The sequence below is a fragment of the Lampris incognitus genome, chromosome 1 (assembly GCF_029633865.1).
Source record: "Lampris incognitus isolate fLamInc1 chromosome 1, fLamInc1.hap2, whole genome shotgun sequence".
NCBI classification, from domain to species: domain Eukaryota; kingdom Metazoa; phylum Chordata; class Actinopteri; order Lampriformes; family Lampridae; genus Lampris; species Lampris incognitus.
Genome location: NC_079211.1, coordinates 129,231,400 through 129,375,578, shown reverse-complemented (window position 1 = coordinate 129,375,578; position 144,179 = coordinate 129,231,400). Strand labels below are relative to the sequence as shown.

At 42.7% G+C, this 144,179-nt stretch overlaps 3 protein-coding genes across 4 annotated transcripts; 2 read left to right on the top strand and 1 right to left on the bottom strand.

Moving 5' to 3' along the window:
• The first annotated feature begins 26,873 nt into the window (after positions 1-26,873).
• Positions 26,874-65,595, top strand: ppp3cca (protein phosphatase 3, catalytic subunit, gamma isozyme, a). 2 transcript variants are annotated; one of them, XM_056274294.1, is made up of 14 exons: positions 26,874-27,145; positions 27,469-27,540; positions 35,503-35,700; positions 42,545-42,669; positions 48,307-48,418; positions 52,664-52,809; positions 53,312-53,451; positions 54,049-54,126; positions 54,230-54,324; positions 54,440-54,565; positions 57,107-57,184; positions 57,767-57,851; positions 59,351-59,448; positions 63,958-65,595. In XM_056274294.1, exons 2-14 carry the CDS (start codon positions 27,480-27,482, stop codon positions 64,116-64,118), a joined length of 1,503 nt encoding a protein of 500 aa, XP_056130269.1. In that variant the 5' UTR covers positions 26,874-27,145; positions 27,469-27,479; the 3' UTR covers positions 64,119-65,595. The 2 variants fall into 2 exon arrangements, with proteins under 2 accessions (XP_056130269.1, XP_056130276.1); XM_056274301.1 differs by having other exon boundaries at positions 26,874-27,540; positions 57,779-57,851.
• A 1,204-nt stretch (positions 65,596-66,799) lies between these two features.
• LOC130120195 (zinc metalloproteinase-disintegrin-like berythractivase) lies at positions 66,800-99,287 on the bottom strand. The gene is made up of 22 exons (XM_056288828.1): positions 99,209-99,287; positions 97,446-97,534; positions 97,274-97,350; positions 89,730-89,808; positions 89,395-89,471; positions 87,102-87,285; positions 86,801-86,863; positions 85,097-85,168; positions 84,285-84,454; positions 83,882-83,963; positions 74,632-74,765; positions 73,895-74,072; positions 72,117-72,206; positions 71,155-71,350; positions 70,140-70,245; positions 69,625-69,781; positions 69,402-69,482; positions 69,051-69,144; positions 68,808-68,916; positions 68,598-68,691; positions 68,399-68,494; positions 66,800-67,524 (listed from the first exon to the last, which is right to left on the bottom strand). Exons 1-22 carry the CDS (start codon positions 99,264-99,266, stop codon positions 67,492-67,494), a joined length of 2,319 nt encoding a protein of 772 aa, XP_056144803.1. The 5' UTR covers positions 99,267-99,287; the 3' UTR covers positions 66,800-67,491.
• An 18,368-nt stretch (positions 99,288-117,655) lies between these two features.
• Positions 117,656-118,663, top strand: tcima (transcriptional and immune response regulator a). Its single transcript, XM_056290443.1, has one exon. It carries the CDS (start codon positions 117,767-117,769, stop codon positions 118,067-118,069), a length of 303 nt encoding a protein of 100 aa, XP_056146418.1. The 5' UTR covers positions 117,656-117,766; the 3' UTR covers positions 118,070-118,663.
• Positions 118,664-144,179: the final 25,516 nt, after the last annotated feature.

Below are 144,179 nucleotides of genomic sequence, written 5' to 3'. Positions count from 1 at the left end.
GGTACAGCCACATCTCCCAGTAGATGCTTTATTAGGGCGTGAGTGTGTGTCAGACAGGAAACAGGATTGGTTGTCTGTTCATCAGGAGAGACTCCGACAGGCACATGAGAGAGCCAGAGAGTACTCAGAGCAGAAGGCAGCTGAGAGGATCTCACTGCAAAATGAGAAGGTGTATTGTCCTCCTGTGGACATTGGTCAGTTGGTTTTCCTACGTCACAGACCCCCAGGTAGACATAAGATTCAGGACACATGGACCTCAACAGTCTACAAGGTAGTTGACATCCAGGGTACCACACACACTGTTGAACCTTTTGAGGGAGGTCCCATTAAAAGAGTTTATAGGTCAGAGTTGCGACCTTGTGCGAAACCAGTTCCCAAACCAAGAACTAGAACTAGGTTACAGACCACTACACAGCCTGTAGCTGAGGATGAGCCTGAGTCACCTGAGGCTGATTTTGTTATTGTTGAGGAAGTCATCCCTCGCCGGCTTGTGCAAGTACCTAACCTGCCTCTTGCAGCAGAAAGTGTTAGTTTACCTGTGACAGCACCCACAGATGAGAGTGACGGTGAAGGACCTGAGGAAGGTTATTCAGATATGAGAAATTGTGGCACAGAAACAGAATGTGTTAATGATGTGCATCCAAACGTTAGCGACAGTGACTTGCCCATTATTGAAAACAGGGACAGGCCCGCACTAACAGAGGATGCTGGTGGAGCAGGACGTAGAACCTATGCACCTAAACCTGCCATTAGGAAAAGCAAGCGGGAAATGGCTGGATCTCATTCAAACCCATTTCATCTGCCAAAGTCAGCCTGTAATGCGGTCTCTGTCAGCACAGACATGGTCTCTAAGGTTTTGACAAGCCTGGGTGCTGCTCTCTTTGAAAAGGCCTTGCAGGGAGTATTTGAGTCAGTTCATGTTTCGTAGTCACCGAGGACGTTGACTATATTTGCAGGGGAGTATGTAGCCGGGTGGTAAATCTGTTAAATATGTTAAATGATTTTCCACTTAAATTTAGTATAGTTTAACTGTTAATATATGTAATTGTTACACTGTCAAGCCATGTAAAATGTCATTTGATGTATTTAAATTGTGAGGCAGATTGTGAGTGTATTTTTATAGTTTTGGTTGTCATTGCATGTTTTGACCAGTAAGTGGCAGTGGCGGACTTTTATTGTAACTCCGTGCAAGTTATCCAAGTGCATCTTGGGTATTCTTTCTTTTTTTTCTTGTGTGGAGCGCCTGAAGATTGCGGTGTGACAGTGCTCTGACTCCGTAGTAAGTAAGGGTAAATATCTTGTGAAATATACCTGTAACATTATTCCAAACAATATTGTATGTCGGTAATTTGACAAGATGGTTTGATTTAGACGCTACTGGAGTTGATGTTCGGTGATTTTGGGCGCGAGCCGTCGACCGCTGTTCGCCATTGCAGGCATGACAAGGTAATGTTGGCGTGAATAAAGCCACACCATGCCATTGTATTTGGGATGTAAAGGTTTTATATGCATTTTAATTCTGTTTAAAGGTAACTGACAGAGTGAGAAGTTGCGCGATCTTCAGGAAGTTCCACATGTCTTTGTTAAACCCTGTTTAACGTATTTTGCAGCGTATTTTGTATTTATTATTTCCCTTTTTAAAATCTTTTCTGTTAAACTTGCCACATCTGTGAACATTTATGAGCTGTTTGCTCGAAAGACACAGGAATGTATGCACTCAGTAAAACGATCTGCATTCGAAGGTTCAAACAATAAAATTAAAGCTACAAGAACCGCGGAAGTAATTGTGTCCTGTGTGGTATCTAATTCCACGGGCTACACATGTGTAGCGCGTGTCCTAATCAGGTTTATGTGCATGGCGTTCCTGCTCCAAGGCCGTCCTAATTAGGCCGGCGTACAATGTTCCTACTCTCAGGCCCAGCTCCTCTTGACCGGTAATTGTTGAACGATGCTAGCAGCTTAGCAGCTAACGTACGCGATGGCAGTGTATAGCACAGATACAGGACTGCAGTCCGACGAAACGGCGGAAACCTTCGACAATTATGAAGAAAGGCTTATGCAGTTCTTGTCTGCCAACAACATTGAGCAAGATAGGAGAAGAGCCGTATTTTTGTCCGTGGTTGGACCGAAAAACTTTGCCTTGCTAGAGGACTTGATATCACCGAAAAAGTTCAGTGACGTTGCTTTTGCAACCTTGCTACAGACGTTGCGGGATTTTTACACGCCAAAAGAAGAACGTAATGGCGGAAAGGTTTGCCTTTAGACGCCGTCGACAACAGTCTGGAGAGACTTTTGCTGATTACATTGCTAGCTTGAAAGGATTCGCTTCTACATGGAATTTTGGCGCCAGCCTCGGGGAGCAGCTCCGAGATCAGTTCGTGTGTGGGACATCTAACAAAGAGCTGCGTCGAAAGGTTACTGAATGCCGCCATTGGCGAGGGATTAACATGGCAAAATATGGTGGAATTAACGAACAATTTCGAATGCACGAATTCTGGATTAGAAAGCATGCAGAAGGGACAGTCATCTGTGCATATGCGAGCGGATCATGTCGGAGTGCGGAGACACCGAGAGCCCAGGACTGCACGGAACCAGAGAGAGGTCAGCGACAGCCACCAGGACTGCTACAGGTGCCTCGGGAAAGGACACGGCCCGGGGAGCTGCCGCTTCAAAGACTTCCAGTATCGCGGATGTGGAAAGAACGGACATCTGGAGCGAGCCTGTCGGAACAAGCGCACCGACGCCGGTAGGGACCAAGGGATGCGGTCTGCTGGACATTCGTCTGCCAGCCCGCCTCGGACCAAAGGCGGCCCGGAGGTGAACTTTGTGGACCAGGCAGATGCAACTCGCGAACCAGATTCAGGCACTGATTCTGAACAGCGAACTGATATGAGGCTGTATTCAGTAAAGACTGAGGGTGAGTATGTGAAGGTGATGGTAAAATGCAATGGTGTTAGGATGTACATGGAGGTAGATACCGGGGCAGCAATGTCAGTTACCTCAGAGAGCCTGTACAAATCGAAACTGAAGGGGTCGAAATTGCATTCATGTGACGTTACATTGAGAACATACACAGACCAACCATTAGCTTTGTTGAGTAACATCCTAGTGAATGTACAATGTGGGAAACAGCATTTACAGCTGCCCTATTTTCCAGCGCACTATGGATGAAGTATTACAAGGGCTTGATGGCGTGGTATGCTACTTAGATGATATTTTGATAACAGGAACAGATACCACTGCATATCTGTGCAATCTTAAACAAGTGTTACAGAGACTGGAGAACATGGGTTTAGGCTTAACAAAGAGAAATGCGCCTTCTTTCAGAACAGTATGGCCTACCTCGGGCATGTAATTGATGCCAAGGGTGTGCGCCCAATTAAAGAGAAAACTGAGGTTATTGACAAAGCTCCTGTGCCGAAAAATGTGACAGAATTGAGGTCGTACTTAGCCATGCTCAATTACTATGGTAAATTTATACCAAACCTGTCTAGCGAGATTAAGCCTATGACTGAGCTGCTACATAAAGATAAAGAGTGGGATTGGACAAGAAAATGTCAAGAGGCGTTTGAGCGTACTAAAGCAGAGCTTGTAGCTGCGCCAGTGCTTACACATTATGATCCTAAACTGCCTGTAATTTTGGCATGTGATGCTTCACCTTACGGCATAGGTGCCGTGATTTCACATCAGTTTCCAAACAACAGTGAGAAACCTATAGCTTACGTGTCTAGGACACTCACTAAAACAGAAATCAACTATTCTCAGATAGAGAAAGAAGCACTTAGTATCATCTTTGGGGTGACCAAGTTTAATGACTATCTAGGGATGAAAGTTTACTCTGCTTACAGACCACAAACCACTCCTAAATATACTAGGGCCCAAGACTGGAGTGCCTACATTGGCAGCAGCTTGGCTGCAGAGGTGGTCGTTAATTTTTAGCAGCATACCAGTATGACATACGTTACAAGCCATCCTTACAACATGCAAATGCGGATGCATTATCACGTTTACCACTACAGACTCAAGAGCCAGACTCGGATTATAGTTCTGTGTTTAGGGTCTCATTCTTGGATAAAGTGCAAGTGTCCTCACAAGAGATTGCAAAACAGACAAAGACTGATGCAGTACTACAGAGAGTGAAGCACTTCACATTGAATGGTTGGCCAAAGCATTTTAATGAAGGTGAGTTAAGGCCATACTTCATAAGAAACACTGAACTGACTGTTGAATCTGACTGTGTGATGTGGGGTTTCCGGGTAATCATGCCAGAGGTGTTAAAACCACAGATTTTACGTCAGTTGCATGAAAATCACCAGGGAATGGTAAAGATGAAGGCATTAGCCCGTAGTCACTTTTAGTGGCCAAACCTTGATTCTGACATAGAGTCACTGGTAAACAGTTGCCAGACATGCCAGTTAAACAGACACCAACCTGCCACACCTCCTGTTCACAATTGGAGCTGACCTAACCATCCTTGGCAGAGGATACACATAGATTATGGTTAGAAGGGAAAGTTCAACTTCCTAGTGGTCACTGATTGCTATTCACGTTGGCCAGAAATAGCTTTGATGAGTAGCACTACATCTGAAATGACCATAAACGTTTTGAGAGGATACTTTGCCACTTGGGGTCTTCCAGATGAACTTGTGTCTGATAATGGACCACAATTTGTATCTGCTAAGTTTGAAACATTCCTGAAAAACAATGGGGTTAAACACATTAAGAGTTCTCCTTACCACCCAGCTTCTAATGGGGCTGCAGAGCGTTTGGTGCAGAACCTGAAAACAGCTCTTGAAAAGGGGAAGAGTAGCAATATGACATTGCAGCACTGCATAGACAATGTCCTATTTTGTTATAGGAGTACACCACAGTCTACTACAGGGAAAACACCTGCAGAATTGTTTCTCAGACGTCAATTCTCTCACCAAACCTAATTTTGCAGAGTCCATGCAACAGAGACAGGACAGTCAACAGTCCAAGCAAGCAGATAAATTGGCACAAGTTAGACACTTCCTACCAAAACAGAAGGTGTTGGTTAAAAAACCACAGGGGAGGGGAAGGTGTTAAATGGGTGCATGGGTGCATTGTAAAGGCACTTGATCCTGTCACATATCTTGTGAAAGTGTATGGAAAGGCGTAGAAGAAACATGCCAATCAAATGATCAATACTGAGATTGAGAACTGTAATGTGTCAGATGAATCTGATGATGATCTGAGGGTTGTTCCAAATGTAGCACATGCATGTGTAGCAATGCCTGTAAACATTCCAGAATCCACTGAGAGGGTTTTGTAGCAAGGATCCAGTGGTACTGCTCCCTCCTCAGTTGCAGAGGGTGACCAGAGGCCACAGCGGAATGTGAAGCTGCCCGATAGATTAAATCTGTGAGAACCCAGTTGTTGTTATAACAATGTAATGTTGAAAAGATGTAAAAAAATAAAATAAAAAAATAAACGTTGTTGTACTGTAAATGTACTGGGTTCAGATTTCAGGGGAGGAGTGTAGTGTATGGAGATGCACACAAAAGCAAATGTTTTTATTTGTAGTAATATGTATTTTATGTTTGACCTCTGACCCTCAATGTCTATTGGTTGTGTGTGTTGTATAAATGTATGCACGCCACTCTGGTGCGCGCCCCTTGGAAGAAGACAGAGCAAGAGGGTCACTCATGTGTTTTCATGCCTGCTTAACACAGTCGTTTTGTAATGTTACTACAGTCTAGCAAATAAAAGAGGAAGACCAAGATACACCTTGATCGTTGTATAATTCAATTATCCTGTAGATACACGACACAGGTGAAACCAAACTTTACAGCATTATACTGGGCCATGAAAACCAGGAAGGAGGGACAGTCCTCCTTTATCCTTTTTGTCCACAGTGCAGCAGCATATTTTAACTGGTGTTTAATGACAGACTAGCAATTGCTACATCATTAGTGCACAAACATCAGTTTAAAAAATGTAAATCAGCCTTGAAACTATATGCAGACTAAAGAAAACTATTTGGTACACATATAGTTATCATACAGACATGAAAAACTAGTGTAAATTCATGGTTTGCATTCTCAGGACAGAAATTAGTGTTTTCAGACAGCGCAGAGGACAGCAGTACAGTAAGGTAGACAAGCGAGAGCCATGTAGATTACCTTGCAGGTGAATTAGGACTGAGGGGTGAATTGCAAGTACAACACATGTTGGACCAGGGTTCACTACTTGAATAATAGCACCTGTGCAATGGTTTGAAATCTAAACACTTCAATATCCGTTCATGTATCATTCATCATTTAATACATCAAAAATCTCTGAATTATTGGATAATACGTGGACAAAAACATTTCTTTGAAGATGTGTACTTTATGTACATATTAATTTCTGTCACGGACAAGCCCCAGGGCTTTTGATACAAAGAGGATACATAAAAATATTATGGTCTCATTCTAGATTATAATTTGTGTAGTGTTTGTAGTCAACCACTGGGTGGCACCAACACATCACACACACACTACTGGTGGACGCTGACGGGGAGGGACTTCCTCTTGGTTTAAAACAGCTGACAATTGTTATTCTTCTCTCTTGGACAAAACAGAGCTACACAGAGGATAGGGCAAGTCACGTTGCAGTCTAGCCTCTTCGGTTATGTATATTGATTTACCCTATACTGATTAACTCTAGACACTTGAATCGTATTAACCCAATCTTACCCCATCTACCTTGCATGGTTCATATCAAACCATGCAAGTGAGATGGGAGAAGAGTATATCTGCACCCTTACCATTGACCAATGTGGTCTGACAAAGTGGAATACTATCACCTGTTCTATTCAATGTGTATATGGGTGATCTTTCCAAAAAGTGAAAAGAGTGTAAGACTGGCTGTATGGTGGGGAATAGTCTTATTAACCATCTGATGTACGCTGATGACTTAGTCATACTGTCCCCTTATAGTGCTGGCTTACAGCAACTGCTCAGAGTCTGCTCAAGTTATGGTGTGCAGCATGACATTAAATTTAACTCTTTAAAGAGTGTTGTCATGATTGCTAAAACCAAGGAGGAGCAGAAGCAAAATTTTCCCTCATTCTTCTTGGCAGACCAAGCACTAAATGTGGTGACTGTGAATGTTCTCATTCATCCAGGTCATGGTTATCCAAAGGAGTTGAATCAAGTGCAACTGGACTGGTATATATCCGTGAAGATGTTTCGCCTCTCATCCAAGAGGCTTCCTCAGTTCGTGCCTTTCTGACTAGACCAAGCTAGTCTGACTGGCTGGTGATGAGACTCAGTATTTATCCTCTATGAGTCGTTGTCAGAGCTATTGACGTGCGTGGCTCTTTCTGATCAGATATTTACCAACGCCCGTCGCTAACAGAGCCATAGAAAATGTGGTGAACAAAATGAGATATGTGGATCACATCATCAGGAATGATTTATGTGACGACAATGATGTGCAGCGCCAGTGTTGCAAACTGTATGGACAAGCTGGCACGCAAATTTCATATGATGATGTTAAAACTGCTCTTTTTAGGGCCTACTGTACTCCACTCTATACAGCCCACTTGTGGTGCAATTATAGCAAAGCAAAAATGAAAAAGCTGCAGGTAGCATATAATGATGCATTTAGCATCTTGCTCAAGCTTCCAAGATGGACAAGTGCAAGTCATGTGTTTGTGACTAGTAATGTCCCCACTTTTCATGCTGTGTTGAGGAATTTTATGTACAAATTTATGTGTCGATTAATTGATTCCAAAAATGTAATTATAATGCTCTTAACTGAGCCCACATATTGTGTTCTATGTGTACGCCAGTTGGTGGCACCAATGTTATGAATGCACTGTTGCGTGTAATGTCAGAAGAGAAGAGAAGAGAACAAGAAACGCTTGGTCATTACTGTGTTCAGTGCTTTACTTACTTACATATACTTACTTACTTATACATACACTGCTTACACAACACACATCCAAACATGACAACTTGGCGACGAGTTCTGTACCCACTCTACTGAAGATGGCTGCTGTTACACCTTTTTCTACATATTCTGTCCTCGGCACATGAGTTCTGTGCAGTGCCTAGACAGATAGCTAACACGAACGAGGGACAAAGCTTTCCACTGGAGTAGTTTAATCACTCGTTGCAATTTTGTAAAACTGAAACACACAAAGCACAATGTGAACACATTAAAATAAGAATATTAAACAATTGTGACCTCAATTAACATGTTTCTTTTACAGGTACCCTCACCAGGATCAACATTCACAAAGGGAAGTACAATCCAAATTTCAACATAACAAACTTTTCCTATGTAACAATAAACTATAGCTCTATTAATAGAGAACTTCCTTCCAGTTTCAAATAATGTTGGGTAAGTATATGGTAGGTAAACTACAGAGCACACTAAACAGAACAATTAATGTGATGCACAGCTATCAGCAAGTAACGTCAGGCTACCATGCACGAGGCTAGGCTAACGGTATATAGCTAACACACACACACACACACACACACACACACACACACACACACACACACACACACACACACACACAACAACCGACGTAAAGTTAAACACTCATAGAAAACCATGACTTAACTTTTCCCATAACACACATTCATTTCTAACTTAAACACGACATAACACCATACTTACTGATAGATCTACTCTACGGGACACAAAAAACAACTGTAGAGCACATCCATTAACGTTAGTTTTCTGTTTTCAGGCGAACTCATACTGAAAGGAAATGTCGTTATGACAACATGGGCTGGCACCGCATCACTTCCTTGCAGGAGCAATAACCCTTCCGCCAGTAGGTGGCACTATAGTTTCAAAATACTAATAACAGAAATGACAGGAGTCAGCACACTACCCCTTTTTCGCCGTGCCCTGGCGAGCCTCCGCTGCCATTCAACACGTGGTTGAAAATGTTCCGCAACTATAAGTGGTTGCAACAAACACAGACGACTGGTCGGATACTCGGAAACGAGCATTACTTCTATACTGCCTGGGGACTGAGGGCCAGCGACTCCTCTATACACTGCCGGACCAAGGTTGGACCATGGAAGGTGCTGTAAAAACTTTAGAAGCACATTTTACTCCACGTCGGAACATAGTGGCTGAGCGTCATGCCTTCAGAAAGCGCGCTCAAGCTCCCAGTGAATCTGTGCTACAGTACGTTGCACTTAGCATCTACGTGTGAGTTCGTAAACTCGGATGAAATGTTACGAGATCAGTTGGTGGAAAAAGTTTTAAACCATGATCGCGTACGAGACTCATAGCTCTCAAATTTGCAGAATTCCAATGCGTGAGATTTGTTGACTGACGGATGGACGGGCGGACAGACAGGGCGGTCAAAAACGAAGAATACATTTATTTATTTATTTGAAGGAAGGGAAAAAAACGGAGACTGCAATTATTATTATGTATTTATTTATTTTTATTTTTTATTAACATATACTACACAAATATTTAGACAATAAGAACAGACCGTACATTCAGAGAAAGCTGCATCATAGACAGAGCACGCACACAGTACAACCACAACGCGCAGTACCAGCATATGACCGCAAGGTGTCCGTGCTGCACAACATACTCTAGCGAACACGGGGGCAGCCTGGGACGGGACGCGAACCCAGTTCTCCCGCACCGCGGGCGACAACGTTAACCAGTCGACTAAAGAATCCGACCCGTTAGCCAAGGGCTAACGTGTCTACTTATTCGTGTACGTTACACTACCCCCCCCCCCTCCTTCGGGAATCGCGTCCCCGCGCTTCAGCATATCAGATCCCTCACGTCTCAGGGCACACGCGCTTCCGATTGAAGTAATACTTGGGTTAGTATTTGTAGTATTGGTAGAGGATCAATGACCACACCGGGTTATAGAACTCAGGTTTAATCGTGGCTCAGTAGGGAGACGTAATAACGATACATGGTAGTGGCGTAACCATAATAACAGTCCGGGTTGTACATAACACCTAGTGTCGTTCCAGTGGATATACATAACATTATATCACTACATCCCCCTGTTTAGCTGGAATATCCTGCTGGCTTCAAACAATGTAAATAAAACATCCTTGACGGAACTGCATGCAATAACATACATTCGAATAACACTTATCAGAATTGTGCAGAACGTAACGTCTGATCAATCAGTGTAAACATCACTATGTAGCAGTCAACTAGTGCATTTAACAACACTTCTCAATTTTTCCAGTATCAAAATACTCAAGAACATTCGGTTATATAAACCAACATATCACACAATTCCAATGTGGTACAATCGTTGATCAACATTGTACAGTCATTACAGAGGTTGCCTTCTTTTTTTTATTTTTTTTTATACAACACAACTCAGAATTGTCCATTTCACAAAACAATAAACATATTCAGAGTCCTCCTTTTGTGTGTGTGATTGTCTCTACTCATAGTCTTTGTAGTGAACTGGTTTGGAAACAGCTCTTCCATATCTTGTGCGTACTGTCTTTTGTGTTTCACAGGTTTGGCTGGAAGAAGTTCCAGCTGCATGAGTGTCCTGTTGAGGTTCTGTGAAGCGGGTTCTTGCGCTCCTCAGTGCATGGGGGTGGTGAATTTCCCGCAGGTGGCTCCTGCCATGTCTGAGTTTGCTCCCATTTGATGTTTGCACAATGTAGCTCCTTGGCTCATTGCACTTTTGTACGACGGTGGCTGGATACCAAGTCCCTTTTTCCTTGTTTAGGACAGATACGTACTGTCCGGGACTGTTCCTTCATGTCTGCTGTTCTCTGCTCCAGGTGGAGTCGGTTTTCCTCCTTGCCTGGGGCGCCTCGACTCGGCAGCAGGGTGGTGACTGACCTTCCGAAGATCAGTTCTGCTGGTGATGGTAGTTTACTGTCGATGGGTGTTGCTCTGACCTGTAGTAAGGCCACATGTATGTTACCTCCTTGTCTTGTGGTTTTCTTCACAATGGATTTGATGTGTCGCACATGCCTCTCAATGAATCCATTGGTTTTTGGATAGTGGGGTGAGCTTGTCACGTGCCTGATTCCCCAGTCAGCCGTGAATTTCTGGAACGCGTGCCCTGTGTACTGGGGTCCATTATCTGTAAGTATCTCGTCAGGCCTTCCAAAAAGAGACATGTACATTTCCATTTTTTGTGCAACTGCCCGGCTGGACACAGGCATGGGCATTTCATCCACTAGAGGGAACTTAGAATATCTGTCCACAATCAGTAAATACTGATGTCCATCGATCTCAAATAGATCAGAAGCTAGGGATTGCCATGGTTTTGACGGTGTGTTATGTGGGTTGAGAGATTGCTTTGGATTTGCATCCTGATCCACGCATACGCTACATGACCTGCAGACTCTTTCAATGTCATCGTTCATTCTGATCCAGGAGACACTTTCTCTCGCCAGTCGCCGTGTCTTTTCGATGCCCTGGTGTCCTACATGCAGCAGTTCGAGTATAGAATCAGTCATGGAGTCTGGGATGAGCACCTGTCTGCCTTTGAATATGACTCCTGCTTCAACTGCAAGCTCATCTCTGAATGACCAGTACTCACGTAGTTGTCTTGGTAGATCTTTGATGTTGTCTGGCCATCCCTGGTAGATCAGCTCTTTCAGTGCATTGAGTCTGGGGTCGTTGGTGGTTTCCGTGCGGAGTGCGTCCTGTTGCTCAGGAGAGAAGTTTATCATTGCAACAGTGAGCATCTCTGGATCCTCGACTTCTGCCTCTATTCCGTCAATGTGCCCGTCCAGCTCGATGTTGCTGTTGTTCTCAGGGTTGGGTAGTCGGCTGAGAGTGTCTGCCAGGACCATCAAAACTTACAGCGATGAACCAACAACACTAGCCAAGCAAATATACTTACCTGGAGACAAAAGACAGAACATCCCACACAAAACGGAACGCAGAACAGATGGATCAAGAATCTGTCGGACAAGGTACTTTCACAATCAGAGAAGGAGGTCTTAGCCAAAGGACTGAACTTCGCCCTGACACCCAAACAACTACCTATAGTTGACCTCATCACATCCACAGAATCAGCCATAAGGAAAAACAAGCTAACGGAAACCGAGGCGGAACAGCTTAGGTTAAAGGTATCAGCAGCTCTGTCCAATGCGAAACTCCCTCCTTCCAACCTAACCATGGAGGAAAGGAAAGCTGTGACAGCCCTGAGCAAGGACGAAAACATCACTATCTTTCCAGCAGATAAGGGGAGATGCACGGTTATCCTCAACACAACAGACTACCACGCCAAGATCACGTCATTACTCAGCGACACCGACACCTATGAACCTCTGAGACGCAATCCTACTAGTAGTTACAAGAGGAGAATAATAGAGTACCTACAGAAACTACAGAAAGGAGGAACCATCGATCGGATACAATACCACCGTCTCTACCCACAAGATAACATTCCATGCATATACGACTCCCTAAGATCCATAAAGATGGAACCCCCCTCAGGCCCATCGTCAGCAGCATAAACTCTGTCACGTACAACATTGCCAAACATATAGCCAACATCTTGACCCCTTTAGTGGGCGAAACACCTCACCATATCCAAAACTCCATTGACTTCATGGACAAGGTCCAAGGCGTAAAACTGGAACCGGATGAAACCATGGTATCCTACGACGTGACCTCGTTATTCACCTGCATCCCAACCATGGAGGCTTTGGAAACTGTGAGGCAACGTTTGCTACGGGACAACACTCTCCACAATAGGACCAACCTTAGCCCAGACCAGATTTGCCAACTACTGGACCTTTGCCTGAACACTACATATTTCCAATTCAGGGGCCAGTTTTACAGACGGAAACATGGCTGTGCAATGGGCTCACCAGTATCGCCCATTGTGGCCAACTTATATGTGGAAGAGGTAGACCACAGGGCCCTGAACTCCTTCAGAGGAACACCTCCAAGCCACTGGTTCAGATATGTGGACGACACATGGGTGAAAATCCAAACACAACAGGTGCAAGCATTTACCAAACACATCAACTCAGTGGACAAGAACATTAAGTTCACAAGGGAAGACGTAAAGAACAACAGTTTGCCCCTCTTTGACTGTGACGTCCACATTGGGGAAGATAGGAGCCTCCATATTGGGGTTTACAGGAAACCTACACACACAGACCAATATCTACTTTTCAACTCACACCACCCGCTGGAAAACAAACTGAGCGTCATCAGAACTTTGTCACACAGAGCTGACAATGTGCCCAGCAGCACTCAGGCCCAACAAGAAGAACACAAACACCTGAGGGGAGCTTTAAAAACCTGCGGCTACCCCAGTTGGACCTTTTTGAAAACTGCAACACGTTCCAAAAAGACCAACCAGGTGAGCGATGAGGAGAAAAGGAACAGAAGGAATAGCACAGTCATTCCGTTCTGGGGTCTCCGAGAAACTCAGGAGAATGTTCAACAAACACTGCATCCCGGTATACTTCAAACCCAGCAACACACTCCGACAAAGACTGGTTCATCCCAAAGACCGTGTACCACACACCCGGAAAAGCAATCTGGTGTATGCTGTACAATGCAATGAGGATTGCACTGACCTATACATAGGAGAAACCAAACAACCACTACACAAACGGATGGCCCAACACAGAAGGCCAAACTCCTCGGGACAAGACTCAGCAGTCTATCTACACCTAAAGGAGAAGACACACTCCTTCGAGGAGATAGATGGTTTGAAAGAGGGGTGAGGGAAGCCATCTATGTGAAACTGGAAAAACCATCCTTCAACAGAGGAAGAGGTCTGCGACACCACCTATCTCCCACTTAAAGTGCCGTCCTTTCATCTCTACCCAAGAGACTCAAGAAGCCTAGCCTCCAAGAACAACAGTCGGTCACTAATGGCTCCAACGACTCTCATGACCACTGAATAATGAAGTCGAAACTAACACCCCCAACGACCGTCGCTGCTAAACAAATGCAAATTAATAGCTCCGATGGCGACGGGCGCGGCTGGACATTGGAGCACAGGAGAGCCACGCATATCAATAGCTCAGATAAAGACAGTACACAAAAGAGCCACTCATATCTATGGTTCTGTTAGCGACGGGCGTTGGTAAACATCGGATCACAAAGAGCCACGCATATCAATAGCTCTGACAACGACTCATAGAGGATAAATGCTGAGTCTCATCACCAGCCAGTCAGACTAGCTTGGTCTAGTCAGAAAGGCACGAACCGAGGAAGCCTCTTGGATGAGAGGCGAAATGTCTTCACGGATATATACCAAGTCCAGTTGCACTTGATTCAACTCCTTTGGATACAGGACCATCTGGTTTCCTGGTCGATACGTGACCTCGTAGTTGTATCCTTGTGTTTTTATCAGCATTCGCTGAAGCCGTGGCGGGGCGGCATGCAGTGGCTTTGTGCATACGGTAACGAGGGGTTTGTGGTCTGTAACTACAATGAATGACTTCCCATACAGGTAGGTATGGTATCGCTGCATTCCATACTATGGCCAGCATTTCTCGCTCTATGTTGCTGTACCTGGATTGGCAATCGTCCAGCGTCTTTGAGCCAAAAGCTATGGGTCTGTTGTTCTACATGAATGCCACGCCCAGTCCTTTCTGTGATGCATCGACCTCAAGTGTCAGAGGTGTGCTTGGATCATAGTACTTCAGGCAGTCATGTTCGGTGATAACTGATTTCAGGTCCTCAAAGCTCTTTTGGTGGTCAGTGTCCCATGTCCAAGGCACGTCACTTTTCAGCAGCGCCCTCAGTGTGTGTGCCTTGTCTGCGAACTTTGGGATGTAGGGCGACAGGTAGGTCAGCATCCCCAAGAATCTGCTCAGTTCATCTTTGTTCTGGGGTGTTGGCATTTTCTGGATGTCCCTGATTTTGGCTGGGTCAGGTTTGATACCTTTGTCAGTGGACAAGTTGCCAAAGAATGAGATGCTTGTCTGTTTGATTGTGCACTTGTCACTGTTGAACACAATACCTGTCTTGGCTGCTCTCTCCATCAGGTTGATCAGGTTCCTGTCATGCTCCGCTTCGCTCGCTCCGTAGACTGCGATATCATCGGCTATGCTGACGACACCGTCGAGCCCCTCCAGGATTTGGTCCATCTTTGCCTGGAAGAGATCTTGAGAGACACTCAGACCAAATGGCAAACGTTTCCAGCAGTATCTACCAAATGGAGTTCGGAATGCGGTTAGCAGTTGTGACTCTTCCTCTAGGTGCATTGACCAATATCCAGCTTTTGCGTCAAGTTTGCTGAATATTTTTGCATTTGCAAACTTCGGGTTCAGTTCCTCCACAGTAGGAATCTTGTGTGGGCATCTCCTAAGGATGGCATTAAGCTTTTGGGGGTCTACACATATACGGAGGGAACCGTCTTTCTTTGTGCTGTATGCCAGACTCGAGCACCAGTCTGTGTGCTGTTCTACTTTTCTTAACACATCTTGTTCGACTAGGTTATTCAGTTCATCTTTCAGTTTGTCTTTGATGTGAATGCTGCACTCACATGGTGGGTCTATGAATGGTTCAGCATCTTTTTTCAGGAAGAGCTTGGCCTTTCCAGTGAAGTTGCCAATTTTGTCAAACTGGTCTGGGTATGCTCTCTTTCAGTATGCACTGTTAGATATGGTCATTTTGGGTTTTGTCTGTCTTGTGTTGACTTTTTCCTGGTTTGCATTTCCTTTCTCGGTCACTATATTGACCGTCACTAGGTTTAACAGTTCACATGTTGGCAGCCCAACTATGGCTGGCCCTGGTACGTCTACAACGTAGAACTTTGCATTGATCCATTTGGATTCTTTGTACTGGCATGGAATGTCAATGGTGCCTAGGCAGGGGATGGCATGACCACTGTATGCAGATAGCCTCCTGTTGTTTTTTTTCAGTCATTTCTGGGTGCATGCATTTTCACCGTACATCTGCTTGAAGGTACGTAATGGGAGTGTGTTGCCTGACGTACCTGTGACTATCTTCAGACGTAGTGTGTGTCCACGACCAGGTAGGTCAGGTGGTGTCACCTTCAGGACTGTGTATGCCTCCTCTCTGGCCGGCTTACTGTCTATGCTATGCATTCACTTTTCACTGATAGTTATGGAGTGGAACTGTTTCTGGTAGTTACTTTCGTTCTCACTGTCCGTTTCACCGCTACTCTCTACAGCATGTATGCGAGTCCTGCTCTGTTGCTTTTTGTCTTCATAGGGTTTGTGCTTGTGCTGTTTGTCTTGTGGTGTGTGGGACTTACTTCCCCTGCTCCTGCTCTAGTGTGTGTGTGTGTACATACACACAGAGTGTTGTGATGCGTCTAGTGCAGCAGTGTGTAGTTGGAGGGAAGGTGCACGTGTTCTTCCAACCCGCTTGTGTCCTTCCTGCCCTTAGCTTGCTGCCGCTGGCTAGCCTTTGTGGCGAATAGGGAAGCATCCTAGCGTGTAACCCTTCCCTTGCCAGTACATAGCCTCTCCTTCACCAAGACTCCTGCCAGGCCTCCCCGTGGCCACACATGGTAACTGGGGTCTTGTGGCCCCAGGCTAACTTGGCAGGGATCTCGGAGCAGCAGTGAGCCCCAGAGATATGGTGTGCAGGCCCACCCTGGTGGACACGCCCTGGCACCTATCAACCACTGCCCCGCTGCCTTGTGGGTGAGTCTGGAAGTCATAAGGCTAAGGGAGCTTACCCCAACAGAAAAGCAAGCTGTGGCGGCACGCTTCGAGGCGGTTTCCGAAAAACTGGATTTCCGGCAGCCCCCTGCAGTTGTGTGGAGGTGCCGGTCGTCTAGGGATCCCCCTTGCCATCGGAACCATCTCCTCTACAATCAAGCCATGTGGCGTTGGGAGAAGCGCACCCCCATGCCACTTTAAAAACCATCTCTGCGCAGGTATCTTCTGCTGTCTGAGTCCTCAAAGGACCCACAAATAGAAGAAGATGGTCATCATCGGGCACGATGGACAACTAGCAAGCAAGCAAGCTCCTGCTCTGGCTGGAGTATTCCTGGCGCTCTCGTTTGGCCTTCCTGCAGCACCGCTCCCAGTGACCTTTTGCACCACACCTACTGCATTCATCATCATATGCACACATTGACGTGGTTTTTGGCTTCTCCCACAGTTACGATATATGCGGTCCCTGTCCACAGTGTGGATTCTCTCATTGTGTGACAGGCTAAGTTTGCCTAACTGTTCATTGCCTGCTGTCAGGGCTTCATATTTTCGTCCCTCGGCCAGAACCTCTGCTAAGGAATATCCTTTTGGTTTGCCGTATAGATCATTCCTCAGAGCATCATGGGGAGTGCTAGCAATAATAAGCTCAAGCAGACGCTCGTTAAGCTCTTCGTCTGAAAACTGACATTTCTGTGGTAGTGTTCTGACTCTGGTCACAAAATCATCAATGTTCTCATCTGGTTTCTGTCTGTGTTGCATCAGTTGCAGTCTATGGATTCTGAAATTTATGTTCAACTTTAGCTGTTTTTCAAAGAAGTCCCATAGTTTGGTGGGCTTTTTCTTTTCATCATCGGTGAGACCACTGGCGTTCAGTCTTTTTAATGTTTCATCTGCGATTCCACGACATATTTTCCTAGCTTGTTTAGCTGCGCCATTTATTTCTTCATCTTCCAAATATAGTCATTTTTTGTTTATACAGTGAAATTGCCTCACCCAGGTCCGGGTCTGACCAATTCATCGTCGGTAGATGCGATACCATAACGTCTCCTGTTGCTAGCTAGCTAGTTAGCTTTACGGCTAGCTCAGCTCCGGCGCACTCTTGCTTGAATGATGACAGAAATTATCCACGGTCACTTTTATCAGTCTATCTTCATTCTTCATAGAGAGTACTTTACTTAATGAAATGTTTTTGCATCATGCAAAATAAATGCATTTTTGCAAAAATGCACTCATGATCCTAATTTTTTGGAGGTGGTGGGTATTGTTCCAGAGAGGACCAGAAAAATAGCAGAAAATTAAAATAATTATAATAATTATGCAAAATATGCATTTTCTACAAAATGGCTAAAAACCACTTTTCTCGGCATTTCAGATGATTCTGAGCATTTTGGGGGGAGGGAGTTGGAGTGGGGGGGGGGTTAGGGGCAGGGGGAAGGCGGTTAGCTGGCAGGATGAAGAGGAGGGAGATTTAGACGGGTGGATAACCAAACCGCTACATTGTAGCGGGGTTTTTCTATATAGGTGAAAAAATCAGAGATGCTCAGAATCATCCGAAATGCCGAGAAAAGTGATTTTTAGCCATTTTTAGAAAAATGCATATTTTGCATATTTATGCATAATTATGCATAATTTTAATTTTCTGGGATTTTTCCCTTACTCTCTGAGACAATACCTACCCCCTCCAAAAAGAATTAGGATCATAAGTGCTTTCTTTAGTTTTCGGTCCCGCTGTCTACACTAACTAACACACACACAACACTAACACCACACACACACATTCCGAAAATATATGAGTAGATACACACACACATATATATATATCAACACAGATAGGGGGAAAAAGTTTTAATGCATAGCAGATTGCATTAAAGCAGATTGCATTAACTGCCAAACATTAACCCCCCCCCCCCCCGTATCTGTGTCGATATTCCGCTCCTCATTATAACACTATTGACGGTTTCGGAAAAAACGGTATATATATTTACAGATGGAGGAAAAAACTTTTAATACATAGCAGTACAAGCTCGTCATCAGCTGCTAATATGATATATATATATATATATATATATATATACACACTCACTGGCCACTTTATTAGGTACACCTTGCTAGTACCGGGTTGGACCCCCTTTTGCCTTCAGAACTGCCTTAATCCTTCGTGGCATAGATTCAACAAGGTACTGGAAACATTCCTCAGAGAGTTTGGTCCATATTGACATGATAGCATCACGCAGTTGCTGCAGATTTGTCGGCTGCACATCCATGTTGCGAATCTCCCGGTCCACCACATCCCAAAGGTGCTCTATTGGATTGAGATCTGGTGACTGTGGAGGCCATTTGAGTACAGTGAACTCATTGTCATGTTCAAGAAACCAGTCTGAGATGATTTGAGCTTTATGACATGGCGCGTTATCCTGCTGGAAGTAGCCATCAGAAGATGGGAACACTGTGGTCATAAAGGGATGGACATGGTCAGGAACAATACTCAGGTAGGCTGTGGCGTTGACACGATGCTCAATTGGTACTAAGGGGCCCAAAGTGTGCCAAGAAAATATCCCCCACACAATTACACCACCACCACCAGCCTGAACCGTTGATACAAGGCAGGATGGATCCATGCTTTCATGTTGTTGACGCCAAATTCTGACCCTACCATCCGAATGTCGCAGCTGTGGAGTTAGAAAACAACGAGACAGGAGACGTGAGAGTAGACGTAGTCGAGGTAGTTTACTAGCTCCAACTTTGCATGTCATACGTTCGACAACGACGCTGAACTGTGTACCGGAAGCGGAAGTGCGTTATCTGACCCCTCGCCTCTTCCCTTAAAGGTACACTGTCCTCTTAGGTGAATGTCTCTAGTTATATAGATGTGGGTCACCACACAGGCCCCCCCAGAATTCACCTACACAAGACAATGCAAAACAGCAAAAGCGCAAGTCATGAACATAAAAATAGACTCTACAACAGAAGAGTCAATGACATAGTGCAAAGTCACGGGGAAAACAAGTGACGAGTCGGGGGGCGGACCCTGCGGCCATAACGGCTGCTCTTCACAGGAGGGGAAACAGATGGGGCCGAAACCCGGGCCATAGGCGGGGCCGAAGCAGGAACAGAGGCAGGTGCCGGGGCCGACTTAGGAGGGCGTCCCCGCCGCGGGGGTAGGGCCAATTGCATTGGCTCCCCAATGTCCAAGTGAGCGGGCTTGAGATGGTCTATAGCGACCCGCTCCGGCCTGCCCCCCATGTCCACCACAAAGTTCTTATCCCCCGCCTCCAGGACGCGGAAGGGCCCGTCGTATGGGGGCTGCAGCGGGGACCGATGGCTGTCGTGCCTAATGAAGACGTACCTCGCCGATGGCAGATCCTTGGGGACGTAGGACCGGGGGAGGCAGTGTTGAGACATCGGAACGGGAGCGAAGGCACCAGCAGCGCTCCGGGACGCACTGAGGTGAGAGGCGGCCGACCAGGGAGCCGTAGCATCCAGAAGAAACTCCCCCGGAACTCGCAGGGGCTGGCCATACACCAGCTCAGCGGAGGAGGTCTGGAGGTCTTCCTTTGGGGCCGAATGCAGGCCGAGCATGACCCACAGGAGCCGGTCCATCCAGTCGCAGCCAGTGAGGCTTGCCCGCAGAGCGGCTTTCATGTCCCGATGGAACCGCTCACAAAGTCCGTTGCTCTGCGGGTTGTACGCCGTAGTGCGGTGGAGCTTCACCCCCAGGTGCTCAGCGACCGCCGTCCAGAGCTCCGAGGTAAACTGGGAGCCCCGGTCGCTCGTGATGTCACCCGGCGTGCCGAAACGGGCCACCCAGCAGCCGATGAACGCCCGTGCTACCTCTGCTGCCGTCGTGGAGGACAAGGGAATAGCCTCTGGCCACCTGGTGGCCCTGTCCACAATAGTGAGGAGGAACGTATAACCACGGGAGGGGGGGCAGGGGACCCACCAGGTCAACATTGACGTGGTCAAACCGCCTCTCTGGAACCACAAACGGCGCCAAAGGGGCCTTGGTATGGCGGTGCACCTTGGCGCGTTGGCACGCCACACACGAGCCGGCCCAGGCTCTAACATCCTTACGGAGCCCAGGCCAAACAAACTTGACGCTCACCAGCTTGGTCGAGGCCTTCACTCCCGGGTGGGAAAGGCCGTGGACGGTGTCGAAAACTCGGCGCCGCCAGGAAGTAGGCACCAGGGGGCGCGGTTGACCGGTGGAGATGTCACAGAGGAGGGTGGTGTTGGCTGCGTCGAACGTCACGTCCTCCAGCCGTAGCGCCGTAGGGGTCGACCGGTAGTCTTGAACGGTCGCGTCCTTGGCTTGGTCCGCTGCCATAGCGGCGTAGTCGAGTCCCAAGTGAACGGCGTTAACAACCGCCCGTGAAAGGCAGTCGGCGACAAAGTTATCCTTGCCCGACACGTGTTGTATGTCCGTGGTGAACTCGGAAACCGCCGCGAGATGGCGCTGCTGACGCCCAGACCATGGTTCTGAGGTTTTGGCCATACAGAACGTCAGCGGTTTGTGGTCCACGAAAGCGGTGAACTGTCGGCCCTCCAATAGGAACCTAAAGTGTCTGGTTGCGAGGAAGAGACCCAGTAGTTCCCTATCAAAGGTGCTGTATTTGCGCTCGCTCTCACGGAGTTGTTTACTGAAGAACGCCAACGGCTGCAAGCCCCCCCCCCCACCCACTGCTCACACACGGCCCCCACGGCGTAGTCGGAGACATCCGTTGTAAGGGCTATGGGGGCGGCAGGCGACGGGTGAGCTAGCAGCGCAGCGTTGGCCAGCGCGATCTTGGCGGCCACAAAAGCCTCGTCCATCCCCGAAAACCAGTCCAGCTCGTCCTTAGACTTCTTGCCCCGCAGGGCCTCATACAGGGGACACATGATGTGGGCGGCACGGGACAGGAAACGGTTATAAAAGTTCACCATGCCCAGGAATTCCTGCAGCGACTGTACAGTGCGGGGGCGGGGGAACATGGTGACAGCCTCAACCCTGGCAGGGAGGGGAACGGCCCCCTGTGGAGTGATGTGGTGCCCGAGGAAGGTGATGGACGACTCCCCGAACTGACACTTAGCTGGGTTGATGATGAGGCCGTGTTCGCTGAGCCTGTCAAACAGCTGTCTGAGGTGCGTCATGTGGTCCTCCGCCGACGCGCTGGCCACGAGGATGTCGTCTAAGTACACAAACAAAAATGGCATGTCGCGGAGCACAGAATCCATAAGGCGCTGAAACGTCTGCGCTGCCCCTTTAAGGCCGAAAGGCATACGTAAAAACTCAAAGAGCCCAAAGGGTGTGATGACAGCCGTTTTTGGGACATCCAGTGGGTGGACCGGCACTTGGTGATACCCCCGCACTAAGTCGATTTTGGAATAGATGGCAGCGCCCGCCAGGTGGGTAGAGAAATCTTGTATGTGTGGTATGGGGTACCGGTCGGGGGTCGTGGCATTGTTTAGGCGACGGTAGTCCCCGCACGGGCGCCAACCCCCGTTGGCCTTAGTAACCATGTGAAGAGGGGAAGCCCACGGGCTGTCAGAACGGCGGACAATGCCGAGGCGCTCCATAGTCGAAAACTCCTCCCTGGCTATTGCGAGCTTGGTCGAGTCGAGGCGTCGGGCCCGGGCGTAAACTGGGGGGCCCACTGTGGTGATATGATGTTCCACGCCGTGCTTGGCCACCGCCGAGGAGAAGGTGGGTGTGGTGAGCTCGGGGAAATTTGCGAGCAGGCGTTGGTATGGATCCCCGGTGGAGAGTGTGTTAGCGAGGCACAGCGCTCCAGCCCCCCCAAGCGTGCAGGGGTATGACGTAAAAGAGACGGCATCAATCACGCGACAGTTTTTAACATCCACCAGCAGGTTGAAAGCACAGAGGAAATCCGCACCTAGGAGCGGGGTGGATACAGCAGCCATCACAAAGTCCCAGCCGAAACGTCGGCCGCCAAAACACACGTCCACATGTCTGATACCGTACGTCCGAATGGACGTGCCGTTGGCGGCGTCCATCTGGGGGCCGTGACTGTCGGTCATCGTGTCCACAGCTTGTGCTGGTAGTATGCTGCGTTGAGCGCCAGAGTCAACCAGCAGCCGCCGGCCCGACAAGGAGTCTCTGATGAACAACAGCTTGCAGTCACGGCCGGCGCCCATAGCCGTTAACAAGCGCCGGCCTTGGCGTTTCCCTGAACCCTGTAACTGCAGGGTTTGCGACACCGTTTTGCTTTTGCCCCAAACCTGGCATGGTAATAACAGAGCCCGTCGTCAGGTTGGCGGCGGGCTGTCACCGCAGCCGCGGTGTCCATATAGTCGTACACAGGTGGTGGTGGGGCGGTCTGGTGGGGTAGCAGGGCATGCACAAACTGTTGCCGGTTGGCCAGGAAAACCCTGTCTGCTTCAGCAGCCAGAGAACGGTAGTCCTTGGAGGCGGCGAGAGGAGAACTGGCCAGTGCTGTGCGTACAGGTGCGGGGAGCTGCCTCAGAAAAATGTGTGTGAAAAGAAAGGCCGAATCAGCCGATCCCAGCACAGACAGCATTTTTTCCATTAACTCAGACGGTTTGCCGTCGCTGAGGCCATTCGGGGACAGTAAACGGTCTGCCTTCTCCAGCTCCGACAGTTCAAATAGTTTCAGGAGGAATGTCTTTATAGCATCGTACTTGCCAGCAGCTGGCGGAGCTTCCAACAGTGTCATTGCTCGCGCCGTTGTCGATGCGTCTAACGCCGCCACTACGTGGAAGTACTGCGTTGCATCCTGCGTTATCCCTCTCAGCTGGAACTGGGCTTCCACATGTTGAAACCACGGCCGTGGATTATGCTGCCAAAAGTCGGGTAGCTTCACAGTAGCGGTGTAAATGCTAGCGTTAGCAATAGCCATGTTGTTAGCACCGGCGTCGTCGTTGTCAGACATACTCGTATTAGTAGTTCGATCACGTCGGGGTCACCAATGTGGAGTTAGAAAACAACGAGACAGGAGACGTGAGAGTAGACGTAGTCGAGGTAGTTTACTAGCTCCAACTTTGCATGTCATACGTTCGACAACGACACTGAACTGTGTACCGGAAGCGGAAGTGCATTATCTGACCCCTCACCTCTTCCCTTAAAGGTACACTGTCCTCTTAGGTGAATGTCTCTAGTTATATAGATGTGGGTCACCACACAGCAGAAATCGAGACTCATCAGACCAGGCAACGTTTTTCCAATCTTCTATTGTCCAATTTTGGTGAGCCTGTGCGAATTGTAGCCTCAGTTTCCTGTTCTTAGCTGACAGGAGTGGCACCCGATGTGGTCTTCTGCTGCTGTAGCCCATCTGCCTCAAGGTTCGACGTGTTGTGCGTTCAGAGATGCTCTTCTGCATACCTCGGTTGTAATGAGTGGTTATTTGAGTTACTGTTGCCTTTCTATCAGCTCGAACCAGTCTGGCCATTCTCCTCTGACCTCTGGCATCAACAAGGCATTTTCGCCCACAGAACTGCCGCTCACTGGATATTTTCTCTTTTTCGGACCATTCTCTGTAAACCCTAGAGATGGTTGTGCGTGAAAATCCCAGTAGATCAGCAGTTTCTGAAATACTCAGACCAGCCCGTCTGGCACCAACAACCATGCCACGTTCAAAGTCACTTAAATCACCTTTCTTCCCCATTCTGATGCTCGGTTTGAACTGCAGCAGATCGTCTTGACCATGTCTACATGGCTAAATGCATTGAGTTGCTGCCATGTGATTGGCTGATTAGAAATTTGCGTTACCGAGCAGTTGGACAGGTGTGCCTAATAAAGTGGCCGGTGAGTGTGTGTATATATATATATATATATATATATATATATATATATATATATATATATATATATATATATATATGTATAGTATATTCATTACTTTTTAAATTAAATTGGCAGACGTAACTTCCCATTCGGAGTTTATTGCAAACGGAGTTCCTTAAAACATTGCACAATATATTTTTTTTCAAAAAGCTTTTATTTACAACAAACAGGTATACAATTGTCATACATTTTGAGTCCTCTCAGAGTTCAAATAAAATGTATTTTCTTTAAAGTAGCAAAAGTTTTATAGCTTTTTTTTCACATTTTCAGTTAAGGTGCCATGCTGCTGGAGTTCAACAACAAATCGATGAAAGCAGGGTTTGGAGTCAGACCATTTAGATTTGTGGATCTGGAATGTATCAAGAATAATGAAAGCTGAATTATAGGTCATATTTGTCAGGGCTACCAGGTGGAGGACCCAAAAGCAGAACAAGAGGCAGAATGGGGGGGGAAAGCCAAAGAGGCACGTTTATTGTCTGCCGGGCTAGGCAGGGACGAGGCTCTCGGACAGGCGGTGGGCTTGGTAGGGTCGTGGTTCTCGTGCATGCAGTGGTCTTGGCAGGGTCGTGGTACTCGTACGTGCGTGGTCCAGGCAATGGCAGGGAGGCCGAAAGGTTTGTAGTGGTACAACGATCTGGTATCGTCTGGAGAGCAGAGCGGCTTCTTATCCTTGGAGATGCAGGTCAGGTGTGAGCTCTGGAGAGCTCCAGGTGAGGTCGATAAACCAGATGAGCTAGGTAAGGCAGTGGGAGCGGCCTGACGAGGGCGGGGCTGACGAGGCAGGGACGTGACAAAGCTGTCCAGCCCACCCGCCTGCCGCCCAATGGGATATAGGCTTCAGCATCCCCGCGACCCTGAGAGCAGGATAAGCGGTTTGGATAATGGATGGATGGATGGATCAAATACATTAATCTGTACATTTGTACCAAATTTTCCATTTATAAAGTCTTGCATATCAATCCAAAATACATTTGAATGGGCACAGTGAAAAAACAAAAAACAAATGAAATATAGTTTCTCTATCTGAATTACAAAAAACACAAGTATATTCCATATTTAGCTTAAATCTTTCCAAGACATCATTAGCAGGGTAAATTCGATGTAATATCTTGAAGGATACTTCTTTCACTTTGTTATCAATACAATATTTGTTTAGAATACGACAAGCTTTTTTTCCACTGTAAATCCCTCGTGATAGAAGACCAAAAGAATCTTGCAGCAGGAGGTGTAACACAGTCCAAAGCGTTCTGGTGTGTCTGTTACTTCATGTTTTATTGCGAATATCAATATCTCCAATGAAGATTTGCCTAAAGCTAATAATGTTCATTTCTGTAACAATATAACTCTTTAAAAGCTGAAGAGAACCCATTGGAATCGCATAAAAAATAAAATAATAGCATATTATTTGGGTGTGATTGGTATCTTACATTTTTGAAGAAATTCTGAATATGACAGTAACTCACCATTTCTATTTATCAATTGACCAACTAGTAAAATTCCATTGACATACCATGAGCGGTAAAACAGGGATTTATTTTTATATAAAATATCCTTATTATTCCAGATAAAGTATCTATGAGAACTAAAGTTGTGTTTATATACCAATACCCATTATTGAAAAAACGAAATTGAAATTGAATTCGTGGTTGATGAGAGATATTTCCATACTTGGTAGGTTTCTGTTATCTAAAACAGAAGGAATCTCTAGATCAGTATATTTATCACTGTCGCTCAGTGTCACAACAAATGTTACTAAGGAATTTGATAAGAGGCTATATAACTTCATTTCGAGTAAAAAAAAACATTGTCTTAAAAAAGACGTTTTCAGAGGTAGTAAAGAATAAGGTGGTCTTAAAGTCTTGGATTATGATTTATTGAATAATACTTTTAAGATTAAGTGGTTTATAGAATTTTTAAAGAATCCCAACAGTATCTGGTATGCCTTTCCTGCATCCCCCGAATTCGCTACAATATTTATTTAATTCTACTGGTTGCATTTTTTTGTTAAAACGTACTTTTTTTCTGTTGACAAATTCCCAATTAAAAAATTAGCGAACTTCCATAGACAAGCTCATTTAACGTTGCGCAATATGTCAGCAGCACTAAAACGACTTGGGATTTTGAATGCACCCTGACCACTGCCATGGACCACTGCAACCGTTTGCATTTCCACTTAGTTACGTCTCATAGATTCATCACGTTGTATGGAATCCCGCCTCTGCAGTCCCTATCGAAATATAGTTTAATAACGTGAGGGGCGTGCCGTGAAGACGCTTGATTTGTCTGAACCGCAAAACGGGGTGTCGACATTTGTGCAACGGGTTTTGGCAGCAGTGCTCAACAATAAGATGTTGAATGAAGCCCTATCCCTTACCACGTGTTACGTTTCCATAGTTACGTCACACCTGCGCCACCATGTTGTAGGAAATCCCGCCTCTGCATTGTGTCAGATTAGAGTTTAATCCGACGGAAAACGGTGCTGACGCGGTCCGCACCTCGGAACACTGTTTCACTATCACTGCAAACCAAGTGAAAACGCCGCTTTAGTTCTGATCAAATCATTCAGATGCAAACGAGCAGACAGAGGATGAAACGCCTGTATTCGCTGGTTCGCTGCCTGACTGCCAACGTCAACATGCTAGGCGTGTTTATAGTCGGCTAACTCTCTCAAAAGAACGAGAAATCGGATTAGCTGCTAAACTTCACGTCCTACCAGCAACTCCCAGTTTCTTTGATGCACCTGGCGACTGCTGTACAGTAAACTGCTGATTGTTTTAATTTCATTTTCCCGTGGATACTAAAATTCCTGTTTGTACCGTTTAGCTTGTCGTTTGTGATCGTTAATGTCAATATTGTCGCAGACGAGTTTGCTATTCTACTAACGCTAAACGACAGTAGAGTCCTCGTCCAGCAGCTAACGCTGTTGTCTCCGTGTGATTGAAGAAAGTGTCTGATTTAAACGCAGATAAAAACGCCAAGAGGGTGAAGTAGTCGGCCAGATTGCTGTGCTAGCTTGTCCCCAGGCTAGCTAGCAATCCAGCTGTATAACATTTGCACCCTGAATTTTTTTTCCAGACGAAACAAATATGTCTGGAAAAGATAAAGATAAACAAGAAAAACAGTCCACTACGGAGCGGCTCATAAAAGGTGAGTGTTTTCAATCAATCGATCGATCAATCAATAAAGTCAGTCAGTCGCTCAGTCGAACTATTTATCCAGCACAGATTGTACATTGAAATGTAATGCAATGCCATTCAAATGCAGTTAAGAACGATGACCAACACACAGGCGACAACCACCCCGTGTTTTCAGTTCTCAGCTGTTTAATTTACCATTTGACCGAAAAACAAGTGGCGTTTGAGATATGCACCTGGCTCATGGCATTTTCCTTAATTGTCAGAACTGTGGGGAAAAATATTTTGTTCATTAGTGTTATATAGTTTTGTTGTCTTTTTATGGAAATGAGGCCTAATTTGAGTGTTTTGTCTTCAGTTTGGTCGTACTAATATTACATGTTGGTATAATCTGTCCATCTGCTGAAATATATCAAAGGAAAGCCTTTGGGACTTGTAATCACTCACTCTTGTTAGGAGATGCTGAGGTGTCTGAGATCAAAGGGAAATCTCAAGAGGCACTGCCATGGCTGTCCAAGGTAGCGCTCCATCAAGGCATTGTCTTCCCTAATGTCTGCTAACTCAATGAAATACAATAGAACTTGTCCTCATATCAGAAACCAAGACAATGATAAGGTTATATATTTGTGCCCTTTCCAAGGCCCTGTATGCAAGTTATTTGGTTTATTACTGCTTTAACAACTGGAAAAGGTGTGTCTGCAACATCTTTGCAATGTTGTACAGACCATGATAAGCCTGGAGTTGTTTGATTAGGCTGAGATGATCAAAGAGGGTTGAATCAGTTCATCTGGATACTTTATTTTATCCAGATGAACTGATTCAAACTTATTTTATTTTCTTACCTGGATTATTGAGCATACATAAAGATATTAGGCTGAGATGGTTGATCCTTGAACACAGTGTTGTTGTGGCTCACTTGTCAGACAGGCATCATTAGCTATGTCTGTCCAGGACAGACCAGTCCAGCCAAACTGAGTCTGGGCAATTCCCTAGGGAGACCCCCCTCTGTCTAGAAGGGCAATGCTGTGTAGAGAATATCTTGGCAGGGGCCTGGAATGCTGAAGTGTGAGCTAGTAGGGACTAGGGGGTGGGTGAGTTAATTGCGGAAAGAATCTCCCCAATGATGTGCCCAACATGGCCAAGGCACATGATGCAGAGAGAGAGAGAGAGAGAGAGAGAGAGAGAGAGAGAGAGAGAGAGAGAGAGAGAGAGACTGGAATGAGAGATACAGCCAAGGAGTTGTGGTAGGGGTCTTAACATAAATGTTGGCTATAAGAGGGCTTAAGTGAAACCAGCTACTTGTATGTAAGATTCACATAAGATTCATCTTCTTATGTAAGGGAACAGTTTAGGTTATTCAATGCTTACTATGATGTGATGATCTGGTGGCTCAGTCACCTCACTCATTTGATCTTAAGTTCTCTCCCTTGAAAGTAGATTTTGTCTAGGTGTGCTAACCTGCACATATAGAAATCCAAAGCTTGCATCCTATTTCTCTGTTTCAGCAAATAAAATGAATAAAACGCAGTGGAGAATACTCACTGCTGCCACAAATGATTGACCCACAGGGAGGACCAATGAGCTCAAGGCCTAGCTATTTAGCTTGAGAGTGTAATAAGCTGCATTCAGGGATAATTAGGGCAATCTGAAATGGACTTCATGATTCATCCCTTGTCAGTCCAGTCCATTCATCTGCGTCTAGGCACATCTTTGTGATTCAATTCTCCCTATTGTGTCAAATTTGATACAATAGAAATAGATTCTGGACACTCTCTTATCATTGTCCAAAACATTATCACCAATAGGCAGATGGAAGATGGTGCTGCCTTTGTTTCTGCAGGTTCTTTGTTTTTCTGCCAGACAGTGAGGGTGTTGGCGTAGAACAGCATCGGCCCATGTCTGTCATTAAGTCAAGCTCATCAAACATTAAACCGAATGCTAATTAGGTCAGTCTCAAATAAATACCCAGTAGCAGGGTGGAGGCTGATATTTTCAACAACACATTTCTCTCTGTTGGCTTATTCACTGTTGTTTAGAAAGTCTTTATGTCTGCTTAATAATCCAGGTAAAGAAATCACAGAAAGATGAATCAATAAACGTTGTGTCCAGATGAACTGATTCACCTTTCTGTGTCGTTTAGAAAGATATCTGTCTCACCTCATCTCATCTGGAGCAAGGCAAACACTGTTGTTTTCTGTCACTGTATGGTGCCGGCTGTTTTTATTGATTGAAGCTATAAGCAACTGGCAGGAAACATTTTATATATCTGTTTGAACAGACTAATGGCACCATTGATCATGCTGGCATTTTGCCGCGAATCACTGGGGCTTTTGTATTCAGCTTTCTTACCTCCGGGAAGGCCAGTGAGCAGAGTTGTTCAGCTGTTAGGCTTTGAGGTCAGCTAGTCCTCAAAGCTAGAAATTACCATCAGCCATAGACTGAATTCTTCTGGCGAGTTTGCCTGTTCTACCTGACACTTTGGCAAGTAACCAAATTAGCTGATTTTTGTTTCAAAACGCACTGCGTCAGGTCAATCAGTGCATGTGGCTGTTCAATTTTGAAACTTTTCACCACTCACTAGTACTGTTTGATGAAAAGCTTCATAACTTAACATCATTGTTCCAAGGAACCTCCTCTTTCTGTGTCATCTGTGTCGGTGGAGCCTGTTATGTTCACACTGGAACCTGTCCTCAGTGTGACTAGGCTTTTAAACAAACAGCCTCTGAATCTGGAAGCCCCAGCTAATAGAGGCTTTACCTAATCTGTTCTTAAGGCTCGTACCTAAGCTTACAGTTTGCTTCGTAGCTGTGCCTCAGAGGCCTAGGCGCACTTATTGTTTATTTATACCCCACCAGTCAAAGCATGATGGCTTGTCCAGATCATAGAGTGACCAAGTTGGAACTATCCTCCAGTAGCCCCTCAGAGGGCCTGGCACCCTGTGGCCTGCTGCACGTTGGACACCTCATTATTCTGAGATTCCATTTACACCTGGCATTAAGCTGTGTCATAAATGATCAGACTGTATTTGAATTGAGCCAAAATTCTTAAATCAATGCATCAATTTCTTTTACAGTCAAGCCACTTCTTGAGGTGGTCAGAGATGTAAATGGCAATATGAGAATGAAGAATCAGTTAAGTCTGGTGCATCTCCAGTCCACATACAGCAACTATGAAAATGGAGAGAAAATGCAAAGATCAACTCCTGATGTGCGTGCAAAGGAAAGAACCAGTATACCGCTTATAGTAACATATCCTAGTTGCATCAATGTACTTAAAATATGTCAACAATCTGTTGCCAGGTTACTTATGCTGAGAAATCAGCAAGATAAGTTGTTCAATGACAGTTTAAAGGACAATATTACAAAAGGGAGTGATGCACACAGCATTCTACATTTTTGTGAGGAAAGGGCTAATGCATATTGCATATAATGGATACACCGCGTTTTTGTCCCCGGACATACTTCATTTTGCCAAAGTATTAACTTAAAAAGTTGTTGGGAGCATTCGAGAAGGATAGTGCCCTATGCATACTCTAAAACTTCCCAGTTTTATTGAGTTGGTTGGTAGTGGATCTCTGTATAGCACTTTTCATCTCATCCCACAGATTTTCAGTTGAGATCTGTTGACTGGACAGGTCAGTGCATTAAGCTTAGGCCCAGTTCATAGTCAAGTTCATGGAGTCATTCCTGTTCAGTCTTAACACTTTGGTATGGGGCATCTCCCCTACCCAAAAAGTCTATTCACAGATGGATATACTGCTGTTATGTTGCATGGATATGTGGTGTTGGCCATATCCTAGTCCTCCCATTAGCATGAAACGGTAGGAATTAAGAGTCATCAAAAGCAATCAGTGTTTTTTCTCAATCCATCAGTAGTAGTCTTTTTTTCCTCTTCCTTACCCTGTTGCAACTAGGGTTGGGCATCAAGAACCGGTTCCAAAATTCCGATTCCAAAGGAATCGTTAAGAAAGTCAAATTTCGATTCTGCCTATCGATTCCTAAATAAATTTCACTCATGCTAAAGTTAGTTTCAGTTTCCGTGGTGGTGGCAGGCAGCTTCCGTAGTTTCCGCCTCCGCAAGTTAAATGTGCGCCATCATGGACCAGAGCAAGCGGCGGTCAAAAGTGTGGCTTCATTTTGCCTTGAAAAATTAAGGGTTGGCACAGTGCAACGCCTGTGGCAAAATTATTTTGTGCAAGGGAGGATTCAAAACAAATATAGCCAAACACCTTCACCAACACGGTGTACAAATTAACCAGTGTACCGTGTTTGACACATTGCGCCGGTCTCCATCTCCAGCTTCAGCGTCCTCTTCAGCCAACTCTGAACAAACAGCAAGCAGCACCTTGTTGCAATTGGGTAGGTGAAAATTAATAACGTTTGTCTTATTTGCAACAGCGAGACAGCAAACAACTTACACATGAGCGAATTGCAATAAACTGTATGCAAATACTGAAATGTGTTTTTTTTCTGTGCTGAACGCTCGTGTATACAGCCTGAGAAGGCAGATATGCTCATTTTTCTAAACAAGATCTGTTTATAATTTAAGGAGTTTAATACCTGGTAGTCTGGACCAGGGTGTGACTGTGTCTTTTTTTCTTCATCTTCATGTATGAAGACAGTTGTTGTAAACATGAATGATCCATTCTTAAAACAGAATAGCTTGTATAACGTTTTTTTTAAAATAAAATTGTCTTATGTGAAAGAAGCACATGACCTGTTTTGGCCCCGCCTCTCAAAGAACCGGAATCAAGAATCATTAAGAACTGGAATCGAAAAGCAGAATCAGAATCGTTAAAACCCAAACGATGCCCATCCCTAGTTGCAACCACTGTATATTTTTTACTAAAAAGAAGTGGAACTCTGTAAGGTTGTAGTTTGCCACGTGCCATTTGTGTCATGGTGCTAGTGAAGTTCTACATAATTTCATGTCTTTTGGCTCCACAATTCTTGGGCCATGAGTTGCCCTGTAGACAGGCTGTTGCTCTGTTTATTTCTTGCATGAAAAATGTGTTGCAGTGTTGCATTTCTTGCCACACTTAAAACCATGCTCCTGGAACCTACTGTCGAACCTTGTACAAATGCACTCAAGTATTTTTTCTTACCCATTCTCCCTCACACACAATCCATGTCTTAGTTGTCTCAAGCTTTAAATGTGCCTCTTTAATGCCATTTCCCCCCTCAATTTACACTGAATAACAATCAACTAGGAATCATAGCTTTCACCTGGACTTACTTAATCACTCTGTTGCAAGGAAAAAGCTGGCCTTCCTAAGTTTTTGTACACTTGGTCTATTTTATGTTATTACATAACTGTGGAACAGTAACGCCACACACTCACCACTTGAAAAAAAATCATTGTAAACTAATCTCATTATAGCTAAATTCAAAGTTTCTTTATTAGCATGAAATATGACATTTTATGACAGCCAGATTATTACTTTATGACACTGCACACAACAGGACACCCTACGAACAGTGTTGATTTTCATATAATATGATGTGTCTGGGTGGTGCAGTGGTTAGCACTGTCACCTCACAGCAAGAAGGTCTTGGGTTCGAGCCCCAGGGTAGTCCAACCTTGGGGGTCGTCCCGGTTGTCCTGTGTGGAGTTTGCATGTTCTCCCCATGTCTGCGTGGGTTTCCTCCAGGTGCTCAGTTTTCCTCCCACAGTCCAAAGACATGTAGGTCAGGTGAATCAGCCATACTAAATTGTCCCTAGGCCCCGTGATGGCCTGGCGGTCTGTCCAGGGTGTCTCCCCGCCTGCTGCCCAATGACTGCAGGGATAAGCTCCAGCATCCCCGCGACCCTGAGAGCAGGGTACGCGGTTTGGATAAAGGATGGATGGATGGATGGTCTATTTTAACTTAACGTTAATACTAGTTGTAATTGCAGCCCAAGTAAACTACCATCAGTCATGGGCTGATACCATTGCATTATTGCCCTCTCAAAAAAAGATGATGGGCATAACATTTCCTATTGATTATGGTAAAGGACATTACAACAAAGCTGTGGACATACGATTGAGTCATTTTTAGACTCTGATAAAGACATAAGAAAATGTCCCTTTAAATGTTTCCTAAAGCCCATACTGTCCATTGATTACAAAGCTGAGTAAGGAATGCATTAGGCTGCCGCTGCACTCAGACATCACATCGATGATTAGCAAACACACCCACAATAAAGCTCATTAACACTTTTCATGTTGCACTTTGATTTGGCCTGTGTGGGTATAATAGCTTGCTTAAGGTGCCTTTCTCTTGTTCAGTCTTACTAGCACTTCTCATGAGACAAGTGGTGCTGAGCCCGCTCATAGAGAAAGCCTTTTATCTGGCATTTTAGGACACAGGGTACCCCAGATTGCACCATGAAATGATTTAAAGGCAACAGGAATCCCAGAGAAACCTTTTGACTTGCTCTACAATCTGTGAGAAGTATTTTCTGCAGGTTTTAGATTTGTATGCCATCAAAAACGCAAAAATAAGCCAATTTTTGTCTGTATTGGGACTCAACATGCCTTATAAAATCCCATAAAGGAACTTGTCTGACTATTTTTGCAACAACCAGGAATAGTGCATTAATCTATCCCACTTCATGCATTTTATTTGACTGCTATTTTAAGGCCATGATTAGGCTGACTAGCTGTAAACCCTTTTATTTGATTTGCTATGGAAGTGAAAAGGCTTTGATCAGATTCAGCAGTTGTTTTGAACAAGTGAACCTTGGTCACCAGATATCTACCATTGGAGTTTTGTGAATTTATAAAGCTTATCTAAAGCAGGCTATTCTTCCTTTCTAATAAGTTATGCTGCCTTGCTAAGTAGCACATCAGACAATTGCAAAGATTATGGGTGCCTTTTCACTTAATTCTATAGTTCTCGAACCCCTTTGACTGGCTAAATCTCTATGAACTAGATGGCATGTATTAGCAAATATTTTCCTTGTAATTACATCCTTGTGAATTTCTAATGGCACAAACTTTCTGTAATAAATGGAGGATATGATTTGTATTGCAGCTGTGGTTATTTTGAGTCACACTTTAAACCAAAGCCCAGATACTGGGATTGTCCTAGCCCTCTGCTCTGACATAATGGACTCAGTTCAGGCGTTGATAACTTTTACACATTTATTTCATTCTCTTGCTTGACTGCCTCTTGATTCCTCATAGCTTTCTTGGTAGCAACCTTTTGTGCTGTCTTTGAAATAAAAGAAAAAATTGTGTGTCGGAGATCACTGGGATAAAGGACTTCAAGTGGGTTGAGCAGACTCTTGTTTGACCTTTATTGTATTGCATGTTGGTGTTTACGCTCCTGTGACCATAACTTCAATGTAGGTAAACCAGATGCCACCCCTCCAGATAGCAACCTCTGGGCGTTTTTTGTTTCTTTTAAAGATCCCCCCCCCCCCCGCATTTTTGCCTTTATTGGATTGAGGATGGTGTGGTGGCAGACAGGAAACAAGGAGAGAGAGATGGGTATGACATGCAACAAGGATCATCTGTTACTTCATGCATCTGTTACTTCCTGCTAGTATTTGCTTCTCTTTTCATATAGATTGCTTCTTTTAAACTGGAAACTAAGATGTAAAATGTTTTCAGCAATGCACTTGAGAGGTTTGCATGCTTTTAAATGGCTGCCAATCCTGACATCATGATTTCCCTCCCGTGAAGACAGCCGTGTTAGATCTTCATGTCACCTAACTTTGTGCAGCATATCACGTCCACTCCACTTTTTTATTTTACCTCACATGTTAGCACTCTTCTGGAATTATAAACTTAATTGTTTTTATCTGTCATTCCACAGGTGCACTGTATCCTCTGAGGTGCAGATAAACAAAGCTTTATACCAGTTTACATACTAGTTAGACCCACCCTGTCTGGAGAGGAAATTCTAATGGAAAATTAGTTGAAATTCAAGAATCATAATTGGCCCTAATTGAGTTATTATAATGGCTGTTGTTGACTCTCCCTTTCCAGCCGTGCCATACCCGCCTCAGCAGAAGCTGACGTTGAAGGAGCTGTTTGAAAATGGCAAGCCCAACGCTGAACTTCTCAGAAACCATCTTGTCAAAGAAGGTCGGGTGGAGGAGGACGCAGCCCTTAAGATCATCAATGACGGGGCCAATATCCTCCGCCAAGAGAAATGCATGCTGGAGGTGGAGGCCCCCATAACAGGTAGGCTGGCAGACACCGGGTAAAATTCCAGAAGGTAACCTGTATTAGTGTTTACTACCTAGATCTGAAAAGTCTGGGGAAGTAAAGGAAAATATATTTCAGAATTTTCAGGTCTTATGGCACACTCACACCAGGGGCACATGAGCAGCAGAGGTCGCCCTGGTCGCTGGCTGCTTGTTGCCTGGCACTCATCGGCAGGTGGGCAGGTAATTCAAGCAATGCCACAGACAACATGTTTGGTTCTGCCTTATCAAGAGCATAAACCTAGCCCAATCGGCTATGAAGTTTGCAAGAGATGTGTTCAGTCAGCCCCATTGTGAACTGTGATAAGAATGATCAAATAAAAATTTTTCCATGTTGCTCCTGTGTATTTAATCTGTAATTCAAAACAACACTCATTTTAATAGATACAGTTTTGCTTATGACTATTATGTTTATATCAACAGAATCACAATAATTACTGTTGTCCACAAACAGTTTGACCACATTCTTTGTCCTCAGTTATTTTTGACACTTTTTTCCAAGAATCTTCTTTTCTTTTCTTTTTGCTTACACCTCTGTAATTAAATAAGGATGGGTCATATAGCTCCGAGGTTCCAAAGACAACAATAATGATTTAAAAAAAATAAATCCATGATCAGTATCAAGAGAAACGGCAGGAGGAAACTCAAATCTCAATCTATAATTAGTTCCTGCTTCAGCAGTGAAGCTGTTGATTTGCATAAAGTTAAGTCTAACTCCACATTATTTCACTGCTGGCCACTTCTGCTGCTCATTGCGTTCCCAGTGTGAATGTGCCATTAGGAAGCAGAATGCTTTGGTGAAGAAGACATGGTTGTAGCCCTCTGACAGCAGGCATCCAGCCTACTGAAGCACCCACTGAGTTACCTTACATTTCCTCATCTTTGTGGATTAGGGACAGGTTAAAAGCAGCAATTCTGCTTTTGAGGATTAATAGGAGATGACAGAAAAGTCCAAAGGTCAAACTGTCTGTCTGTGTGACTCGGTGGCCTTTTCTTCAATTGGTCATCCTATAATCTTCTGTGATGGGCTAATTCTACTCACTTCTTGTTTTATATTTGAGGGTGTAGGCTCCACCCCTCCACAGGGGTCCGTCTTGTTTCTTAATTTTTCACAGTTCGCTCATTAAAATTGATTTGGTCATCAAGATAATGTTGGAGGAGGAAAACTGGAGTTGGGTTATCTGCTGATACTGACACTGTTGTCAGTACTCTGTAATTTGCAAAAAAGCACCATATTGTGAAAAAAAACCCCACCTTAATGAAGATTTTATTTGTGGAGTCATTTTGTCAAACAAAATATATACGTCAGCTAATAGAATTTATCATTTGTACTGGATAATGGGACCAATCAATATAAAATCCAGGGAGTGAACTGTTACTACAGACAATTATGCACTGGAGGCTTTGTTAAGTATCTGGCTAGTTTACTTAACAAGAATGTGCACACTTTGGAATACAAAGCCAGTTAGGCAGCAAAAGTGTGTACTTTTGCTTGTACTAACTGGCTGAACTGCATATTTGCCGCAAGTATACACAGTTTTTGATTTGCTAGGGTGGCGCGGGGAGTTGGGATTTCTGCATCCATGACTCTGGATATTTATCTTCATCCCTGGTGGAGACAGAAGTTGTCTCCCTCATTGTGATTTTTGCTTGGAGTAAATGGACTGGACCCATAAACAGTGTATACACATTTCAATAGCCTACAGCACAGACAGCAATAAAAGCAACAATGGATTTTCATTGTCAGTGTTTGCACAGTTTCCAACACTGTGACAGTGGCGGTCTGATGACAATAGTGATGACGCTGGGCTGCATGATGTGTTTTCCATTAGCCTTGGTCCCTGCATGGCTTTTAAGAATTTCACCAAGTATCCACAGACAATATGTCAAATGTGACATATGCAGCAAAGGTAACGTCGTATTTACTAGGTCCTGGCCCTTCTCTCGCTCTCTCTCTCTCTCTCTCTCTCTCTCTCTCTCTCTCTCTCTCTCTCTCTCTCTCTCTCTCTCACACACACATACACTTGCTCTCTCTCTTTCACACGCACACGTTGGTTCGCACATTGACACACACTTCAGATATTTGCTTACAAAAAAGTAACATTTAATGGTATAATTCCTAGAGCAGTGAATGTCGAGTATAGTTTTTCCCAAGCCATAGGCTTTTTTCCCCCTCATCTACATTTTTCACATCTGAAACTAAAGTTTTTCACTCTGAAGTTGTCATTATAGCTGAAAAGGCATTTATTAGCTAACTTGCCACAGGAGCTGTTAGCTGATTGTTATTCGTCTAATAAGTTATTGCTAGATATCTGAGTCAAACATAGTACACAGCTAATTACCACTGAGTTAGCTCCTTTTGAATAGGCTATATTTCGGGCTTTGGCTCTATTTAGTATTCTTGCTGTTGGTTACTTGTTTACTACATGTTGAAACTATGCCATGCAGTATACTTGCCATGTCATGTCATGCCATGCCATGCATTCATGCAATGTCTGTGATTTGAACAGTAAACAAGTGAACGACTACATCGATTTTTATCACAAATAAAGAATGGGAAAGACATCAATGGAGAGAGACTCAGTGATACAATGCAAATTCTTTAAATCGCTATGTGACATATGAGAATTTTTTGTAAATTGAGAAGTTAATTGGGAAACTTGCCAAGTTGTCTTTAACATTTTTTAAGCTTATTATCTTAAGGAACACTATCAGTAGTAGTCTCTGCCTCTTTCCCATGGTTTCTTGTAGACACAGTGAACAGCATACTGTTTACTGCATCTAGTGACCTTTTGCATGCAGTGTCAAAAAGTTGGTTATGCGCCAACTAAGCCATGTGTTAGTAAATAAAAACACTTGACTAAAATTCCAGGGGCCTGAATTGGGTTATGCTTTCTCTGATGTCAGCCTTACCTCAGTTAATGATAACCAGATAAAGCCATTTACGTGACTTTTTTTCTAAAGTTGGGGTAATACCTTCATCAGTTAATAATTGGATTATTAGTCTGCATCTAATCACACTGATTCCTAGAAGTTTCATTACATTAGAAGAAGCACAGTGTGTTTCAAAAACACTGCCAAACCATTATAGTTAAAGCTGCAATACTGAAGACTTGCATGCAAACCACTCTCCTTTTATATACTTTCTTATGCTGATGTTTTTGAGACATTGGCTAACATGAATAATCATGACCCAATCATGACTGCTTTTGTAGTTGTTAATATTAGTAATAATAATAATGACGGTATGTATATATATATACTTAATTGTCCTACAAGAGGATATTTGTTGATGATAATGATGTATTGTAAAGCCCCTATATGGTAGGCAGCAGAAAGCACTGTGGACAAGTGGAACACTTCCATCCATCCATTATCCAAGCCACTTATCCTGAGTAGGTTCGCGGGATACTGGAGCCTATTCCAGTAGTCATTGGGCGGCAGGTGGGGAGACACCCTGGACAGGCCACCAGTCCATCACAGGGCTGACACATTCACACCTAGGGACAGTTTTAGTATATATTATGAAGGGGAACACTTAATATTGTCAAATCGAGTCAAGATATTAGGGTGTGGAAAAGTATAGTGTTGAAATAGAAAATGTGCAAAGATTTTCCACAGGGACTCAGCAAACAGGTCTCTTAGCCAAGCCAGTGTGCTTATGCTACCTTAGATGCAAAGCAGCCTCCTTTTTAAAAAGGTCATTTTATTTCCATGACTAATGAAGTTTGATTTGATGAAGTAGCTTTACTACACTGCAGTTATTGCATACAGAACGAAGATGTAAATCTCTCACGCATCTACTCTCACTCAGAGATCTAGGCATGGACCAGGACCTAGTCATAGAGAGTAAACACAGCATGGGCCTGGAAATTATTCCATGGCAATACTGTTTGCATCTGTTGACAGCTAGCATATACCCACTTTTCCAGGTTCCCAGTGGTGGCACATACAAGGGCCTCCCAGGCTGTCAAGGTCCTCTCAATGCTCTTGAATGATATGCACTCCCACTTAGTTGATCTGTGCTTAGCAGAGACACACTCTTCACAACCATCAGATCAAATAATGCATCTTGGAAATTACAATCTTTTATTTTCTCACAACTCATTCCTGGTGACGGTAGTCACATTTTCTAAGGTCTCCTGGATTTGAATTTTATTTGAAATGTTCTCCTCGGTCCAACTGTAAAATGTATGTAGTCTCAAAAATAAAATGACAAGGCATGGAAATTAAAAACAGTTGTCTCTCAGTAAAAGCAATAACAAAATAATCTTTGTCTTGAAAGCAGAGTTGATGCAAATAAAAAAAGAAAAAAATTCTGCTAATATACCAATCTATGAAAACACCGGCCCTCCTTTTTTAAGAAAGGTGAGCACATTTTTTCAACAGTATTACCTGCAAATTCTGCAGCATTTATTTGTTATACTGTTCCTATACAATTTGAAGGCATAAAGGAAGAGGATAAATATGTTTTCTAATTAGTAAATATTGAGGTTTAGACGACCTAAACATTTTCATGTTTCACATTGCTTTCTTGGAAAGGAGGAGAAATAAACTTGCAGTGTGGCTCTAAGAAAAATTAATAATTGGGTGTCCGGGTGGCGTGGTGGCATGGTGATGCAGTGGTTAGCGTGGTCGCCTCACAATGAGAAGGTCCTGGGTTCGAGCCCTGGGGTAGTCCAGCCTTGGGGGTCGTCCCAGGTCGTCCTCTGTGGAGTTTGCATATTCTCCCCGTGTCTGCGTGGGTTTCCTCCCGGTGCGCCAGTTTCTCCCATAGTACACATGTAGGTCAGATGAATCGGCCATACTAAATTGTCCCTAGGGGTGTGTGTATGTTTGGGGGGGGTGGACCCTGTGATGGTCTGGCGGCCTGTCCAGGGTGTTTCCCCGCCTGCTGCCCAATGACTGCTGGGATAGGCTCCAGCATCCCCGCGACCCTGAGAGCAGGATAAGCGATTTGGATAATGGATGGTTGGATGGAGCACATTTTTTCAACAGTATTACCTGCAAATTCTGTGGCATTTATTTGTTATACTGTTCGTATACAATCTGAAGGCATAAAGAAAGACGATAAATATGTTTGTTAATAAGTAAATATTAAGAGGTTTAGATGACGTAAACATTTTCATTTTTCACATTTCTCAGAAAGGAGGAGAAATAAGTTTGCAGTGTGGCTCTAAGAAAAATAAATAACGGGGCGTCTGGGTGGCGTGGCAGTCTGTGCCATTGCCTACTAACAAAGGGGTGCTGGTTCGAATCCCTGTGTTACCTCCGGCTTGGTCGGACGTCCCTACAGACACAATTGGTCGTGTGTGCGGGTGGGAAGTTGGATGTGGGTATGTGTGCTGGTCGCTGCACTAGCGCCTCCTCTGGTCGCTCAGGGACCTGTTCGGGGGGAGGGGGAACTGGGAGGAATTGCGTGATCCTCCTATGTGCTACGTCCCTCTGGCGAAACTCCTCACTGTCAGGTGAAAAGAAGCGGCTGGCGACGCCACATGTATCGGAGGAGGCATGTGGTATTCTGCAGCCCTCCCTGGATCAACAGAAGGGGTGGGGCAGCGACGGACGGCTCGGTAGAGAGGGTTAATTGGCTGGATACAATTAGGGAGCAAAAGGGGGGGGGTGGAGTCCAATAAAAATAAATAAATAAATAACGGCCGCTCTGGTGGCCGAGCAGAATAAACCGCCGTTCTTGCAATCCGCTCGTCATATTGCTGGGAGGTTTGTATCCCAGACTCGCCTTAACCGGTCACGGCCAAAGCGTCCACGGGGTAAGGCATTCATTAGACCACCCTTACCTGAGGGATAGTGGGTGTAGATCGGTGTAGTGTTCGGGGACTCGTCGTTCTCCAGCGACCCCTCTGGCCCACCCGGGCGCCTGCAGCCAAGCGACTGAAAGCATTCTCCCTACGCCTCCTTCGTGGCTTGAAGGTGATGCAATCCATGCGAGGCTTCAGTGTGTAAAATAGCGAGAGCAGCCGATACGAGTTGGAAGGAAGCTGGTGTTACGCCTATCTCCTTCCTGTGGAAATGTGAGCCAGGGGAGTTATTCGACAAGCGTTCCGGCCATATGCCATTGGGTTAATCGGGTGGGATAAGGGGAAAAACTAGAAATAAATTTCTTAGGATCACTGTGACAGACTACGGAGTTCTTTGGCTGTAACTTAAAATCGTTTTGGAAAGGCAATAGTCAATGCAAATCTTCTTTAATAAGGCACATTATAGCATGTCTGGAGTTTGTGAAAACGCAGACTTGAGACAAAAAGGCAAAATTTGGTCTTATGAATGCTTCAGCTGTAGGGGAAGATTTGTAGGAAACTCCCAGTGCAGCCAGGGTGTGTTTAAAAGATGCTCAGCATGCAAAGTCAGTTAATTTGAGAGTGCTTGTTAGCATTTTGGCAGACTAAAATTCAAAGAAAACTATCAAGGAAACTAATGCAGAAATTCTGCTTTCTTATGTGAAGTAATATTTCGTTATGGCTGCGTTTGACAAAGTCAGGTCAGTTTTATTTGTATAGCCCAATATCACAAATGAAAAATTTGCCTCAGGGGGCTTTACAGCAACACAACATGCTGTCCTTAGACCCTTGCATCAGATGAGGAACAAATCCCTAAAAAAACCTTCTAACAGGGAGAAAATTAGGAAAACCTCAGGGAGAGCAACAGAGGGATCTCTCGCCCAAGACGGACAATGTGCAATGACAAAGAAATGTTTGATCACCTGATCGTACTGATTTTAAGATAGCCTTTCAACGTGTAAGTATACAATATAAGTGTGGTATTTTGGTGTCACATTAACCAAATTATTTGTCCTTCCACAGTATGCGGTGATGTCCATGGGCAGTTCTTTGACCTTATGAAGCTGTTTGAAGTGGGAGGATCACCCAGTAACACACGATATCTTTTCCTTGGGGACTACGTCGATCGAGGATACTTCAGTATTGAGGTGAGAAGGAGCATTTCCCCCAGTCAGGGTTGAACCTGTGTTTTAACATTTCACCAACAGATGCACATAGCCTGTCTAAGTGCTTGTGGTAGAAAGTTGACTGGCTTGTGATCCTACCAGCGTGTGTTCATCCTTGTTAATGTTGTGAGATAATCATTTCTCTTCTAATTTTATAGTCTGTTGACAGTAAAAGAAAAAGTGGCTAAATATGGTAGTTGAGATGCATAACATCTTGACACAACTTGCTTACAAAAACACAAACTAGTCGCCTAGACTGGTTCATAAATTGTCCAAAAATGGTCTGTTTAGATGGGAATCTGTGAGCTTGAGGCAAGTGGTCCCCTCTGGAGTTATTTCCTCCCACTCAGCTCTGCTTGTACCCATATATTGAAGCTTTTCTTGTTTCTTGGAGATGGTGACATAGATGTTTGTGAAATGATATGAAGTTCATAAGGGGTCATAAGGCATTATTTTTCTTAACATGTGTTTATCTGATCCTGCATATCTATAGGCCTACCCCTAAGACACACCAGCATTCTTTTGCTATCATGCCACCTAATTTGGATCAGCACCATACTAAACCTGCTTTTATATCACATGGTTAGGCCATAATGTTAGCCACCATCTTAATATGTGGTCACTCTGATGCTCCACTGCAGTGTCCCTGGGCATTTCATGTGAAATTAGGCCAATTGCTTTCCACTCTTATTAAAATGATTGACTAACTTGGGATTGAACTAGTATGTATCTCATACTGATTCTTTCTCATGAAAATGCTTTTTATACAAAAGAATGAATGCTTAAAACCGTTTTGAGTGGTCATGCAATTTATTCCTAAACACTTTTGCAAACAGGTTTTTATAATGTTTTCCCCCTGCTGGATGCTTTTTTTTTTTAATCAGATCTAAAATACTTTACATGCCCAGCTAACCCGACACTTGCTCCAAAAGCATGATGACTAGCAAAAACAGTCAACAACATTGATTTTCGGTGAGACCTGGTGACAAGGCCTTGTCATAACATATCTGCTACGAGCTTATTAGGCTATTGGGCACAACAAAATTTGATGTCTGCAGCACAGCTCGACTCACTGCTAGCGAGCTGGCAGTGAGCAGCTGGCTTCCAGAATGACTGATGGTACTCATAACACTTTTGGTATGTGTGGTAAGAGAAAGAAAAAAAAAAGGCTATCAACCCATAATATCTGTTGCCAGTTTAACATGGTAGTGTTGTTGTTATAGCTGTAAAGTCTAATACCAGAACAAAGTCTAACATATTCAATGGCTTCTCCTGTGTCCATCTGTAAACACTGACCCTTTATGGGATGGTCTGAAGCACAGTTTATAGTAGATGTTCACGTTGCATAGTTAAGTAGATCTTTACCTTTGTCAAAAAACTGAAGGCTTTCTTTCTCTAAGAATGATCCAATATCCAACTACGCACAGCTCAGGACCTGGACGGCCATATTTCAAGGGGTATTAAAAGATGCTCTGGAGGCAGATGTTGGCCTAGCTCATCATTACACCCTTTATATCCATACATTGTTGGTGTTTTTGCTTTTTTGTGTCTCATTGTCACAGAAGAATGAGGGAACATATGCTTAGGCATATATTAATTCTCTTAATTCTTAATTTTACTCTTAATTCATTGTGACTTCTACAACAAACCGAAGATGTAGGTCTAGACCTATTTGAACATCAGCGCAGTGCTTTCTGATAGATTTCTGATTGAGAGCCAAGGAAATACACAATAGATAAAGTTGGGTATTGTTTGAGTTTTGTTTATAAAATAAATATTGTCCTCTTTTTAAAGGGATAGTTTGAATTCATGGACATTTGGTGGAATGAGTTAATCACTAGTAGTGTTATCGACAGAGGTGGCAAAAGTACACACATTCTTTACTTAAGTAGAATTACAGGTACTTGTGTGAAATGGATTCTGGTAAAAGTAGAAGTACTGACTTAATTTCTTTACTCAAGTTGAAAGTAAAAAGTACAGGCTCTGAAATGTACTCAAAGTATAAAAGTAAAAAGTACAGGCTCAGCCATTTCACCATGCCACCATTATTTTTAGTCAAAGTTACATTATCACTGTGTTTTAATTTACTTGAAGGCACAGATTAATTTGAAAAGTCTAGCCCGAATATAGTCCTTGGTGAAAAGATCGTTTTATGAACCCAAACTTCCATGACTTCCATCAAGGCACCGTGAATATTAGCCAGAGAAGTAGATCATTTTATGATGGGTCTATCCCCTGAAAATATGAATAAAAAAACAAAACAAACATGCTACAACACGGGTATAGTCCTTTTTCCCCCAAATCGTTCAGCTTTACTATTCTCTTAACCATTCCAACTTCAAATAAAATTACATCCGTCTGGTATCGCGAGACTATCTGAGATCATCTCCACTAAGCATTTAGAGACTGACTTATGAGTCTACAGGGTTATAATGTTAATAATCGATAATTCCCCCCGAATGCATTAAAACTAAAGTAACGAGCCTTTTTTGAAAATGTAAGGAGTAGAAAGTACAGAAATTTGTGTTAAAATGTAGGGAGTAAAAGTAAAAAGTTGTCAGAAAAATAAATATTCAAGTAAAGTACAGATAGCTGAAAAATCTACCTGAGTACAGTAACAAAGTATTTGTACTTCATTACTTCCCACCTCAGGTTATGGATGTATGGCAGGAAGTCTCAGGAGTGAACTAAAACATTTTCTAAACTATTTTAATGCTCAGTACAATTCACTTGCTTTACAAGCATGACAAAAATTCCTTCCAGAATTCGATAAGCAACATTGATACTCTCCCCTTTACGGAATACCTGGTTTTTGGAAATTTAAAACCAGTTCCATATTCTTGATGCCCAGTAAAAGCAATATAGTTGTATGATGTTGTCACTGTGATGGGGCAGATATATTCAACAAGGCAATACATGACATTATATCAATCAGTCTGTGGTTCTCGGTGTCTTTTGATGGGCTCTGTGTATGTCGAGGTGGGTGAAATGTCACAGATGGAAAAAGGGGAGTGAAAGAGAATAGGTGATTGTGGACTAAAAGAGGCTGGATGCCTTAGTTATTCTGGTTGTTTTCTTTTTTTGCGTGTACATGTTCAGTCCTCTTGCTAAAAGGATAAGCAACCTCTATGCATAACAAATGCTTATTGTTTATTTGATGTTGTTTTGTTTATGTTAGATGATTGTTCTTACATAGTCATGATAGTCTTACATAGTCATCCATCCATACAACATTTTGATATGATCTATTGCTGGTGCCAGCCCTTTTGCTCATTCAAAGGAAAAATCAGAGTTCTTTGGTATAATCTGAAGCCATAGGAACTAGGGCTGTCAATTAATATTCCAAATTTGTATATTTAACCGAATTGTGAACCCCCCCCCCCCAAAAAAAACAGACATTCGAGTGTGAAAATGAATATTCGTTTGTGGGAGAAAAAAAAAGCAGCACTACCACGGCTGTCTGCCTCACGAATTCTCGTGAGACGGCTTGGAAGAGTGAGTAATTGGCCAAGTGCAATTGGGGAGAAAAATGGGGAAAACTCTAAACAATAAAATAAAAAGCCCTGTTCGGAAATACTTCAGATTTTGGTCAGAAAATGGAAAAATTGTGGAACCTTGAGATAAAGTCGTATGTAAGTTACAGTTAGCTTACCATTCCACCACTAGTAACCTTAATGCACATCTTGAAAATATGCATCCAAATAAGCATGGCCTGATGTCCAGAACTCCACCCAAACAGCCACGTGTCTACACACATTTTACACTGCCCGCAACAAGCTTGCTATCTGCGGCACGACAAGAGGCTTGCATGAAGAAACTTGCTTCATTCAAATGCAAGGAAGTGAGGCTGATCAGTATAGTTGATGGGCTGGACTTTAGAGAGTTCTGTCTATGAAATTGTTTATTTAAACCAGTATGGATATTACCTAATCTGTATAAAAATTAGGCTATCGACTAACACATCAATTACAAATCATTCATCTCGCTCTGAGAGACAGTGCGTTCTCATTTCTCACTCTAGCACAAACCACGGCGCAGAGAGCAAGGTCTATGGTCTTTAAATGAAGTTTTACGGTATAGGACCTTATTTTATTTGTTTTTGTTTATTTTGTAATGTGTAGGTATGTAGCGCTTTTAAAGGACATGTTTACATTGGAATAAATATGCCTATACAAGTAGTTATGTCTCTCGTTGTATTGGTTTGCCCTCTTACACGCAAAAATATATTCGAATGGGTTTGAACCTATGTGGTTTTTAGAAGGAATAATCGAACATAATTTTTGGCCAATGTTGTCAGCCCTAATAGAAACCTCCATGTTTCATTTTAAGGCCACAGAGCTCGTTGGAACAACACAAAAGAAGGATATAGGAAAATGGATCTCAGTGTGGTTACCTTGGTAACATAAAGACTGGCTTTAGCCTCTAAAAGTAGCGCATTACCTTTGCAGGCCAGCAGTTTGCTGGGGTCTATGTTAAGTACATGTGAGCAATCCATTTCATTCTCCAGGTACTCCTCTCGTCTACTTATCCATCTCCCTGATCCAGGAGAGTGCTCCTGTTGACTAACCTTCTGTACCCTATCTTGCCCATACATACTCCAGCTATATGTTTCATTTTTCTTTTTTTTTTGTTATGTTGTGTCTGTGTGCACGTATTTGGATCAAGGTGAAGTGAGTCCACTCTCATGACTTGCACACACGGCTCTGTACCATTCTCCATTGTCTACTCCCTCTGCCCCAGGCACTAACTAGGCAGAAGCCCTGCTGAAAGAGGAGAGCACACTCTTCGTTGAAACCCATGTCAGTCCCCATGCATTTGAATTCATGTCCCCGAAGCCATGTCCCCTTCACCGCCTCTACATATAAGATATCCAGCCCTGCCATCGGCTTCTCCTCACATGTACCTTCATTTCTCACAGCTCTCATCATCCATTCTAAGTGTGGAGAGGAGATGAGCCCAGGCAGACCTGGCTCTCCTTTCTATCAGTCTGGTACACCTGCCATCTTCCGTTACCTTGACATCCTGTTCTTGGGACTTAATGGCAGGCCACAGTGCATATTAATGTTAAAGAGTGGGCTTGGAGTTACAAGTGGTGGCTAATGAGCAGAGCCTTGTCTGAGCCTCAAGAGGAGGAAATCTCATTTGGATTGTAAATGCTGGCCCACTTTTCATTGTCACACATTAAATAAGGCCCCAGATTTCATTTACTTTGTGCTTCAAAGCATTTCAGGGATTGAATTAGTTTTTAATTAAATCTAGTGTTTATTGTATTTATTTATTTTGTTCTTAATTAAGGACTCAAACATGGCCAGGGGAAGCCTGCTGTTGAATGGTGAGGTAGTTTCAACGTGTGCTTTCTAGTTTTTTTTGTATTGAGGTTTTGTGAAAGGAGAGCAAAATGCCTGCTTTGTAGTTTATGTAGCTGCCAACCTGTTGAAGTTCATATCACCATGTTTCTCAAAATACAGAAGTAGCATGATGTAGTGTAACATTCAAGCAGTACCAAGAAAAAGGTTATTTGCCAACTACCCTTGACTTTTCGAGGCGGTCACCACACATCACTGACTCTCCCTTCTCTTCTGTTCTTCCCTCTCTCTGTGTCCCTCTTCATCCTCCCAGTGTGTACTCTACCTCTGGTCGCTCAAGATCAACCACCCCACCACCCTTTTTCTCCTGCGAGGGAACCACGAGTGCCGACACCTCACAGAGTACTTCACCTTCAAACAAGAATGTAAGTGCAGTGTGCTGGGCCATCGATGGCAGCTTTAACCCGCTCCTTCACTCTCTCCAACCATTTCAGAGACACCTTGCTCTGTTCTGTGTCACATGGGATATAGCCTGTTTGGAAAATGACTTGTTGGTAGAATTGTAGTTGTGGCCAATTTGATAGGTAATCTACCACCCCTTTGAATTCCTATTCTGTCCTACAGAACGGGACTCAGAGTAAAAGCAGCTAGAGTATTGGAGGATTTACCAGACACTAGTCTGTGGAGGGAAAAAAAATCATTTTTGTGCCCTGTATATACCCCAGCTATTGATTTATTTGAGTCTGTGGTTGTTTAACGACCAAGACGGTCATTATGACCGTTTTGGGTTTTCAAAGTTTAATAACTTTGGGGAAAAAAAAAAAAAGATACAGACCTGCCACTCCCTGAATGCTCGTAAAATTGCATATATTTGCATTAAAATGAGTTTTAAAAAAAAGTTAATATAAGATCTACCTAAAATGACCATGACCGATCAAAATGACCGCACGTAATTTGCGCGTGATCGTACGCGTCATGTCACTATTTACGATGTGTGTTGGTCACATCATTTCCTTCACAAAGTTCATTGCTCTGTCCTAGAAAAAAACTAGCGTTCTCCAGTGCAGAGTAATAGTCTAAACTTGATTTTTGATTATTGCCAACATGTCTGGTTAGAGATGCCGTTTCAGACACACCATGACTACCACCGATGTGTTGCAGTATTTACAGGCGTTGGACAGCGGCCATTTTAAATTGTTTGAAAAATAGTATTAAAGTTGTTAAAATGTTAATTTTGGTGTGAGTTGTTTCTTAACAGACCTACTAACATATGCAATGCATTAATATCTCAATTGGGTATTTATCTTAACAGAATATAGAGTTTAAAAGCCACATTCTAGTAGTTTTTAAGTTCCGGTCGTTGTTTGGGACTGTTTCAATATTTATTTTCAGTTCTTTTTTGCTTTTCACGTTTTATAGACCTTGTTAACGTTTGTTAGATTAGCAGTATGTGTTTTCCGTTTTGTTTTTCAGGTAATATTTTCACTTTTTCAATTTTGCTATTCAAGTTCGACCATGTCTCTCTGAAGTTTAAATTGTTTAAAATAGTATTATAGTTGTTAAAATGTTAATTTTAGTGTCAGTCATTTCCTAACAGACATACTAACATTTGCAGTGCATGAATATCTCAATTGGGAATTTATCTTGACAGAATATAGAGTTTAAAAACTGGCTGTCAATTTGACCGCCCATGGTCATTTTAGGTAGGAGCGAAATCCCAGTCATTCTAGTGTTAATCCATGTTAAATTCAAGCTTTCAAAAGGCTTGTGTTTTCTATATCTGGACTCTGAGAGAACATTTAACAGAAATTTAGCTGATTTTCATCCTTATTTCCATGTACCAGTTGCCGCAATGGCGGCTCCATAACATGCACAATACTCCCCATTGTTGTCTGTATCACCATAGCACGCTATAGGAAGCTGCATTACTTCTGCCATCCATTGACGTCAGTGGATGGTGGAAGAACCACAAACCTGATTGGCTATGATGTTCGTCTTCTAATCTACGGTATTGAGAAATTCTGCCACAGTGGTACATATAGGCAATGTAGAACAGCTCTCTTGGCAGGAGAACATCAATTTCTCTGTCAAAATTGCACCAAGGCAGTTATAGTGTTAAAAGCCTAGTTAGACCATCAAGACTTAATTGGCTAAAAAGCCCATGTGTGAACATGCTATGCTCACTCACACACATGGTATGTTAAACATCTAACATATGCACAGCTAGAAATATTGTTGCTGGAAATGCTATGGTATAGCAGCTGAAAAGACATGACATTTTTGGAGACAAAGCATGTTGTCCATGTGATGTTTGCAATTTTTGGAAGGAGTGGGGATTCCTTGCAGTAAACAGAATACTCCTAATGGAGTTGGTTATAGCCTGCATCTAGAACACCTCATTAAGAAGCTATCTTGATGATCAGGGGAGACAGTCATAATGATGATTTTTGGCATTTTACCAGCATTGGAGACAGGAAAAGACATGAGGCCATTTCTTTTCTATGAAGCAGACAGTGAACTGTGTTGGCATGGAGAGTAGCAGCCAGGCATACTGGTGATGTTTTTCAGTTACACACATTGATTGAATTGAATCACTGACACTTCAGAGGTGTGTATGTATGTGTCTCTCCCTGTGTGTATGTGTGTGTGTGAAATGTCTGTCAGGTGTGGAGGCATTGGTATGCAAACTCAGAGAAACAAGGCTACATTGGCAGAAAGCAGAGATGGCCTTGCCAGTTGCAGCTGGATTTCACTCGTTAAATGAAACCCCTTCCATTGATTTGGATAGAAGTTCTGTGGGGGTTGGTGGAGGGGGAAGATTACGTAAATGTGTACATCCAAGTAACTTAATGAAAGTGCTCATCAGCATGTTTAAATAAATTAGGCAGACAAAGGGTTTCCATTAGGGGAAGTTAGCAGACTGCCTTTCCCGGGGTGTTTCATGGTAGCTCTATATTGTGCACCTTTTGTTGGGCAACATTATAGTAATATTTTCATGGTTTCCCGATTCTTGGCAGGATTTGTATATTGTCTGTTTTCCATTAGGTCTGGACCAATTGGTTGTCCAGATGCCCAGTACAAACCAATTTCCAATCTATAATGCAAAACCTGTGAACAAGAAATATTTTTTGCCTTTGTCCTTTTGTAGCGCTGTGTTCAATACGTTGAAATGAAGGATACTGATTACAAGCTGAAATACTATTTGCTGCAAACTAATTGGGAGAGTTTTAATTTGCTCTTCCCTTTAGAAGGTGGGGATTATTTTTGACCTTCTTCAAAAATCTGTGATTTTGTCTATCACACATGGCATGTTCCTTCTTAATTCATGTCAAAATAGCTAAAGTTTAATGTAATCCAACAATTATGATCACAAATTAACTTTTATAATCGTGGGGAAACCTAGTCCAGGATGTGGACTTCAACCCCACTTCTCATGCTACAAACATACTTTAGCAGTGATGCAGCATAGTGTAACGTGCATGGATAAGTAGACACGTTGGCTGCTGGCTGGAGGGTCTGACCCTTTAGTCGAGCGGTTAGCGATGTCTCCTGCGGTGCGGGCGATACAGGTTCGCTTCCCGGCCGCGGCAGTTCCTGTGGTTGTGTTGTCCCCCGAATTCGCTACATTGGTGTCAGAAGTGGGATGGAGCGACCGTAAGGCCATCGGAAGCGTATGCACCCTGAGGCGTGAAGGAGCTGATATGCTTAAGCGCGGGGACGCACTTCCCGAAGGAGGGGGGTAGTGTAACGTGCATGGATAAGTAGACACGTTGGCCGCTGGCTGGAGGGTCTGACCCTTTAGTCGAGGGGTTAGCGATGTCTCCTGCGGTGTGGGCGATACGGGTTTGCTTCCCGGCCGCGGCAGTTCCTGTGGTTGCGTTGTCCCCCGAATTCGCTACAATATTAAGCTAAGTTAGCAGACAAGGTGACAGACACAACTGGATCTGTACAGGGTACATTAGTACTAATGTACTTACTGTACATTAGTGCAGCTACTGTACATTAGTAGCGGATTTTGAATAGGAAATAAAGTCGTAGCTGCAAATCAGTGTTTGGTTATTATTGTGACCAGTGTTACTGGTCTGAAACAAATTGGGACTATTATTGGCCTTCATCTGTGCTAGAGTTGTTTTATTTAATCTGGTTTTTATTACCCACACACCGTAAAGTTTCCCAGCTTAATGGAACCATTGGCTGTTCTCTGCCGACTCTCCTGAGTTGACCTCCTGCCTGAAACTGACTTGCAGTGTTGTGCAGGTGACACTGCACTTCATGGCAATGGTATCACAAGCCATGCTCCCAGCAAAGGCGCTTTGCTAACCTTTTACAACATGGTCTCTAGTAAACAGTTGTTTATGAGATCGATGAGTGTAGATAATGTTGGATTTTTTTTTCAGTTGTAACTGTTTCTTATGTATCTGTGCAACAGACTTAGTCTCAACAAATTGTATTTAAGAGGAACATGATGGTGATTTACTTTGATGGGCACTCTCACTCATTTTTTTGCAGTTTGTTTGTGTGATCCAGGCCTATTTCCAAATTAACCTACCAGTTTATTTTTACATATGTCTCATTTAAATGATGCCGAAGTTAATAGTCTATAAAAGAGCTCATTTGCCAGCAGCTGAGGAACAGTTTTTCTTGTTTACCCCTGTGTGTTTTGATTGCAGGTAAAATTAAATACTCTGAACGGGTGTATGATGCCTGCATGGAGGCCTTTGACTGTCTGCCTCTTGCTGCTCTCCTCAACCAACAGTTCCTGTGTGTGCATGGCGGACTCTCTCCAGAAATCAATTGCCTAGATGACATTAGAAAAGTAAGTAACTGGCCACTGGCAGTCATGGGCAGGATAGAACATCCAACCCTTATAAAACTGAAACACTTTATCTGATGATATTTCACTGCTCCATTGATGTACAGTGTTGCAAGTGAAATCACATTTCAATGCTAGTAATGAGGACCCTAGTAATCATGTTTTTGAAAATGATAATTTCGATATTAATTAGTAACTTATTGGTGATAAAGGATTTATGCCTTAAAGGACTGAAATTTATTCTTATGACAGGGTCAGCATCTTTCATTATGAAAAGTAGATTTTTTTTTTTACATTTGATCTTTTTACTGTTAAAGTTAAATCGAGTTAAACTGAGTGATATTGTATCAAGTTGGAATAGGTATTGCAGAACATTATGAATGCTAATTCTATCATACTAATGCTCTAATATATGATATTATGACATGACAACAAAAAACATTCACTCTGCCTGTCTAAATTGTGTGCGTGTGCATGTGTGTGTGCGTATGTGTGTGCTCAACAGTTAGACAGGTTCAAAGAGCCTCCAGCATTTGGGCCCATGTGCGACCTGATCTGGGCTGACCCTGGCGAAGACTACGGTAGTGAAAGCACGTCTGAACATTTCAACCACAACTCCGTCAGAGGTTGCTCTTACTTTTTCAGGTACTGGAATTGATTGCTGCTGTTATTAGTTATTAAGTATCAAAAAAGCATCCTCTGATGGCTCTGAAGGAGGTGAATTTTCTTCATAGACCCACCCCAGCATAAGACTAAAATCCAATGATGTGCTAATTGTAGGAAACCATTCATTTCATTCTAGTGTTGATCTAATTAAATGCAGATGGCCCACTAATTTCCTGAGTGTGCTCTCCAGGGAGGTGGGGTGAGGTTAGAACAGAAGGCAGTATAAAAAAACACAACAAAAACGTCTTTACCTCTCCTCTGGCTGTAGTCACCAGCCTGCAGAGCTGCCAGCAAAGCCTATAACCAACAGAGTCTTGGAAAACACAGCATCATTAAAGCTTGAGCTCAAGAGGCGAGAGGGAAAGTCACATTGATTTGAAAATATATTCCCAGAAGTGAACAACATCCAAGGCATTGTTGCTTGTGATAGCATGCTGTTTCTCAGTTAGTTCTAGTGATATGTCACACTACTTACTGCCATCCTGTAACATGATAATCTTTGTCCTCCACTTTTTCCTCTCTCCCTTTCTTTATTATTCTCTCTCTGTCTCCTACTTTTTACCTTTTTATATACAGTTACTCTGCAGTGTGCGACTTTCTGGTAAATAATAACTTGTTGTCTGTAATAAGAGCCCATGAAGCACAAGATGCAGGGTAAGCTTGGCTATTTGACACCTTTACACTTTCTTATATGTATTAATTTTGCACGAGTTTATTTTGGGCACAGTAAATGTGTATTTTCCTTGTTTTCAAACAGGTATCGGATGTACAGAAAAAGCCAGACCACAGGCTTTCCTTCATTAATCACAATCTTTTCAGCTCCAAATTACTTAGATGTCTACAACAACAAAGGTTTGTTTGACTTTTTTGTTTGTGCCAGAGTTGTATTTCATTTGTCAAATATCAGACCGCAGTCCTGAATCCTTTTAACTAATTGCATTTGTTTTCCATTGTCTGCTAACGCTAGCTGCTGTGTTAAAATACGAGAATAATGTGATGAACATCCGGCAGTTCAACTGCTCCCCTCACCCATATTGGCTGCCCAACTTTATGGATGTTTTCACGTGGTCATTGCCCTTTGTTGGAGAAAAAGGTGGGTGGCTGTATTGTGCATTCTAGTTTGGCCTGCCATTCAGTTTTGTGACTTTAGACAAAAAACTCAAAACATGCCTTCTAATGGAGTCCCCAAGAGGTCATTGAGTTTCAGGAGTATCACAGAATTTTGAAAGATATTTTTCAAATGAGGAAAGACAGAGTAAAACTCCTTTCCCTGCCTTTTAGTCACTATTAGGTTGTGTAATACATTATTAGAGAATTTTATTAATTAGACAGTATACTATAATTAGCTATACATATATCCATCCATCCATCCATTATCTGAACCGCTTATCCTGCTCCCAGGGCCACGGGGATGCTAGAGCCTATTTCAGCATTCACTGGGCGGCAGGCAGGGAGACAGGCCGCCAGGCCACCACAGGACAATCAGATATATATAATATAAAATATTATTTGTATATATATATATTATATAAAATCCAGTGAGTCAAGTAAATTCTTTATGAGACAGTACAAGCCTGTTTCATGCCATAAGCAATCATCAGCTGTCAATAAGGCTACACGGGAAAGAACATACTATTTACTGCCTCGTCATGCACATCACGTGCACAACGTCCAGTGGGGATGGGAGAGGTGCGACATTCAAAAAACACGTGATCGCTAACGGTCCAATGGGGGGGGTTGGTATTTGTCTATTGGCATGACTTATTTATATTTCAGATTCAGACAACTTTATTTATTTTAATTAATTTTAATTATTTAACTTTAATTACAAAATAGATGCATATATCTATGTCTGCAACTGCTGGCCAATTCATTCCTGTTATTCAATGTGGACATTTCTGGTTTGCAAATGATAAAATATTTTTCAGTTAGACATAGATTGCACATTTTATTACTGGTTGAATATGCTTTGTTTCTTGAGAGGATTTTCCAGGTAGTTGAATAATTAATACTTCTGTCTGCAAATGACCAAATATAACGGCTTAAAGATGTTACATTCCGTAAACAGTTGTTTCTAAAGCTACACATGTGCATTAAACCTCTTTTTGAATGTTCCCTCTGTTAGATCGATGTATGTCTCTATTTTGCTGTTGTCATTTCTCGTCACCGTAGCTTGGTAGATAACTCCTTTTGTCTGGCATTTTCTTTCGAGGGTGCATGAGTTCTTCACAAGGCAGTTGCAGTTGGGAGAGTCTGATTGTGATGAAGGTGTCATTGATTTGTTCATGATTCTTGTGTTGTGGGACGATATTATTTGTTGAATGTTAGGCATGCAGCTGTAACTAATTTTGATGGTGTTCCTATTGAATATCTTCCTCAGTTGATGATCTGGCGTAAAGCACTTATCTAAGATAAGTTAAAAAAATGGCTTACCGATATTTGTGGTGACGATATCACTGTGGGGTGGGTTGTACCAGGTGATGTTTTGTTTTCTGCTACGTTTGTTGATTTGCTGGCAGTCAGTATTTGATGGTGGGTTGTACTTGAGCTTAAAATTGTAGCCGCTCTTTTGTAATGCATACCAGCCCCCCCACCCCAATTGGACCGATGGCGATCACGTGTTTTTTAATTTTTGAATGTCACACCTCTCCTTCCCCATTGGACGTTCTGCACATGATGTGCATGACGAGGCAGTAAATGGTATGTCTTTCCTGTGTAGCTTTATTGACAGCTGATGATTGCTTATGGCATGAAACAGGCTTGTACTGTCTCATAAAGAATTTACGTGACTCACTGGATTATTTTGCTTCTTATTTATTGACCACTTTCCCTACCGTTGAGTGTTTCTTTTAACGATGTTATTTAAATCTAGCTACACATATATTTAAATCTATCTACACATCTATGTAGATTATAATAAGAGGTAAAATATAAAGAGAGAAAAGTAGAGGGCCAAGAACTGAGCCTTGGGGTACACCATATTTAACGTCAGAGCATTTTGATGTAATATTACTATAGCAGGGTGGCGCAGTGGTTAGCGCAGTGGTTAGCGCGGTCACCTCACAGCAAGAAGGTCCAGGGTTTAAGCCCTGGGGTAGTCCAACCTTGGGGTTTGTCCTCTGTGTGGAGTTTGCATGTTCTCCCTGTGTGTTTCCTCTGGGTGCTCCGGTTTCCTCCCACAGTCCAAAGACATGTAGATCAGGTGAATCGACCATACTAAATTGTCCCTAGGGGGGTGTGTGTGTGTGTGTGTGTGTGCGTGCGTGCGTGCGTGCGTGCCCTGTAATGGTCTGGCAGCCTGTCCAGGGTGTCTCTCCACCTGCTGCCCAGTGACTGCTGGGATGGGCTCCAGCATCCCCACAACCCTGAATAAGGATAAGCAGTTTGGAGAATGAATGAATGAATATACTGTAATTATATTACATGATCACCTGTTGGCCACCAGTAGTTCATACATTAAATTTGTGTCTTTATTTTCTCAAACAAAATCCAGTTTCAAAAATGTCAGTTTTAGATCATGCCAAATGCACTATCATAAAAAAGGTGCTTGTACTTTAGGGTATTTTTTCCCTGAAGACTGTTTTAACGAAGAGCTTAACGCCAGGCTGTTTTAAAGTGGCCTCTTTCTCCACAGTGACAGAGATGCTGGTGAACGTGTTGAACATTTGCTCAGATGATGAGCTCATGTCAGAGGTAGACGACCTTGGCGAAGGTGAGGATGAAAACAATAGCACAACTGGAGGAATCTTGCATTCCAAAATTCCTCCCTCAGTATGAAGCAAATACTAGCAAATCTGCTCGGAGTTTAATCCAAAACTTTGGGTCAATCACTCTTTAGTCATTCAGTCTAAATTACGGAATCTTTTGTAGTAATACGGATTTCCACTGCCAGTGTTACAATAGTGTTAAAATAGACACACACAAGTCAGGAAGATGCATGAAAGGTGGATGCTTTATTTATTTAATTTTTTTTTCATGAAAACTGATCAAAAGAAAGGGTTTTATCATAGCCCCACATCTGTCACATATACCTGAAGTTCCTTAAGGAGATTTCAGAGTTCCATGGATGCCAGACACTTTGATCCAAAACATACCATTGAACTCCCCATGCTGACTTGTCCTCACATACCCCTGTTTGTCCCTACTCCTTCATTAGAAAGTGTGCACTTTTTGCACAGTGTCTGAAATATTTAAAGTAAATGCAATGAACATAAAAAAGGTGTATAGAAATCCTAAATATTAACTAAACTAATGACATACTTCGTTTGAACCTGACTTTGTGAACTGTTTCCAGGTGGCACCACAGCAATGCGCAAGGAGGTTATCAGGAACAAGATTCGTGCCGTGGGAAAGATGGCCCGAGTCTTCTCAGTCCTCAGGTCTGAATCGCCTGCCCTAAAAACCCTTTTCTTTGTTTTTTTCCACAACTTTGACAGGACAGCAGTTTGACCTAGGAAGGACTCATTACGTGTATATATTAATGACCATAAGTCTAGGTATAAGGGGGGGAAAAATAATGGAAAACCGAATAGAATTTCAGGGTAGGACAGAGACAGGAAGTTGAAAGAGTCGGTTGAGTGCAAAATGAAGTTGTTTTAAAGCAATGCTGCCCTGCTGAGATTAATAAACTGGCACTACTTGAGTCATCATGCCCTTGGACTATTTAGATGTTAAACATTATTCTGGGTTAACATTGCTGCCTCTTGCCTGTCAGACTGTGACAAGTGGGCAGTATGTATAGCAGCCAGTCTATCAGGCTGGCTCATATTGGCACAGTTCATTTTAGCATAAAATTAAGGACAAAAAAACGTTTTTATGAAAATGTTCCTTAATCTAATAGAAAATTAGTAAACACTCCCCAAATATCCCCAGCTATGGGTTAAATAGTGCCACTGCCTAGTGGATACCTCGGGAGGGGAATAGGCTACGGGTGTAAACCCCTACAAAAAATCAACGTCTACATTGTTGTTGTTTTTTGTTTTTCTTGCCCTTTTGTGTCTGTTTAAGTGGGAGAGTACTGCTGGCGTCATGTGTGGCTGCAGCTTTTCCCTCATAGCCTCCCTTCCCATCCACCCCTGTATGTCTGTGTTGTTTATCTGTTGTCTTGTTTCACCCCGTTTATTGTAAAGCGACTTTGAGTGTTAGAAAAGCGCTATATAAGTTTGATTTATTATTATTATTATTGTTATTATTATTAATTATTGGCAAAGTGTGATTAAATGAAGAAGATTTAGCTAATTCTATATGCACAACTTTTTTCTTACCAACTGAGCCACACCATCTTGCATAATAATAACCACCTTATCAAGGTATTCTAGGGTTGAGAGTGTGTATTCTTTTTATTTGAGACCATTTTCCACGTTTTGCTTTGAAGAGTGGCAAAAAAGGCAAGATGGAGCAAGAAAGATGACACACCATAGTTGCTATACTTGATATAAAACCCAATAAGGCCTGAGCCAATATAGTAGGCAGTTGAGAAACCATTAATTCCCAGGTATAGATTTTGAGTTCAGGTCTATCTTTGGGTCATTAAGTGGACACCTTCCTTCATGAATGATGCATTAAGATTTTTGTCAGCACACTGTCATCTCAGCACTTGTTACATCGAAAATATTTCCTTCAGATGCTAAAATTGACACGACGTCATCACTGACCTACATACAAAATAGGGACACATGCTAGCATTCTAGTTGGTGGCGTTTAGATGACATGCTTATCCAGCAGATACTTGGGTTAAATGTATCTTGGGGATGGATATTGTGAACTTTTGGTTGAGGGACAGTCTCAGTAATCACTCGGCAACACAGCTCCTTTCCTGCTAAATGAAAGGGCTTATTTTTTTAATTTGTGGTTGTGTTTTTGTGCAATTGTGCTCCAGGGAGGAGAGCGAGAGTGTGCTAACACTAAAAGGATTGACCCCCACTGGGACCTTACCTGTGGGAGTGTTGTCAGGGGGAAAGCAGACCTTGCAGAGTGGTACGTGTCCATCTTCCCTTTCTTCCTTTGCCTTGATTCGCCCTTGCTTTTAATCTGACTGACCACTATAAAACCAGTGTTTGGGTGACGGGTGACCCCCCCCCAGGAGTCAGACCCTCACCCCTCCCTCTCAGACAAGTGTTTTCCCCCTACCACTCAATAAATGCTGTAAACCACAGCATTTTTTTGTTAACCAATTTAAATCATGTTCATTTTTTATATATGCACTAAATGCTGTTTCAGATGCCTCCCCACTCCCTGCATCTGGGAAGAAAGATGCCAGACTTCACTCATAACATGGCAAACACAAACATATTCTTCCTTTTGTTAGCTGCACTGCCTACACACTGTAGGCTACACACTGGGCCACCGTAGTTAGCACTGTTGCTTAACAGCAATAAGGAGCTGGGTTTGAACCCCAGGCTGTCCCAGGTCCTTTCTGTGTGGAGTTTGCATGTTCTGCCCATGTCTGCATGGATTTCCTCTAGGTGATCCGGTTTCCTCCCACTATCAAAAAGACATGCATGTTAGGGTTAATACTCCTGTCTGTGCCCCTGACCAAGGCAATGAAAAGAAGAACTGCAGTTGGTCCTCGGGTGCTGCACGGCGGCTGACGACTGCTCCTAGCTACAGTGTGTGTTGGAATGGCTTAAATGCAGAGGGTGAATTTCCCCACAGGGATTAATAAAGTACATCTTATCTTATAATCAAGGATACATGGCTCAAAAGGTATTACACGTGTTCAGAGTAGCCGTTAAGTGGAAGAAATATAATCCTTAGCCCCACTTTCCATTTTGCAAAGGTCAACACATGTTGAAGATATGAAAACTGCTGGACCCTCTGAAGCCAATGAATGCTCTCTGATGACAATGGCAGAATAATAGAGGCTGTGGTGCCAAGAGGTGAGGTAGTTAATAGATCCTCGGCCTTTCGTACCAAACATATTTCTGCTGTCCTGAGACTGAACTTCACCAGCATCCTCTTCTCTGACTTCCCACTTTAAATCACAGAAAGTTGAATAATTTCATCAGGACGTTATGTCCAGATGAACTGATTCAATTTTCTGTCCGTGATTTCTTACCTGGATTATTGAGCGTGCATAAAGATATCCCCACTTTAGAGCGTCTGTAGCTTAAAAATCAGACTGCATGTTAGGTGGAAAAAACAATCTTAAATTTATTTGAACTACGTTAATGCAAAGTTTTAACATGTTATCATCTTGGCTCCTCATTAATTTGTTTGTAAGCACTGACAAAATATAGAAAAAAACTTTTCATTCTTATCTGTTCAAATTTTAATCCAATTTCTTTTATGACTGTGCCAGTATTGTACAGTAGTTTCAATGACACTCTGTTGCCAAACCATTAGGCATCTTTATGTCTTATCGCCATAGTTAACCTACATAACAAAATGTTTGAACTAAAACACTTCACAAATTCAAAGCGTTAGATATTTTTTTGTGGATTTTGGGAATACCAAGCTTCCCTATACTGAGTAAATATCTGGCAGTCTGTTTGAAGGGAACTAGATCAATGGTGGCATGCCCACAGCACTAAACTTTGGCTAGACTTTGGATTGAGCTTTCTTCTCTGCATGCAGCGAGCCTTTGGGCTGAAGTATGGGCGGGCTGGTCAGGAGGCCAGCCTGTCACCCAGAAGTCTCAGATGTAAATGTCATAGCCCAACCCAGCCAGTCAGAGGACCTGTCAGCATGCTGGGAGCCAGACCCCACCACACAGGGGGTGTAGAAAAGCTGCAGAGTTGTCGGAGGAGAAACTACACGAATTGGCCTTTTAAGCGATTCCGTTGTGCGTCTCTGCTCCCCTGGCCCCAGCTTTCAGAGGAGCAGGGTTGAAAGAAGGGAGTCCAAAAACAAAACAAAGATCATGTATTTTTATCAATCCATTTCTGCTGTGTACTCTGTCTGCAGCAGCACCAGCAGTAGCCACACTGTACCACCATCATCAGTTTGGAGATACCGTTCATTGATTTTGGCTCTGGCCCCTTCTGTTTGTCATGCTCAGCAAGAATAACAATCGTTTGAATTCATGAACTCAAAGATTGATTTAGAGCTAGTTTTCTATCTATCTATCTATCTATCTATCTATCTATCTATCTATCTATCTATCCATCCATCCATCCATCCATCCATCCATCCATCCATCCATCCATCCATCCATCCATCCATCCATCCATCCATCCATCCATCCATCCATCCATCCATCCATCCATCCATCCATCCATCCATCCATCCATCCATCCATCCATCCATCCATCCATCCATCCATCCAAACTGTTACTTTTAATGAAGCACCGCATAATGCAGTGGTGCAAAAAGGAATGGGGTTGGTGGTACAATCCCGGGTCTCATTCATGCACAACAGAAAGCATCGTTTATGAGGGACGAGATTTAATGACCTTCCCGTTTCAAAGTACTCAGTCATTAATTTAAGGCAAGACATTCATATATATGTAAAATACTGTACTCTATATATGTCCAACCTATCAGAATTTGTATTGTAATTGGAACAAGTGTTATATGAAGAGCTATTTGTGTGTGTGTGTGTGCGTGCGTGTGTGTGCGCGCGCGAGAGAGAGAGAGAGAGAGAGAGAGTGAGAAGATGACTGCAACCATACATTCATATGTGACTGTATAGTATGAGTTCTTTGTGGCATCTTTTCTGGGCATTGTACAGCACCTCTCCCAGTCTTAGCCCATGGGCTGAGCTAAATCCCCCCTCAGCCCTCCACACCTAAGCCCTTGTGGCCCTTTAACATAGACACCATCTTATAACTCTGAAAGGTTTTTTCTTTTTTCTTTACTCTTCCCATTTACCTGCCCACTCACTTTCCTCTCTCACCCTCCCTTTCAATGATGTTCTCCCAAATGCTGTTGAGTTTTACACTGTGCCAGGAGCCTCTGCCTATTTTCTCTCCTGTATTTATCCTGTTAATCATACCAAGGCTATGATTTGATATTGCTGTTTTTTTTTTTTTTTTGCTGTTTCTGGCTGATTTTGATGATGACTCTTTTTTCCCCCCTTCCTCCTCTCACAACGTACATTAACATAGCAACCATTGAGGCAACTGAGGCAAAAGGTATGCATGGCTGTCAGCCCATATGTTTGATTTGTGTGTGTTGTTCCCCCTTTTTAAGAAATGACCCCTAATTCATCTCTTTCCTGTATCATCATTTGACTTTTTTATTTCACAGATTAATGTATGTTACTGAATCAATGGCTGCTCTTGCATTATCAGTGCCTGTTGGATTAAATTTCTTCTAATGATAGCTACAGTAATGAAAATCAAAATTTCATATACAGTATGTTTCAAAGTGGAGTTTTCACTCAGGAAAAAAAGTAGATAAAAGTGAATTAGATAAGCACTAAAATGGCTGACATGAATTAAAAACGAGTTTACAGAAGAGTAAACCAGATAAACAATAACCACAGTTAATAAAGAAGATCAACTGGGGATAGACTAAAAATGTGTACATAGCATATTAGCCCTATTATGACCCATGATAGTCCTGATGTGGTCTTTTCTATAGCAGGCTTGGGGCCCAGATAGTCCATTGCTGACAAGCAGCTATAGCCCTTGGTCACATGTACAAGAGGTTAATGGCCAAGTGTGGCTCTCTACCCAGCGAAAAGCCTGCTAAGACCTAGCTCAGATAAGGCCAGGGACCTCCCTCTCAGGGGTATTTTCAGACTAATCTTGTTACACCATTTTGCTGTTGCTTCTCTGTCTGCTCTGCCTTGTTGATATGTAACTCTTGGCACTTTGTCAGTTTCTGTTTGCACACAAGGCCTTTACCTGTAGAATTGTTTGTTTTTTCCAAGTGCAGAAATTGCGAAGGCATGTTTCCCAGTGACACTGATGCATAGACCCATCAGCACTTTGTTGTAAAGCAACACAGTAATAGAATCTCACAAAGAGTAAAAAAAACAACAACAACAGTGGCATATCCAGGCATGATGAATAGGAAGGTTATTTCAAGGGAGTGAAAATTTTTCACTGTCAGTTATCTGGTCGTGCAAGAGTGTCCTTGAGCCATTTTCCTTGTTTACAAACAAGGAAGCCATAAATCCACTTTTTTTTTCTGATTCAAATTTTTTTTTATCACTTCAATTAATTAATGCACATTATCTTTTTGAAACCAGTCACTGACAACTCTGTTTCTTATTTGCACATTTTTTCTTTGGGGGTTTCCTTGGCTGTTGGGACCTTACCGTAAGTCTAATTAAATGTGAGGTGTTTTACTGTAGTTTGTCCCACTGATGTTCAGACACTAGGAGTCATCTGTTACTTATGCATGTGATGTACCCACTGGTTGTCTGTACTGTGCCAGGCCAATGCTGTTTTTTGTGTTTACCATCTGACTTGTTTTCGTAATGAGGACCCTGAATTCCACAAGGAATCCAGTTTAATATAAACTGATCACAGCAAAATCCTATGAAAGTGTAGAGTTATCTCTAATTTTTCACTTTTCGTCCTTCTTTCCCTCCAGCCATTCAAGGCTTTTCTCCCACGAGGAAGATCCGTAACTTTGAGGAGGCACGTGGCCTGGACAGGATAAATGAGAGGATGCCCCCACGCAAAGATGGCCAGCAGCCAGATGGCACTACGGTTAATGCCAACTCCCCTAACAAGAACGGCACAGATGGATAGGTACAAAGACGCACAGTTCCCACCTTCCATCTCAGCCGAGCCCAAATCCCAAACTACTACAGTCTCAATCAGTTTCTCTCTTGCTCTCGCTCTCTTTCTGTTGCTCTTTTTCTCTCCCATTCAAACTGCCCGTCCATCTCCTGCTCACTCGCCCACAGTTGGACAGGAGTAGGAACTAAGCAGGAATTGAGGAGGTGGCAGTGCTGGGGGAACACTCAGCTGCTGAAAAAATACAAATGTGTAATTTGGGGAAAAATTTGAATCTTATTTATTTATTGAATGAATCATATTAGAGTATAAGTGCTGTGTAATAGCTTTAATTCGCTGAATGACTACATTTTGCAACTGTTTCTTGTTTTACTGTTCACTGAAGGTATAATGAATAGATAAATGTCAGAGTTGTTAAAAAAAATGACAATTACTGAGATGAAATAAGGATTGTATATATTTGAGTTGACCCAGACAGATAGAGGACCCTTTATTGTCTAAATGATCTAGTCAGTGTAAATTTGACTCAAAGTTTGTGTATTGTAGCTTTAAAACCCATTTGGATTTTTGCAGGCAGGCTTCTTGCCATATATATATATATATATATATATATATATATATATATATATTGTGTGTGTGTGTGTGTCAAGTGAAAGATACTTGATTATGTAATTATGTATTGAAAGAAGGAAACTGTAAGGGAAGTAGATTCGATCAGAAAATTGTCACAAAATGATTGTTTTATACCTCCAGGGGACGTACCACAGAGAGGTATTGTTGTAGTTTTATTTATAAGCTGTAAAAAAAGACTGATGAACCCTAAAATGACTAAATGGTCAATGCAGCAGCTTTTGCTAAGTGTTCTGTTCCAATATTTTGCCATCGCGGTCACTTATATGGTAACGTCAGTTTTTTCCTTTGTGAACTGCTATGAATTCTTCTGAGTGAAACCATTTTAAGGGTTGCTGATATTGCTGGCACTCACATGCTGTTGTTACTAAGTGTTCACTTGACAGCAGCTCAGAAGGCTCTCACTGCTCAACCAAAAAGGGATAATGTTCATGCGCTGTCTTATTCCACCACTGCAACCCGGCCCACCAAGGATGCTAGATCCCCCTCCTCAGTTGTTCTTTTTTATTTTATCAGACATTGAAGTTAAGGCAACCATTCATGGGTCGAGTACTGCATATGGAGATTATGGAGGAAAAAAAAACTTGCACCGAAACTGACCACCAAGGACTATTTAACTCTCACGATGCCCACTTGGACATTAGAGGATATTGTTACCTTTTTGAGGAAGTAAAACTATTGGCAGCATGGTACTCCCAACTGACTGATGTTTTATGTTTGTTTAGGAAATTCCAGTGGATTTAACAGCATAATTGAATTTAGTATTATTTGATGTCATCAAACACTTAAGGAAAAAAGGTGTGTGCATTAGTCTTGATGCATGCTCAACAATCCAGGTAAGAAAATCGAAGAAGGTTGAGTCAGTTCATCTGGATACGATGTTTATTGACAGATATGTTTCATCACTCAACTAAATGACATCTAAGATGTCACTTAGTTGAGTGATGAAACATATCTGTCAATAAACATTGTATCCAAATGAACTGATTCAACCTTCTTTGATGTGTGCATTAGTGTCTCCGTTGCTGACTGTGTATGCCGCTGCTTCTCCACGCTGGTAACTTACTGTAAGTGCGTAGAATAATGGACAAGTTTGAAGAACCAAAAAGTGGGTAACTGAGAAACAGAGGAGAGTGAGAGAGTCACTTCCTACTGGGATTTTTGAATGTTTTGAAAATGTTTCACAGCCGCTGCCGTCGCCACCTCCTCGCCAGCAGCTGTCTGTCAAAACCCCAACAGTACTGTAATCATCTCAGCCACGGCTGACTCACATTGAAGCAGGTGGTGATACCGAGGCTTGGGGAACGTTAACACCTCGCAGTCGCCACCCTGAGATTTGCCGCTGCTTCATTATCCTGATTAGTATTCTGCTGTGTTCTGCACAACTTCTTTCCATGTCCCCGTCTCTTCACACCCACGCCCAAACCCTTTAAAGAGCTGATTCCCCCCCCCCCCCCCCACATACGACAAAACTCAAAGTGGTGCTCTGACACGTCTGACTCTAATTCTGTTGTCTCATGACATTTAAAAAAAGCTTTAAGATTTGCTATGTTCTTGTGAATTTACCCCCTTTTTATAAAAAAAGAAAAAGAAAAGGCATTTGGGATTGTGTGCTGTGCCACCACCTCGGCCGCACATGTCATATGTGTCGGATGGTAGTTGAATTAAAAGTGTCCCATTCAAGTGTATGGAGAGACGTCAGTAAAATTTACACTGTTAATATCCATGTCCTTACTCTGTAACTGTTTCCGAAATGCAGTCGTTCACATTATGTCAGGCAGACTTCTGGGAAATGCTTATAAAGGTTTTTGGGGTTTACATTAAATTGAAAAGTAAGATTAAGGCTCTGATGGCCAACACACAGTATACTGACCTCTTGTCAGGTAGGCTCTCTACATATCCTCCAGAAAGTAAGAATATAGTTTGAAGAATAATTCGCTAGCCGTAAAAAAGAGAGGAGAAGAAATCTTTTCATTAAGTACCGTACTTGTCATGCGAGGCCATGAAATCTTTATGTACGTAGATGTATCACTTGAAAAATAAAATTCAAATACGGTCAGACCTGTTACTGGTTCTCTCTTGTCATGTGCTTGCCAACTCAAATGTTTTTTTACATGTTTTAATGAAACCCATATATTTTTTTTTGCAGTAAATTGCTTAACATGTATGCTGCTTTTTGTTTATAGTCACACATTGACACCTATACAATCATGTAGTTGGCATTGAAATGTTTTGCTAGATTATTGGGTGTGTGTGTGTGGGGGGGCTGCCTTGCCCAAAGGCACCTAAATGCAAACGGAGGGAGAGTTTTTACTATTTTTGTATTTAGACATGTTGGACAGCGTCCGATGTCACAGAAATGAGTCAAACTATCAAGACCATCACAACAGATTATTCCAAGCTACATATGTATGGACTCCCTTCTTTCGAACCTGCTTTGTTTTATTATGAACACTATAAATAAATCTCAAACACTATATTTATAAGCAGTATTCTGTAACAAAGCATTGACAGATAAACAGATAAAGTGTGCAAAATGACATGGCTCATATTTCGGGGGGTGGGGGTGGTGCATTTTTGCAGCTTATCTCCTAACCTTACAGGTTGGGTTTGTGTGCAATTTGGAGAAAAAGATATGTCCACATGATTCAAAGTCTGTAGGAAGGATGTTGATAACACCGCTCTCTGCCCTGCATTGCCAGCAGACCTGCACTGGGAATGCAGCATAATAGTTGGGTGGCACTGCAACCAAAGATCAGACCTTTGGAGGAGGAACTGGTCTCAAAGCCTGGGGAGAGAAGAATGGATGAGTTAATTGAGTAATGATAACCATATCCATCGTTCCCAAGGTGCCTGTCTGTGTAATAGAGCCAGAACGTCAGAGATTGCCCTGTGACTTGGAGGTCAAATCTTAGAAACCCACAACAGCCAGTTAGTGTTCAGTAAAGTTGAAGTGTTCCTGAGGTACTCGGTAAATACTGGGCCTGGAAATCGGCAAGTAACCCCCGATTCAATGTTACAATGATATTTTAGTTACAATTTGATACATAGTACAATTTTTTAATTATCAAAATATTATAGATGCTATAATTCGATATTACAATCTTTTTAAGGCTCCATTAACTCTCACATACTGTGTAAAATGTGAAAACTGCAGTCATCTGAGAAAATGTATGACAAAATGCATTTTTGCTACAAAAGCTTAAAACATGACTACACTTGCCTTGTTAAACATTCAGACATTCAGAGATATAGAAATCATTAAATCAGACCTCTTCTCAGCACCTGTTCGTACTTCATCAGTGCGGTTCAGGGGAAACACTGCAATGTTAAAAGTGTCATGGCTTTGTGTCGCAATATGCTCTGAATAATTTTTTCCCAATGTCTGGCGAACACCAGTGTTATGATATAGCTATCCATCCATCCATCCATCCATCAATTATCTGAACTGCTTATCCTGCTCTCAGGGTCACGGGGATGCTGGAGCCTATTCCAGCAGTCATTGGGCAGCAGGCAGGGAGACACCCCGGACAGGCCGCCAGGCCATCACAGGGCCCACACACACATTCATACCTAGGGACAATTTAGTGTGGCCGATTCACCTGCCCTACATCTGTATATAATGTGGATACCCATCTAAATCCCCCTAAAAATCCCATTACCTGTCGTGCAGCTACGTAGTTCTGGGCAGGGGGTTTTGGTTTGTTCCCTGCTGGAGGCGGTGGAGGTGGAGCTCCTTTGGGTCTTACAATTTTGGTCTGTAAATGTAAGAGATTTGTCAGCACATAAACACATCAGATTGGCACTCAGGGAGCAGTCATTTTATATATATACCTGTCCTGACATATTCCAGCACTTTACCTGTGGAATCGCAGTGCTTTGACTGGGAACTGGTCTTTGGTTGTGGTTGAAGGTAGGGTTGTCCATTGCATGGTGCTTCTTCTGGGTGACCACACTGTTAAATGTGAGAGAACTGTTAAAAGTGCTAATCTATAAACTTGATAAAAGATGAATGTTTGCAGCCAATAATTCCTCTGTGACATTACATGGGCTGACATTTGTTTGACTTACGTTGTCGGTAAGGTGGGACCTTGGCGTCTCTTCCAGAGGAACCCTACAGCTCCAGCGATAGCACCCAGAATCAACAGCGAAATGACCACCGCTATGGCCGTCACCCCCTCTGCAGAGAGCCAACAACACGAGATCGTGTCAAGTGCAAACAAAATTGAAGTATAAAGTTTGTGAGAATGAAGTACATGGTGTTGAAATGGCACTTAATATTTGCTGTTGAAAACCTCTAGGTTGTGATCTTACCTGTCGAAAGGCCACTGGCGCTTCCGTCCTTTGTATCACAGTTCGGAGGCAACCACCCAGGTTCACATTGACACAGGCTTTTGTGATTACACACCTGAGGAACACAAAAGTTGATTTTTGTTCTGAGCTTTCTATATGTGAAATACCTCAGACGGGCTTTTCAGGCAGGTTGTGTTAAGGTGTTTGAACTTTGCACATATCGGTGTGCACCATCAAGCTGTTAGATGTTAATGTCTCTGCAGCAGTGTCGCTAAGACAAAATGTCTGACCAACTATTACACTTGTTGGTTAAACTTAGTGTGATTGTTATCTGGTTTGTTGCAGGGTTGGACAGTGTAGGTCTGTTCTTACAGCATAGCCTGGACATTTTGCCGAACAGTTAACAGCTCTATAGGCCATCTGGAGATCCACACATTCATTTTGGCTGCACACCTTAAAGAAAAAAGAAAAAAAAGACAGACATTTACGTTGACTGCCCTCCCTAGCTGACACTTATCAAACATGCCTCGTGACTACCAGGACAAATAACAGTAAAGACATCCTCATTCTATAAGGAGCATAGAGGTCTTTTCACCTTTCCTTCTCCACATTTCGTCCCAGTGTCCACCTGGCCGTTGTCGCTTTTGTAGTCTTTGAAGAAAGCAGCCTTGCAGTTGCTGAACGTGACCATGATGCCATAGTTTGGGTTTGCATTACCGTTGCTGCAGAAGAGCTTCCCACACATTACATCTCTTAAAGGGGGAGAAAAGGTCTGTCAGGTCTGTATGCATATAATTAAAATTAATTGTATGCACAGTTATTACATACTGTGTTGTTTGACCAATAGTTAACGAAGTCTGTTGAACATCAAAAAGAAAAACTTGAGACCACAAATCTCCCAAAAAATTGTTTCATAGCATTTTGTGGTAGAACTATTCACTTTTAAACTTCAACACTGCATATCAGGTTGGAGAAAACCTATCGTGGATATTCTGGATTTATTTCATATGTTGATTCTGTGATTTGTAAAATGAAAAATCCAATAAATATAAGTAAAAAAAAAAAAGTGGAGCCTGACAAAATATCCCTCTATGATGGGAGGAGACTCACTGTGGCTGACAGGGGATGAACTGGTTGTTTGGGGGCCGTTTGCAGAAGGCGTAATAGACACCTCTTCTGTTGTTGTTGTAGCAGGATTTACTGGCCTCTACAGCAGCTGGAGAAAGGGATGCATTACATGTTAATGCAAGTTTTATCCATTTAACATCTCTTACATAGAAATTCTCCCTGTACCACTGTGCATATTACTGTATAGTAGCTAAGTCTGAATTGGGCTCAAAAAGCTAATGAAGGATCTTAAAAGCTGAAATCTAGGATTTTTCTCCATTAATGAATACTCATATTTTACGCAATACTAATTGGCATTTTTACCGTGGTTGGAGACACTCTTCATATACCGCTGTTGAAACTTTTGACCAGTTAGTGTAAGAACTACAAACATGTTCCTTCTCAACCAGAAAAAAAAAGAATTGAAATGTGATGAGAATATGGCAATACATCTGTTAGACAGCTAATCTACCAATTCTATAATCAATATTATGGTAGAACAGTGTTCACATATAGTTTTGTGTAATTTGTAATGCATTTGATTGTCTGTGTTAGCTGTGGTCCCAGGATCCAATTTTACAAGGGTGGGAGCTGTTTACTGCTGAGTTGATGGCACACCAACCACAATGCCTGCTACACCTTGTTTGTAGTTCTCGCTGCCAGAGGGAGGGACAGAGAAAAACCACAGATTTCAGCTTTAACTTGCCTATTTATGACTAAGCCCTGATCTAAAGGTATTAACTTTTAGGAGGACCGTGCATGTTTAGACAGTTGGATGTCTCTTCTTGTGAATTTTCTGCCCTGTTTTAATCAAGCACTACTTTTGCCACTTTAACAAGAACAATTAATGAATTAAGCATTCAACTTACAGCTTTTTGTTAATGGGATTATTGTTGCCATCACTTGCAGCTAATGAAACTTTCCCTCCCCCACAAACAACCACTGAACGCAGTCCTGGAGGACATTTTATGGAGGTACAAGGCAAAGTGACGAGTCTCCTGGCCTCTAAGATACCTACTTGGCCCATACATCTTCACACACTGGTCTGCCCTCTTTGGACATTGTCCATTGTAGCAGTAGCCTTGTCCTCCATCACAGGGAAAGCCGTTCACAGTGAAGACGTCCTCGGGACAGGTGGAGCTTTCCCCATCGCAGTACTCTGCAAGGTCGCAGTCGTCATTCTTTCTACGGCACTCTCTGGACCGAGGTAGGATCTGTGGAAAGTTGGAGTCACATTAACACCATTGAGGCTATATTGTGTCTTAAATAGTTAACATTAAAAATGCAGACTCACTTTTATACTTCAATTTACTCACATGCAGTGACCCCCTATGGCATTGTCTAGATGAAAGGTACAAAAATACTATGTTGTCTTGCGAAAGACCCACAGTATCATTTGGCACAAAATGACCACTTTAAATACTTAAAATGGACATTTTGGAGATATGCCTATGCATGCTAAAAACATGTAAAATGCTCATATTTTGGTGCTAATCAAATTTAAAGAGGCAACGGATAAGACTTAAGGGGCAATAGCTCAATTGAGGCATAGGGAGAGGTATTTCATTCAAATGATTTCTGCCTAAGGTGAAGGTACAAATTCCATTTACACTGTTTTGCACTTCTCCAACTCCATTTCAGTCATATGTTTAAATCTGACACTTCAGAGACAGACTACAAAGTTAACCTTTCTGATAGAGATCATGATTATGCATCATGTATTCAAAAGTGTTCAAGATCTGCAACCATTTTAGATGGGGTACTACATTTTTGGCCTTGGGCTCAGAAATCAAGGGCCATCTTAACAGGTTAAAAAGGGATTTATGGGCTTTTGGGTTGATGAGAAACAGCAAAATAAAATATTCTCTGAGTGGTTGTTATCCACCATAGGCCCACCAGAGGGCCGTAGCATTGAAAATTAAGAGTAAAAAATAAAACTAATGCAAAAGGTTGAAAGAAGGGTGTAATCTTTTGACACACCTTGCAGTCCCCGCAGCACTCTCCTGCAGCACACTGCGAGCCCTCGGTGAGTGTGCAGGTGGTGGCGTTGCAGCACGGGTTTATACATTCCTAGATGAATCGTACAATTATTATCAAGTTGTTTTATTGTAATGGTCACAGTATACGGCTTCTATGGCATTTTTAACCTTTTCTATGACAATCTCATCCCCTTTGTGTGTTGTCGCTCAGATTAAACCATAACAATATTAATATACTGCAGTGACATTGGTTTTTATGGGAATGCCAGTATAAAGTCTGTGCTAGTTGATTTAAAAGAGCATGCTAGGGATGCTAGGTCTGCACAGTTCATTAAAAAAACAAAAAACAAACTGCTGATTAGCTCTATTTCAAAATGACAGAAGCTTTTTATATAGCTTCAAAACTGTAAATGCCAAACAGACTTTCTACTAAGCAGTGTATTTTACATTTACAGTTCCATCTACTCATTAGGCAGACACTTTTAACCAAAGCGTTTAACAAGACACTCAGCAATTGGCAGACAAATTAGTGTTACCAACTGGCATAGACCTCTACATAGTAATCATATCATAGTAGTACCATATGAAGTAGCAGCAGTACAATTGCCACATAGTAATCATATCAAAGTAATACTATATGAAGTAGTGGTCATGCATTTACCACAGAGTAAGCATATCAAAGTAATACTATATGAAGTAGCAGCAGTAAATTTGCCACATAGTAATCATATCAAAGTAGTACTATAAGAAGTAGCAGCAGTAAATTTGCCACATAGTAATCATATCAAAGTAGTACTATAAGAAGTAGCAGCAGTAAATTTGCCACATAGTAATCTTATCAAAGTAGTACTATAAGAAGTAGTGGTTGTGTATTTGCCACATAGTAATCACCACTGCAAAGTGTATGTCAAGTTGAATGCATACGAGTACATTTTGATGATATATACAGAGCAATATGATACAAATCAGGTTACATATCATTACTCAAATTGCACAAATCACACAAGTTGAACACACAAGTTGCACACAAGTTGAACACAGGAATAGGCATGGCTCCTTTGATTTATCCAACAAACATGTCTGAACACATCACCACCATAGCACTGTTCTTTCACTGGCATGCATGGATGAATAGGAATTACACAATTATGTATTTTTCATACGCTGTGATGACCTGGAATGTAAACAGTCTGCAGTGCTTGAGAGCCACTAGATTTTATGACTCCATGTAAAGTCCATAAAATGTAAACTAGTTTTGCTCAAGTGTGGGTAGAAGATGATTACTGATGATTGCAAAAACATTAGTCAAATGGCATTCCATAACCTTGAATATTACCTGGCTGTGTCAGGACAAGAACAATAGGCAAGACCAGGTGGAGGCTAATGTTCAGTCTTATTCTCTCAAAAGTACTCAACTGAAGGCAGATGTTTCCAACTTCACCCCACACACAATTTAATGTTAAAGGTAACGCACCATGAAAAACCAACCCTTTAATGTAAAAGGAAAACATCTTGAATTTACTGCTATAGTTCTGATAATTGGACCACAAGTCAAACCTAATACGGCCTAAATGCGGTAAATTTGTTGTGACCTACTGAGTCTATTTTCATCTATTAAAAGGGAGATTTTCATACATTAACAGGTACGTGCATAACCAGGGGTAGTGTTCTGCTTGTTGCCCCTTATTTTGACCTTGCTGTGGTTTCTTAGTGAGTGTGCAGTTGAAAAGCATTTGAAAGTCAGTTACATTTGTAGAGTGAATGATTGTTCAATTTTACCTCTACGGTGCCACAGTCACACTCCTCTCCCGTCTCTAAAAACCCATTTCCACAGACAGGGGGAGACACCAGCTCTTTGTTGTCCGGCTTATTCAGCAGACACTGGGGGTTTCGAGACAACAGGAAACTGTCGTAGTAGTTTGTGCTGCAGCTACTGAAAGACCGAGGAATGTCCCAGCTGAGGAAAACATCACCATTTCCTTATTACTTTCAAGGGCACGATCTTTGAACATGCAAGCTTCAACTCAACAGACACCGGATAGCTGGACTGAGCAATGACAAAATCAAACATCATGATACTGTTGACTGATTACCTTGATATCAATAATGTGACAATATTTTGGGGGATAACTATCAGTGCTTTCATGTTTATACTAAAGCAAAGTGAGAAATTATCATTAGTAATGTGGATATGATGATCAAACAGGTAGAGACACTCATTGTTCATTTCACTCAGCTAAAACAGTTGAAAAGGTTCAGAAAATTGAACCACATTACTGTAATGGAGTCTTTACGACCAGGGAAAGACAACATTTAAGTTACATCACCATACTACCATAGCCAAAATTCCAGACCAGATCTTGTCTCAAGTCATGATGTTGATATTATGTTAATATACTGCCCTGCTCTACTGGGTAGCTACCATGTCTTTTAAAACACAGCAACACATCATAAGCATGAGCTACTTCTAAAAACAAACCTTGTGACGGACCTGTTTTATGTTTATTTGTTCTTACCTTAGGGCTGCTGCCATAATGCAGCTTTTCGCAGAACAAACACATTTGCTTGAGTCATCGTGGTGCATGCCCAGGTTGTGGCCCATCTCATGGGCCATTGTGGCACCCACTGCAATAGACCTTGAGTTGTGATCCTGTAGAGTAACCAACCAGCATCAGTTCATGTGCATTATCTCTTTAGAGTATTTATCATTTACAAGTGATTATATTCCAGTGTACCACAAGGTTATCTTAACAGAACATGCTTTACAAAAAGGGTCCCCTGCTTCAATTTTCATTTCTGATTATATACCAATTAAAATTTATTAAAGAGGCAGTAAGCAATTTTTTCTACTTTTTTTGAGCTGACAAAATGTTGGCGTGGGCTTAGGATGGTAGAACTGATTGCCCTGGATATAAATTCAACAAAAAAGAGATGCATCGGGTGTCTGGGTAGCGTAGTGGTTTATTCCATTGCCTACCACCACGGGGATCGCCAGTTCGAAATCCCTGTGTTACTTTCGGCTTGTTCAGGCGTCCCTACAGACACAATTGGCTGTGTCTGCAGGTGGGAAGCCGGACGTGGGTATGTGTCCTGGTCGTTGCACTAGCGCCTCCTCTGGTTTGAGATTTGTGCAGTGTCTTATAACTTTATAGTATAGTAATAATACTAATAGTAATACAAATAATAATAATAATGATGATGATGATAACAACAATACCATAGCATTAAATTAGCATGAGGTGTACGTTCTATTATAATTACCTATCGTTTTACTTGGACAATTAGTGTTTTGTATTAGATTCCAGTTGTTTAGTAGATCTGATCCATGGGATGTTGTGTGTTTGTTCATGTTGTCATTTCATGCATAACACTAACTGTAAACAATACACACCCCTTCTGTCCTGTAATAAAATGTATAATAGATGGAAGTCTGTGGAAAACACAAATAAATACTCAGCAATATGTAAAAGCTGTGAGTGAAAGCAACGAGGAAAGCCTACTATAGACGTTTATGAACTACTGAATATAGTAGTGAGTTCATAAACAGTTCATGCATGTAGCCTGTAGTAGTCTGACATTAAAATGAGGAGAACAGCCTGTAGACTGTGGTACATCACACTGTGACATGAATAAAAAGTTGCCCACCCCAAATCTCTTGATTGCCGCCCCAATTAAAGCAGTCTGAAACCGGGCCTGTTTCGGGGTAGTTATTGTTTTTACTTATGCAATAGAAAAGGGTGCGGTCTAGAGAGATATCATCAACTCTTGTGGCACAGATATGTAGATGTATACTGTGATGCAATTAGTTTTTATTTTTTCCGCAACTAAGAAAAGGGATACCTCCCCCTCAAAATGTTTTCAAGTTCAAAATTAGAATACTTTTGGTCAACTTTTTTTTTCAAAAGTGTTTTTATTGGAGATGTGTGTGTCGGCCCTGTGATGGCCTGGCGGCCTGTCCAGGGTGTCTCCCCGCCTGCCGCCCAATGACTGCTGGAATAGGCTCCAGCATCCCCACGACCCTGAGAGCAGGATAAACGGTTCAGATCATGGATGGATGGAAGGTACAAATACAGTATCCAATTGTAATAAATAAGAGGAAACTCACATGGAGTGAGCTCTGGAGTACGGAATCAAACAGGCTGAGTTTCATCATCAAAGCCACATATGATGTCCTGCCCTCTCCCACAAATCTAAATCTCTGGTTTGGAGAGAATCCATCTTGCTCCCTGTGTACAGCCCCAGCAACCCTCAAGCACATCTTGGTTGGCTGCAAGACCAGCCTTACCCAAGGCAGACACACCTGAAGACCCAATCAGGTGCTCAGGTGCTTGGCAGCGGAACTCGAGCGCAAGAGGGTTTCCATCAATGCCCAACCCTTCAACAACCAGAAAGGGCCCCGGCGTTTTCCAGCTTTTGTTCGGGAAGGGGATAAACTGAAGGCCAACCCTTCACTTCCCAATTTAGGCTCACAGAACTCAGCCAGGGATTGGGAAATGCGAGTGGACTTAGGCCAGAAGCTTCCCGACAGAGATCGCAACAACCACCTTGCGACCAGGCACGGCGTTATGGGTGGGCCTGACGGTCCTAGGCCCGCCCACTTTTCACCAGGCCCACCCTACAATTTTCCTACCCCAAAAAAAAAAATTTTTTTTACAAATTTTCATTAAGTCATAAATGATTCGAAATCAGCCAATAATCGCATGATTTTGTGCTAAAAATAGTTTTTATAAACATAATTTTATATGTTGATGTTCATGCGTAAGCAAGTTCATGAGACACATGATGTGATGTTCGACGCCGGCGGGATAGGCTAGGCTAGGCTAGGCTAGGCTAGTTCCAGCTGCCATACCATGAAATGCCTTTGCAATGCAGCCGACTTTGTTGCTAGATGGTCTGAGGCTGAGCCATGTAAAAAAGAAAGGCCGATGTTCATTACTACAGGACGCCTAATCTGTGACGACAATAAATTGTTTAATGCATCTTCTCTGTGTGCCTTTATGAAATCGAAAAAACCCGATGTTAATGAAATCATCTAGCATAGCCCATTGTCTTGTGATCATAGAGATGTGTAGACTGCGATTGATAGTGATTGATAATGAACTCTAGTATGATGTCTTTACATGACAGATAACGTTATGAGCGAGTTCTGAATACTGGCTCGCTGCTCTGCTCGCGTTACTCAGGCGTCCCAATTCAATTCATTTAAACCTCCTTCCCAAAGGGGACTTTGCATGCCCTACGCAACGCTATAATACCAAACTGCACCACTCTAGGTAGCGCGTAGGGTGGGTATCGGGACAGGGCCTTTGATTGGGCTGTGGTTGCTTGGTCACAGACCTGTTGCGCCCTCTATTGGTCGGGCAGTGATAGAATTATAGTTCAAAATGGTCACTCACTGGCTTTCATTGTTGGCAAGTGATGGTACCGCTGCTGTTCAAGCAATATATATTTTGCACTGAGTAATTTTTAACATTTTGGCTCATTTTGTCAATGTTGCATGAATTATGAGGTTGTTTTTTTTTGTGATTACATTTGTTATTCTATCTAGCTCGATTTTGGTCTCAAAATGCACCAAATTGATGCATTTAAATTGACAATATTGAAAAAATTTCTGCCGGGGGAGCATGCCCCCGGACCCCCCTAGGGAATTCCAGGCCCATCCATAATGGGCCTGGCCCATCCAAAACGGAAATTCTGGAGCCGTGCCTGCTTGGAACCAGACCTCGTCCTCTGGTCCAATTCTTGCCAGCTCGCTTACATCATTGAGCTGACAGTCCCCTGGGAGGATGCAGTTGATGAAACGTACGAGCGTAAGAAGCTGCGGTACGCCACCTAGCAGCCAAAGCAGAGGACAGAGGCTGGAAGGTGAAGGTGCTCCCTGTGGAGGTGGGTTGTAGAGGCTTTGTTGCCAGCTCCACAGCAAAACTCCTGAGGGAACTAGGAGTCAGGGGGCAGGCCCACAGGAGAGTGATCAAAGAGCTAGCCAACACTGCTGAGAGGACTAGCCTCTGGATCAAAAGGAGAGACGCCGTCTGGGCTGCCAGGGTGAACAGCTAACCACAGGTCACACACCCAGGACCGATCAACCTGTGGTGGGCCTGCCTCAGCGGAGGGTATCTTGTGATAAAAGGCCGAAACACCCAGTGATGCTGAGGTACACAACTGATGATGTGTCCTGGTGGTGGCAATGTCGCCTTGGCAGGCATCTCCAGTTTAATTCCCACCGAAACTGTTGCAGTGCAAACACTAGGGATTTTAACAACCAGTCCTTTTTTTTTAAATCTTCCACATTTTATATTTTTAGAAGAAATGCAAAACAAACAGAACAGACAAAACAACAGATGACCCCCCCCCCCCACCATGCCTTAGGAGTATCGGAAAATAAAATGACAATACCATATGTCAATCTCATCTCTTCATAATAGGTTCACGGGTTTACATTGATTAAGTCGCATAGGCAAGAGCATTAAAAAATGTACATTTGTAAAATACATGTAAAAAGTAAGCAAGCCAGCCAAAGCTGCAAGGGTATAGATGAATACTGACAAATTCAGCATAGTTTTGATAGAATTAGGACAGATCTCTCATCACCATCTGATCTCTACTCCGAGGGTAATACAGACAGGTTTGCAAAATAGGAAAGGAAAGGCTGCCATTTGGAGTAAATACATTCTTTTGATCCCCTCAAAGTATATTTATTTTTTTTCTAGTCAAATATGACATTATATCTTTCAACCACTCAGAATGTGATGGTGATGAAGGAGATTTCCAGGCAAAAAGAATCCTTCAGCAAGCCAGACGACTTATGAATGCAATAATATCACTTTGTTTAGTGTTCAAGGATAAGAACAAATTATTTGTTGATATTCCAAATATGGCGATTTGTGGATTTGGTTCAATGGGGACTCCTAAGACATCTGAAAAGGTGTTGAAAACTAAAGACCAATAATTTTGAAGTGCAGAGCATGACCAAAACATATAGGTCAGATCTGCGGGTGAGTGAGAGCAATGGTCACACCATGAATCTAAGCCTGGATATACAGTGGCTTGCAAAAGTATTCATACCCCTTGAACTTTTCCACATTTTGTCACGTTACGACCACAAACATAAATATATTTTATTGGAATTTTATGTGAAAGACCAACACAAAGTGGCACACAACTGTGAAGTACAAAGAAAATTACACATGATTTAAAAAAATTTTTTACAAATAAAAAAATGAAAAGTGCGGTGTGCAAAAGTATTCAGCCCCCTTTTCTCTGAGTGCAACCAATTGCCTTCAGAAGTTGCCTGATGATTGCTGAATGATCGAATGTTGACCGAATGACTAAATAGAGTCAACCTGTGTGTAATCTAATCTCAGTACAAATACAGCTGTTCTGTGACGGCCTCAGAGGTTTGTTAAGAGAATATTGGGGAGCAAACAGCGTCATGAAGTCCAAGGAACACACCAGACAGGTCAGGGATAAAGTTGTGGAGAAGTTTAAAGCAGGGTTAGGCTATAAAAATATTTCCCAAGCTTTGAACATCTCACGGAGCACTGTTCAATCCATCATCCGGAAATGGAAAGAGTATGGCACAACTGAAAACCTACCAAGACACGGCCGTCCACCTAAACTTACAGGCCGAACAAGGAGAGCACTGATCAGAGATGCAGCCAAGAGGCCCATGGTGACTCTGGACGAACTGCAGAGATCCACAGCTCAGGTGGGGGAATCTGTCCACAGGACAACTATTGGTCGTGCACTGCACAAATCTGGCCTTTATGGAAGAGTGGCAAGAAGAAAGCCATTGTTAAAAGAAAACCATAAGAAGTCCCGTTTGCAGTTTGCCAGAAGCCATGTGGGAGACACAGCAAACATGTGGAAGAAGGTGCTCTGGTCATATGAGACCAAAATTGAACTTTTTGGCCTAAATGCAAAACGCTATGTGTGGCGGAAAACTAACACTGCACATCACTCTGAACACACCATCCCCATTGTCAAACATGGTGGTGGCAGCATTATGCTCTGGGGATGCGTCTCTTCAGCAGGGACAGGGAAGATGGTCAGAGTTGATGGGAAGATAGATGGAGCCAAATACAGGGCAATCTTGGAAGAAAACCTGTTGAAGTCTGCAAAAGACTTGAGACTGGGGCGGAGGTTCACCTTCCAGCAGGACAATGACCCTAAACATAAAGCCAGGGCTACAATGGATTGGTTTAAAACAAAACATATTCATGTGTTAGAATGGCCCAGTCAAAGTCCAGACCTAAATCCAATTGAGAATCTGTGGCAACATCTGGAAACTGCCGTTCACAAACGCTCTCCATCTAATCTGACTGAGCTTGAGCTATTTTGAAAAGAAGAATGGGCAAAAATTTCAGTCTCTAGATGTGCAAAGCTGGTAGAGACATACCCCAAAAGACTTGCAGCTGTAGTTGCAGCAAAAGGCGATTCCACAAAGTATTGACTCAGGGGGGCTGAATACTTTTGCACACCGCACTTTTCAGTTTTTTATTTGCAAATTTTTTTAAAAATCATGTATAATTTTCTTTGTACTTCACAATTGTGTGCCACTTTGTGTTGGTCTTTCACATAAAATTCCAATAAAATATATTTATGTTTGTGGTCGAAACGTGACAAAATGTGGAAAAGTTCAAGGGGTATGAATACTTTTGCAAGCCACTGTAGCTCAGCTAGCCTGGATTTACTAAAATGGATTCTATGTAAAACTTTAAATTGAATGAGTGTTAGGCTGGCACATGATGAGGAGGAGTTTACCCATCTCAACGCTCCCTCCCAATAGTCATCTGTTAGCTCAATATCTAGTTCCTTCTGCCAGTGTGCTTTGAGTTTCTGAATTGAATGATTTTCTAAGCTTACAAGGCTCGCATACAAGAATGATATTAGCCCTTTTTGAGCAGAGAGGATAGGGTTTAACATATTTTCCCAAGCGAGTTGGGGTGGAAGAGAAGGAAATGAGGTAATTTTTTATGTATAAAATTACGTACTTGAAGAAACCTAAACATATTGGAGTGAGGTAAATTGTATTTTTTTATGTAGATCATTGAAGCAGGGAAATGTGTCATTGTGAAATAAATCTTTAAAACATTGTAGACCTACATCTTTCCACTTAGAAAAAGTAGTCAAGGGTTGAGGGAGGGAATAGATGATAGATTTGTAGTGACGTCGGAATTGGATCCAGATTTTTAAAGTAGAAAGTGCTATAGGGTTTGAGGTGTAGCGAGATGGTTTTATAGGGAGTGATTAAAAGACTAATGCTGGAAGTGAAGACAAGCGACATGATTAAACCTCTAATAAGCACCAACTAGATTCTGGTGCGTGGAGCCAAAATTATATTTTTTGTATATTCACTGCCCAGTCGTAACAGATAAAAACGGGGAAGAGCTAAGCTACCCATTTCTTTGTTTTGTTGAAGCAGAATATGGCTAATTCTGGGGTGTTTGCCTCCCCAAATAAAATGGCTGAAAAAATGTTTTAGGGAGGAATATAGGGAGACACTGAAAAACATATAAAAACCTTGGGAGAATGTTTATTTTTACTGACTGGATTCTACCAGTTAATGATAGTGGCAGGCTACTCCATCTATTGAAAACAAGTTTCATTTGATTTAGCAGTGGGGTGACATTTGCTGTGTAAAGAGAGGAGAGGTGAGCAAGTAATTTTAATACCAAGATACTTAAAACCTGAATAGGATAAGTGACATGGAATTGAAGCGTGTCGAATTTGTAGGGCTTTCTCGTTGATGGGGAAGCATTCACTCTGATTAAAGTTTAATTTGTACCCAGAAAATGACCCAAAATCCTCAAGGAGTGAGACAATTGTTAATGTACAAGATTCAGGGTCAGTTAAGTACACTAATGAATCATCTGCATACAAAGCCACATGGTGCTCAACCCTTCTGTTCTCACACCTTGCAATAATGGTGAAGTCCGTAGTACTACGGAAAGTGGTTCGATGGCTATAGCGAAAAGCAGTGGGGATAGGGGGCACCTCGGACGACTTCCCTTAGAGAGATTAAAGAATGGAGACCTTATAGAGTTAGTGCAGACCGAAGGTTGTGGTGAGGAATAGAGAAGACGGATCCATGCGATAAGATTATTACCAAAACCAAATTTGTCAAGTACCGTGAATAAATAGCCCCGTTCAATTCGGTCAAAGGCCTTCTCCGCATCTAGGGATATGACCACTTCCGAAGAAGAGTTGTTGCTGGGAGAGCAGATAATATTTAAAAGTTTACAAATATTTGAGAATGAATCCCGATTTTTTTATGAAGCCCGTTTGGTCTTCAGAGATTACATTTGGAAGAATTGATTCTAAGTGGAGAGCAAACACCTTTGCAATGATCTTGACATCTACATTAAGAAGTGAGATTGGACAAAAGGATCCACAGTTAGTGGAGTCCTTGTCTTTCTTAAGTAGAAGGGATATAGATACTTGATAGAGTGTCGAAGGTAACTGACTTTTTTCAATTGAGTCTTGGAACAAATTAAGCAAAAGAGGAGAGAGCTTGTCAGCAAACTTCTTATAGAAATGGTAGATAACCATCTGGACCCGGCATCTTCCCACTCTGTATTGATCTTATAGCTGTAACAATTTCTGCCAGACCTACTGGCCTCTCCAAATCTGAGGCAAGATCCTCACTAATTGTTGGAAATACTTAATTTGTTTAAAAAAATTATAATTTCGGAATTGTCTACTGGTGCTTCATAAGTATATAAAGTGGAGTACAATGATGTAAAAAATTTGTTAATCTCTTTAGGAGCTGTCACCAGGTTATTACCAGGGTCCTTCACCTGAGGTATACTTTTTCTCCATACTCATAATAAAAACCACGAGAATGGAGTAATGGGTGCTCTGCCTTATTCGTTCGCTAGGCTGGCGCTGATATCTGGGTAGATATAAATCTTGTGCCCTCGGTAGAACAGCTGTTCCCTTTTCCTGCGAGTGATGCATTCCTCATCTTGGAAGTAGTGGAAAAAGCACAGTAAAAGGTCTTGCCCTCCCGTTTTCAGATGTTGGTGGTTCCAGAGCCTTGTGTGCACAGTCAAGGATGGGTGGGGTGGGACAAACGTCTTTTCCAAACACTTGCACGAGAAATTCTGATATGAATTTCACCGGGTTGGTGCCTTCATTTTTTCCTGTCCGAGACATATTTTCAAGGTCATTGGTCTTGGCTATATACTGGGTTTTCTCCAACTCGAGAGCAGCGCATTTTGTTTCCAGTGCCACCAGTCTGTCGCTGTAGTTTGATAGTGTGTGCTCAACCTCGTTTAATATTTGACTGAGAGTCGGTTGTGGCTCTAATCTTGTCCAAAGATGCTGAGATGGGTGAAAATACACTTTCAAATGCTTCTTTTATCAGTGAGGTCATTGTTGTAGTTAGTTCTTTCAGCAGAACTGCACAAAGTTTGTCTAGCTCGGCGGGTAAGCTCTACGTTAGCTTCCGTATCAACCCCAATACTGGACTTGCGGTTTCTTGTGGGGTTAGCATAGTCACTTCACTTTTGTCTTTTCTATCTTTCCTTGTCATTTTGTGGGCCACTGCGGGTATTTTAGTCTTGTAGTCCAATGTAAAAGTCAAAAATAGGAGTAAAATTTTCCAACAGAACTTGAAGGCTTAAAGAAATAACAGTTGTTTGTAGGAGACTCCCTCGCACGCGTATTGCTTGTTACATGCTTAACTGGTCCTACTTTTTGTCAACTTTTATGATTCATATAGTAACCATTAGTGAGGATTTATTTTTCTCTTAAATAGCTTACCTGCACCACTGCAGTCGAGAGGTCTGAGCATAAGGTCCCAATGAAAGCGAGTCCCACCGTTGCACCGTCAAAGTCTATGCCACTGAAATACATGGAATATACAAACATATCACTACCCTCCATCCTTCAGTTCCCTAACTCACTGACCCATCGATCTTTCTATCTATCCTTCCATTGACCCATTTCCCTGTGTGAAGAGTTTCCGTCTAGGATGAGGTATTTACCATTTGAAAAAAGTGATGCCTGTTTTTGCTAAATGAAAGCTAGCACAACATTAAAAGAAAATAATTTGATTTTTTTCCCCCAAAGTAACTTGTCCGAGAACCTGATGATAACACATACAGTCTGGTTGTGTGACATTTTATTAGCAGTGTAATTGGCTGGGTGTAGAAATTAGACTGACCTGATGAGTTGGGCATTGTCATGTTGTTTCTTCTTGACCAGTTCAGTATTCCTCCATTTGGTGAAGGCATCCAGTGTGGCCCCGGCTGGTGGTGTCACTGAGATTAAGTCTCCATTTGACCAAACCTCGAGTCCCACAAGGGCAACAAAGGTATGCAGGGGCTTGTACACCTGCAAGTACAACCCAATGGATCTGATCAACCAAAACCAGAAAAGTAAAAGCATCTACAGTATGAGGTCAACTGACATTCAATTACACAAAGCAAACTTTGTCACTAGTAATTATGGAAAATAAAACTCATTGAAAAATAAATTTTGTGAGATTAGGATTTGGCTTAATCCAGACACCATGTACTTATACCTACGACAAGAATAACAAAAATGTACGACAAGGTTGAAATGAATTGGGAGGGTAAAAAAACATTTGTTTTGCTGAAAATATATTTGTTTTACTTAAGATATTTTTTGGTCAACTTTCCTGTCCACTATCTTCCTTATCCCACTTCTCAGTCTCGTGTATTCAAGCAAAAACTCTGAAAGCACTTCAGCAGCTTTTCACAGTGTTATTGCAGCAAGTTCTGATTAAACAAGTGAGAAAAAGAAATATATCTAGATGATTATATATTTGTCATAAAGTAGATTAAAACTGTGCAGTGATATCACTACCTTGTTATCTAATAAAGTAATATTAACATTTAGTCACATTAGTGGAATTAAATTGAATTTGAAGCCAAAATTTTCAATAAGTCAATGGGGGAAAATGTCCTATATTTTGTCAGTCTTTGCTTCACTTCCTAAAAAATGCGGTCTCACCATGTTGACGAAGTTGACGACTTCAAATATCCTCTTCCGCAGCGCTGCCTGATCTTTCTTCATCTTCAGATACTAGAACATGATGTCGTACATTCAAATGAGATCAGTCTGTTGCTTATGAGGGAACTACTCACATCCTGTTTTACCAGCAACCCGTCTGGTCACACGTACATTATCAGTATGATTTATTCTGATGTGAGATTTTTGAGTTTTGACTGAGATAACAGTGAGTGGTTTTGATCAAAGGTGGAACATTAACCTGCATGCCAAGCTTTTAAATACTTCCTTTTGTTTTTTGGTCTGAGCTGTCTGGCCTTTTCATATCCTGTAAGATAATTCTCTACCCATATAAAAGCTTAACAAACTAAACGTAACTTGGTCCATGTATGTTTTATGATGTATTGTGCAAAAACGGGACCAAGTGATTGTTTTCCAAGTTACATGTAAATCCATGGCTGGATTAACCCACTAGGGGGCTACGGGGCATGCACGTCCATTGCCCCCCCCCCGCCCCACCCTGTCAGATAGGCTACGCAAACAATACTAAACATTTTTAAATGTAAAACTAATGCAAATACCCTCTAAAGCAGGGGTGTCAAACTCCAGGCCTCGAGGGCCGCAGTGTCTGCAGGTATTTGTTGCAACCGTGCACTACACCATCTGATTTAACTAATTAGCTCACCTCCTGGATCATGGAGGGAAAGGAACTAGTTTAATCAGGTGGTGTAGTGCATGGTTACAACAAATACCTGCAGACACTGTGGCCCTCGAGGCCTGGAGTTCGACACCCCTGCTCTAAAGCATCAATAGAGACTTTGTAGCCTGGGGCCCTGCATCAGTAGAGACTGTAGCTTGGGGCCCTTGCATCAATAGAGACTTACTTTGTAGCTTGGGGCCCTGCATCAATAGAGCATTTGTAGCTTGGACCCCACATCAATAGAAACTGTAGCTTGGGGCTCCCGCATCAATAGACACTTTGTAGCTTGGGGCCCCGCATCAATAGAGACTTTAGCTTGGGGCCCCGCATCAATAGAGACTTTGTAGCTTGGGGCCTTGCATCAGTAGAGACTGTAGCTTGGGGCCACCGCATCAATAGAGACTAGCTTGGGCCCTGCACCACGACGCAGGGTTGGAACAAACGTCCCTTTTAGGGTATGATTGGGGATCCCTACTTTACATGAACACAATACCCCTGACCTTTTGGGGCCCCTCGTGGTGCGGGGCCGCCCGGTCCATAATCCAGCCTTGTGTAAATCTCAAGTCTTGGCACTCAAGTCCCAAGTCAAGTCCCGTGTTCTAAACTTTGAGTTTCAAGTCCTAAAAAAGTCATGTGCTTTCATCAAATTGAATGCAAACACAAAATTTTAACAACTGAGTAATAATTAATATGCTAAATTTATGCAAATCATTCATGGTTTTTAAATTTTTTTTTTATTACAGATCGATTCAAAGTGGAGCTATAATTATGGAAATGGAAGAGTTGATTGATTGCATACTTTTTAAAAGGATTTTATCAAGTCCAAGGGAAGTCATGAGTCATTGGTCTTAAGATCAAAGTCCAGTTGCAAGTCTTTTTCAAGTTTGTTATCAAGTCATCAAATTTGTGACCTGAGTCTGACTCGATGCCGAGTCATGTGTGGTATTTGTGTGGTGTTATGGTATATTGTGGTATAGTGTCACAAAACAGTATAATTCATAACTTACCTCACGGTGATCAGCGACAATGTAGAGTTCAAGGTATTTCTGCTGCTGGAAAAGAGATGGACCCTAACAGCAAAAACAAATTTAAAAAATGGAGAAAAGTGATTTCCTTTATAGACGATAATGTAAAATTCGTTTGCATAGTTCTAAATCAAAATTTAGACCCAGAAGGCTACACAATCATGGTTTGACACCCCATGGTAATGATTATTCTTACTAGTATTGACTCTTGGGGCTTGATTCACATCAGCTTTACTGTATGAAAAGAGAAAAAGCAGAATTTGAATGGAAACTATGTGCTTACTGCAGCTCGAGAGCGACTGCGGCTGGTGGGGGGCTCATAGTCGGTGCTCCACGTGGTGTTGGTGACACCACACACCATCAGTTTTGAGTTCTGGGCATTGTATTTCATCACAGCATGGTCACCCTCATCCTCACCCGACAGAGGCTCGATCAGGTACTTCTGTGCGGAAGTTCTGAAGTACCCCCTAAACCAAGATCACATGGATGTCTGATATAATATGGGAATCAGGAATGGCACCCCTGTAGCTGTTTAACTTCCCTTTTTAATCTGTATCGAAGTGTTTGGTTTGAGTTAAATACTGAGAGGGAAGTCCACAGTGTGACACAGAGTGATATTGGGCTATACAAATAACATTTACTTGACTTGACTTGACTTGACTTGTGTGTTTGTGTGTGACACCTGGATCTGTGTGAAAAAATCTATTTAAAGTAAGGCTTGAATGGAAAACAGTGCTAAACTAATGTGGAATGATGTGTCAAACCACATTAAGCTTCTCTTTTTGGCTCCCCAAAGCAATCGCTGGAAAGAATCGTCACAAAAGCAAAACAAAACAAAAAACTTCTACCTTTTCTCTGATTGGAAGAACTACAATGAGTGGTATGGTTGATTTTCCAGCTACTTTCCCCTATAAAGGCAAAAGGGGCACAGACTAAGAAACTACATCACTGAGGTAAGAGAAACTATTAGCTTGCTCCTGCTAGCAGTCACTGCTTGATCTGAGTCAATCATAGATGTGTTGCGCATACGTGAGAGAAATGAACACCTTTTCAACACATCTGGCTGGAAAGTGTCAAGGCTTCATGAAGCTTTATCTCACCATAACCACCATAATTCACAAGCATGATAATCAATGTAAAATATGTAGCTACCTTTCAAGATGAAATTACTGGCCACCTGAGTAAACTTCAATTTTTTGGCTTTTGCCCAACTGGTGTGCGTCTTGCTAGTTTCCAAGTAAGTTTGGAGGTGGTGGAAAAATTGGTAATTTGCTCATCTTTATGGTCTCTGTTTTCACACGCAAGTGTGTAGTCTACAAAAATAGTCTAAATTGGCTGTGGTAAAAAATGGCACATGCCATTTACATCTACAGTTGACTCAGATCAAGCAGCAACAGACTCCACTAATTTGAAATTAATGGCATCAAACATTCTTGGCGATCATACACTGGTTGAGGACACATTTCATCAGATTTTAATAAAGTGGACATACTAGAAGACTAGCGTTTTGAGCCCAAATAAATACACTGTGGAGGAGATAAGCAAAGCTGTGAGTCTGGGTTGTGTCTGTGGGGAAATTGTCGCAATGTGAACTGAGATTGAAAGTGTTTGCTGTAATGAATGGGACTGGTACAGTTCTTTTCTTTCATCAGTGGAGTAAGAAATAAGCAAGGAGGGGAATGTTTGCACAACTGCACACCCTGGTTTTCAAGCCCACTTGTATGGGAATTTTTGAAGACATTTTTTCTGATCCCCGAAATCAATTTGCATGGATGAAAATGAGAAAACAAGAACTGTCTAATGAGTAAGTGTTGCGGACTAGACTACTAACATTTTTGTCAGTAATTAAATTTTCCCAAATACGCAACTAGAAGTCTCAAAATTCCCTGTTAGTAGTGTGGTAACTTGACTTTTGTTTGGCCAGCAGGTAATGGAAAACCAGTATTTTGAGTTCGATGATTGCTCTGTCTACTGCACTTTACTGTACGTTACCATGTACGTTAAAGTGTAGAAGTGCAGCAGATGGAGCAATCCTCAAACTCAAAATCAACAGTACAGGCTGCCAAAATGTTGGTTTTAAACATTCACTTCATGGCCAGCTAAACATTTTGCCCCAGTGGCTGGAATGCAGATACCCTAGGAGTCATGGTGATTTCTTTGAAAATGCTATAGCTGACTGAAAATAGGTAAAAAAAAAAAAGCTTTTTGATTTAATTCCTCATAGCTACCCATGGTAGGCTTAAAAGTAGAAACAATCGGATGTTGAACTGTACCTGACAAAGGAAAGCATTGACTGTTGACTGATTGTTTACCAAAATTAGTCAGGTCGCACCAATACCCTCCTATTATCTGCTGTTCCTCCATGACCCACAACTGTTTCAAAATAGTTTTCATTGTTATATTTACTGATAAATACATGGTTCATTCTTATTGTTGTTTGCTATTTTCATTCTTTCTGATTCTTATTTCAGTCTCTGCAAAGGAGTAAGCACCTTTTAAAAAAATCCGTAACGAATGACTTTTCTTCCCACTCGTGTTTATGAAGCCAAAACTAATAGGATAGAATCAGCACTCACCTGAGTCCATCACAAGTGCTAATGCTGACTGTTGAACTGCTGTCATTCACAATCCTGCCATGATAGTAGCAGTGATCCTGGAAAAACAAAGTATGAAGGTCAAATAGATCACTGGAAACCTGGACGTAAGTCCCACTGCTATCCATACTTGAAAGGTATGCGCTAATGGAAATATAAGGAGCATTGGACCAAAGCTTTAAAATGAAATAGTATCTTGTATTGGGGGGAAAATGCCTTCAACCAGTAGATGATGTTTGCCAACTTATATGAACCAAACTAGAGTGACAGGAGGTCTATCTGATTTAGGGTTTGTGCATGTATACAATGACACTTACAATGTCCTGTGGGGAAGTGGTGACTGATGTGCCATCTTCTAGGTAGTAAGTCTCACTGTAATCTTTACTGAGTAATGCCCTGCAAATAGAAAAAGTCCAGATTGATGTCATTTCATGTTAAAGTCCATATTCAGCAGCCCACAGCATCACATGCTTGTTGAAGAGAAAAGTGGTGGTCAATTAGGGAGAATGTGATTTAAAAAGACAGCTGAAGACACAGACACTGCCAAATATGAACTGTGCTGTGCAGTCACGTCTGACTACACAAGAAAACAAAAACAAAAAACAAAACTGGAACAACTCACCACCAATAACCCCAGAGCAGTTTAGAAAAGCCTGAAGGAGATGACAAACTACAAAAAGGGGCCCACATCACCACCAGATAAGGACCCTAGCCTCCCCGACAGGCTCAATGATTTTTATGTACGGTTTGAGGAAGTACACACCCCAGCACTCATCCCCCCTCTCCCTACTTCCCTCACCCCTCTCTTTTCCACCCAGGAGGCTGAGGTGAGGATGCTTTTCAAAAAACAAAATAAAAGGAAAGCAGCAGGGCCAAATCAGCTCTCCCCAGCTATGCTTAGCCACCGTGTGGATGGATGGATTGCATTGCATGCTCACTGACATTTTCAACACTTCCTGATGACAGTGTGCAATCCCACAGTGTTTTAAAAAAATCTACCATCACCCAGTCCCTAAATCAGCTGAAACAACATGCCTCCATGACTTCAGCCCTGTTGCCCTCACTTAAGTGGCTATGAAAGTGTTTGAACACTTAGTCATTTCCTACCTGGAGTCCTGTATATCCCCACTGATGGAGCCATATCAGTTTGCTTATCGGGCAAATAAATCTGTTGAGGATGCTATAAACCTGGCTCTTCACTCTGTAATGCCTGGAATCAACCAACATCTATGTACGCATCCTGTTTATAGACTTTAGCTCGGCTTTCAATACCATTAATTCTCTCATATCAGGCTTCAAGACATGAACATCAATCCAGCTCTGGGTTACTGGATACTGGACTTTCTTGGAAACAGAATTCAATTTGTCAAGGCTAACAATGTTGTGAGCTTTGTGGATCCTTGAAAGGCAATGGAGCTACTGTCTGAACTGGAGTGCGAATTAACGGAGGCTGGCTCTGGTCAAAGCTAGAATGGAAGGCAAGGAAGACAACGTCAGCAGTTGATGAACATTTTTCTTCTACTGTGTCGGGCCCACGAAGGGACACACGGACATGATCAAGAGGTCAAGCCTGGAATTGATATTTGAATTTTGAACTGGACTGGAACACTAATTTCACTGTTGAGGTATGTGTGTGTGCACAGAGCATGCAGGACAGTCTAGACACGACCGAGTTAGTTGCGATGTCAGTGGTTGTAAGTATGGCCTGTAAGCCTAGGTATTTATACAGGTATACAGAAAGTTATTTTTTCTCTCTTTTAGTTCTACAAGAACAGCGACTTTGAGCTAGTTAATAAGCAGTATGGTGTTAAAATGAGAATTCGCTTCTAGGTACGTTTGAGTAAGATGTTTGGTAGTAGTTATGACATGGGAGTGAAATGTATCTAAGATGGGAGAGGGGGGGGGGGTTCTGGAGGGATTTCCAGTTGTTGTGCCTCACAAACCATGTGCAGGCAGGGATATCCTTTGGAAATGGGGAAGGTTAAGGGAATGGGGGGAGGGGGTTACTTTTTGTGTTCCTATTGTTTGTTATGGTTTGTATAGGACGGTATTTTATGTGATATGCACAGAACAAGTGATGGCTCAAAGGGCTGGGTGCTCTCCTCTCATGCGGGCACACTCGATTAAATACTAGATAATAATATGTAGCCTAATGGCTAAATATATAAAGTTGATTACGTGGAATATTAACGGGTCCCAGAAGCCTATAAAAAGAAAAAAGTGGTTGTTATTTGAAATCTAACAAAGCAGCTATAGCCCTGATTCAGGAGACACACATGGAGGGCAAAGAAGCAGACAGACTTAAGCATGACTGGGTAGGGCAGGTGTTTCATAACTCATTTCCTAGTAAAAAGAATGGGGTGGCAATATTAGTGATAGCTTTGTCTGATCATGCTCCGGTAGAGTTAAGCATAGTGATTAAGTCGAGTGGAAATAAGGTAAATAGGTGGAGACTAAATGCATCGCTGCTTCAGGACCCCACATTTAAGATTGTTTCGCAAACCCTCCTTAAGGATTTTTTTTATCATAATATTGACTCAACGGAGAGACTGGGGCCGGTGTGGGGAGCTTCAAAGGTGTACATAAGGGGCAGGATAATTTGACACACTAGTTCTCTGAAAAACTCACCAACACAGAAATTAAAGTGCTTGAATCTCAGATTGAAAAGATTGAAAATGAGCTGCCACAACTTTACAGTGACAACCCGTTAAAAAAGAAAATCTGTGACTTGAAATATCAGCTAAATGAGACATAAAATAAGAGGGCAGAACATGCCCTCTTTAGATTAAAAACAAGCTTCTATGTAAGTGGAGATAAATATGGCAAGCTGTTGGCAAGACAACTGAAACATAAAGATACCAGCTTTTTAATGCCAGTGTTTAATGATGATAAGGGGGAAGTTTTAACAGATAATGTGGAAATCAACAAGGTCCTCAAAAGCTTTTATGAGAATTTGTATAAGTCAGAGGCTTCTGTAGGTGAAAGCAACTATCAGAAGTTTTTTCAAAAGCAGATTTTCTTACAGTGTCCCCAGCCCAAGTGGAGATGTTGGATGCGCCTGTAGACGAGTCTGAAGTTAGGGAGGTTCTAATGAAGTCTGGTAAATCACCAGGCTTAGATGGCTTTCCAGCTGAATATTATTGGAAGAATATTGACACAGTAGCACCTATTCTAACCCAAGTTTACACAGAAGCACTGGCTGAGGGACAGCTGCCACCAACATTTAATGACGAAAAAAGACAAGAACCCCTATGAGCCAAGTAGCTTTCGGCCAATTATTCTGGAAAATGTAGATTGCAAGATTTTGACTAAGGTATTAACAATGACAGTGGAGAGAGTTCTACCACAAGTTATTAATAATGACCAGGTCAGTTTTATTAACGGTAGATTATCAGATGACAACCTTAGATGCCTACTCCATCTTATGTGGTTAAATCGCAAAGAAGATGTTCCAGTTGCTGCTTCCTTGCTTGAAGCCATGAAAGCATTTGATAGGGTGGAATGGGGATATCTGGCATATACTTTGCAGGCTTTTGACTTTGGGGCAGGATTTATTAAATGGGTTAAGGTACTATATTCAGCACTGTGGGCAGCAGTTCTTACAAATGACATTACATCCCCCTTCTTTAATCTGGGACGCGGGACTCGGCAGGGGGATCCTCTTTCCTCGTTGCTCTCTACTTTGTCTGTGGAACCACTAGCAGTGTCAATCAGAGATGATTTGAGAGTTAAGGGAGTGCTGGTGGGAGGGAAGGAGCATAAACTTTTTGTATGCGGATGACATTTTGTTGCTACTATCAAACCCAGCTTCCTCTATTCCAGGTGTCATAGACATTGTTGAGAGTTTCTCTGAGATTTTGGGCTACAAAATCAACTGGCAAAAATCAGAGGTAATGCCAGCCTCCTTTGGTTGCTCTCCTGTTGACATTGGAGTATTTCCCTTTAAATGTCTATCATCGGGAATGAAATATTTCGGCATAATATTGACTACAGGCTTCCAGGAGATTGTTCAAATTAATATAAATCCAGTGCCCCCGAAATATTAACACTAGCATTGTCAAGTGGAAAATGTTGAATTTATCTCTGTGGTGGAAAATAAATACAGTTAAAATGATGGTATTTTCAAAGATCAGGTATATTTTTATGATGCTTCCTTTAAATTTCCCTGTTTCAGTGCTGAAGCAGTATAACCAGGTAGTTAGGGATTACTTGTGGAATAGGAAGAAACCCTGAATTACTCAGACTAAGTTTTTACTACTAGAATGAGAGGAGGACTGGCATTGCCAAATATAGAACTTTACAGTATTGCCTTTGAAAAGGTTAAGCTATGCAAACTCTGGTCAGATAGTGGCTCACATCTGGGTTGGATGGATAAAGAAGCCGTTTACTTCCCCTTTTAGATTTATAGATGCTCTGTCTCAAAAACTATCACAGGATTAATATCCTGAAGGGGATATTAATCCATTACTCCAGCGCTCATGTTCGGAACAAAGTCCATAAAATGTTTGGCCTGTCCCAATATAAACAAGGTTACTCATCCTTATGGAGGAATCCTGCAATTAAGATGGGGAAGAAAACAATATGTTGGAGGGTGTGGTACATTAATGGTTTAGCCACAATTGCTGATCTATTTGGGGAAGGACGGGGATTAATAAAAGTAATTAAAAAAAGTTACTCCTATCGGGGGCTAAAGCAGCGATATAATTTAATTAATAAAGGGGACTTTTGGAAATACCTCCAATTACGGAGTTGTGTACAGTCTATGGGTTACTACATGGGGCAGGATGAAAGTGTATTGCCAAGGTTCTTAAAGCTTCCAAAAATTGTACAATCATCTTCTGTATTTTACAACATGGCAGCAAATGTTATGTATGATAGAAGTGAGAGTGAGAGTGAGAGGATAATATGGCAAAGGGATCTAGACATTGAGCTTGAACAAGAGGTCTGGGAGGATATTGTCCATAACATAGGTTGGCAAGTAAGGGATAGTAAAATCAAATTTATACATTATAAAGTAATTCATAGATATTATTGGACTCCAGTCAGACTTAAAAACCTTGGTCTAATTCAAAGTAATGAGTGCTGGAAATGTAACAGTTCTATGGGTACTTTTCTATACTTCATGTGGAACTGTCCTATGGTTTCCCCATTCTGGACCCAAGTGGTTGGGGCAACTGAGGAATGGTTGGATCAGCCCTTGCCAAGCTCGCCATGTTTTTGCCGTCTTGGAGACATATCTGTTCTACCAGCTGGACTTACAAAGGCACAGTTTCTGTTAGCCCTTGCAGGCTTTCTAAATGCAGCCAGGATTATACTAAGGAACTGGAAAAATACAAGCACTGGATTGAACTCATGATGGCTACAGCCTCATACAAGTTAATGTTAACCAAACTAAAACTAAATTCACTGAAATGTGGGGTAGCTTCCTCGGATTTATTAATGGTGGGGATCATTAGATAGTAATATGTAATAGAAGCCTTAATGTATGTCAGGTGGAGTGTTGTGTGTTGTGGGGAGGGGGAGAAGCCATGATCTATCACGCTGTGTTGTTGTGTTTGTTTTCATTTTACATTTTTGTTTTGTTTGTGTACTTTACCTGTAGACTACCATATGAAAAGTATGTTTTGTACTATAATGTTTCAGGGTGTTTGAGAAGAAAAAAATGAAAAATTTAAATGACAAAAAAAAAAAGTTAACAACGTTGCATCATGCCCTCTGACCCTCAGTAGTGGTGCGCCACAAGGCTGTGTGTTATCTCCTCTGCTTTTCTCCATCTACACCAGACATGGGCAACTGGCGGCCTGCGGGCCACATTCGGCCCCCGTTTTCACCGAGTATGGCCTGTGGGTCAATTTCCAAACATCAATAAATTGTTTGTTTCACAGGTGTTGGAAGCAAGCAGGTCATTTGACCACATTTGAACCAGATCCAAATTGTAATTATACTGTCCACTGACAGAGGGCGCACCCTTGAAACACAAGGCCTGTACCCAAGCAACCGCTTGCTCATGGTCCCATGTTGGTCTCGGCGGGCCTCTTCCGCAACAACACGTGACAAGGAGAGAAAAAAGAAAACTTGACCTAGAGAACCGTGTCTTCCAGGCAAGATGGGAAACAGAATATCCAACCATCCATTCATTCATCCAAACCACTTATCCTACTCTCAGGGTCGTGGAGATGCTGGAGCCTATCCCATCAGTCATTGGGCAGTGGGGAGACACCCTGGACAGGCCGCCAGGCCATCACAGGGCGTGTACAGATATAGACAATATAAATATCGCATTTACTTCAGAATGTTGAAATTTGAGGTATGCAATCTACTGGGGGAAAAATCTTCTTAAATACCAAATTTATATAACTAGCTTGCAAACAAGCACAACCATAATTCTGCTCATGCATGTCTGACTGTACCAAAATGTATAGCATGGGGCTCAAATAAGGTTGCTACATTGGCGTATTAATTACACTGGTGATGAAACACAGTCAGTGAAGTAGCAGCCTGAGCATGGATGCCACCTCCTCAAGATCGAGTCCAAAACGTGGGATTAGGCTGAGCACCACACCAAACTGATTTGAATGAGTGATAGTGAAGAGAGAGTTCAGAGGTCAGTCAGGTGAGAGGGTTGAGGAAACATATCTTGTATCTAATTTACATTAAATTCGCATGATTTATATTTTCAATCACAGACTAAAATGGAGTGAGCATAGAAGAGAAATAGAAACACAGTGCCGGGAGATTGTTAGGGATTTATTCTTGTTTAAAAAGTGCCTGTAATTCAATTTAATCACTCTAGGTATGATAAAGCACACGTAGAGAATAGATACAATGTTATATGCATATTATAATGTAAACGCACACATTTTTTGTGGTTTGTTTTTGTGGTTTGTTTGTTTGGTCCCATGCTACCGGTCTGTTGGCACTTGGGTTGCCAACTCCTTGAAATGGAAATAAGGAACAGGGGACAGAGATGGGGGCTGGATGGACGTGTATAGTGCCTTACACACTATACACACACACACACACACACACACACACACACACACACACACACACACCCACACACACACACACATATATATATATATATATATATATATATACAATTTAGATATATATTTTATATATAATAAGGGAAGATTCCTTATTTTAAAGAACAGTTGGCAACCCTAGTTGGCACTAAAACGAACAAGCTTTCTCATTCAAATCCGTTTGGAAACAGAATATCTTTTTACGGAATTCAAAAGCAAACCTACATATGTGTTTAGTGCGCCTGGAAACAAAATCAGCCATGAAGGATTTCAACTTGAGTCACCGCTACAATACCACGCACAAAGACAAATACTATAAACTGGAGGTGCCAGTGCCGCTATCATTGCTGACCTCAAGGAAAAATACACCAATAGCAGAACTTTTTCAGGAATCAGCAACACTTCCTTTCTCATTTCACCTCATACACTTGTGCACATGAAATGAAACAAAATGCTGTTTCCCACAGCCCACAGCAGTACAACACACAGACAAAAACACATCCAACAACTACAAGAATACACATATCCAAACTAACACATATATCCAAACTAAAAAAAAAAAAAAATCACTGTCTAAAGGATGTAATGATTAATCCACAAATGTTATCTCTTGACTTAACACAGTTGGGATTTGAAAAAGTGTCTTACACCCACCTGCTCACATATTTGATGAGTAACTTATCGGTTATTTATAAATACTGGTAACTGATGTTTTTTTTTATCAGTTTAATGTAAATGATTTGCAATTATACCATTTTAAATACAGGTTTTAAATTCTTATGAGGTCATGTATCAGTGTATCAGAGCAGGTAACGAGAGACTTTCTGACTCACCTATTCTTCTCTAAATGCATCTCAATGTTTTTTCCATCCACTTTCATAGCATACTGAAGAGTTTCTGGCCTTGAGTCCTGTGCAAAAAGAAAAATGTTTAGCATTAATGCATTTAATAATTATCAGAATCATTTAATTTTTTTGAAGGAATGCTAAACCAGCCCATAGTTACTTCTGTGTGTCTCTTTTTTATGGCGTGCAGTCTGACAGGTCGAATCAATTCATAGTCCTTCGTATCCTCTAACACAGAGTCCAAACTCACTGTGGAGAGAGAAGATGTTATAGTACAGCCCCTATTGCAGAGAGTATGGATTCTTATGGTACCTAGAAACAGCACAACCTCTATTTCAGAGGGTCTAGATTCTGATGGAAGCGAAACACAGCACAACATTTAGAGCTAGATAAAGCGCGAGGGAGGATCACGCTATTCCCTCCAGAACAGGTGCCCCGACCGACCAGAGGAGGCGCTAGTGTAGCGACCAGGACACATACCCACGTCTGGCTTCCCACCCACAGACACGGCCAATTGTGACTGTAGGGAAACTCGGCCAAGCCGGAGGTAACACGAGGTTTCAAACCGACGATCCCTGTGTTGGTGAGCAACAGACTAGACCGCTACACTAACCGGAATAGACTGCTACACTACCCACTACGCCCATATCTGTACTTTTTGAGTCAATACAATCAATGGAATGATTTAATTCCAAAATATCACTGTCGTTATGTTTAATTTTGACATGCCTTGTCTGATTGATATGATCATTGGTAGGCCATGACTGAAGACTGAAAAGGGAAATATTGCATAGATTAGCAATACAGACAGTATATCTCGCTTTTTGGTGGGTAATGAGAATTGTGGCTTATTTTACAGCAAAGGGTATTTGGTGGGTCCCAGGCTAAAAGCTATCTCCACCAGGTGGGTCGCAGCATGAGAAAGTTTGGGGGAGTCCTCTCTTTGTTACAAGTCCCTTTATATACCCCTGCCATTTGTTTTGATTTTTTTTAAATTGTACATTTGTACTATCAAAACATACAGTTATGTACACCAAGTGACCAAAATGTACCAGTGATGGTACATCTGTGTAAAGTCTACCTTTTGTGTACAAAAATGTGCTCCTTTTGTACTTCTTGCTTTTGAATGTGTAAACCTATTGCAGTTGCATTAAGTTCTTTCTGGGTGATGGTGGCAGCTTTGCACCATCTTTAAAGGATATGATACACAATTTGTGAAACTGAGACTTTGCAGAAGTGGGGCATTCCAATTTGAGTCTGTTTGCAAGTTGATTTCAGGTAATAACCCAGTTCTCTGACTCATTTCTACCTGTCAACAAGGTAAGTAGTGGTACCTGAGAGGGGTGTGGCTTTGCTCCAAAGTCCAGTTTCAACACAGTGTCACAGATGGTTGGATTTCAATCAAAACACTATCATTTTGGTTTATTTGACACGTCGCGATACAGCTAACTGCACATCTGAAGCAATAAGGTATCCTGACAGAACTGGAAAGTTAGACCTGACTGAGTGTATGTACACAGTAACAGAATTGGCAAAGCTCTGAAATGAAAGGTTAGTAGAAATGTACTGGCCATAACACACTGTGGCAGCAATTTCAGACACGGGCTGGAAATGTCACACGAGCATTTGCTGAAGTAATTTCCCTCAAACATAATCTGATGCATATTTCAATACATGTTGTATGTATCATTACAATGTGTGACATTGAATTTGGTCTCAACTTTCAAGACAACTAAAATTAAAAAAAGAAATCCGGTCCTTCTGTTTAAACCTAAATTTCGCCTCTTTGAGAAATCCACATTAAACTCTAAAACATAAGTAAGGGTCGTCTGAATGAAGCGCCCTGGGAGAGCATGGTTACCTAGGTTTTAGTTATGAATTAGTCATTGTGCCGAGTTGAGGAAGGAGTATCCAATGACTTACGTGTAGGCTCGAGTGAGGCGGTCAGGGTTAGGATCCACAATAGGAGCGTGTATGTCATTGTCCAAGTGCAGACAGTCTCTGTAACAGGGTAAACGGTATGAGAGCAGACTTCATGGTTTTATTTGCATGTGGATATGTCACTATGGCAAGGCCCCACCTTCAACGGTCCTACTCAACCTGTCTCAAGGCACTTCCTCATTGACCAAGTTTACACAACTCTTGTGACAGGCTTGCACATGCTTTTGGTTCAGTCCAGGAATGCAGGAAAAATACAGTGACTTTTTTAACACTGGTAGGGGGTATCATGGATTTAAATGGGACTCATTGGTCCTCAAGTTTTTCACAGCATCTGAGATTCTCTCAACACAACTTTACAGTTGTTAGAAATATGGAGAGAGGTCAAGTATGAAGTGTAAACATCTGATAGAGGGCACAAAAGTTTTCTTGTATTTACAGACAGCACTTTAAAGAAAACTTTGTCTTTTCCTTTGTCCTACCTTCTCATAGGACAAATTTGCAGACATGGTTCTTTCTGTTCTGCTCTGCACTAAACCTCATTAGCCAGCTGCTTGACTCAGCCTATGACGAAGCAATCTCCTCGCGACACTTTGGTCATTCAGGGGTTTCACATACGTCTCTTCATTTCTCAAGATGTTGTCACTCCGTCACCGGTAGGCAACTTGTGCCAAATCAAGGATTCGGCTCCAACTTTGGCAGTTTGGATGTCTGTGTTATTTTCCTCCTTCCGTCGCCCACGTAGCACATGCTTGGATCGCAGATACAAAGCCTGAGAAGACAATAAGACCAATGTGCGTTCTCCGACCACGACATTTCAGGACATGGGGTGAAATATGTGCTGTGTCTTGGACAATCCAGTAACCACATAATAACCCAGGTCCAACTGGCGTATTTTGCTCTGTGGTTGGAGCATGGCTGTACAACCCACTGCCCACTGCCAAGATTAAAGGCTTGATTAATACTGTTATAATTCATGTTTCCAAAATATGAACTCACGTTACATTTGTGTTTTGAATAACAGCATAGGCTGAATGTAGTATGGTGTTAAAAAGACATGATCAATGTTTACCAGGCTCATAATGACTCTCATTCCTGTCAAATGTTGGTAAACTAAAGAGTGATGGACTTAATTTGATGCCATGCAGGTTCCTGGTTCATTGCACTGCAAAAAGGCTGTGTCAAAATTGAGACAAAATTTAGCATATTTAACCTAAATAATGTGCCAGAGCGGTAAGATATTTCAACTAACATTTCTTTGAAACAGGATAAAAGAATCTTAAATCATGATAGATAATCTGACATGGTCAGTTGTTGCTAAGTAAGTGATACTTAAAACAAGAAAGATATTTCTGTGTAACTTTAAGACTGTAAGACTTGTTCGGATATAGCATTTTTGCAGTGCACAGAGAATGTCTGTGAAGAATATGCCTTACTGTTTTTGTATTTCATTGCATTGGACCTGCAGAAGATAAAACCATTAAAGTGACTAAAAAGTACATTTTTATCATGTGCTTGGTTTACAGTAATCTAATTTAAAAAAAAGATACATGCACATATACAGTAGAAAAACGTGAATTGGATGTTAGGTTTGATGGATTTCTCACTGAATAACTATTATAATTGTGACATTAATGATGACAATTGCTTTTATTATTGCAATTCCAGCAGTTAGAGATAAACAGAGACAAAATTGAAACCACCGAGTTAAACACAAGTAACCAATTCATAAATTATTTCAACCATCTCACATACCCTTGCAGCCACCCACTCTTCTACAATTCCAACTTGTTGTGCTTTTTAAGCTTCACTCAATTCTAACTGCAATTTGAAATACTTTATTGCTATTCCCTGCTGCTTAAACTCAAACTCTAACTGCTTATGTACTAATCCAACTTTCTATCATTTTAAAGGAATCTACCGCTCACTTACACTCATTACACTTTTCAGGCATTTCAGCTTTGCTTTTAGCTAGCATGCATGCATACATGCATACATGCATACATACATACATACATACATACATACATACATACATACATACATACATTTCCTCAGGAAATGTACGTTCTTCCAATTACAGTATTATTGTTATTCATTTAGAAAGGGTTAGCATGCAGCTTTATGTTGTTACAGCTGATGTTATCAGAACTTCCTGCCTTATCTCCTGAACCTCACCCATCTGGCGCTGTTGCTTAAAAACAATAAAAGAATTATTTCACCTGGATCTGAATCACAACCACACATCATTATCTCAACCAAAATATAAGTCGATTTGGATACAAGCAGCTGACGAATGAAATGGAAATGTACAGTCAGTGAGTATGTCTCACATTACTATAAATTATTGTTGATAAATGTATGTGGTACCACAGAGATTACTGCTAAAACAGGATGTGAATTGTTTATCGTTCATCAGAAACAAGATGGGATCACAATCTATAAACTTAATTTTAAACTTATTATGAATTTAAACTATAATAAACTTAATGGCCCAGATAATTTTGCAGTAGGGAAAGATGAAGTAAAGTACAGTAGGAGTTTTGTTGGATGCATCAACCATTACCCAGGATGTGTACAGGACTCTACCTGAGTTCACCCTGCTGTGGATCAACTTGGGTTAATTAACAAGATTGTCTGTTTGTTTGGCTTGAAGACCTGCATACACATGGCAGCACAGTGGTCCAGTAGTTAGCCCTGTTGCCTCACAGCAAGAAGGTCCTGGGTTCAAACCCCAGGCCGTCCCAAGTCCTTTCTGTGTGGAGTTTGCATGTTCTCCCTGTGTCTGCGTGGGTTTCCTCCCACCATCAAAAAAACATACATGTTAGGGTTAATACTCCTGTCTGTGCCCCTGACCAAGGCAATGTAAAGAAGAACTGGAGTTGGTCCCCGGGTGCTGCAGCTGCCCACTGCTCCTATACAATAGGATGGGATAAATGCAGAGAACAAATTCATTGTAAGAATACTGTAGCGACCTACTTTAGGCAGGTTAGACATTCACCATGTTGACCACAAACTGTCCCTTTAAGACGGTGGGTTCAGGGGTTAGCAGAAGGGGATTGTGGGTAAACGTGGGATTGAGGCGTTGGGTGGTTGTGAGCTAGCATGTCGAGCAGCCGGAGTTTACGGTTGTGAACTATGAAGTTTAAGTTTGGTGGAGGAAATAAATGACTCCACTGCTGTGTGGCGTCTCCTTTCTGTCATCCTCCACAATACGATGAGAAAATAAAGTGTCTTTCTTTCATACACATGGATCTTGATAGCGCATGAGGAAAGGATTCAGAGTCGATGTGCCATTGGGGATATCAAGAAGACAACACTCACCATAAATGTTTTGTTTGAACACGTCCACAAAATCTGCTAAAGCATTGCCAGAAAGTTAATCATCATATTTTAACTGTATAACCTCTTTCACACTGACACGAGAAGAAATATGTGTTTAAACCTGTTGCAACAAACAAAGCTCTTGTCAGTAGTGGATGCTGGGTTTTCTTTGACCTATTTCAAGCTGCGAGCAGAATTTGCCCATGATCAGAGTTAGATTAAAAAAAAAGAAAAGTCGATTAGAAAGAAGGCACTATTTGACCAGACTGGTTTTAAGTTTAAACCTTAAATTCAGTTTCATCGAGAGAAAAATTAGGGCACAGTTATTTCTTTTGTCAAGTTCCCTGCCCATAAATTGAAAAGTGATAATGTTTCACAAAAAAAACTGTGTTTTGTGGATATTCTTGTTACGTGTACCCTGTAAATGGCTTACTAGTCACTGTTTTTCATGGTTTGGCAGTGTTTGAAATGGAAAAAAAGTAAGTGCCACTACTCCCTTTATTCACGGTTTTTTATTTGTTTTATTTTATTTATTTATTATTACTTTGTTATTAGACAGTGGCAAGGTAGACAGGGAGAGAGAGAGAGAGAGAGAGAAAGAGAGGAGTATGACATGCAACAAAGGTCACCGGCTGGAACTGAACCGGCAACGTTGCGACCATGTGGCCACGCAACCATTCAGCTACGGTGCCCCCCCCCCCCCCCCCGCTTCACATGTTGGCGTGTGTATCGGTTAATCTCAGCAAATCATTATTACATTCTGAATTTCTACAGTGAATAAAATGTACTAGGGGATACTGCTGACGTTCACAACATAAATATACTTAGTCAAGGGGATAACCATTTCAATTATTCACAGAAAGTTGAGTCAGTTCTTCTGGACACAACGTTTAACGTCCAGATGAACTGATTCAACTTTGTGTGATTTCCTTACCTGGTTTATTGAGCATGTATAGAGACGTTTCAGTTATTAGAGTAAAAATATTTGACAATGTACACTAGCTTTAGTGTGTGGTGCAATGAAAGTAATCAGGCCGGGATGCCCTTAGTCCCTTGTACTCCCGGCGAAATCCGATACTTTTTCTTCTCTCTACTTCTAGTGTTTCAAACAAACTAAGCACCTCTGCATCACCATACTCTACGTCCAGCTGTCCTTCAGGCTATTATTGTAAGGTTAATGTAATGCTATTTACACTAGCCGCTGACAGAGAAAAGCAGGCAGGCGAGAACGGGAACAGGTGAGTGTCACGTAGTGCTCCCACAGTGCCCCCTGGGTAATACAGTTATTTAGGGCCATTATGAATTGCCCACAGAACCTGATATGGAGAGGGCAGAAAAGAGTACCAGCAGCTTGTGAGAAGTGCTGGTGCGCAAGAAAAGGTCACGGTACACCAAACAGTAAAATGTAGAAGTATCAGTACTGCATACTGGTCCACTTTTTTGGGCTAGGCTCCTTAGTTTCAGTGAAGGAACACCCCCCCCCCTTTTCTTCCCAATTGTACTTGGCCAATTACCCCACTCTTCCGAGCCGTCCCGGTTGCTGCTCCACCCCCTCTGCCGATCTGGGGAAGGCTGCAGACTACCACATGTCTCCTCTGATACATGTGGAGTCGCCAGCTGCTTCTTTTCACCTGACAGTGAGGAGTTTCACCAGGGGGACGGACGTGGGACGTGGGAGGATCACACTATTCCACCCAGTCCCCCGAACAGGCGCCCTGATAACCAGACGGGGCGCTAGTGCAGTGACCAGGACACATACCCACATCCGGCTTCCCTCCCGCAGACACGGCCAACTGTGTCTGTAGAGACACCCGACCAAGCTGGAGGTAACACGGGAATTCGAACCGAAGATCCCTGTTATGGTAGGCAACGGAATAGATCGCTACGCTACCCGGACGCCTATGTGAAGGAACATCTTAATGCTACAGTATACAATGACACTCTAGAGAACTGTGTGCTTCCGACTTTGTGGCAACAGTTTGGGGATGACTCTTTCCTGTTTCAGCATAATGCCCTGCACACAAAGCAGGGTCCATAAAGACATGGCTTGTTTTGCCAGATTTGGTGTGGAAGAACTTGACTGGCCTGCACAGAGTCCTGACCTCAACCCCATCCAACACTTTTGGGGTGATTGTGAACGCCAACTGTGAGCCAGGCCTTCACCCCACCTCACTAATGCTCTTGTGGCTGAATGGGAGTGAATTCCTGCAGCTGTGTTCCCAAATCTAGTGGAAAGCCTGGAGTGGAGGCTGTTATAGCAGCAAACGGGGGACCAATTCCATAGTAATGCCCATGGTTTTGGAATGAGATGTTCAACAAGCATGTACGATGTGATGTTTGGGTGTCCTCATACTTTTGGCCATGTAGCACATAGAATCAGATGATAGAAGCCGTTAGTAAAGTGACACCTGCTGGTTACTGAAATAAATACAACACATGTGCATAGAGTATATGATTCATAATGGTGCAGATAATTCATAATGGTGCAGAGATAAGTATTACCACATTTCACCAATTAGCACATTTTACATTGCACATCCTGTCTTAAATGGAGAAAAGGCAAGTGCTCGTGTGCAGCGGCAAGAGACGGTGCATGACACTGCTGCCTGTTATTACCACACATTTCTTTAGTCACTCTTAACGTTTACCGCGTGTGATTATAGGCATGTAAATATCATATTATTATGGTAGCATTCTATGCATATGATCCTAAACTTGTGAAATGGTCTCCCATTGGAATTGAGAACAGCAACTGCAATAGCAATTGGTATACGTTTTTACTCGAAAATTCATCTTCTTAATGGTGTTTTCACTTACATGATAAACGCTTCTTCCTTTAGTGACCACAATTTGCGACGCATAGCCCACAGCGGCAGCTGCGTGGCGCCATGGGGAAAAAATACTTATTTTATATCATTTTTAAGACATAATCCAGAAAAATAAGCCCCGTTTTTATAAATTGTGTCAGTTATGTTATTATGTCTTTTTTTGTTCTATAACCGTACTGGAATAGTTTCTTTTTTTTCCTATCTGCATTACATAACGCCCGTTACTGTATTCCGTTACTCTGCAAGCCTGATGTCGCTGTCCCATTTCACCCATCCATTTTACAACATATGCATCCATATCACTTCCAATATGACACAACCATTCCACATTATACGTACTAAAATCACCCTCCATTTGGCAAGTCCATGTCTCATTACATATCTGTGTATCCATATAACTTTCATTTCCCATTTCCATCTCACTGCATTTAGATTCATATTATTAATCACCTGCCCTAAATGATGAAAGTGAAATGAAAGCGATATCATGACTCTTTTTAAGCTGCTTTTTCCTCCTCCAGACTCTCATTTGCCCAGCCAGTCACACCTGTATACCACCATAGAGTATTACCACTATATTACCACTATAGAGTGGCTAATCTAATCTGCTTGCATGCTAGAGAAAGGTTTGTATTACATTTTTTTTTGGGGGGGGGGGGTTCCCCCCCTTTCTCCCCAATTGTACCTGGCCAATCACCCCGCTCTCTGAGCCGTCCCGGTCGCTGCTCTACCCCCTCTGCTGATCCGGGGAGGGCTGCAGACTACCACATGCTTCTTCTCTTACATATGGAGTTGCCACCCGCCTCATCACATTTTCTTTTTATAAATCTTATAAATCCATATACTTTTTGTTATCCTGAGTTTTTTCCTTTTTTTTTTTTTTACATGGTGACGTTGGTGACGTGGCTTGGGTCCTGGGCTGTTCCGGTGGCGTCTGGAGACTGCTTGGCATCCTGTGCATAATATTCTTCATACATTTTTTAATTCCATTATAATTCTGTTTATCCTCGTTCAATGTTGTATTGTGTAAATTGTGTAAACACAACATCCATGGCATGTTGTCTGTCTTGGGGGAGAGATCCCTCCTTTGTTGCTCTCCCTGTTAAAGGTCTTTTTTTTAGGGAGTTGTTCCTTATCCGATGAGAGGGTCTAAGGACAGGATGTTGTATTGCTGTAAAGCCCACTGAGGCAAATTTGTAATTTGTGATATTGAGCTTTACAAATAAAATTCTCTTGACTTGACTTCTTTTCACCTGCCAGTGAGGAGTTTCACCAGGGGGACGAAGTGCGTGGTAGGATCACGCTATTCCTATTCTCCGCAGTGCCCCCCCGCCTGCACAGGAGCCACGACAGACCAGAGGAGGCGCTAGTGCAGCAACCAGGACAAATACCCACATCCGGCTTCCCATCCACAGACACGGCCAATTGTGTCTGTAGGGTCGCCCGACCAAGCCGGAGGTAACACGGGGATTCGAACCGGCAATTCCCGTGTTGTATTCATATTTACTCATAAATATATCAGTAAAATGAGTCCCTTGGACCTGTGGCTAGGATACTGTTCAAAAGAGACGAAAATAAAAAACGGTGTTGATGACCCCTTTGACCTTTTTATGGACGCAACTTTAAATATCACCACAAGATGGCGGTGTGTTATCGCAATACTCCCTGTAAGCGTTCACATGTTTGCCCTGCCAGCCTGGCTGCCCAGCTGGAGGCAAGATAGGAGCGTTATCTGGCTGGGCTGGGGGAGGACAGCGGGCAGGAACGACCGGTTTCTCTGTGGGAAAACACGAGTCAGTTAATATGAAGGACGAGTAACATTTTAGTCCATGCCATCTACAGCCTGATCTAGATGTTAGATAAAGGGGCTGCTTGCAGGCTTGTCTCTGGTTTCACCATGCCACTGCCAGGCCCATACTATTATAGAGCAACGGGCTTGGATCCAAGTCAAATATCTTGTGTGTACCTGGCTGAACGTAACAGGAGGCGATTCTGACCGATTACTGTTGTCACGTGACGTGCATCCTTAACATCCTTCACGTGGCCCTGTTCTAAACAATGCTATTATGTTGTCTGCAACCAAGAGATATTGAAAGCTTATTGTGAAAATATAACACTATGCGTACTGCATGGTAGATGGGACCATCTTTGGTATTTATACTCCTTTTTTCAGTTTGTATACCATTATTATGCTTTTGAGCAAACTATTTCACAACACGAGTCAGTCAAAATCTGGTGCACCATCTCTCACGAGGATCAGCTTTCCAAATATTTGAACGTTAGCATATTGATGACATGGCCTGAACATAATGTTGTATTCATTCCTCCTCTCTTTTACAACTGGTCTCTCACATCTGCACATTAAAATTCAGCTAAGTGATGCAGTAATGGTCTGCTCTGCGAGTGCAAGACGAATGTGTCTCCTTTGTCTACATTTACATTACGCAGTGCTATTCTGGGCTTGAGAAAAACGAGAGTGTTGTGGAGGATGTGAGGACATGCAGCTGCACCAGTTGGTACACATGGAGGTTATTTCTGACATGTGCTGCTTTGCAGACAAAAAAAAAAACTGATGACACATGTTCACGTTTCACTTTCTTGTTATTTCTGATAAATTCTGAATCTAATCAATACAATAAGTATTGTAGCTCTAATAGTGGTCTAATATTGGAAAAGTGAACTCTTTCACTCTTTTCTTTTTCTATCTAGCGCCCTTCTCATCAGGTGTCTTAACAGCAAGGCCACACCATGAGGCTTTGCTGTTGAGGTGTGAAGTTTTTTCATTTTAATTTTACCTATCGTTGGTACCCGCTGTCTGACCTGCTTTCTCCGTCATCTGGCAGGCCTGGCAGACGCCCAAGACCCTTGCGGTACGGTGCGTTAAGTCACCCGCTAGATTGATTTCTTTCGCTGGCTGACCGGTTTGAACCAGTCAGAAGCCGCAACCAGCACGGCTCTCAGTTCCACATCCAGCCTGCCACGCTAAGCACTATTAAAACTCCCTGAGCTCATAGTATTTCCTTAGGTCTGCTTGGTAGGCTTACCCATTGTGTTTAATCCATCTGGCTTGATTACTTCTGTTAAATGCTGAATGGTGTGGGACCGAATTGCTTTCCGCGTACACGTTGCGTTACGTGTGCACGTTGGGATGGGATTGTTGTGCTGTGTTTGGTGTTTGAAGTGGGCCGCTGCGTCTTTCGCAACGAAACCGCTCTGTTCTGCTGGAGAGCAGATTTGATCCCTTCAGTGTCTAATTTGCTTATCCTGTAAGGTTTGCTAACACCAGGCAGGTCAACAGCGAGACAACTTGATGGGATTTCTTTTTGCCAACATTTAACCCCATATAACTCATAATCATGTATTCATGTTACGTTTCTTTCTTTTCTATTGCATAATTGTTTTGTTTTGTTTTGTTCTTTTACCTAATCACCACATTCCTGGTGGAGAGCTACAACTGATCATGACTTAACCGCTTGCTTTTGCAAAAACTAACCTATCTGCTCAGTTTGGGACAAGGCATACTTCATTTTTTTTTAACCCCCTTTTTCTCCTCAATTGTACCTGGCCAATAATCCTGCTCTCTGAGCTGTCCCGGTCGCTGCTCCACCCCCTCTGCTGATCCGGGGAGGGCTGCAGGCTACCACATATCTCCTCTGATACATGTGGAGTCGCCAGCAACTTCTTTTCACTTGACAGTGAGCAGTTTCTCCAGGGGGAAGTAGCGTGTGGGAGGACACACTATTCCCCCCCAGTCCCCCCGAACAGGCACCCCAACCGACCAGAGGAGGCACTAGGGAAGTGACCAGGACACATACCCATATCCGGCTTACCACCCATAGACATGGCCAATTGTGTCTGTAGGGACACCCGATCAAGCCAAGTAACACGGGGATTCGAACAGGCGATCCCTACCAGGCAACGGAATAGACTGCTATGCTACCCGGATGCCCCGCATACCTTAATCTTAATTTGCAGTGACATATGCATTATGTTAATGACATCATGATTTTATTGTACAAATATACTTTTACTCTTATGTTTTACTGTTCATATTTTATATTCTTTATGTTATTATGTTTCCTTTACATATATTTTTATATTCATATGTGTCACTTATTTTATATTGTATTTTAAGCTTGTGCAGCACTTTGGTTCAACTGTGGTTGTTTTAAATGTGCTATATAAATAAACTTGACTTGAACTGACTTGACCTGTATCGTGTCAGCATGTGTTGTATTTAACGTATTACGTGCTGTAGTCCTCTTAAAAACTGAATTGTGTTCCCTTAAACGATTGGGGCCCTCGCTACAGGTGACTGCACTGTTCAGAGACGTATTCACCTCCCTAAAGTCTCTCTTTTCCTTGACTTCAGCCTGAGACCCACCAGCCCACTGTTGACGGGCACTTTCGTTGAGATGGCACCAGCCCAATAAGCATCGCCTCATTGTCTCATCACAGCTGACCATCCAACATCCAGCGTCATTTATGGACCTCTTGGTTGGTGGTACAATGGAGGTTAGAGAGCAAAGCTATTGTCAGAGTGTCCTTGAGCAAGGCACTTCATCAGAAAACATTAACTGGAGCTTTTCGGGGGCCACTGTGAGAATACAAGTTAGACTGCTGCTGTCAATGGGGTGTTTACTTCAACCAAATTTACTGCAACTCCTATAAAATATATAATATATAGGGATTAATAAATGGATAATAGGGCACTTAGCTGTTACAATAGTTGTTTACATTAGAAGATCGTTTAAAATATCGATAAAGGTCTTGTAAATTTTAAACGACTGTTAATAGCATTACAAGGGAAACACAACATTAGAAAACAAAATGAAGTTAGAACGTCAACTCAACTTTAACCTGGAGGTTAAAGCTTAGGCACAAAAGTCCTAAATGATTAAAGTCAAGTCTTTTGGTCGGGACAGTCCAGTCTGGTACGTGATATCAGGAAGAAGTGAAATTTAGATTAAGAAAATGAAGAAGATACTAGCGTTACAAGACTTATCAACAAAACAGTTATTGATATTTTCAAGCTGTCTGCTAATGTTAATGAGTATTGTGAGAGATTATAAGTGGCGTATCAATTCCTAATCACCACAGTATTCACAGCTTCTCAGTGTATAGCGTGAGCTTATTTGCTAAGTCAAGGCACCGTTAGTTTCCATGTAGCTGTCTGAATAGGGAGCTGTTCAGTGAACAGAAGATATATCAATCACATCCAGGCTCCAAAATGCCCCGTCCGACAACTCACAACTGCAAGCGAGTGGCTCACCAACATTGTGTGGAGACTGTTGCTGTCTTTAGTATAAGCAGGAAGTCACAACCTACTAATCTAAATGACTCACTGCTTGTTTACTAGGACGATGCTATGGTGACCATACAACCATACTACTCTATTGGCATCCTCTCTCTCTCTGTGTGTGTCTCTCTCTCTGTCTCTCTGTCTCTCTCGCTCTCTCAATTAATTTAAATTAGTTTCAGCTGAATTCGATTCACTTGAGTTCAAATCAGTTCATTTCATTTCAGTTTAGTTCATTCGATCGACGCTTTATTGGTGTGGTACAGTAATTCTACACACATTGCCAAAGCAGAAGATAACATGACAAAATAACGTTGAACGATAACAAATAAGATTTTAACAGATTGTAATATTTACAATATTAGAATGCTCTTTCCTCTCTGCTTTGACAGCAGTTGACATAATTTGCGGCTAATATTGCCCAATGTATTTCCTCTCCACATAAATAAGGGGTATTTCCTTTGAGAACTATGGAGATTAACAAAGTCATGGTATATCTGGCTTATTTCTTTCAAAATATGTCACTTTTATCTCTTTATATCGGTGAACAGCGAACTATTGTTCAACTTCTCCTTGTTGACAGAAAGGACATGGCCTGGCCTCCTGGCAGCTCAACTCAGTCGGTACAATGTGAAGGATTTTCATTTACACTGGATAGATGACATGCTAGCATGTAGTTTATTCTCTCTCTCTCTCTCTCTCTCTCTCTCTCTCTCTCTCTCTCTCTCTCTCTCTCTCTCTCTCTCTCTCTCTCTCTCTCTCTCTCTCTCTCTCTCTCTCTCTCTCTCTCTCTCTCTCTCTCTCTCTCTCTCTCTCTCTCTCTCTCTCTCTCTCTCTCTCTCTCTCTCTCTCTCTCTCTCTCTCCCTCTCTCGGGTGTTTCTATGGGGATAGTTGCAAGGCACATGAGCGCCAGATAAGCTGTCACACTGTCACACATAATGCAGTTAAGGTAACCTGACCCAGGGCTGAAGGCCCGCCAAAAACACAAACACACACATACTCTCTCGCTCTCTCTCTCTCTCTCTCTGCTAATGATAAACAGACATGGTAACAGTTTCTGTGTGCATGTCCATATATGTCTTTTAAACTTGTTTTGGTCCATGTGCTGACCTTTAAACTGTGCTGAAATGACAGTATTCTGTCTCAGATGCAGCGCCCTTGGTCATCCATAACCACCGTCAATCATAAGGTTTGTCAGCACGCTTTGTGCTTGTGGCATTTTAGGATGTTCTATTGCTATCTGGAAGTCTGGATCAGTTCCTTTGTTTCACTGAAGAAGAAAAAAAGGACAGTGAATTATCAAGTGAATATACTGAAGATGAGAGGGGGAAAGACAGAGTGAATAATGAGATCCCTCCTGCAGTGAACCGGACTGTAAAAGCGGACTTAAAGGGGGCTGCTGTGGACTAGGCGGTCCATAACCAGTGGATGTCCCTCCTGACCTCCAGTAAACCGGTAACCCTAATACGATCCACCTGATACCATGGGGCCTCTGGATGTGTTGGCAGAGTTTGGCCACGACTGGAGAGCGACGCGTGGACAGATGTAGCCCGGCCCTTGGCGCTCCGGGTGCAGCCAGCCGTGATAGGAGAGGAGTTTCACACGCTGCACAGCCGTTTGGCAGCCGGATCAAGCCGGTTCAGTGTAATGCTGCCTGGGTGCCCATGAGGCCACGTGGAGCATAGTCATTTAATCTGTCTTTCCCTGAGGGAGAGATCAAGGGAGGGAGGGAGGGAGGGGCTGCAGAGGAAGCATGGACTTGCTGTTTGCTTTGCGTGCCAGTGTCACCATCTGACTCTATTGTTGAGCAACCTTGCTTCACCAGCCATCTGTGCCGACCAACCAGCAGTATTTTACAAAACACATTCCACTACCCAAAAAAAAAAGAGTTGCTTATCCCATTATTTTTTTTTAAGATTCATGCTCATGTTTTTTCTGGCAAACAGATGAGTCCTTCTGTGTTACCGTCAAGCAACCAGACCCAACACTGATAGCGCTGGGCAGAACCGAATAGTGCTTATGCTCACAGCATAACAAAGCAGGTTTTAACTGGTGTCGAAAAGAATGCACCGATATGTCTGCTGGCTCATGAGAGCTTACATACTATGAGAAGTATTGAAGAGGTGTTACCGGGAACTGTGGTTACAGTCAGAACACAAACACGCACACACGCACACACACACACACACACACACACACACACACACACACACACACACACACACACACACACACACACACACACACACACACATATATACAGGCCTCTGGCATCTCTAATCATCTCCAAATATTCCCTCCCTTCCGGTGCAAATGTTGCATAAGGAGCAACTTACTAAACAGTGTCATAAATGCTGGATGATTTCTGCCAGTGGCACAGATTCCTCCGAGGTCCTCTAATCAGTCGTTCAAACACAGGCCTCTACAAAGATGTGTTACTGTAAACACACAGCCAGGAAGGCTTTGTGAGTGTTTCCAAGACGCACCGCGTTGCTGCCTCACATCCATTACCATGCTATGGGTCATTTAAGTCCCTTTACCATTGCAAAAGCCTGATCCGCTTGGCGGAGGACTCTCTTGTTCTCCTGCTGACATTGTCCTTATTGTGTTGTGCGCTGATTTCACGGGCTTATCAACATTTCTTTGTGCTATCGATGTACTTAATTAGGATTTATGCCACCCTTATCTTGCGTTATTTTTAAAATCTGTAACGTCTCTGATAAAGCAGTCTCTGCCCACCAAGTCTATTGGTTGCTGATATCATGTTACTTATTCAGCCGGTTACGCAATCAAATCAGCAAACAGTGGCTGAAAGGTTTACTTTCAAAACACTACATGAAACCGAGGTTCATCATAATCATTTTTTTGTTTTCTTGAATCAAGCACCGCCTTGGACCTTGACTGACACCTGTGGTTGACTTTGCGTTGGCTGTACAGTTTTAATTTGTTCCATTAGTAGCATCTTTAGCCTCCTAGCAGTGGCGCTGGTTAGACTCCAACAGAGCCTGTGTGTATGTTGTGCATTATCTTCATTTCCTTTCTTCCTTAAAGTACAGAATGGTAAAATGACCTCCGATTCCTAATCGAGAGCACTTTTTACACAGGCGATGCCTCGTTTTGAGTATACTACGCGCATGATTCTAATACTTGCACGCAAAATACAAAGTAAATGTAAGGCGTGCATGTGAGCTGCTGTCATTCAGGTGCATGCGCTGCAGTTGCTTCAAGCTAATCCGACTTAATGCTGACGACTGTGAAAACCAGGATGCATAAGAATCATAAACACGATGGAGTGGCGTTGCACGGCTAAAAAAACAAACATGTATAAATTTAAAAAAAGATGATGACACAAAATAATATTTGAGAGTATGAATTGATGAAGCGTAGGCAAGATTTCCTAATTTTGAGGAACTTATCACGGATTAAGGATGACTTGATTTTTCAAGAGTATGATTTTTTTTGGGGGGGGGGGGTTACCCTCCTTTTTCATCCCGATTGTACCCAGCCAATTACTCCACTCTTCCCGAGCCTTCCCGGTCGCTGCTCCATCCCCTCTGCCAATCTGGGGAGGGCTGTAGACTACCACATGCCTCCTCCTTCCATAAATGTGGAGTTGCCAACCGCTTTTCACCTGACAGTGAGGAGTTTCACCAGGGGACGTAGCACATGGGAGGATCCCGCTATTCCCCCAAACAGGCACCCGACCAACCAGAGGAGGCGCTAGTGCAGCAACCAGGACACACACCCACATCCGGCTTCACACCCGCATACATGGCCAATTGTGTCTGTAGGGAAGCCAGACCAAGCTGGAGGTAACACGGTGATTTAAACCGACGATCCCCATGTTGGTATGCAACAGAATAGACCGCCACACTACCCAGACGCCCCCAAGAATGTGATTTTTAACTATTTTGTGGACACCATTTTTAAAATATACGCTTGTATTACCGTGTTTTAGCTTCCTGCTTAATTTGGCCAATCCTGGACTCCATATTATAGACTGTTTTGTAGCTTTGTTGAATTCAATGTGATGTATGTGAGTAACCCGGTACTCACGGGTTACTCACGGCAAGAAGGTCCTGGGTTCGAACCCCACTGTTGTCCAACCTTGGGGTCATCCCAGGTCGTCCTCTGTGTGGAGTTTGCATGTTCTCCCTGTGTCTGCGGTGTTTTCTCCGGGTGCTCCGGTTTCCCCCACCATCAAAAAGGCATGCATATTAGGGTTTATACTCCTGTCTGTGCCCTTGACCGAGGCAGGGCAAGACGAACTGGAGTTGGTTGCCGGGTGCTGCACGGCGGCTGCCCACTGCTCCTAGCTACATACTAGCTAGGATGGGTTAAATGCTGAGTGTAATTTCCCCACAGGGATTAATAAAGTATCTCCAAAAAAAAAACCCAAAAAAAAACACTGTGTCCGAACTTGACAAGTGAAATTGATTTTGCTTCTGATTGTGATCAATGATGACCTCCTTACTGAGTACAACAGGCTGGGAATAAACCAAAACCTGGCAATAAACCAAAACCTGGCAGACGGGCATGTTACATAACCAGTGGGCCATAAAGGAACAGAAATATTATTTGAGAGAATTTCAACAACCAACTTACTTTTTCTAGACCTGTATAGTCTTTTCCAGTGTCGGTTCAGTGTTATTGCTCGTGTTTACCCTCATAATACATGCTGTATTTTTTACATATTCTACAATTAACTACATGCTTAGCTATCATGTTCTGGTCAACATATTCTGATTCTTAGGTGTGGTGATGTGAGCAGGTTCTGCATACAGTGCACATTATTTAATATACTTTTATGATCTTTCTACCCTATCCCTTGTTCCATATTTTGTCATCTTTTCATGCCCTATATAATTTTTTTTTTTTGCTATCTTTAATTCTCAACATATTTCTTCAAATGCTGTGTCAATTTAAGTTCCCTATAGGGCTCATCCTATTTCATTTTATCCAATCTAATTACTTGTTAAGAGGACTCCTAAAATGTGTGACGTTGTTCAGGTATCATATTACCTCCCTTTTTTTTCATAAAGACTTGTCATCTTTGAGTGGATGAGACAGTATCTCAGGGTATAGCTGTTCATACCAGCAGTATGCACATTGCACAGTTTCATTCAAACTGAGATGGCGTGTCTGCAAAAAGAAGCAAATCTGCACAGGGTTCACTAGGGAGTAAAGCGACGCCCTCAAGGGGAAGACTGATGACAGAACCTTTGACACCGGTTAAATTTAACCTCTTTGTTATGATAAAGCGTGAATACTTTGGCCAGGCCAGCAGAATAGAACCAGCGGCTCAAGGCTGCCATTTCCGTTTCCCCGCCAGAAGATCTCATTGTGCTGTGTCTGTCTGGGTGCCGCAGACCAGCTCTCGGGGTCTTTACATTTGCACACACCCCCCCTTTTTTTCCCCCTTCTTCTCTCTGACTCCCTTTTCCGGGACCGCATTGGTATTCACCGTCTCTAGTAATAACTGTCATGCTAGCCTGAGACAGACAAAGTATTCTGTGGCGACACAATGTTCAGACAGATAGGGAGGGTGGGGGGGGGGGGGTGGGACAAAAAAAAAACTGGCAACCAGGATCTTGGTGTTGTTTTACTGCAGTCTGTCACTGGGCAGACTCAGCATGGGTCTCTGGCTATTGTTCAACTCAGCACAGTCAGTCAATGCCAAATGCCAGGCATTCCAGGCCCTGGTACTACAACTGCATTCTCCACAAAGCCCCAGGGAATAAAATACACTTCCTGAAACAAGCACAGAAAGCCCCCTTTTCTCCTTCTCTTTCCTCAGCCATATAAGGCAGAAAGCTCTACTTGCTACATTCACAAGTGCTTGTTGTAACAGGGAATCCCCCCCTACCCCCCACCCCAGCTAACAGCTGTGTTTGCTAAATACACGGGTATTGATGAGGATGAGGTTTATCCACTTCTCCACAAACTCGATGTTTATGTGGTGGGTGCGATGGTCTGGGGTCCCGGTGGGGGAAAACACCTCTCAATCTTATCAGCAGTCATCAGCTGAGCTGGGCCATCCGTCACTCCGCTCCTTCAGAGTGATTGTAAACATAAGTCACCTTCCCTCCCTACGGCCAACCAAAACAGGAAGGCAAATAACATGCTAACTGGAATATGGAGATTTGATCTGCTTCACTTTAATCACGCTAATGGGAAATGGATATGAGAGGTGGGTTTTGGTCCCTGCTGTGAGAAACTAAAAATAGAAGTCTTATTCCCTGGCATCAGTTTTTAAACAAGTCTCACTACGTATTTCTGGTATTCATCATTAGATGAGTATTTTTGTAATACTAATGCTGTGGGAGTCTCTCGGGCCTCAACATGTTAGTGCTATATCTATTTTTAGAGGGCAGCATAACAGGAGTATCTCAGATACAGCTATCCAGACAGGTCTTGGGTAGCTCAACTGTCCTGTTCTATTCTACATTAACTACTAATCCCAGCTACACATGAAACCGTAATTGCATGGTAAGAATAAAAACAAAACAACAGCAGGTTTCTGGATGGAGAGCCAAGTTGTATAGACATGTTTGTATGGGTGGAAGGTCAACAACTTTTATTTACCTTATTCGCATGCTAGCTGTGAATCATCAGCCTTCGGTGCTTTGGCAAACAACGTACAACAACTTGGGACACGCAAACGAGTCAAATGGCTATCACGTGCATCAAAACTGACACCCTCTTCCCGTATAACAAACACCACGGGGAGATCCATCATTCGTTGACAGTCATACATAACTATCAGGTTTTCTCACATTTGTATGCACAGGAGAGAGAGGGGTTGTGGACACTCCGCAAGCGGTTTCATCATTAGACTGTGCGGCGTCCTCCCTGCCGGTGATGGGTGTGCGCACAGCGCGGGTGGAGGCGGTGCCTGCTGTGAGTAAACGAGAGCGCTGACGTCACATCTGCAAGCGGGCCCCGACAAAGCAGCTATAAATACCCGGCGACAGGCAGTTGTTGTTCACTTCAGACTGCCGACTCGGTGCGCACCGTGAACGAAACGAACAAAGCCTCCAAGGGGAAAAAACAAAACAAAACCCAAAACAAAACAAAACAACGGAGCCAGGATGTCCAACTACGCGTACTGCGAGTCCCGGCGCGTCAGCCCCGCCGTCCACGGGAACAAGTTTGACACGGCGCACCGCAAGAGAGCCGTGGCCAACATCTTTGAAAACGTCAACCAGGACGCGCTGATGAGGCTCTTCCAGAAAACGGGCGACATGAAAGCGGAGGAGCGGGTGAGGAGCATCTTCTCTTTCACCCAGGACCCCGAGGAGACGGCCAAAGCGCTCATGGCGCTCAAGCAGCGAAAGAAGGACAAGTTCCTGCAGATTGCGGGCATGGTGCGGCAGCTGCTCAAAATGCGTTGACTGTTTCGTCTCTGTCGGCTCTGCGAGAGCCGCATTTTAACGCACTATCACCGGTACTGATGTCAGGTGGTGTACCTGTAACACCTGGCGCCGGACACGGCAGCGTCGGGTTGGACGTGAAGCCAAGCCAACGAACGGCCCGAGGGCCACAAAGCATGTCACTATTGGAAGAGGACGAGAGGTGACAGTACGAGGCGGGGTCGTGCCGAGTAACAAAGGGCTGGAGAGAGCGCGACGGCATGATTGGAACTATGAAGGGCTGTTCTTCAGCAGACCCCTGCGTTCCAGCTCGAGACCACTGGCATTCCCAAACAATGCGTGACTCTGAACCGCACCTTATGCAGGTGCACGCTGAAGCGTTGATGCTGGTGCACGACTGCAACAAGACTTGAGAAACTGCCTAAAAAAAACAATGCCTGTCCTATCGAAAATGCCTTGTTCCTGCAATACCTTCGTTGTTGTAACATCAACACTATTCATTAGTGGTCACTGGTGTCTTTTGTCACAGCCATGTTGTAGCACAAAATGCATTGCAAATATGAAATGTCGCCTTTTTTCTTTCTTTTTTTGCCATTTCTAATAAATTATTTTATATGAAAATTGAACCCTCTCTTTAGTTATTCATGCACCAGCATTGCCATGATTTACCACAACAGGTCCACACATCTTTTTGGTCTACTGCCGTTGCGTTAACTCCTTTAAAATGACAGTATACATTAGTCATTAATTCAAGAGCTTGTGTGGCTCATGTAGTTATTATGGGATTTCAATGTGAGGCTTATAATTACATTAGTCCACAGTAGGCAACATGAAGAACAAGCAGTTTGTGACGATAACATTTGACCTACCGTCCTCTTGACCTTCAGTACTAAAAGGTCAAGAGAGAGCACATGGATCCTTATCAGTTTTTTGGGGGTTTTTTTTGGAGGTAATATAACGGGTAACATAATTTCACAGCATCTTTATAGATTACACACGATAAACAAGTCATTTATAGTCTCACTTCTAACCAAAAAGGTCAATAAAAAGAATATCTGATATCAACCAATTCCTAAAATGAAATAGAGTGGACACCCTGGCCCTTGTGACCTTTTGTCTGGTTTGACCTTGTGTGTCTTTTCATTTCCATGGTTACACATGATCGGCGTGTATAAGACGCTGTCCCGTGTATGGCAACAATAAGGGACTCCTGATGCAGACTGTCGAGTCATGCCATCTAGGATGTGACTGTTGTCCATTTCTCAAACAAAAGAAGCAAACGGTACACATTTTCTGTCTCTCGCTCACTCTCCCTTTTGTCTTCCTGACACGGCCGAGCCAATCGCGGGGGGTAAAGCCAGCCGTGAGTGGATGTGGTTAACCTTTACTGGGTTTCCCTCTCTGCCTGCAGCAGGGCTTGCCCAGCCGGTGCAAACCGGTTTGGCCCTGGGAGGATCTCCGCAGAGGGCTGTTTGTGTAAAGTGTGTCTAATCATCTCTGCTCTCCAGATAAGAGCCCGTCTAAGTCGTATTACAGGGTTTACGCCTGCCACGGAGGCAAGCGTTTTATTTTTCTCTCTCTGCCTCGTCTCTTGCTACAGGAAAACAAAAAATAAAGACATAAACACACATTACTTCCCATCATATAATCTTTTATTATAGTCACACCCTTCTGAAATGGTTCAACGGGTGCACTGCTATGCCCTCCTGTCGTTGAACGTGTAGGTGCTGCTGTGGGTTTAGCTGCAGCCTTGCAGATCAGTTGGATGCCTGCTAATCTCCTTGCTTGGCTAGTCTCTCTGCCGGTTCAAACCAGTTCTGCGCTTGCTGTGGATGCGTCATCTGACATCTGACTGCTACCTGGCTTTGGCATGTGCCGCACACACAGAAAGCCCCCGTCTTCATGGCCCCGGGGGGGGGGGGAATTCAGGTGAATAATTGCTCACATTTTGCTGAAAGACGCACCGATGCCGGCACACCACATTAAAGTGAAGTGCACACACATCCAGTTCCCCTTAAACGTTGTACACCCACCCCCCATCCATTTTTACCTCGGCGCTGACTTGTCAGGATCAAAAACAGCTCCACGTTCAAAGACTGCCATTAAAAAGGAGCACCTTCTTTGGAAAGTCGATGACAAATTTCATGACTACAATAAAATAGCTTCTGGGTTTATTCATGAACCATAGTCTATTTTTGTTGTACTATAATCTTATTAAGCTGTCTTTTAACTTGGTAATACATCTTGCACTTGGCAGCCTTTTATTGCCCCATTCCTCTTTAATGGCTGTCCAGTTGTTAAGGAAAAGAAAGCTAAATATTTAAACCGATTGTCTCTGCGGTCTTGGCAGCACCGTCTCCTTCCCTCAGGGCTGTTCTATCCCACCTTCTTCCTGCCTTTCATTTCAGCCTTCGAAACGCTGGGCGCTTTGATGTCAGCAGACACTATGGCAGACAACTTTCTACCTATCATGTTGAGGATATTGCCACGGTGACAGGAAGATCTAATCTCAACATCTAATCTTTGACACAAAGGGTTAAGAACCAGTTCCTTTGTTTCCTTTGTGAGTGCAGCAAGAGAGGGTCAGACAGACAGACAGACAGACAGACAGACAGACAGACAGAGCGAGAGGGGGTTTGAGAGAGAGGGAGAAAGAGACAGCGAGAGAGAGAGAGTGAGAAAGAGACATAGACAGACAGAGATAGAGATGGGAGGGTAGTCAGACACAGAGGCGGTTGGGCCCTCATCACAGGGAGCGGCTGACTACACTGTATTCCAGTGCAGACCGGTTCAAGCCTTGGTTCTCTAATGAGGAACTAAGCATGAGCTGTATGCTGGTTTAGGATTAGTCAGCGTTGGGCTGGGAAGATCCAGCTATAAAATCAACAGGCCATGGTATGAGTCAAACACTCTGACTTGATAAAGAAAAAAAAAACCCTCAGGGACCGTCAGTGGTCAAAAACTTGGCCTGTCTAATATTAACAGAAAGCCTGTCCAATAAACGTAATCCTTTATTAGACTTTTTTCCTAGCTAAACCAAGATAAGGCTCTTAAATTTCCCCTGAAAAAGGAAAGACTGGAGGGAAATTGGAGACTTGACTTCTGCGTGCGAATCCATTTAATCGTTCTTCAACATGTTCCATTTGTCAGTTATCTAAAAACAGACATTTTATCACTTGTTCCAGAAGCTATTTGCTTTTACTACTAGCAACTGTCTAGTACTTCACTGGCCGATGTGACAGGCAGAAACACGTCCTTTGGTGGGTTTTTTTTAAATAATAATTTGATGATAGGATAGTAAAAGTTGCAAGGGGGAACATGAAAATATACTGAAAGTACTCTGCCGGAAGACCAAAAAGAAGTTTCTAACTGATCTTATAATAACTAACAGTGCAAAGAAACAGTGACTGTTCAGATGATATGAACAAACTGAACTCTGTATCGTGTCATGTTAACCAGAGTTTCTCTCATTTGGACTGTCTGTCACAACAGTTCCATCTTTATCAGTTTCCTCTGCTTAAAGGATACACTTTTTTCTTCTTTTTTTACAACCTGTGTCTAGCTTTTGTAAATTTTGCGATCGTTAATATTGGTTGGGATCATTTTTCCTTTTCGAGATTTTGGACATGGGTTCAAGGTATTTGGGAGCCAGTGGGAGCTAAGCCCCCATAAGGAGGGGTCTGAGCTCCCATGAAGGCAGTAAAATCATACTGTGGGGGTCGCTAATACATTACCAGCAACCATGTTTTAATCACAAATAACGTATTTTTTCAATGTAATGAGTGTTATTTACGCCAACGAGATAAATAGGCTCAGAGAAATGTGTTTTCCAAAGCTAATCGTGAATGAGACGGTATGGTTGCACTTCACCATCAAGCCACCACGGGGCGCTGTAGAATATTGCACGAACTATGCCCGTAGAGAGTGCACGAGCCGCAAACGTTCGGACACTTTTGGAAGAAGCCACGACATGTATCAGTCAGCATTATGTCTGGCCATTGAAACCTTTTCCTTGTTGCAATCTGCTTGGTACCATTGATGAAAAGTAGTGGGTTTTGTGTGTGTGTGTGTGAGTGAGTGAGAGTGAGAGAGAGAGAAAGAGAGAGAGAGAGAGAGAGAGAGAGAGAGAGAGAGAGAGAGAGAGAGAGAGAGAGAGAGAGAGAGAGAGAGAGAGAGAGAGAGAGAGAGAGAGAGTTGGACCACGTGATGAGCAGCGAAGTCTCTCTCACGAAAAGCACACCTGTTAGGCCATTCATTTATTTATTTATCTGGGGCGGAGATACATGATATTTTTGTCTTTCACCATGTCAGATTAAGTCAAGTCAATTTTATTTGTATAGCCCAAGATCACAAATTACAAATTTGCCTCAGTGGGCTTAACAGCAATACAACGTCCTGTCCTTAGACCCTCTCATCGGATAAGGAACAACTCCCAGGGAGAAAAAAATAGGAAGAGACCTCAGGGAGCGCAACAGAGAAGGGATCTCTCTCCCAAGACGGACAATGTTCAATGGATGTTGTGTTTACACAATTTACACAACACAACATTGAAAGAGGATAAACAGAATTATAATGGACTGATCAAATTTATGAAGAATATGATGTGCAGGATGCCAAGGGATGCAGAGCAGTGTCCAGACGCCATCGGAACAGTCCAGGACCCAAGCCATGCGACCGCTATCATAATGTAAAAAAAAATATATATAAAAAGAAAATGTGATGAGGGGAATGGCAGGCAGCGTCCAAGTGGCGACCACCATCATCACAGAGACCTGGGAGGAGAACCAACTGCACGTGCACACAAGGGAGACTCACATGACACCATTCACACACAGAAAAAGAGAAAGGAGAAGACATCATTCATACAGAGAGAAAAAAGACATGTGAGAAGAGAACAGTTTGTAGTAGTCATTAGTCATAATCAATTAAGTCATCAATTAGTAATAATCTATACGCTATAATCTCATCGGCAGAATAGTGGTTGGTAAATTCACTGAGACAGGAAACTGACCTGCCATGCAGTACAGGTAGTGAAGCACTCACCTTAAAAGCAACTAATTGTAAGCTAAGGCAAAAAGACGAGTTTTAAGTTTGGATTTAACAGACTCTGATTGTCTGATGGCAGCAGGCAGGTTATTCCACAAGAACGGGGCCTGACAGGAAAAGGCGCTGCCACCAGCTGACTTCTTTTTAACTTTGGGTACACACAGGAGCCCTGTATTTTTGAGAGTGAAGTGCTCGAGATGGAATGCGCATTTTAAAGAGATCAGACAAGTAAGATGGGGCAAGCCCATTTAGGATTTTATAAGTCAGCAGAAGCACCCTGAAGTTTGATCTAACATGGACAGGAAGCCAATGAAGGGAGGCAAGAATTGGTGTAATATAGTCAAATTTCCTGGATTTAGTTAGGAATCTAGCAGCAGCATTCTGAACCATCTGAAAACTTTTAATACTAGACTGTGGCAGACCTGAAAACAGAACATTACAGTAATCAAGTCGGGATGAAAAAAATGCATGTTAGTCTCTGCGTCAGCCATGGAGAGAAAAGACCGAATTTTAGCTATGTTGTGTGAGTGAAAAAAAGGCAATCTTGGTGATTTCTTTAATGTGCTTATCAAAGGAAAGTCTGGGATCAAACGTAACATCAAGTTGTTTGTCTGTCACCCTTTGTGAAACCACAGAGTTGTCGATTGTTATTGTTACTTGATCAAATTTGTGTCTGTGTCTAGCAGAGCCAATGACCAGCATCTCGGTTTTATCCGAATTTAAAAGCAGAAAGTTAAGTGACATCCAGTTTTTCACAGTAGCCAAGGAGGCCTCTAAGTTAGTCATTTGAATCAGCCCTTATAGGCACATACAGCTGAGTATCATCAGCATAGCAGTGGAAATTTATTCCATAACTGCATATAATTTGACCAAGAGGTGAAATGTAAAGACAGAAAAGTAGAGGGCCAAGAACTGAGCCCTGAGGCACACCATATTTAACGTCAGAGAATTTTGATATAATATTACTATAGCAGACACAATGTGTTCTTCCAGGTAAATAGGACTTAAGCCGAGAGAGCTAAGCCAGAGACACAAAATTACAATTTAATCTATCTAATAGTATACGGTGATCAGTGGTGTCAAAGGCTGCACTGAGGTCCAGTAGTAGAAGCACAGAAGTGGAATCAGAGTCCATAGCTAATAAAAGATCGTTCACCACTCTGGTCAGAGCAGTTTCAGTGGAGTGACGGGGCCTGAAAGCCGATTGAAAAGGTTCATATAGATGGTTTTCTTCTATATGGGTCGAAAGTTGTTGATACACAACTCTCTCTAGTACTTCAGAAAAGAATGGAAGATTAGAGATTGGTCGATAGTTTTAAGAGACCCTGGATCGAGGTGTGGTTTTTAAAGTAGAGGTTTAACCACAGCTGTCTTTAAACTGCTGGGAACAATGCCAGTAGTAAGTGATAAATTAACAATGTCTAGTATTGTAGGTCCCAGAAAAGGCCAGAGGTCTTTAAAAAGTTTTGCTGGTAAGGGATCATCTAGGCAAGCAGTTGGTTTAGAAGCTGACGCAAACTTAGTCAAAGTATCAAGAGAGATAGTCTCAAAAGCTGTAATAACTGGGACTGTCAGTGACTCATTGTATAGCTATGAATTTGGTATGACAGGATCTGCCTTACCAAATTCACATCTATACAATGAGTCACTGATTAGGTAATCATGGTGCCATAAATTCTTGCCGTGTCTTGGCTGGGAAGACTGGCAACATTACAAGTATGACTCCGACCAATCAAACCATTGTACGCTGCCTTTCACGATTTTGCACGAGTTCACTGGTCGTCGGGGAGGACGGTCAAGAAATTGTCAATTACGAATACAGAAACGCTATGTGTGATGCAGGCAGTCTTCAGATTCAGATTCAGACAACTTCATTTATCCCAGAAGGGCAATTCAGTTCTTACAGTCTACCCAGACATACACAAACTCACAGACAAGCGGCAATCATCACCATGTCAGAGACAATAGACAGATAAGTACATGGGCAAAAGATGCACACCGCCACCCCCATGTGGCCCCGCATGCTGACTCACACGAGGACCAGGCGAAGGGCAAAAACCCACACAAGTCAAAAGAATAGAATAATAATAACGAAGCATTCTAAGATACATTGCATGTTACATTCCCCCACTACAGTCAGTGAATGTACAGGCCCACAAGCCATGTGAAAAACAGACAAAGTATAAACCAACTATTGTGGTTTAAAACAATATAAAGCATTTATTTAAAATGACCGGTCTCAGCATTTCGTGTTCTTGTGTTTCATGGTCTTGTGTTTCGAAACGAGAAAGAAAAGAAAAAATGATTCTGGAACCTGTTGCGGCTAGTGCTACTAGGGAATGATAACCTAGCATAGCTTAACCACCTACTCATCGTTGCTGAAGAACCTCCGCTATTTCTTGCCAACAGTAAGTCCTTTTTCTTTTTTTTACTCTGTCATGGTACTCCCTCGAGGAAACGTGAAAAGGGCAGGGGTATTGTTGCCACTGTTCAACAAACCTTTCCTTGGTTTCGTCGTTCCACCTGACAGCAGCAACAGCAGCATCCCTCTTTCTCTTTGCCATGTTTACATATGTCCACCCGGGAGCACTCTGTTATCATATAGAGCTCTGGTAGTTGACGTAACGCAATAGTCGAAATCAAAACACCGCCATTTTGGCAGGAAAGCGGGCCTATTGCTGGGCAAATGACTGCTAGCTGGCAGCAAGTCTCTTCACCCGCTGTATTTATACAGTGAATATGGTGGATGCCAGAACAGTCGAGGACAAGTAAAAGGGAGAGCATTTTATCGGATTCCTAATGATCCCGAAAGACGACCTAATGGATTACTGCCATAAAACGGGCTAGAAGCAAACAGAAGAAAAGAGGGTGATGGGACCCCACAAGCAATGGATTCCACTTGTGTAGTGACCACTTCATATCAGGTACAGAATACAACACTTCGTAACGTTAATATATTATTTATTTAACAGGCTTTTATTACGGTTTCTGACAATTTTCTTATACTAAAAGGCAAGTTCGACATGTGCATTATGGCGTGGATTTTGCGGGGCTAACAAAGGCTAAGGTAAAAGAACTAAGCTTTTTTTGAAACCGTGAAATTTAGCTACAGTGAACAAGCGTTTTACAGTAACTGCTGTTTATCATAAAGGTTTATCATAAAGGTATAATTTAATGTATGAGGTGGTGCCTTTCGAAATTCATTCACAGTGATAATGTAGTCAAGTCTTGGTAAATCGAAGATACAGACTAGCTAATGCTGCTACATACAAGTTATGACACCGATTACATTACACTGCCCACTGCTTATGCTAACTTTAACTAACATTAAGTGACACTTACCCTTCCAGTGACGAGAAAGCCATTTTTAGTCGGTAGACTCTAAAGCTGAATATTTGTATCTCGTCCATTTGTACCCTTCCAGGCTTTTGTAGGCTTTCAAAGACTCTCCAGAGTCGGACGAGGGGAAGTTGATCAGGTCATTAGATGTCTGGATACTGCAGGCCTGGAACGTGGCCCGTTTCGGCTGTTTCAATACTCGTGAAAAGCACCCCCGGGGGCATTATAAGGGTCAGTAATGTTTAATCTGTCAAGTTTCGCGATATAGCGTTCAATGTCTTTAAAACGCGCAGTGAACTCTGACGGTTCTTCCCGCTAAAATGGCCGCGTAAACAAAAGTAGTCACGTGACGTCCGGAGTCAACGTCAAGGAACACGTCGTAGAAGATGCCAGACTAGGTAGGAAAATATATATAAATAAATAAAAAGTCTGAAACGTTAGACTTTTCGTCGGGGTGTCGTGGGGCGTCCCCGACGCCTCATATCGCTGTTTTTCGATTATGTCACACTACACGGGGTAAAGGCGCCCGTTCGTCGTTCCAGACGTTCATAATTAGGCTTGACGCTGGAAATTTGTCGACGACGTCAGAATCGGGCTGAAACCGTGTAGTCTGATCCCGGTGATCCCGGCATTAGAGACCCCCCCCCCCCACAAAACTCTGATTATAACTCGCTGGACATTGCTGTGTAACAGCATCTTACGGGGCAACTGAACATGAGCCTTAAATTTGTCCTTTCAATAACAGCAACAAAAATAAAATGTAGTGGCTCAGTTGGACTGTGTACACGATTGTCCATTATCTATGACTTCTCTGTTGTGTTGGCCGAGGAGTTTATGATGGCTCTATCACCTATGGTAAGTATAGACTGCTCATTCCTGCAGGCTGCACCAGGAAGTAGATCAGCAATGTGATCAACTGTAGTGACCTACTTGCAGGTTAGATATTCACTATGTGGAAGAGACGGTCCCTTTAGGACAGTGGGTTCAGGGGTTAGCAGGGGGGTTGTGGGTAGACATGAGCATGTGGTTTTGATGATTAAAAATTGTTGACTTGAAGTTTGTGGGTAAAAATAAACGATCCCACGGCTGTGTGGTCAAAGGGAGAAGTAGTCTCGTTTCCTTTCTTTCATTCTCCACATTGGTGACCCCGACGTGAGCCATGGAAAACGAAGCTACCAGTGCAGCGGCAGTGGCTAACGCCGTCTCGCGCAAACTGCCCGAATTCTGGGAGACAGCTGCGGCAGCATGGTTCGCTCACACCGAAGCCCAGTTCGCGATTAGGAACATCACCGTGGATGAGACCAAGTACTACTACGTCGTGGCGGCACTCAGAACATCTACGGCGTCACGGATATTGGGCCTGCTGCAAGCCCTGCCGCCCATGGATAAGTACGGCACAATTAAGAGACAACTTGCTGCAGGATTTTGAGCTAGCAGAGGTGGAGCGGGCGGACTTGTTGTTTTCGCTGCAAGGCTTGGAAGACGGCAAGCCATCGGAGCTAATGGACAAGATGCTGGCTATGCTGGGTTCGTGCGACCGCGCCTTCATTTTCGGCCGGCTGTTCCTCCGTCAGCTCCCCTCGCACGTGCGTGCTACCTTGGCCAGTTCCAAGTTGTCCACAGCTTTCGGGAGTTGGCCGCGGGGGCTGACAGGATTTTTCTGGCCAGCCGAAGCAGTGTGCGGCCGCTCTGCTGCCTGCCCACGATCTTCCAACACCGCCGGTGGAGGCTGCGGGCGTCGCCGCGGCAGCAGTTTCTCGTCGGCAGCAGGACTCAGGGGGATTGTGCTTCTACCATGCTAGGTTTGGAACCAAAGCCAAGCAATGTCGTGCACCATGCGCTTTCAGCAGGGCGGGAAAAGCCAGGGCCGGCGCTCAGAAGTAGCTCTGAGCGTTGGTCAGGGAGGCAGGCTGCTGTTTATTCAGGACACTATCTCCGGCCGGCGGTTGCTAGTTGATTCGGGCGCGAAGCGGAACATCCTGCCTGCGACAGCAGTGGATGTGATCGCCAGCGGATTCGGCCCGCCCCATGGATGCTGCCAACGGCACCCCCGTCCGCACCTATGGCACCGAGGTGTGTGGAGGAGGTTTTTGGAGGCGGGCGGTTCGGCTGGGACTTTGTGATGGTGAAGGTGTCCATTCCCCTCCTGGTCGCGGATTTCCTGCGCGATTATGGACTGTTGGTGGACATAAAAACCGCCGCTTGATTGACGTCGTCTCCTTCTGCTCCTACCCATGTACGCTGGAGGAGGCGGGCCCCATCGGCTTGTCCAATATGCTTGCCACTGGGGATGAATTTCAGCGTCTGCTCGCTGAGTTTCCGGACCTCACAACGACCATCTTCTCATCAGCAGTCACCAAGCACGGAGTGGAACACTACATCACCACCACTGGCCCCCCAGTCTACGCTCGTGCATGGCGCCTCGACCCAGCCAAGCTCGTCATCGCCAGGGAGGAGTTTGTCAACATGGAGCGCCTCGGCATCGTGCACCGCTCCAACAGTCGGTGGGCATCCCCTTGCATACGGTCACGAAGGCTAATGGCGGCTGGCGCCCATGTGGTGATTACCGCTGCCTCAACAACGCCACAACGCCAGACCACTACCCCGTCCCGCACATCCAGGACTTCTCTGTGCACTTGGCAGGGGCGGTCATCTTCTCCAAGGTGGACCTCGTGTGCGGATACCACCAGGTGCTGGTCCGCCTGCAGGATGTGCAGAAGACAGCAGTAATCACGCCGTTCGGCCTGTCGAAGTCGAGGATGCCATTTGGGCTCAAGGGGGCTGTGCAGACCTTTCAGCGGCTCATGGACTCTGTGCTGCGGGATATGCCGTTCCTGTTTGTTTACCTGGATGACATTCTCGTGGCCAGTACGTCCGCGGCGGAGCACCTGGTCCACCTCTGGCAGCTGTTCCGAGTGGCTCAGCCAGCATGGGCTCATCGTCAACCCGGAAAAGTGCCAGTTGGGCCTGCCAGCCATTGACTTCCTCGGGCACCGGGTTACAAAGGACGGAGCAACCCCCCTCCCCGACAAGGTGGACATCGTCGCCAGATTCCCATGCCTGAATACAATGAAGTCCCTGCAGGAGTTCCTGGGCATGGTGAACTTTTACAACTGGTTCATTCCCCGGGCGGCTCATCTCATACGCCCCCTGTATGAGGCTCTGAAGGGTAAGGACCCCAAGGGCCCGGTGGACTGGTCGGAAGAGAGAAACCAGGCATTTGAGGATGCTAAGGCTGCGCTGGCTGACACCGCCTTGTTGGCGCACCCATCACCAACTGCCCCAGTAGCACTCACCACGAATGCCTCAGATTGCGCCGTGGGGGCAGTGTATGAGCAGTGGGTGGGCGGAGGCTGGCAGCCGCTCACTTTTTTCAGCTGCCAGCTGCGCAGCAGTGAGAGGAGGTACAGCACCTTCGACCGGGAGCTTCTTGGCCTGTTTCTCGCCATCCGCCACTTCTGGTTCCTGCTGGAAGGCCACCGGTTCTCTTGTGTTTGTGGACCGCTACTCAATAGACCACTAAATAGACCCAGGTTGTATTAAAAAAAAATTGCCCCTTAACACACTCATTTAAAGGTACCATCCTTAATTCAAATGTAAACAAAAAGATCACCCTGCTACCAAACAAAAAACACAGGATCACAAGCTGCTTTCTCTGCTGCATTGATTGACAGATTTCTTACTACAAGGACCAACACTTAACAACAAGGAAATCTAAGGCTCCTGATGTTTTCTAATGCTGTAAAAGGTCTGTTTGTGTCAGTAATGGTTGTAAAGATCAGAGTAAAACAGGCCCATAATTTCAACTACAACCGGTTAAGAAAGACACAGAATGCTTATATTTTCATCTATAACTCAAACTCTTCAGTTATGTATACCTCAATTTCATATGGTCAGATAAATTACAGAGGGGCCTTTAAACCAAAGTGAAAGCAGACCCTGCCATGAAGGACTGTTCGGCGTGTCACCTTCAGATTTAACTGTGACCCTCAAGCACTTTGCTCTTCAACACTTAGTCCCACTCCTGCCTCGTTTGAAAGCTTTGCGTTTGATGGTTCAGTCAAAGGTGGAGAGGAGGTTTGATGCGGCCCACCTTTGACATTCCCTGTCATTCTCTCTGCCATGTGTCAAAATCAGCTGACGGTCCAACAAAGCAGGACAAAGCAAAGGTTAATAATAATAATCTTGAGTGACTGCAAATATGGAAATTTGCCTTTGGCTTCACAGGTTCGTCAAAAAACATCACAGTAAATCACAACAGATACAGCCATCCATCCATTATCCAAACCGCTTATCCTGTTCTCAGGGTCGCGGGGATGCTGGAGCCTATCCCAGCAGGCATTGGGCGGCAGGCGGGGAGACACCCTGGACAGGCTTGCCAGGCCATCACAGGGCCGACACACACGCACATACACACATTCACACCTAGATACAATACAATAGATACAAAAAAAAAACAAAAAACAAAAAAAAACCATGGTTCCACTTTCAACAAGGCTTCTGCAAACAAGGCCATGACGATGCAGGCTCCATACAGGAAAAGAGGTTAATGCATGAGAGTGAAGTAAAAGGTTGAAAAAAAAAAAGACCACGGACTGAGACTTTTCCTTGACGAGCCGGCCTGTCTGACTCAGTGTCTCCCAGAGGACACCATCTGTGTAGTGGCATCATCCGTATTACCTCATGGCAGGAACACAAAAGAACTGAACTGAAAACGATTTCACAATTCAGCATGTCAAGAGGGCCCTTCCTGGAATCTGGCACATTGTTGTTATCACTGGTCATTTCGAGGTGTCATCTTCCACAGACTCCAAAAGGTTTCCAGGCCCTCCGTTGGTCATTGAATCGTTGCATTGTTTGTTTTTGCCCTTTTGATTGTGTAAAACTTTTCATTGGCTTCACAAGTACATTAACCCCCCACCCCGGCGGCTGTGTTACATCAATAGCCTGCGTCGGAGCTGACCCCACTCATCCTCATGGCGTCCACAGGGGGAGAGACACGGAGACGAGCTGACGCTTAATCCACATCCCAAACATAACATCAACGCAGCCACGTTGGTCATTGCGACAGCAGTCTTTCCATTCAACATTACACTAACATTTACCACATGCAGCCAGACAGAAAATGCCCTCGTAAACAGTGACGGCAAATGCATAGTTGAGAGGGAAAAGAGCTGTTGTTTGAGACACATGATCCCGCGGTCTGTTTTGCTGTTATAAGACCAAACGTTCCTTTGGGGAAAAAAACAAACAAAACAGCAGCAGCAAAGAAATTGGTTTCACTCCGTTCGACACTTCAGTTGCGCTGTTTTATGTTTCAAACACAATGTTTCACTACAATGAGAGCTGAATGATGGTGAACCGGTGTTGCCCGGCATTAACCTTGACCACCCTAGGAGAAGAAAGACGATAGCGAGTATGGCCCGTGGCTCAATCCCTGCAGAAATGCTCTAACCTTTCATAACCCCTTTCTTTATCTGCCTCCTGTCTTTTCCCTCATCGGCTGACAGGACTGTCTGTTCTCTGGATTTGTGTGAGATGAGTCCCTGGAGTTAGACACAAGTTCAGGGCTTGGCCAGGATGAAGGCCTCCATTGTTCCCGTTTGTCTGTATCTTTGCATGTGTGTGCATGTGTGTGTATTCTAGGCTGCTCCAGAGAAGCCCTTTCCTGTGTGGCGCTGGAGGCTTCTCCCTGGGCTGGGCGGCCGACAGGCCCCGCAGACATGCTGTCTCGTTCTAGTTCCACCACATGGCCTTGCCATTGTTCTGCCCCTCACTCCCTTGTCCTGTCCTGCCACCCCCCCAACACACACACACACACACACACTTCCCCCCAACCTAGGCTTGCCTCTTGCCCTGCAGGTGCAGCTGATCCAGGCCCAAGTAAGAAGTCCCCGGCCCTGCAACAATAGGAGAATTCAGCACCCCCTCCCCGCAAGTCATATATTAATTATCTTTATATCTATGCCTGTTTATTTTTAACAACTTCTGTAACTACACTATATTGGTGTCCTATAGAAGCACATGACACTGTCTAGGCCAGGGATTGCTTAACTTTTTCATGCCATGACCCACCAGCCCCGATTCTTTTCAACCCAGGACACATCAAATACTTTGTGCCCTAAAAGCAACAAATTCCCATTACTTGCCAAAAAGTGAGGTAATGAACAATCCTCTCTATATTGTTCATTAATCTAGTATTCCCCTTTTCAGTGTTCAGTCATGGCCTACTAATGAGCCAATGATACATACAAGGCATGTCAACATTGAATGCTTTTTAATGATATTTTGGAATTGAATTAAATCATTACATTCTTTGCACATAGTTTAAAATCCCCGGTGTAGACTGTTATCAGTGACAAAAGCCAAGAGTGGATTGAATTTTCTTTTTGATCTGAATGCAGAGACAGTGTTATTTGGGGCACTGTAAGGCTAAAATTTGAACATTTCCGCTGCATCTTTACATGCACGTCTTTAATATGCACTCGTTGCTATTAACCAAATTCCTCTTAAATATTTTCTTCCAGCGGGAAAACAAACATTTCCCATTTCGACTGTTTGTATTGTAAAATACGTTTCGTAATATATCATAATAATATAAATAACTGTGGCTTGCAGCTACAGCAGTGCTGTTAGCACTGTAGAGCACCTATTCCCACAACAGCTCGAGCTGACTTGCTTTGACCTTTCCCCCTTGTAAAACACTTGACATCCAAATATATAGATACCGGTCAAAATACAACTTTACACATACAGTATGTTAACCCCCCCGCCTCCATTCCTCAACTCCTGCTGAAGAAATGTATGATGTAATGAGTTGATGTTGGTGTCATTCCAAGGGTCGGCCCTATGTCTGTGGTTAAGGTGCAATCCCCTACAATGACAACATCCTCTGGCTTATTATAGTACCAAGAGTACATTTGCAGAGAGATAAAGGTGCTTGGTGAACGAGTTTGGCTTGTAAAATGTTGCAGACACATACCATTTTATGGAGCAATAGGTGTATGACCTGGGTTATGTACCTGTTGTACCCATGTAACCCAGGTCCAGCTAACTCTGAAAGTGTGATAGGTTTGAATGTACCCCAGATTTAATGGGGTTGGATAGGAAGTGCTATCTCTTAATTTATTACTGCGTGGTCATGCCAAAATCAGTTTATTAAGTGAGTTATGAAAACACTTGTCTGTGTTAATCCCCATAAAAACCTCCAGGTGCACTGTCAATGCAACCTTTGACCTTGACACAAGGGGGAAGATACAGGAAGGAGGTCTCATCATAATGTCCCCAGTGAAAACTAGTTGGCAGAAAAGAAGTCAGTCACAAAGAGGCTTGAAGATCCCATCATACGTCATTTATCCAGAAGAAACAGAATGGTCAGGTTGGATTTAATGAGGGGAGGGAGTTTGATTTGATTGACAGCCAGTAAAAGCCAGACATATTTAAAATAATGTGGACATTGATATGCCATTGGCTAGTTTCAAATTGGTGATAGAAGATCACTTGTCTTTCTCAATCTCGCACCCATTCTTCATTGGACATTTTTGTCAGGGTATGCTCGCAAGTGTAGGAAGATGTTAGTGAAATGAATTATTGTATTTGTTAGGAAGAGAAAAACATTCTTATAAACACAGAAATAAAATATTTAAATAAAATAATAATAATAATCTAGAATAGTGTTAAATAGATGCAAATTAAGTGCAGATAAAAGGTAATAATAATGAAAGTAAATTTTTCATTTAATTGGACCTTTAATACATAAAGGTACTAAATTAGTGGAGTTCAGTTTAGCCCACCGCCACAAGGGTTAACAAAAGCATACTGAAGCAGGAAACACTTACTTCATGTTTAGTTTCTGACATGAGCAGAACCGTCACATGGGCTGTGCGAAGTGTGCAACCGCACAGGGCCTTGTGCCTGGCCTGCAATGCTGCAGTTTTTTTTTTATATATACAATTTTTTTTAATGACTGTTCTTGACCCAACATGCTTCTAAAATGAAATTCTTGTGTGTAAATTCCATTATGTATAGTCATGGTCACATGAAAAAAAAAAGACAAATTATTCAGGCTTTTTCATATTCAATATTGCCTCGTTGAGTAGGAAGAACAAGGCGAATCAAGGTCGGCTGCACGGGAGTGCGACTGATTTCGTAAACACGAGTCGGGCGCTGAGAAAAGGAAAAAAATAAAAAAGAAGGAAGAATTTCATAGGTCACTGTGAGGATTGCAGGTTAAGCTTGTCAACACTTCCAGAGATGTGGTGGCTGAGAGGTGTCCAAAGCTAGCGGGTGCATGTGACTGTGGCCATAATCTACGTGTAATGACCGGTCTGAAAAATTACCTAAAATCTGAATGAAATGTAGACTATAGACCTGAAATATTTAATTTTAACATGCTGTCATACTTCAATATGCCAAAATAAAGTGACAGCTGAGCTGACTTGATGATGTAAAGCCAATAGTTTTTTTTACAGTTGATTTTTTTTCCTTTGAAAGACTATTACAGGAAAAAAGTCATAGCTGAGACTATGTGCGTGATGATGCTGTATTATCTACTTGTTAAAAATGTATTGCACCGAGATTACACATGCAGTAGAACTAGAATAACTGTGTCCATCTGACTGTGATCACATGCATGCATGTCAATGAGTAAGGCCTTGCATGTCAAGTTCACCCAGGGCTTTGCACCCCCCTTGTGACGGCCCTGGACATGAGTAACATCCATCCATTATCCAAGCCACTTATCTGAATCTGGGTGGCAGGATACTGGAGCCTATCCTAGTAGTCATTGGGCGGCAGGCCGTCAGTCCATCACAGGGCCCACACATACACACCTACACCCACACACACACACCCACCCCCCCACCCCACACACACACACCTGGGGACAATTTAGTATGGCTGATTCACCTGACCTACATGTCTTTGGACTGTGGGAGGAAGCCAGAGCACTCGGAGGAAACCCACGCAGACATGGGGAGAACATGCAAACTCCACACAGAGGATGACCTGGGACGACCCCCAAGGTTGGACTACTCTGGGCTCGAACCCAGGACCTTCCTGCTGTGAGGCGACTGTGCTAACCACTGCTTTACCATGCCGCCCAACATGAGTAACATGCACATTTATCTCCTTCCTATTTTAACTGAAGACTGGCTGCTCAAGTGTTTTGTTTCTATCTGCTCTTTGTTGTCATTAACAATATGGCGTAGAGCTTGGGTTCTGAGCAGGCCACAGTTTTGTTTGTTTTGTTTTTTTTAATCTCTTTTTGTCGATTCACGATATCAGAAAGGCTGTCGAGATGTAATTGTTGACCAGCGGGCCTGGACAGCCGCTGTGTGTTTACACGCTCGGCCTTCTTAGAAGTCACTCGCAGCCAAGTGTTAATTTTCACAATACAAAATCGACACGCACTTAACAATGGCTTTCACGGAGTCGCCCAGCATCCGTCACTTCAGACAGGAACTTGATAAAGGAAAACGACGCTGATAAGGCTCAATTGCCCTGCGGCCTGATCTCTATCAGACTGCAAACGTCAGGCATTACGCCAATGAATAAGCGGATATTTAGTCAGTCTATGTCAGTCACTCTTTGGCCTGGGCTGGACCTAAGTCTGCGGTTCACATTACCGGCTAATTCATTATGCAGCTGGCCAGGTCATTTGTTTTGGGTATGAAGCATTGGAAGACATTATTCAGCAGGAGAATGCGCATTATTTTTGATGATGTACTTACTATGTGTTGTACTAAATGAGCTGGAATGTAAATAGCGCCAATATTTTCCGCAACCCCAGATTTCTCTGTAGCGTCATGACAGGCGTAATGATGACCTCATAGACATTGCTGCAATAACACACAGACAAATAGAGGTAGAGGAGGACCACATTTTTGCACACAAAGTACATTTTCCAAAGATGTGCCATCACAGGTACATTTTGGTCTCTTGGTGTATGTATCTGCTTTGAAGATGCAAATGGTAGGGGTTTAAATAGAAACTTGCAAGAAAAGGTTCTGTATTGTACCTGTATAGTGTACAGCCCCGAACATCAATAATTCATATCAGTAGGTACAATTCTGCTCTACCTTTACTGAGAGTTAAAGATCAGAACCTGAATTAGTCTCTGTCACCAAATGGCAGTTCTTACACCGTGATGCTAGCACTAACAGTCGACGCTAAACTGCAGAAGACAAACATGAAAAGCCACCTTTCCTCACATTCCCACATCCTACTTCCACGCTTGGAGTGGGGTACTACTGTAACTAGTGGGTGGTAATGATTTTTCATCTAGCGAGTTGGTATCAACACAAAGTGGTCGGGGCTGGGGAGGGTGGATGATAAAGACCTTGTCAGTCTGCCGGAGCCACATGATAAAAGTATGACCGCCCCAGGGGAGGGAGATTATTCCACAGCTCTTCTGTAAACAGGTCTAAACTCAGCGCCACGAGGGCTCAAAGTGTCCCATGAGATGTTGGCTTTTCAGTAGATTTCTTCATCGCCAACCAGATGAAGACCCCTCCGAAGAGGAGGTAACTGGGAAAGAGAGGTGTGAGGCACAGTGAGGAATGGCTCAACAAATCCAAAGGATAATTCATATTATGAAATCACTGGAGAACGTAGCATAGCTTACAATGCTTTAAATTTATATCAAGTTTACGCTTTTTTCTAAAAAATACAATTCAGTACAGAGTATGAGTGTTTTTTTTTTCCTTTGACATCTTATTTAAATAGCAACTCGTCCATCTCAGCTCAGTACTGTTAACAAGTCAATCCACTTTGTCATACAGCTTCAGCTGGCATTGTGTGGGAGGACATACAAAACAAAAAGTCTGGAAGAATTCAGGCCAAAAATAGCTAAAAAATGCACTGTATGTTAATTGTTCTCTTCAGACTCTCAAGGACAGATGAGTCTCGTGGCTTTTAGAATACACTGTTGTTTTCTATTATTTGTATTCTCAAGACTTTAATTTGACGTCAAATAACATTTTACCTGGAAAGTATTGTGTGTGTGTTGTGTGTGTGTGTGTGTGTGTGTGTGTATATATATATATATATCTCAATACAGATACAAGAAAAAAAGGTTTAATACATTGCAGTACTGTATTAAAACTTTTATTTTTTTCCCCCTGTATCTGTATTGGTAGTCCGCTCATTAGTTGAGCACTTACAACAACACCATTGACGGTTTCAGGAAAAAAATCAAAAAACAAAACGCTATCTATCTATATAAAACTTTGTTAAAAGAAACACCATCTGATGATTGGTTACGGCATGAAACAGGCTTGTACTGTCATAAAGAATTTACTTGACTCACTGGATTACATATATATATATGTATGTATGTATGCATACATAAATTTCGTTAAAAGAAACACTCAACGGTAGGAAAAGTGCTCAACCAACCAGGAGCAAAATAATCCAGATTAATAATCTGGTTTATATATAAAACAGAAGTAGTCTGGAATAATTTATTGGGTGAGTTGGGAGGTCTCAGGCACCAGAGAATCAAATGCTGCCTCAGCCATGTTTTTTTTAATGCTTGTTTTTTTTTTTAAGATTTGCATTTTATTGAAACTGAAAAAGAGGACATGAATACATAAACAAGTCAACACAAATAAAAAAAGCACATGGATCCAGTCAGGGATACAGGCATGATGCATGAGTGTGTGTGTGTGTCTACACTGAAGGAAGCTGAGGTATGGATTTGTCATTAGAGGCCATTAAAGAGAGGAAGAAATCGTTCATATATAAGAAAAATGGCCGTTTATCCTGTCCAATACAGAAAGTGATACACTTTCACATGCCCCCGCACCGCATGCATCAATGCCGTTGCCCACACAAACAGCCAGCAGAGTCTAATGGCTGCCCGCATGTGCCCCATCCATGCCAGCTGCCCCACAGCCAGTTTCAAACCTGTTCAGATTAACCCTGCGGGTCGCCTAAGAGAGAGTTGGAGAGAGCAACAGAGAGCACACCACTTCTTTATCCAGGCAGCCTGCCACCGTAAAGCCCATAAGTAGATCAGCCGCAAACCGAGAAAGAACTACCACACCAAACCTTCCCCATAACAAGCAAGCCTTGCCAAAACTGGGTTGAAATCATGTTACCGTGACATAATTCCCTGCGCCCCCGTCACCAAGACTGTTTTGTTATTTCGAGAATGTCATCCTAATACTCATCGTAGAGCTGATGCCCTCGCCCCTTCAGGGTGTAAGGATGGCTGTTGAATCCTGGCCTACAGATCCCAATTAATGTCTCTAAGTAATGCGTAAAGTACCACGTGAGGGACAGCCGGAGATCACTCTCACCCAAATCCTGCTCAGCTTTTTGTTTCAGCACTCGGACTGAAACATCAAGCACACACATTAACAATGGCTGCATACTCACAGAGATGAAAGGGGCGTCATGCAACATGAAGAGTAGTCTATCGTGCATAGCCTTTCCTCATATTTTTAGTTTTCTCCCTTTTTATTCAGTTCAATCAAATTTTTCATGCATCCATACATTAATACATGCATTCAACATTACATACGATGAAAATGTAAGTACATACAGATACATGCACAAGTGGTCGCTTTGTCATTCTGCATGGTTCAATTGAACTAAAATACCATAAGAAAAATAATTTAATTAAAAATAATAACTTATAAACTAATAACCGGACATGAATGATTACTTTACCTTTAGGTTAATGAATGAATGAATGCCTTTATTTTTCATTGTACAGCTGTACAACAAAATTAAGTGCAACTCCCCAGTGGTACAAGAAGATAGAAAAAAATAAATGAATAAATAAATAAAAAATAATAAAATATATACAAATAGTCAAAATACAGTTTAAATACTTGGGGTCAACTGTCCAAAGTAACGGGGAGTGCAGGAGAGAGGTGAAGAAGAGAGTGCAGGCAGGGTGGAGTGGGTGGAGAAGAGTTTCATGAGTGATTTGTGACAGAAGGGTACCAGCAAGAGTTAAAGGGAATGTTTACAAGATGGTTGTGAGACCAGCTATGTCATATGGTTTGGAGACGGTGGCACTGATGAAAAGACAGGAGGCGGAGCTGGAGGTGGCAGAGTTGAAGATGTTAAGATTTTCATTGGGAGTGACGAAGAAAGACAGGATTAGGAACAAGCATATTAGAGGGGCAGCTCAGGTTGAACGGTTTGGAGACAAAGCAAGAGAGGCAAGATTGAGATGGCTTGGACATGTGCGGAAGAGCGATGCTGGGTATATTGGGAGAAGGATGCTGAGTATGGAGCTCCCAGGGAAGAGGAAAAGAGGAAGGCCAAAGAGGAGGTTTATGGATGTGGTGAGGGAGGACATGCAGGTGGCTGGTGTGACAGAGGAAGATTCAGAGGACAGGAAGAGATGGAAACGGATGATCCGCTGTGGCGACCCCTAACGAGAACAGCCGAAAGTAGTAGTAGTAGTAGTATACAAATAGTCAAAATATAAATAGACACACATTTGCAGCATAATCAACATAATGTATGCATAATTTTAAAAACAAGGGTAATATCTATTACACTAGATAAATAGTCTGTGTATTGCACTAAACCGAGTCAGCATATTTTATTGCACATGCGAAATGTACATGTGTTATTGCACAGTTTCAGGATATTTTTGCAACCTTAGAGTTGGTTAACAGAGTTCAGTTCTTTAATGGCACTTGGGGAGAATAAGGACAGCAATTGAAAAATGAAATGTTGGATGTCAAGTGGGTCCACATAACTGTGTTAAGTACTTACTAATTCCTTGAGCACATATTAATAAACCAAGTTGCTAAGAAGTTACGTAACACGGTTACATGGACCCATTTGACAAAACATTTTTAAATCAGTCCACCATTTTTTAATTTTTTTGTGTTTTTTAATAAAAAAATTTTTTTACATTTATATGCACTATAAGTGCTCCTAATTTTTTTGGCACATGACTCTGTCTGCCATCTTAATTTAAACGTTATCTTTTCCATAGATTTCTTATGCATCCACTCATAGAGGCTTTAAAAGAAACTAAAGATGAAGATATAAAGAACTAAGATGTTTTCTCACAAGTATGAGTCACCTCACATACTTCTCCGAGCTTAGTTATGTCAACATGTTGAGTGTCAACCTCTCAGGGAGGTGGGTTGAAAACCTTTGGCCTGCAAACACAACTGGCAAGGACGTACACAAGATGACATAACGTTGACTTTTCAGTGTTCATTTGCATTTCTTTAAATTAAAAATAATTATTCATAAATAACCGGCAGCCACCAAACCTCAAATTCTGAAATGTTATTATCCCCCCCCCATTTTTTAAGTCAGTTTCATGAAATAAAGTACTTTATAAATGGCAGGACCCCTTCGTCAGATCCCAGCTGCATCACTGGGAGCCCTCACATGCTATCTGCTTGAGTAGCGCTTTTAATGTTCTACATCTATTTAACGCCAACCACTGTGTGTACGCTTACGGCAGATAAGAGAGGGAACAGGGTGGAGAAAAAGTGAAAAAGCAGGAGTAGAGTTTATGAGAGAGAAGGGCGAGAGAAGCTGGGGGTGAGTGAGAGGATGACAGTGAGAGGGTGAGGCAGAGAGAGAGAGGGCGAGGCAGAGAGAGCGAGAGAGGGCGAGGCAGAGAGAGAGAGAGCGTGAGAGAAAGAGTGAGAGAGAGATTACAAGTGTGGTTACGGAGTTACGTGCTAACTGCTTTGTTTGGTTTCTGACTTACGTGGACTTTTGTTTACTGTCCTGTGCAAGCAAACCTGTGGAAGAATGACATCAGATGCACATCTGATTAGGGCTGGGCGATATGGATCAAAAATTATATCTCGGTATTTTTAGGCGGAATGGCAATACACAATATATATCTCAGTATTTTCTACGAAGTGGGCTAAATGTTCAGTTGTAAGTCAAAGCCACATGTGAGATGTCACAAGCACTTTTATTAAAACTGATCAAACAGATCAAAATAAAATGCAAAGACAGGGTTTCCTTCCCTGTTTTAAAATGTACAGATGCACAATATCTCAACATGTAAATGAAAAATTATCTAAAATAAATAGCTTTATTAAATAAAAATAGGCCTATCTCTGAGAATGCAAACCGCATTCCAAGTTTGGGATTTTCAAAGTTTAATAACTTTGTGGGGGAAAAAAGAAAAGAAAAAAGATACAGACCTGCCGCTCCTTGAATTCTCCTAAAATTGCATATATTTGAATTTAAAATACGTTTTAGATCATCCATTCCATCCATTATCCAAGCCGGTTATCCTGCTCAGGGTGGCGGGGATGCTGGAGCCTATCCCAGCATGCACTGGGCGACAGGCGGGGGAGACACCCAGCACAGGCCGCCAGACCATCACAGGACCGACACACACACACACACACACACACGCACACACACTTAGGGACAATTTAGTATGGCCGATTCACCTGACCTACATGTCTTAGTTTTAGATCAATTGCATAAAACAAGTTATGATAAGATCTACCTAAAACGAGGGGTCAAAATGGCCGCTCGTAATTTGCGTGTGATCGTGCGGTAATGTCACTATTTATGACGTGTTTTGGTGGCATCATTTCCTTCAGAAAGTTCATTGCTCTGTCCTAGAAAAAAAAACTAGCGTTCTCCAGTGCAGAGTAATAGTCTACACTCGATTTTTGATTATTGCTCACATGTCTGGTTACAGACGCCGTTACAGACGCACCATGACTACCAGTATTTACAGGCGTTGGACAGCAGCCATTTTAAATTGTTTGAAAAATAGTGTGACGTGGTCAAATAATGGACTTCTCAGCAAACCTTTCAGAGTTAACAAGCAAGCTTTTAATGACCGCAACCCAAGCTAGTCATAACAGACACAAGTTCGTATTGGTCTAAGCTTGGCTTGCGGTCATTAAAAGCTTGTTTGTTAACTCCGAAAGGTTTGCTGAGAAGTCCATTATTTGACCACGTCACATTGGTGTCAGAAGTGGGATGGTGAGACCGTGAGGTCATCGGAAGCACGTGCGCCCAGAGGCGTGAGGGAGCTGATATGCTGAAGCGCGAGGACGCGCTTCCCAAAAGGGGGGGGGTAGTGTAACGTGCATGGATAAGTAGACACGTTGGTCCTTGGCTAATGGGTCAGACCCTTTAGTCGACTGGTTAACGTCCGTCCCGGCTGTGGCGACGGTCTCCCAGACTGCCCCCCGAATTCGCTACAATAGTATTAAAAGTTGTTAAAATGTTGATTTTGGTGTCACTCGTTTAACAGACAGACTAACATATGCAAAGCATTAACATCTCAATTGGATATTTAGCTTGACAGAATATAGTTTAAAAACTGGCAGTCAAAATGACCGCACACGGTCGTTCTAGTAGTTTTTAAATTCCAGTCCTTTTTTGGGACTGTTTCAATATTTAGTTCCAGTTCTTTTTTTGTTATTTTGTTTGTTTTTTATATTTCACGTCTTATAGGCCTTGTTACGTTTGTTAGAATAGCAATATGTGTTTTCCGTTTTGTTTTTCAGGTAATATTTTCACTTTTTCAATTTTGCTATTCATGTCTTTCTGAAGTTTAAATTATCTAAAAATAGTATTATAGTTGTTAAAATGTTAATTTTGGTGTCAGTCGTTTCCTAACAGACATACTAATATATGCAATGCATTAATATCTCAATTGGTTATTTATCTTGACAGAGTATAGAGTTTAAAAACCGGCCGTCAATTTGACCGCCCATGGTCGTTTTAGGTAGGAGTGAAATCCCGGTCGTTCTAGTGTTAAGAAACGGGTTATGTATTTTAACGCAACATCAAACTATATCGATATAAACGGTACTGTCTCATCCTATATCTTGTTTGAAAATATATCGATGTAATGTAAAAAGTCACTGTAGCGCCCAGCCCTACATTTAATACAAGCTTAACTGACAAGCTGCTTTTCTCTTCCAAGCAAGTATGGGATAGGATAGCTGCTTGGCTGTTATTAAAATGCTTACGGTGTATGGAATAGCATTCACTTTTGGGCTGCTAGCCAGCATAGTATTTGCAAAGCCTTTTTTGCACCCAAACGGTCACAGGTTTGATCTGCGAGATATCCAGTTTGTCCACTGGATGTGGGTGCGTGCACATTGACCAAGTTTTATGGTATTAAACTGGAGATAATCTACCGTAACACACTCTGTACTCACCATTTCTTCTCAAAAACATTATTAGGCTGACAGGCCCAGCAGTATGTGAGATTAGCAGCAGACAGGTACACACACATGGACAGAAAAAACAGCGTTTTTCCTGCCATTATGACTTCTGTGCACCGCCCAACTCAATTGAACGGGAAACATTAAAGAAACATTTTTTTTAATATGCAGCGCTCAAGCTAAAAAAATCTACCTAATAAAACCTTTTAACCTGTCAGTCTGTGGATGTGCAGCCTATAGGCGGACCCTCGCACGAATGCGACCAAGTCTATATGAACTTGCACTTTCCAAAAAGAAAATGGTTTGCCATGCGACCATTTTGGTCTACCCCTAACCCTGTCTTTATTTTCATAGTATAATAAAGCTGGGTAAAGCGTTTTAGCTCGCGCATGCATGACTCACATCTATGGTTGAGCAGCGTTGGTCGAGAGAGCTAGAGAGTGAATGAAGAGAGGGAACGGCAGTACCGAGATAATAATACTCCCTCAAAGTTTTCCAAACTTGTTTTGTGAGACATTTTAGATCACAGATTATCATTATCACTAATTTTGACAGAATTGTGTATCACAATACGGCAATATCTGAATTTCATCCTGGTG

Bases quoted from the DNA above. Each gene is read 5' to 3' on its own strand.
- ppp3cca (XM_056274294.1), top strand. From the start codon at position 27,480: ATGTCTGGAAAAGATAAAGATAAACAAGAAAAACAGTCCACTACGGAG. The intron at 53,452-54,048 runs GTACTGGAATTG...TTTTATATACAG, and splicing joins GGTTGCTCTTACTTTTTCAG to TTACTCTGCAGTGTGCGACT. The intron at 59,449-63,957 runs GTACGTGTCCAT...CTTTCCCTCCAG, and splicing joins AAAGCAGACCTTGCAGAGTG to CCATTCAAGGCTTTTCTCCC.
- tcima (XM_056290443.1), top strand. From the start codon at position 117,767: ATGTCCAACTACGCGTACTGCGAGTCCCGGCGCGTCAGCCCCGCCGTC.
- LOC130120195 (XM_056288828.1), bottom strand. From the start codon at position 99,266: ATGACATACACGCTCCTATTGTGGATCCTAACCCTGACCGCCTCACTC. The intron at 97,351-97,445 runs GTAACTATGGGC...CTTTTTGCACAG, and splicing joins TAAAAAAGAGACACACAGAA to GACTCAAGGCCAGAAACTCT. The intron at 68,692-68,807 runs GTAAGTCAAACA...CACATTTAACAG, and splicing joins GGTCCCACCTTACCGACAAC to TGTGGTCACCCAGAAGAAGC.